Below are 121,896 nucleotides of genomic sequence, written 5' to 3'. Positions count from 1 at the left end.
TTGATTGAGTTTTAAAATTCTGCTACCAAGTTTGATATTTCTAAGAGCTCGTTTTTTTCCATGTTCTGAATGTTTCTCCTTTTGAAAAATTAACTGTAATATCTCTTCTCTCTGATGATATCAATGATATTTTTTCTTTTTTTTTTTTTAGATTTCTTCTCCCTGCACAGTCTGTCTCACAAAGTTAATTTAATTTAACTTTTAAAAAATCTTTATTTTCTACGTTAGAGGCTTTGCCCAAATGTCTATGTCTTGTATTCCTTGGCTGATCCAGAGTGATTCTATTCAAGAATGAGGAACAAGAAAATGGATTAGGCCATTCTCTTTGTCATGTGGGTGGTCTTATTGACTGAGTTTCAAAGTGATTTGATGGGCTATTCGTTGAGAACCCCTGATGTCAGTTATTTAGGTTGGGTTCTTCAGAGAAGGACCTTCCAATCTCTCATCTGGAAGGTTAGGATCTTTCTACTCTTGCTCTGGGAGATGATTGGGAAAGAGAACTGGAAGTCTCTGGACTCATGATTTGGTATGCACATGGTCACTTCACACTGTCCTCACATGGGCCTGGCATCTTCCAGTCTGCAGGCTGTTCTCTTCCCTCTGGACTGAAGGCCTCTGGATTTCTGCAAGGATAGGGGTGGTGGGCAGGTTCCCAGCAGCATGGAGTGGCAAAGGGAATCTAAGGATCCAACTGCTTCTCAAACAGCTTTTTACCCAGTTTTCTTCTATTTAGCCTTCCCGCTTTTACCTCTAGTTCCAATGCTAGCTGACACTGCCTATTCCTGTGCCTCTCGTGAATTTTGTGGTACAAATTGTGTTGATTCTCAGCTGTTCTCACTTTGGGCCTGGGATTTGGCTCTCTCGATTCTGCTGAATCTGGTTCCCAGCTTCCAAAATTTGTTGATTTTGTCTCATTTCCTGTTGTACTAACGATGTTTTAATTTAAAAAATTCACGTGCTGTTTTTTTAATGGAGTTTCCATAGGATACAGAATTAGATTCATGTGTTCGGTTTTCTATCTTAATCCAGAAGTCTCCAATCCACCCTTCTAAGTAAAAGAAATCTGATATTTTGATTCCTATCTGATTTAGTCACTGTCTAATTACTGGACAGAAACTATTATACTTTTTTTTTTGGAGCAAGATTAGTCCTGAACTAACATCTGCCACTAATCCTCCTCTTGTTGCTGAGGAAGACTGGCCCTGAGCTAACATCTGTGCCCATCTTCCTCTACTTTATATGTGGGATGCCTGCCACAGCATGGCTTGATAAGCAGTGTGTAGGTCCGCACCCAGGATCCCAACTGGCGAACCCTGGGCTGCCGAAGAGGAGTGTGTGAGCTTAACTGCTGCGCCACCTGGCCAGCTCCCATTATACTTATTTTAATAGATAGAATTTCATACAAAGAATTGTTAATTAGGTATAAAGAACTGTTACATGGTGGCTGAAAAAGCCAAAAGAGAGAACTCAGCTGTTATGAAGACAGAAATTGCAGGCAGCAGCTACCACTCCTAGGGCTGGAGGAACAAAGAGAAGAATTACTCAAACTTAGAAACTTAATAAAAGGGGCTCACAGGGATGAAACTCAGACCTCTGAGGAGGGACACTGCATGGCTGGGGCTGGTGTCTCGGAGGGGACATGATGAGGCTGGCTATGAGTGTTGGAAAGCTGCCTTCAACTGCTCCTGGCCTGAACTGCTCCTCTGGGGTGAGGAAGAAGCAGTATTGTGTGACACTGACAAGCATAGGAAGCCAACAGGAATAACAGAAAGGAGCATGTGCCATCCTCCTCCTCCCGCCTTCAAGTCTTTCCCTGAAGGCCTTGTTGTCAGAGCTGAAAAGAGATCCAGCTGGCAAAGAAGAGCGATGTGCAGAGCCCAATCCCAGCATCATGGAGTCAACTGGAAGGCGGGCTTGAAACTGAGGGGCCATAGCTCAATAACTGATATAGCCTACCTTTTGGCTACTTGGATTCGCACACACCCTGGTTAGCATAGCTAAACTTCCATCGACAATGTGATCAATTCTATGTTTCCACCTTCTTACAAAATCATTCTCACTCTCTTCCCCAAATGAGGAGACACAAAGTCCAAACAGCAATTGTATCCATATATGGGAGATGGTCTCACTATTTCTGAACTATATCAATTGCTGATTAAATTCAGTCATAGTCCCATCTGAATATTCTGTTTCTAAACACTATCTTTCGATCCTAATTTTCCTCCTTAGTTTCCCTCAATTGATTCAGAATTTGGGCTGGGAAGAGAGGGATATTATATATTGACCTTCTTAAACACTAACAGGTATGCTTATCATCAGCAAGTTTATTAGCTATCGTGCCAATTTACATTCATTCCCAAGAGCAGTATCAGTGAGTTCCAGTTGTTCAACTTCTTCTAATTAGTGTTGTAGGACTTTTACGTTTTGCCATTCTACAAATGAGAAATTGTTCTCACTATTGTTTAATTTACATTTCCTTATTGGGGAGGCTGAACATCTTTTTTTCCTGTGTTTATTGGACTTTGGTTTCTTCTTCTGCTCCTATTTTTCGCCCATTTTTTTTTCTTAGTGATATTCAGGAATTCACAAATTTTTTTGGTAAAAATATTTAAAACATAAAGGTAAGAATAAAAGATGATATAAAAGGTATCCATGTTCCTGCCATTCAGCTTCATTAAATGGTCTTGTTTGTCTTCATTCATTATTTCATTTGCTTCAGATTAAAAAAATAAAATAAAACGTAAATATCCTTGAGATCTTTTTACCCTCTTCTCCAATCCTCTATTTTCTTCCATTCCTCCCACAGTAATCACTATCATGAATTTAGTGTTTATTACTGCTATGCAAAGTTTTTGTACTGAGTAGGTGTTATATTCTGGATACTAATCCTTTGTTAATTTTATGCATTTTTGAATTGCAAATATCTCCTCTCATTCTGTGCTATGTTTTTAACTTTGCTTATGGTGTTTTTTGATATATGAAAGTTTTAAATTTTAATGTGATCCTATTTATCAGATGCTTCTTTTATGGTGTGTGCTTTTTGTGTTGTATTTTAAAAATCCTTTTTCTATCTTTTCTGTACTCTTTTTGTGAATGTATGTTTTATCTCCTTGATCAATGTCTGTGTTCCTTTGAGGAAAGGATCATGACTTATGTGTTTCTGTCATTCTCTGCAATGTTAATTCCAATAACTCCCAACTGGTAGGTCAAAAAAACCTAAGTGGTGGACAGCAGCTCATTGTCTTTCTCTGTGTAGCGGGCTCTGGCTGCTGCTCTGTTTAGTCACTATCTTATGTCCTTTCCTCTCTTTCCCTTTTTCTTCTCATCTAAATTTCTCCCTTTCATTCTTTTACCCGGGACTCATGAGTTTAGAAGAATATCGGTTACAACTGAACACTATTAAAAATGAAGGGGATTAGTTGGCTCATACAAGTGGAGAGTCCTTGGACTTCAGCTTTGATCCAGGAGGTCGTTGATATGATCGCTAAAGGAACAGATACCATGTCTTTCTGTTTTTTTTCCCCTCTTCCTACTGGGTCAGCTTTATTCTAAAGCTTATTCTTCCTTGCAACTATATGACATTTTTATGCCAATTCAGGGTTCCTCAACCTTGACACTAGTGACATTTGGACTGGATATTTCTTTATTGTGGGGGTGGGGTGTCCTGAACTTTGAAGGATGTTAAGAAGCATTCCTGGCCTCTACTCGTTAGATACCAATAGCACTCCTTCACCCTGCCCTGAGTTGTGACAACCCAAAATATCTATAGACATTGCCAAATGTCTCCTAAGGGGTGAACTCACCCTTGGCCGAGAGCCTCTATCCTAATTAGATAGGCCTAAATCACATATCTGGTCCTGAAACAATGAGAGCCTGCTGATGGATGGAAGGTACTAAGTGGCTTAAGCCAATCTGGATTTATCTTTAGAGCTGGTTCAACTTTTGGTCTGTGTTGATGAAGCGTAGAAGCCAAAAAGAAAAGCTAGGTACTAGTAGAAAGGGAGAAGCTGGCAGTGATACTGGATAGTCAAGAAATAGCCACTCCCAGAAAAACTTGATATGAGGCCCAAAGTGGCAGTTAAGTGGCCATTGCCACTCTTCTCCCATTTTAATATCCAATAATCAATTAGTTCTAAGCCCTCACCATTAGCTCTTCCATTCTAATGGAAGCAGAGAGAGAGAGAAGTATCTCTGGTGTCTCTTCTTATAAGGGCACCAATCCCATCATGAGGACCCCTCCCTCAGTACTTCATCTAAACCTAATTATCTCCCAAAGGCCCCACCTCCAAATATCACTACATTGAGGATTAGGGCTTCATATGAATTTTGGAGGGGACACAGTTCTGTACATAATATTACTATTTGGAATTTTGGTAATTATAATTCATTTAGAGAAGAAATAGAAACATATTTTTCTGTTACATCATTGAATTTTTATACAGATGACATTAGAGGAAGCAAAGAGTTTTTAAATGTGCAGGTATTTCAGAGATTTTCAATTTACCCATCATAGGTCAGGTTTCCTGGGAATGGTTTTCGAGACAGGGTTTGAGTAGAGGTGGTTTATTGGAGAGTACATTTAGGAACAACACCTGTAAGGATGGTAGGGAAGCAAGACTGGATGGAGGATGAATTTGAACTGTGATGAAGCTGCAACAGAGGCTCAGCCAACTCCAAGGCTGAGAGCTGGGATGGCCCTGGAGAGTTGTTTCAATTTGAGGCAAGGGGTCAAGTGGTATTACCACTGCATTGACTAGTCATTACAGGTAAGCCGCCTCCAGGTAGGGTACACCTAGGGTCAAGCAGCTCCTTAATGCTGAAGGCAATTCTTAGAAAAGAAGCAGCCTTCAGGCCTGAAAAAGTCGAGTGGGGCTGAGGACAGATCTGGGCAGCATACAGCCTTCACTACATTACCCAAGCAACCTAAAAGCAAGTGCCTCTAAATTCATTGTTGGGACAGCATTGCAGTGATCATATTTCCCTACTAATTGCTTGTTAAGTCTCCAGGCAAGCTTATTTTCTTTTGCTTCAAAGATTTCAAAAACAAGTTTTCCTGGTAGTTTCCCAAATCAGTTTAAAGCCTGGTTTATCAAATGGGGCCCTACTTCTTAATCATTTCAATGAAATAAGACGCTGTAGTTCTTTGTCAGAAGCCTCTGAGACAGGTGTCTTCAGGGATGGATTGATGGCAGACTTTCACCCTTTCTCCATTATATCTGACCCCCTTGGGATAGTATGTTTGTACACTTCCTGTGGTGATCCCTTGGTCTTGGAATGTTGACAATCCTTTGTCAAGGTGTTTGGTAATGAGTGTGGTGGCTCTAGAGATTTTAGTTACAATAACATCATCGTCCAGCGGGCTTTTATTTTTTGGCTCTACACAACAGAGACTGCTTACTCCCAAGCACATTTCTTTCACAAAAATAACTTCATGTTCTGAAGTATTGTATTTTCCATGTTCAGTCTCCTCTGAGAACCTCACAGGCATAAATAATTGCCAATCTCAGTAGCTATATTTGTAAAAAGCACTTCAGATGGGAAATGAGTTTATCAACATTATAAATTGATATAAATGGGTCACTATTATATGTTCGTTACACACATTTGGAAGAGCGAAAATAGGACTAAAAATGAAGAGACAAAAGTCCTAGTCTTTCGTCTGTAATCTGCTTTTTAGTAATATCCTTAAGCCAAGAGAGCTTCAGGTAGGAAATTAGTACCTGGCTCCTGTATAGCCTCTCTTCCCTCCCATAAAACAAAAACATGGATATAATTTCATAGGGGAAAACCCACCATTTGAAGAAAATTTGGTGCTTGTTGAAATGTTCCCAAATGTCAGAAAACTCAAGTTGTTTTGAGAAGAACTACTGGGCCGATTTTATTGAGAAAATTAGGGGAGTCAGAGTTTAGTTTGAGTTAGAACAACAACAAAAGTGAATATCATATGTTTAGAGACAGAATAAGAGCAGAGATTCGGATTCTTTTCCTGGGCTCATCTCTTCCTCAGAGAGACACTGTTTGAGCTCCACAGCGTAGTGCGGCAGCGAGCAGGTCCCTCCAGATTATGTTGGACTTAGATTTATTAAAAAGGCTGATTGATGATCTTGACAGCAGACTCCAGAATTTTCTAATTTCTAGGTACAGTGTTTATAAGAATATTTTATGAAAAATTCATGTTCACAAACTCTAACTTAGCCTCCCACAGAGCAAAGTTTTGCATATATTTTAAAAACAGTTTCTTTCTCTCTCACATGATTTTTCATATTCTCCTAGACTCCATAGCTCTTTCTTTGGGGAGATTCCCCTGTTTGCATTGCACAACTCCAGGAACACCATTAACATTGCAGTTTATGGGGCAGGCTATCCAAACATTCCCATGTTTGTCAACCCCTCATTTGCTGTTTTAAGTTTTTCCTTTCATTCCTGATACTTCCCTGGGCTTTGGTTTGACAAATAATTTAATAAACAGTGCAGTGTAGTGAGAAGCCATGTGGTGATTAAAGTATTATGGTGGGTATTTGTTGGTTGCCTGCCCAGCATCCAGTATTCCTTCCTCCTGACAACATTACCCTATTTTCTATAAGGGATTTCAAACTTCCTTGACTTTCAGCCAGGGTTTTCGGGCAGACCTGACCCCTACTCCAGGGGTGGGTTCTGATGGTGATAGGTATAAGCCAATTTGCATGTTCTTTTCCCTGGCTTTAGTGATTCATTCGGGGATGGATGTATAACACAGCCAAAGCTAATTTGATGGAGGGAGATATCTGTTGGAGCTCCTCTCACTTCTATATGAGCCGTTAGAGATGATTCACTCTTTCCTGCTGCATGGACGAAAGGCACTAGGCAGTGAACAAAATAGCAAATCTCTGTCCTCAGGGAGCATACATCCTAGTAGGAGGAAGAGGGTAGTGAACAAGATATATTAGATGGTGATCAGAACCAAAGAGAAAAATAAAAGATAAGGGAAAGGGGTTAGAGAGGTAATAGGAGGTAAAATCTGCATAGAACTTTGTAGACCATTATGAAGACTTTAACTTTTATTCTGAGTGAGATAAGAAGCCAGCGGAGGTTTTAAGCAGAGGAGTGACATGATATGAACTAAACTATAATGGAATCCTCTGGCTGCTGTGTCGGAAGGGGAAAAGGGTGGAAGCAGGGAGACTAGTTATGACAGTTATGAGGCTTTAGTATATTTAAATATTGGTTCCTTAGGGCTAGCCCCGTGGCCGACTGGTTAAGTTCTCACGCTCTGATTTGGCGCCCCAGGGTTTCACCAGTTCGGATCCTGGGCATAGACATAGCACCCCTCATCAAGCCATGCTGAGGCAGGGTCCCACATGCCACAACTAGGAAGACACACAACTAAAAAAATATATACAACTATGTACCGGGGGGTTTTGGGGAGAAAAAGGAAAAATAAAATCTTTAAATATTGGTTCCAATTAGTCACTCCTCTTAACAGAATGAAATCTAGAGAGAGAGAGGGAGGCAGATCTTGAAAGAAATTGTGAGTGCGGCTTTTGGCACACCCGGGGGTTGACTGGAGTCAAACATGTAGATACTCACAAAATTTTTGAGAAAAGTTTATTGGCAAAACCACTACCAACTACCAAAAGAGACTGAGAATGTGCAAGATATAAACAGAACTTTGGGCTCTCAGTTTTTTTTTTCTTTAAAGATTGGCACCTGGGCTAACAACTGTTGCCAATCTGTTTTTTTTTTTCCTGCTTTATCTCCCCCCCCCCCCCCCCCATAGTTGTATTTCTTAGTTGCAGGTCCTTCTAGCTGTGGGATGTGGGATGCCGCCTCAACGTGGCCTGAGGAGCACTGCCATGTCCGTGCCCAGGATCCGAACCCTGGGCCGCCGCAGCGGAGCGCACGAACTTAACCACTCGGCCATGGAGAGCCCATCCCCTGGGCTCTCAGTTTTTTACAGGTAGGAATCAGGTTGAGAAACCCACTTACTCACCAAAAAGGACATATTTTCCAATGCCCTTTCCAAGTGACTAAGGAAGATGATGGAAAAAGAATGATTTAGACTGTAGAACCAAGAACCATGGAAAACAGACTGGAGAGTCATTCTTAGGCAGCAGAACCAGTGCCTAATCATGGAACATTATCCCCCCTTCCCAAATAGAGGAACCTGACAACCTTTGCTCAGTGGGATTTCATAATTGTTATGGACCAGTGACTGCTATTTGCTTCCATTATTCCCCTTTTCGAATGAGAATAATTTTTTTGTGGTTATATTGTCCCTGTCCATCATTTATTGTATGTTGGGTATATGAGAAGAAGATACTTGCTCTTTTAATTCATAGGTCTCTACATCAAGAAGAGCTGTATCTGGATCCAATGTAGATCCTGGATTTCAAGGACTTGATGGATCTTTTAGGGGTCTTGGGATGGACGTACATGAGAAAGTTACATGTGAAAAGGATGTGAATAGTTGTAACCAAGAGAGTAGACTGTGGTAGATTGAATTATTGGTTCTTCACAAATCTTCACTAGCCTGTTGTAGTATTATGCATACATGAGGCCTTTGCGATGGTTGCATGGGGAGCAGTGTATTTCCTCACCTCTTGATTTTGGGGCTGGTCAAATGATTTTCTTTGGTCGATTAGATGTCAGTGGAAGTGGTATGAGTAAAAGCTTGAAGTATTCTTCCATATTGGCTTTCCCACTTGTGCTTCTGTGAACACCATGAGAAAACCATGCCTTGGGTAGGATTTTCCACATGGGCTCTGAATAGGGTATAGGAAACAGAGGCATTACAGTTGACCTTTGGGCTCACAGCCTGAAGCAGACCTTCCCCAGCCAACCCACAAATCCTCAGTTTAGAGCAGACCTGAACCTAATCTCAAGCCAGGAGTCCAGCCTAGCTCAGCTAAAGTGCTACTGATCCACAGATCCATGAGAAAAAGTAATTGTTTTAAATTACTTACTTTGGGATGGGTTGTGCAGCATTGACAGAGGTTAAGTGACATGGAGACTAATTGCACTAATTCATGAGAGAGATGATGGGAACCAGGACCAGGGTGGTAACAACAGACGTGGTCAGATTCTAGGTATATTTTATAATTAGAGCCCGTAAGTTTTGCTGATAGATTCCAAATGGAGTGTGAAAGAAAGAGAGTTGAGGATGAATTCTAGGTTTTTGGCTTGAGCAAATAGAAGAGTGGAACGGTCCGTTTCTGAGATGGTTAAAAATTGAGGAAATTGAAGAATGAGGGGTAATAGCAGGAGCTGTTATCGTGAGCAATAACATGTTACTGTACATGTTAAGTTTGAATTGCCTATAGACATCCAAATAGGGATGTTAGGTAGGCAGTTGAATATACAGGTTTGGAATTGGAATAGAGAAGGGTCCATTGTATACAGGTATACATCTGGGAGTAATGAGTATGTAGATGGCTTTTAAAGCCATGAGATCAACAAGTAAATGTGATCACTTGAAAAGGGGTCTGAGGACTGAGCCTGTGGGCACTTTAGAGTTTAGTGATTGGGGAGCTGAAGAGTTACCAGCAAAGAAGATTAAGAAGGAGCAGCCAGAGAGATAAGAGGAAAACCAGGTAACTGCTAATAAAGTTTTTTCATATGTGTTGTTATAATACCACATCCATTCCTCCATACTCTCTCTTCTTTTTCCTCCTTTACCAAAAATATTGCCACGAGACTTGTTTGTGTGTGTGTGTGTGGGGGGGGATTATATGGAAAGCACAGTATTAATCACATTACTCGTATAACAGAATTATTTAAAAAGATAACTTTTTTTTCTTTCCTGCTATATACTCACCAAGGAAAAAAAATCTCCTTTTTCTCTTTTCATCTCCTCTCCAAGGACAGGGAAGCTAAGTCTTTGCATTAATTGTAGGTCCCCTTGACAATCCCCCAAGCAAAATGACTTTGTTTGAGGAGAAAAGGAATTGGAGGCTGGTGCTTTGAATGGACTAAGGGAACAAGAAGCTGGAATCCTAGAGGAGAGTTGATTACTTTTTTCTCTCTAAGCCTGGGAAAGGAGGGGGCCTAAGGAGGGGAGGAAGGGACCCAGTGGATATTAGAGACTTGTGTTTAGCTGGTATGCAGCTCTCTAGTGGCAGTAAGACACTGGAAAGGGGATGGCTGCCTGGAGGAGATTAGAGAACCTATGCTGCAACCTTGAAATCATTGGCATAAGTCATCTGCATTTGACTGGAGAAGATCACCTGGGTGAACCTGTACAGCCTGATAAAGGCTCAGTGAAAGGGAAGGGCAACGGGGCACCTGAAATAAAACTGCTTTGCAGAAAGAGAATGTCTGAGCTTAAGACAAGGATCTAAGTGTTTGCAGGAGAGCACTTGTTATGCATAACACATGGCTAGTTTTAGAAGCTCAAGACCGAAACACCCAGGCATGTTGTTGAGCTTTGGGGAACAATGGCTGTGTGGGGAACTAAGAGAAGTGTAACCCTAGCACCAAAGCATGGGGCATCCACTGTGGTGCAGACAGAAATCTGAACCAGTCAGGACATTACTTCAGTTTGCTGGACTATGCTACATTATTGTGGTAGCAGGCAACAGCATTAATTAAATAAGACTCTTTCTCCACATTTCGTTTTGGGAAGTGAACTGCATCTTTTGGTCTAAGACATGAACCCCCTGTTTCTTGGATATTTAAGGGTAGGGAAGCCTCAAAAAGGAGAAACTGAACTTTCTGAAAATAAGGCACTGAGGGCTTGAATGCTTCCTTGAAAAAAATAAAAGAAATAAGGCCTCTGAGTTTGTGCAACAGGTATTATCATTTATACATTAAACTTGAGAAGTTTTTTGTTTTTTTTTTTTCAGATTTTACTTTTTACTTTTTCTCCCCAAAGCCCCCCAGTACATAGTTGTATATTCTTTGTTGTGGGCCCTTCTAGCTGTGGCATGTGGGACGCCGCCTCAGCGTGGTTTAATGAGCAGTGCCATGTCCGCACCCAGGATCCGAACCAACGAAACACTGGGCCGCCTGCAGCGGAGCGCGCAAACTCAACCACTCGGCCACGGGGCCAGCCCCATAAACTTGAGAAGTTTTAGCTGAAGAAGATAGTATTTACGATGTTATGATAGCTTTTGTTTTTTTCAAATATAATGTATCAGTCTTATTCTGTGTGGTTCTGGAGAGCAAGACAACAAAAAAACTGTTGGCTGCATGAGTATAAGAACAGATATTTACTACTAAACTATTAAGCACATGAATTATGCACCATACACTTTTCAATAAATGATTGAATGCATGCATGATAAATGAAAATCAATGGGTGAAACTTATAGGGAGGCAGATTTTTGACTCAGCTTATCTTTCTAATAATTTGAGTTACCCAAAAATTAAATGGACTATCCTTGAAAGGCAGTGAAATTCTCTATCACTAGGAGTAAAATAGGAGTTAAAGGACCATTTTTCAGGGATGTGACAGGATTTATTCATTAGATAATGGTTAGACCACATAACCTCTGAGATCTCTGAAAACTCAAGATTCTCCGGTTCTAAATCCAAGGGTCTCTATACATAGACTCGGGAGAAGTATAAATAAAATTCATGATCTCAGAGAAATCTTCAAGAGGCATGTGTTCAATGGCATGTTTATTAAACAAATGCTCACGACAGATTTTCATAACAGCAGCAAATGTTATTTCACTACATTAAATCTCACTAAGAAAAAAACGACAATCACAACAAGGTTGATGGATTTGGATTGTTTTTTTCATGTTTCCTGGGGGGCAAAACCGGTCTCCTCAGTTTTCCTCTATTTGCTGTTCTTCATGGTCATCCGATTTCATCTTCTTCACCTCTTCTCTGACTAAGTGTCCCCGGAAAGCTGCTTGGATCTTGACAGCAGCATTCTCCTCTTTATCCTTATCTTCTTCAGAAGCTTCCTTCAAGGAAAGGAGAAAAGTAAGAGACTTCTTGATGCCACAAAAATAAGTGCAAAAGTTTAATCAATTTAGGGGTGCAACAATTGAGATCTGCTGCTTCCTGAGGGAATTTTATATATTGCCATGTTGCATATGTACCAAATGGTTAATGCCAAAATAGCAGGCATTTTATGTTGTCACACTTTTATACATCTCTTCAATAAAAGATCATTGCCAACTTTTCACCCCCCAAAATAACTCCTGTTTAACAGTTTCCTGAGCAATAACATTTTGGGGAGGGAAAATAGGTAAGAATTCTTGAAGCATGGTAAAAATGTTAAGAAGAATAGTAAATGTGCTGTTTCAAACAATCATGATTACATAAAATAGATTAAAGTGTTAACTTCTTAATTTCTCAAAGATTAGCCAAAGAGAAATCCATTTAGTTTGATAGTGTCAGTTTTAATATGGTTGGTTGAATTTTTGTATATAGCTTCTTTTTTTTTAAATTTAGGTATAATTTAAGACAGTGAAATGCACAGATTTTAAGTGTATAATTCAATAGATATATAGCTTTTAATATATCTTTTTAAATCATAAAAGTGATACACACGCATTTGAAAACTTAAATATCGCTGTTAGTGAAGTTTTCTCCCACTTCCCGAATCCTACTCCTAAGAGGTAACCATTACTACGGGTTGAGTATATGTATCCTTCCAAAATTTTTCCATATACAAAGTATTCATGTGGGTATATGTATGCCTCTTTAAAAAATGAAATCATGCTAATCACAATGTTCTGCAACTACTTTTTCCAGGTAAGAATATATCTTGGTTCTCTTTTTCTATGTTATTATTCAGTATATAACTATGCCCATTCTTTTTTTTTTTTTTTATAATACCATTGCATTACATTGTACTGATGTATTTTATTTACTGAGTCCTATTGATGGACCTTTAGGTTGTTCACCCCCACCCCCTCATTACAAACAATGAGGCAAATCTAGCTCTTAAAACCTTTAAATGCAAACAGAATGGTATAAAATCCTCCGAGATGTTGCTCCACTATGGGCAAATGAATTATGCTGAAGTTGGAAATCAATGGGATCTCAATTCAAACTCACGAAAACCTGTGTACGGGCACCTATTAAAGATGTAAGAAAATGACACTCCCTTTCTTCTTCCCTGATCTCCCATTGCATGTTATGCCAATGTTAGGCTGACTGAGCTGTACTGATATAATTCTGGGATAATTTATAGAGATTATATGGAAAAGTTATGTCCCACTGGATAGGAGGTAAGGTATTCTTTGAGGGGGTGGTCCATTTTGGGTGTCAATTATTGGGTAACTAACTGGGACATTAAGACATGGAAAGGAACTCAGAAGTCTGGCCTTGAACATTGTAAAGAGTGTGTTCTTTCTCACTAGGCTTGGTCCTCTTGAGTCTGGACTACGAAGAATATAAACAGTGATATGCTGGTAAATGTTTAAAAACTGGCTCTCCAGAAAAAAAAGTCCTGATTTGTAGTATTTGCTATGGTCTTAATACTTTTACTGTGACTCATTTCAAGTTACCAAAGTGACATTACTGAACATGGGGCCGTGCAGAGATGTGCCCAATTGTCTCTTGAGAGCTGGCTGTAGCACACCACTAAATACAGCTATCTTTGAGGGTGGACCCTTCCTAAGTCTTTATTGTTTAAATGCAGACTGTCAGGCAGGAAGCCATTTTTGTAGTGGGCAATGCATGGAAGGTGAGTAAGACACATCGTGTAAACCCATTTTATTTGATTGTATGTAATTCCCTGTGAGTTTCCTTTTGTTATCTCTGAACCTTTGACACTGTGTGGTGGTGACAGCATCAATCAGTGAAAAATTTCCAATGTGGAAGGTGAACCTGAAAGATCAAGACTGGCGCTGTGAGCTCTGCCTGTTCTTCCCCTCGGTGAGATTTTTCCATCCACTGACAATCTTGGAAAATAAGATTTTATTTTTAAGGGGAAGAATGAGTTTTCCTTTATAAGAGGCATCACTAAAAATGATCCACCAGTTAGTTTATCACTGATGCTAGTTATCTAGAAAGCAAAATCATAATTTTAGCAATATGGATAACAGACTAGATCCACCTTTGGAGTACAATTTTAAACTGAGTGATATCATTCTTTGTAGGAATCCAATAGTACGTGGAAACTATAACTTACCAAGGCTGTGACTGGAGTCTCCTCTTTCACAGATGTCTGCGACTTTTCTTTGCCAGGCTCACATTTCTCAGGTGATTCTTGCTCCTGGGGAGAGGGGAGAGGGCCAGATAGGCAATGTTTCCAAAATAGTAAAGTCTTGGATCAAACTGCTTAAAGGTAATTAAATATTACTTTAAGTTATTGAGAAGTAGTGGGAATTAAATATACACTGATTTTTCAACAAGGAAAGCAGGTTGGAAAAAGAGGAAACAAATGAAAACTCTTAAGGAAATACGCATAAACAAATTTAAAGATGAAAGACTTGGTAAAAAATGATCTTTTGCTTTTGGAATGTGTGTGACATTATTTGATATTAAAAACAAACCAGTGTCTTATACTAAAAGTTGATAAGATGCTGTAAAAAACCTGAAAAAAGTATAAAAAAGAAGTGCCAGTAGTTTCTAAAATGGAAACAAAATAAATATTGTTGTGTTCCATAGTATGAAGTCAAGTTGATTTTTTAATGAAGTTTGTAGATTAAAAACTGAGTCAAACTTACTTCAAGTTTTACTGTGGGCAATGATTTAAATAGAAAAAGGAAAACTACCTCTGTCCATTTTTACATGGTTATTAAAATCTTCCTCCAAAATAGAGGCATTGCCAATTCACAACCTAGGGAAAGAGCTTCTTTAATCCATAAAAGAGAAATTTAAGGACATGTAAGCTAATCAGACAAAGTCTTTCGAATTCAAAAGAGAAGAAAAAAATATCCTGAAATTGCTATGTGACACAAGGATTTAAAAATTATTTTTTTGATTTCAATTAAACATGAACACAGAGAATCCAGTTAAATGGAAATAAACAAAATACCCCCATATCTGGCAGACACAAATGGATGGAACTTCACTTTTAAACTCATGGAATAAGTGACAGATATTTTTCCAGGAAATTCTCCAAATCTGCTGTGGAACACCATCAAAACTTGAACTTGTTAAGTCCTTTTAATTGTAATATCTGCTGTTGCTTTGTGGCTAATGTATTATCTCAGTTGCCTGCAGTAGTGCTTCTCAGACTTTAACATATCTACAAATTACTTTGAGGATCTTGTTAAAATTCAACTTGATTTGTAGAGCTGGGGTAGGGCCTGTGACTGAATTTTCACCAAGCTTCCAGTTGACACCAATGACACTAGATCCCACACAGCCTTTCTCAACTAGTGTTCCTCATCTGAACCATACAGTACAGAATGTTTTGAGTGACTATTTTCTCAATTGTCTCAAGGATGGTACATAACTAGAATCATTCTAGATACAAAGGAGAGACATTGATTTCTTTCATGCAATGGGTGCCTTTGGCTTAGGGTTTATATTTTGAGGAAACTTGGTTGAGAAAGGCTGGTTTTGAGAATGCTGCTAAGGAGAGGATAGGTTCAGTCTCTAAACAGATTAGTTTTACAGAGAAAACTCTATACCATTACCATCTTTAATTCTAATCAGTCTTTTGTAAGAAGTCAATGATAATGAAATAATTGGACAAATAGTGTTTTATTTTACAAAATATCATTTATTAATTCGACAAATATTATCTGCTATTGCTAAGCACTGTGATAGTCAATAAAATTTGAAGAACAAATGAGAGTGATTATTCTATAGCTTTCAAGTACATTCTTCCTGTTGATCATCTTTAAATTTGAGCTAAGTATCTGTACATGATTCAGATATTTTAGAAAAGAATTTTTTGTCAGAAAGAACAGTACAACTGAAAAAGTTTAATAAGGTATTTGTGATGCCTCTCACAATTTTCATGATTCTGGGGAGATCCCAATAATCTTTGTTTTAGCAACAGAGAGAAGAAATAACCAAATCCAGTAGCTTCACAGGACCATACCTGGAATGCATGGTTGTTATAGAAGCGGTCATCTACCTTAGCTCCCCATTCTGCTGGATCAAAGTTGGTTTCTAAATAATAAAAATATAATAATTGCAGAGTCATTTTGAATTCATTAAAGTAAATCTAGAATAGTAACACAAAAGTTTTCTTTTTCGAATCACAGGTTCTTTACTGCCAGCTGAAAATGATATTGATGTTGTACATAGCCTAGCACTGCAGAGATAACCAGTGACCAATAAATGTATGATGACAAATTACACATCAGACGAGCCTTTGAGGATATTTAGAAAGGCAGTAAAGAAATACAATTGCTGCCATCATAGAATTTATAATAAAATGGGAGAGAGTGAAACAAATGTCAATACTTAAAATATAAGTATAGCAACATATAAACATGTATTAGTAAACACAGGAAAATGTATAAAAATAAATGCTAAATAGTAAGGAAGTTTGGAAAAGAGAAGGATGGGAGAGGTTTTAAAAAAATGAGACATATTATATAGCCAGTTGACATAGACAGGAAGAACTACCTATATTTAAACAGAATTTTTCTCTAACTTTTCATTATGAAGAATTTTAAATCTAGAAAGCAGAGAGACTAATACGACAAATTTCCATGTGCACATTACTCAGATTCAACAATTATAAATTGTTAAATTTATATTTATCTTAAATTATTATAAATTATGATTTATCTTATTTTAGTTCTAATTCCAACTTTCCTGCCCTCACTTCTGATTATTTTCAAGCCAATCCCAGGCATCCTCTTACTTTATCTACAAATATTTATTTCAGTATGCATCTCTAAGATATAAAGCCACAATACCATTATCACACCTAAAAATACTAACAATTGCTTAATATGATCAGCCATCCAGATTTCCCCCACTGTCTAATACATTATTTATTTATTTATTGTTGGTTCGTTTAAATCAGGACCCAAACAATGGGGACATACAGCCTTTTGTTACATCTTTTAAATCTCTTTTAATTGAAAGCTTCCTACCTTCCACCCCGAATTTTTCCTTGCAATTTATTTGTTGAGGAAATTGAGTCATTTTTCCTTTAGAGTTTTCCACAGTTTAGATATTTCCGACTCCATTCCCATGATGATTTTCAACAAGTATCTTTGCCTTTGAATTTCCTGTGCTAGTTAGATGTATATGTTCCATCTGATTCAGGGTTTTTTTTTTGGCAAGAATACTTTATGTTTTAATTTGATCATTGCTTCTTAATTTCTGGAGTACTCAATAAAGAAAAATTTTCCTTCATCAACTACTTGGTTACCCTGAAATACAGTTCTTACAGAAAAGACAGGTTAAAGATTTGACTCTTGCCCATAACTTACCAGTTTTCAGAATAATCACTTGGTTCCTTAGGATCCTCTCAAGGAGTTTTCCTTTATTTTTTTGCTTAGGAAGATTCACCCTGAGCTAACATCTGTTGCCAGTCTTCCTCTATTCTGTATGTGAGTCACTGGTACAACGTGGCCACTAATAGAGGAGCGGTGTAAGTCTGCACCTGGGAACTGAACCTGCACAGCCAAAGTGGAGTGTGCCGAACTTAATCACTAGGCCACCAGGGCTGGCCCTGTTTTTATTTTAAAAAAATCATTTTGAACTCATGAGCATTTAACAAATTGGATGAATTTCATTCATTGCATTTATTATTCTTATTGATGCTCTAATTGTCCAAAATTGTCCAGGAGGAGCTTTCTCGGGTACTTAGATGCTCCTGAGTCCTTTGGAAATAACTCTAGTAATCTTTGATAGTTTCTTTATTTTCTGGTATGGCAAGACGTTCAGGCTCCTCTTGTATATTTCTTGCCCAGTTCATGAAATTAGCTAGTTCTCCAAGAAGCCCTGGTTCCTGGGAAATGGTGGTCAGAAGGCCACAGGTTAGGGCTTAGGTGCTCACTGGTTCTGGGTTGGTCATTATTTTGAGGCATTTTAAAAAATGTATAGAGCTAGAAAATATCTTTTTCATTTTTTCAAGAGAAAATATATCATGAGGTCACACTGATATTTTTCAATTCGAATTTAGGATTACAGGATTTTATTTACTTCTTTCGTTTTTGTACTTGTATATCATTTTTCTTACACTAAAAATCTTATTCCTAATGACAGTAGGATAGTTACTTATTTGCTATGTCCTACAATATATAAAAAATAATTTCAAAATAACTATACTATACTATTATTAACAATGACTACTGAAAACAATTTAAGAATTTTTTTTACTTCATTTTGCTTTTAGGCTATATCCATCAGGGATAGACAGTCAAATTACTGTGTTAGAAAGTCACTTGAAATAACTCCTTTCTGTGTGGTTATGCTACCCACCCAATACTAGCTGGTTCTTTTGTTTCACTTTCCTTCTAAATTTTAAAAATTGCTTAACAATTTTTAAATTTAATTCCATTTTATAACTATGTTAAACATGATTTTGAATTCAGGATATATTCAGAGAAGTCTAGCTTCTACCCTGTTTCCTCCACTCTGCTCCTTCTCCCGCTAGAGGTAAATGTAAATTTTGTAAAGATTTACTCTTCCATTTAAAAAATATAAATGAACAGCTACATATTCACATCAACACCCCCTTGTTAGATAGTTGGTAGCATACTAAACACACTTTTTCCACCTTACTTTTTTCACTTCATCCTGAAGATCGCTCCATAGCATCATATCGAGATCTTCCTCATTCTTTTTTTTTTTTTTTTACAGCTGCATATTATTCCATTATGTGGATGTACTCTAGTTTATTTAGGGATATTTGGTTTGTTTCCTCAAATAATGATGCAATGAAAAGAGAAGAAGTGGAATTTCTGGTGAAAGGTTAAATACATACATAATTTTGGTAGATATTGCCAAATTCCCCTTCTCACTCCAGCAACATATGAGTGCTTATTTCCTCTCTAGCCTTGCCTAGAATAAATTGGCAAATTTTTGGCTTCTTGCCAATCTGATGGGAGAGGGTGGTGGTGGTATCTGTTGCCCGTTTTTTATACAGGGTTGTTGGTTTTGTTATTTTTATTTTTTATTTTGCTGATGAAGATTAGCCCTAAGCTAACATCTGTTGCCCATCTTCGTCTTTTTCCTGAGGAAGATTAGCCATGAGCTAACATCTGTGCCTCTCTTTCCCTACTTTGTATGTGGGTCACTGCCACAGTATGGCTGATGAGTGGTGTAGGTCTGTGCCCGACCAAGATCTGAACCTGTGAACCCGGCCGCTGAAGCAGGATGTGCAGAACTTAACCACCACGCCATGGGGCCGGCTGCATTTGGTTTTTCCTTCACTGTTTTTACAAGCTCTTTATTTATTAGATTTATTAACCTGTTGTGATATAAACTGCAAATATTTTTTTCAGTTTGTTATTTGTCATTTTATTTTCCCCGTGTTGATTTTTGCCATGTGGAAGTTTACTTTTACATTGTCAATTTTATCAATCTTTTCCCTAATTGCTTTTTGGACTTTTAAAATAATTATAGCAACTTAACCAAATTCTTTTTCTCTTTCATGTTATAGAGAAACTCATCCATGTTTTTTTCTACTATTTGTGTAATTTCAATTAAAAAACATTTAAATCTCCAATCAATCTGGAACTTATCCTAGTGTATGATATAAGGAATAGACCCTATTTTATCTTTTTCCATCTTTATCACACCACCATTTAATAAAAAACCCACCTTTTCCCTACTGATTTGAGATGCCACTTTCATTATATACCAACACATTTCCTATCACAAAAACCAAAATTAATACTAGCAATTACCTACGAAGAATGCCAGCAAGGAAATTCTCACATTGTGTGAGAGACTGTCCTAGAGGACTTTTTTCTTCCCTTTTGGAGAGACTAAATTGTATTACTCATATCAGTTGGATAATTCACCTTTGGTTTACATGAGTGGAAATGGGTGTGGTGCTCAAAATTTTTTGAAACAGTTTTACCCATTTTTTTTTTTTAGTTACAGAGCTAGTATTTTGAGACCATTAATCTGAATCACCAATTGCTTTAATTATCATGATCCAGTAACAATGACTCAAATGTTTTTGTAATGGGATGTTTCTGAGGTCTAAAATTAAGTAAATGACTACAGATTTTTTTATTGCAGGAATTTGTAAAATTAATGTTATAGTAACAAAATTAAATTAATGTTAATTACAATTCATCTCTTACCCTAAAGGATTTCTCTTAACAGGTTTTTTGTGGCACTTAAGTCTCAGATTGTACAATAAATATTCCACTGACTGAATATAGAAAAGACCAGCAACATTCTGGAAATTGGCAGAGATTTTGAGCTTTACCAGGGTAGGACAAAGAAGGCAAGGGGGTGGAGCTGTGCAGTGTATATGGGAGTTGTTTCAATTCAAGCCTTGGGGTAGGTTTCTTCCCTTTGTAAATTGATTTAAAATGGAATGTGGCTATTTCTAGCCACCTTTACCGCTCTGTTAGAATATCGTAATCAAACGTAATGATGACAACGGCTTATAAAAAATGGTTGTTCTAGTCAAGAATGGGTTTTTAGTAGATACTTATAGCTGTAATAATTCCAATTTTGGCCATTGGGTCAGGTCTTGATAGTCCTTGGAGATTTGGAAATTTTACTTAGGAAAGTGAAGAAACTCTGCTTTGGCTCTTAACCAAAGACTAACTGTTAGCTTGAATCTTAGTCTCTGGGCAGGATGGCACCTTGGGAGTACAGAGAAAGAATATAAACTACCTTCCCAAGGTGGAAGTTCACTTTTCAAAGCAGTTTTTCTCTGTGCCTTTATTGCAGAACAGTTTCATGTTCCCCAGCGAATACCAATGTTTTTAATCTAAGGAGTGCAGAATTATTTTTTACACACTTAGAATGCTTTCAAGTAAGAAGAATCAAAATGTAAAGAAAACCACGAACTCTCCTCCTAGGAAGAACAGACAGTCAACTGCCTGAGATACACAGGAATGGCCTGCTGGAAAATGAAGAGCTCGGCTGGATGATCTCTTGAGGTCCTCTTCTACCAGTGTGTCCATGACATACAACAAAGAAGGTCTGGGTAATAAACTGGTAATTTTCAATAATGTGACATAATGTGATTTAAGAGAACCTGTCAAAAAGGCACATGTTGTTTCAAATAGCACTAAGTATCATTTGAAGCTAGCTGCCTCATAAAGGCTTTCCGTGGAATAGGAGTAGTCTTAAGCAAGTTTCACCATAACCAAATGCTTAGTCTCTTACTTGTTTAAAAATGTCTATTTTAAAAAAGCTTACTCTCTCTTTTCTCTAGAAGATTCTCAAAATACGCTGCTGCAAAAGCTGGTATATTGTCCGGTTGCTCCCTCAGAATCTCGCATGTCAGCCCTTCAAGGAGATTTCCAAATCCTTGTGGGATTCGGTAGTGGGTGTTGGAGAATGGAATCGACATCTCCTTGGAAGGAACTGCCTATTGCACCTAGAGATTCATTAAAGAGTACGGTGTTTAAATTTGTCTGATTTCACTTATATAATCACAACTATGACAGCAAATTATTTCTGACACCCAAATTTTCTGATTGTCAATCCTTTGTTCCCCAACACAACCCACGTCCATCCATTTCTTCCCAAGAATTCTGAATTCTCCATTATTAGTTAGAATATTATAAATACAGACCCATTTAATAGGACAAATCATTTTTAAAAACTTACAAAAATCACAGATTTTTCACTACAACAATAGTACTTTTTCTCTCTGTCCCTCTTCTTTCTGTCTTTAAAAGGTGAGGGTAATTTTTGATATCCCACAGGAATTGAGTGAGAATAATTGTTAAAAATTCATGATAAATTGCCAAGAAGACACTGTGTAGGGTCTAAAATTAAAAAAAAAATTACTCCTTGTTCTAGAAATTACTCTAATTTGTTGAATGAAGAAGTTTCACTCTTAGTCTTTCCTCAAAGCACCATACGCTCTGGAAGGGGCGGGGATGGGGAGGGCAAGGTCAGGATTTCGCAATCCGTCTCCAAAGCTTTAGGATTCTTGTACTTTCTGGTTTTGCCCTGACCAGGTCTTCGTTTCCCGTCTTGGAATACAAGGGCTCGATTAAATACAGCTCTCAAGCAGGGGTTGGGCCACTGAGTATGCAAACAACGCTCAGGGACCTGGCCTGGTTGTCCGAGAGGATGGTCACTGCCAAATAGGGCCGGGAGCCGTGGTAGGGGTCGAGGTGAGGGGCTAGACGGTTTGATGCGGCCCAATCCTTGGAGGTTTTCTTTTTCGAGGGAACAGGAGAGGAGGTACCGAATCAGACCAGGGCTGTGAAAGGCCTGGTGAGACCCTGAACCAACCTGGGGCGTGGGGGGCGGTCAGAGGGGGGACTCAGGTCTGGCGCGGGGCGGGACGTCGAGGATCTGGGCTTTCAGGCGCTCGCAGACGGGCTGCCTGGGCTCCCAGTCGGCCCTAGGGTTCCCGGAGTGTGTCCGGGATCCTGAGAGAGTACGAGAGGCGAGGGGAAAAAGCGAGGCCTCGGTTGTGGAGAAGAAGTGGGGTAAGCCGCCTCACCTCTTGGTTCTCTCAGAGCTGGTGCCGATGGTTCCAGTTGTTTTTCTCGTTGCTGGGTAACCGTTTTTTTTTCAAAATTCAACTACGGCGGCCGAGAAGCGAGGAGGAACGGCCTCGTCCGGCGGCCGCGGGCCGCTTCGCGGACTGAGCCGCCTGGGAGGGCGGAGTCCGGCCGCGCCGGCCCCGCGCAGGCCCCGCCCCCGCCTGGGTCGCGGCCCGGAATTCGGCGCTGGGGCGGTGGATCCTCGCCAGCATGGTCCCCCTGGGGCTTGTATTTGAGTTGGTGCTGCCGTTAATCCTGTGGGCCGACATAAGTGCAGGTGAGGCGGCCTGGCCCGAGCCCTGCCTGTCAGTCGGCCTGCGCGGGCTCCGAGCTCCCGCGCCCCCCTCTCAAGGTCGAGGAAGGAACCCCGGCCCGGAGCCAGGCTCTCCGAGGGGGCCTGGGCTGCAGGTGTCTGCCGGGCGGGAGCTCCGGTCGTCCGCTTCCTTCACTCTCTTCCTCCTCCGTTAGGGTGCAGCGTGTGGGGCAGCGGGAGAGTTCGGTTTCCTGCATGGCGAGGCCCAAATGTGCCCAGACCGAGGCCCCCAGGGTCTCTGAATAACTGCAGGGGAGCTCGGCGGGGAGGGGCGAAGCTAGTTGGGTAATATTTGGAAACAGATGGCTGAGTCATCGGAAACATTTCAGTTCTGCCCCCTCAGGGGTACCCTTGGGGAGGGTTTGCTTCAGGCTGGGTTCCTTGGGGGAATTAAATTTCACTAGTTTAAGTGGTGATTAGGGCTAAGAAATACAACCCCCTCACTAGCTCAGAATATTGAAGGCTCAGCTTTGATTTCTGGTGTGGCTTACAGATACTGGTGGTGGGGAAAAAGGCATAGATAGCCCTGGGGAGGAGAGTGACTCATTTTGACGATTGTGCAGGTCAGATCCTCTCTTTTGACCCTAGGCTGGACACTGGTTACAACCATGGAGAAACCGGAACATGAAACCTCTCTGCTAATGCAAAGTAAAGTGATAATGCTGGACCTGTTTTTTTCCTTCACACCACTCAAGTAGTGGACCCCAGCATCCCTGTTAAGAAGTGAAAGTTGAGGTGGAGAACGGACAGAATGCAGAAAAATGCTGCACTACCTGTGAACCCAAAAAGTACCCAGATTCAGACAAGCTGCGGCCCAGAAGTGGTTTTTCAGGGTTTAACAAAAGTGTAAACTAGCAGCGCTTGTCGTTTCCTGACTCTCATCCCCACTCAGTGACCTTTGAGGCAAGCATATGAGGTTGGGAGAAAGTAGAGAGTAGGGCCATAGTTTTTACTAGTTTCTCTGTTAAAGGCTAACTTTAATATCAATATTTTATCTTTGACTTTTGGTCATATTCTTACTTAGCTTTCATGGACATTGACTATATTTTTCATTCATTAGTGCTCTAAATTTTCCTTCCTTCTTATTTTGTTGCATATCCTGAGATCTTTCCTTCAGATCATCCCCCCTGTGCTCATGTTTATCCTGTAATATTTGAAAAGTACTAAAATATGTGTAGCTATGGGAGCCAGCCCGGTCGCGCAGCAGTTAAGTTTGGACGTTCTGCTTCGGCGCCTGGGGTTCAGCGGTTCGGATCCCAGGTGCCGACATGGTACTGCTTGGCAGGCCATGCTGTGGCAGGCGTCCCACGTATAAAGTAGAGGAAGATGGGCACGGATGTTAGCTCAGGGCCAGTCTTCCTCAGCAAAAAGAGGATGATTGGCAGCAGACGTTAGCTCAGGGCTGATCTTCCTCAAAAAAAAAAAAAAATGTAGCAATGAAACAATCAAATAAACACCCATGGGCACTTCACCCAACTTAACTAGAACATTGCCTGTTTTACTGGATGTTCCTCCCCAGTGCACCCGCCATTTCCTCATCAGAGGTAACCACTGTCCTAATTTTGTCAGTCTACTTTTAATGACTACTTTTAACTTCCCCAGAACACTAATTCCTGTTTTCCTACTCCAACACCCAAATGAAGGGAAAATTGAAGACCTAAAAAATATTCAAATGTTAAGAGTCTTGTATTTGACAAAAACAGTGAGCAGTCCCGCCTCCTTTCTTGTTCTCCTGTTGTCCATTGCTCAATTCCTTGGTAATGTTCCACTGTCTACTCTTATCACCTTGGACTGTGAGCTTTATAAGGACAGGGAATATGACTTTTCTTTGATTTACCACCAGTATCTAACTGTGACAGACTGGAAATTGCAATAATTTTGGAATCAGGTGGTGTGGTTTCTAGGCGTGTCATAAACCTATCTGTGTGATTTGAGACCAGTCAAAGAAGTTTAATGTCTGCAACGTGTTTAACACTGTGCCTGCCACAAGTAAGCTTCCCAGTAGAATGTAAGCTCCCTGTTGGCAAGGATTTTTGTCTGTTTTCTTTTTGTTTTTCTTTCACTGTTATTTCCTCAGTGCTTAAAAGGGTGCCTGGCACATAGTAGGCGCCAATAAATATTTGTTGAATTAATTAATGAATATGCAAGCTATTTAATAAAATTACCTAATCTACTTGGGTCTCAGTCTATTGATCAGCAAATAACATGATTATACCTCAGGGTGTGAAAAAGATCTTTTCCACCGCTAAAATTCTCTAATTCAGAATACAGCCACGCACAAAGAGGTTTGGTAAATGTGTGTTGCTGAAAACAGACTGACTTGGAAAGGTATTTCCCCCAGCCTATGAAACTGGCTGTACAGGTCTCTTTGAGCCCCTCACTTGCACTGGCTCATATGCAAGCGGCAGGCAGTTTTCTTCACTCCATTGCCCTACCCCCTCCCTCTCTCTGCTTAGCTCTTAGGCCTTTGGTTTTTGGTTTTTGTTCCATATGAAGCACCTACCCAAGACTAGGCCCTCCCACACATGTGCCTCTTCTTTTCCCTCTAGCAGGCTGCCAATGTGCTTATGCAATCCTGGGGTGTTATAGTCTCTTCTTAGAGCATTTTGCTCATGGTAGCTGTGCCTCTCAAGCCCTGGGGGCCTTCTGGATGATCTTTGATTGTCACGTAGGTTTTATGATGGAACTAACTCATAAGAGAGAGCTGAGAATGTTTAGGGACTGGGCTGTTATTTGAAGCAGTAGGACAGATAAGCCCCGGGGTCTGTGTAGGAGACCCCATTAGCTATGCTGCCCTGTTAAGTATAGCCTAAGGGGCTGTCATCACTTGTATCTTGCAGGGAGGAAAATGTCAACCTTGTTAGTTCTAATTCTCTTTCCTGCCTGTAATTTTTGTTTAAAACCCTTAAAAAAATCTTAATTTTGCTAATTATTTTCTTCTAAGGATTTTTGTCTGTTTTGTTCAGACAAATTGGGATGTAACTTAAGTTTTTTTTTCTTTGTTGAGTTTTGATGAGGAACTCACTGAGATAATTTGGATAGATGCTTGTTATTAATAAAATACTTCAGATAGGTTGGATGTTAAAAATAGGAATGATCTCATTAAGGTGAGTTCTTATTCAGTCTTGTTAGTGACTCTCTAGAATAGAATCCACAGTTTCAAGTGTTCTTCCTCTTGTTCTTTTTGAATAATTTCGCTTGTGAAATGGGTAACATTGCAACGAAAGACCTTTGTTCAGATATTTTGACCTTCTGTCACTCACTGACCTCAGTTTTTGTGTCTTAGTTTATCTGAATTTACCTTAGAAAGAAGCAGACTTGTCACAGATATTCATAAATGCTCATTTAGAATTTTCGATGGGTTCTCAAAAAACCACAATAAGGGGAATTATTTGAGGGGAATTGACACTGGTAGGAAAGAGAGGGGGAGATGAAGAATGGGGAAAAGATTAGAGAAGGCTGTATTGGAGAGAGGCAGGCTTCTTTATTCCCAGCTACGAGAAGTAGGTGTGGTAATGGAAGTTAGGGGAAGGAAATGGCTTATTTTTCTCATAAATACCATCTGTGGTGTGCAAAAAAGGAGCATTTTAGTGATTTGGGGGAAAGAGTTAAACCTTAGGCCAACCCTGAAAGCAAAGGAAGGTTAAGAGCTCTGAATGGGAGGAGGCTTATGGCACATTGGTTACCCCAGGCTCTTTGAGTTTTCCTTATTCGTCATCTTGTACCATGATGCATATTGTTGGAAACTGTTCTTGTTATGTTGCTTACCTAATTAGGAGAAACAAGATCTAGTTTTAGAAGATTAAAAGGACTGGTTATTCAAATTCTCTTGTATAAAGACTGTCTGTTCCTTGCAGTTTAACCAGATTCAATTGGTGACGAATCTCTCCAATGATGTTCTTCTAAATTTTTTAGGTGTTGGTTTTCGCTTTGCTTCGTACATCCATGATTACATGGTGCTGCAGAAGGAGCCTGCAGGGGCAGTGATCTGGGGCTATGGCGTATCTGGAGCCACAGTGACAGTGACTCTGTGGCAAGATCAGGAAACCATCATGAAGAAAGTGACCAGTGTGAAAGGTAAGGCAGCCCATCCTCTGTTCAGCTTTTGTCGTCTTCTGCCACCTGCTGGATTATCTGAAAATGAATGCTCATGCTCCAGCTCAGGTCATCCATCCATCCATCCATCCATCCATCCATAAAAGTTATTTGAGTATTTACCATGTGCTAGGCACTGAGGACACACACACAAAATAAGACTGAGTCAAAGTCCCTGTCCTTAAGGAGCTCATGGAATGATGGAAATAGACACCAAGTCGTACAGTGCACTGTGATAAATGCTATGATGAAGGTGTATATGGGGTGTCATGGGATACAGAAGAGAAACAGCTAACTCCGATTGGATGGTAAGGGAAGGTTTCCACAGAAGGTTATGTTTGAACTGAATCATATTTAAAGGAGAGGCAGTATGGAGGAGAGATTAAGAACGTAGGCTCTGAAATTCACTGTCTGGGTTTAGGTCTTGACTCTGTCAACTAATGGGTATATAACCTTGGACATGTTATTTAACATCTCTGTGTCACAATTTCTTTATTCGTAAAGTGGAGATAATAATATTTAGGATTATTGTGAGGATTAAATATATGTAACATATTTAACATATGTAAAATACTTAGAACAGTACCTGGCACACAGTAAGTACTAAATAAGTGTTAGCTGTCATTGTTATTGTTATTATTATTATAATATTTAGTCAGTCATTCAAATATTTATTGAGTGCCAACTATGTGCCAGATAATGTGCTAGTACTGGTGATACAGTGATGAGCAAAACATTATGTGGTCTCTCCCCTATTGAAGCTTATAGGTTAGAGGAGGAGACAGAATATTAATAAGCAATTACAGTTAACTGTGGTAAATGTCATAATGGGGAAGTACGGGGTGCTATGGGAGTACTTGGGAGGGATAATTAACTTAGTCTGAGTTTTATATTGAAAGATGAGTACGGCAAACCCGGTAGAGGGAAGAGCCTGGCAAAGGCAGGGGACATGAGTTAGCATGATCATTGGAGAAATGGCAAGCAGGTTGGTTTTTCTGGAACACTGGGGTATGTGACTGGTGGTGGATGATCTGAGATAAGGTTGGAGATGTAGGGGGGCTTGTTTGTCTTTGCTAAGGAGTGTATACTCTGTTTTGGATCAATGGATTTTAAGCAGCAAAATAACACAATCAGATTTGTATTTTCTAGAGATTACTCTGGCAGCACTGTGGAAGATGGGTTGGAGATCAATAAGACTAGAGGTGGTAGGACCTGTTAGCAGGCTATTATTGATATTCAGGCAATAGACAGTGAAGAGTTGACCCAAGATAGTGGCTGTGATGATGTTCAAGAAGGTGAGAATTAGCAGTCTTCATGAGCAGAGAGGTCTGTCTAGAAGAGATAAAGGTGTATAAGAGAGTGTGTGGAGGAGCAAAGCTAGAAGTTATGGGATGCAGGAAGGCATACTCAGGGCTGGGTCAAGTGGAGACCTGATTATATCTTAGTTAGAGGTAGCTACGCAGCTGTGGGATACTGAAGTGAGAGGCAGGCAGGTGAGGAGGCTGCTCTGAAGGGTGGTGGAGTTAATGTGGGAGTTGGTGGTTTGAGCAGTGACTTGAATACATATGTGACGGAGAAGCTTGTGGAAATTTTATTGGCCCCTGAAAACCAGGGTGGCCTAATTAGTCTTGTCAATATACGGTACTGATATCCAATCCAGAGTGATCCAGACCTTGCTGCAGGCTCTTCATAATTCATTTCCATTCAACAGGCATTTTAAAATACTATGTACCCGGCATAAATGCAAGGTAAGTGTTTCTAGTTCTTGGATTTTAAGACTTTTTCAGGTAAGAGTGTTACTTGGTGAAACTAAGAGACTCGAAAGGGAAGCTTAAGCTGATTGAGAAGTTGTTCTCTTTTAGATTTAAATGCTGTTAGTGACTTGTAGAATGTACTGAAGATGAAGAATTCAGGAGACTAGCAGTGCTTTCCTTTTGTGTCCTGTCCATTTTAGAAATTAGCAGCACAGAGTACAAGTAGTGGTGCTCTCAGTAACGGTGATGATTTAGAAATCCAAGGAAGTGCATAGTGTAAAAATAAGAAATAGGATTTCCTTGGTGCTAATAGTTAACATTACCAATAAATATTTAGAAAACAGAGACTACATAGTACTGTAGAGATAGAATAGAAAGCACCTAATATATAGCATTTCAGTTTGAAAACATAATCTTATTCATTACTTTTAGTTTTGCTCCCTATCATGGCTATTTCAGGACCAATATTTGGAGTGGCCAGAGATGAGGCAGGAAGGTAGGTGGTGACAAGAAGGAATAAAAAGTATGAATTAGAGAATGGGCCTCTCTTTTCCTTTACAGTGATAGTGAACTTGCTCACTTAGAGTTCAATTCTATAAATGTCGATTGAGGGCTGTCTATGTATAAAACACCGAGCTAGGAACCCTAGAGAATACAAAGAAGAATACAAACAGTGCCCGTCCTCCAGGAGCTCACTGTCTCATGCTGTCCTTTCACATTTTGTAGTTTAGGGTCAAGTCATACCTCAGTTGCTTCACTGCAAAGTGATGCATCATTTGGAGTTAAAATATCCAGCAGCAACTTAAGGGAACCAAGTGATTCATGGACTATTGATGGCAGTTTCACAGGAAAAGGGGTTGTTGTTATTGGTGGTGGGGGGGTGTAGATCTGTTTAGTAGGCTCTTCACATTTGCTTGGTAGAGAAGAAAGGTATTTCAGTTTATATAAAGCTGCAAGCCTACTTCAATGGGCATCTTGTTCTGTCCTGCCCGTAAAGTACAATGGATAAAGTGTTACTTGGAATGAAGGAGGTAGACGTATAGGAAATTTCATAAGGCAGAAAAGAAAATGTTCCTCAAAGGAGACACTACAGGGTACGTTGAAAGGTTGACTTCTGTTTAAATTTTGATGAGGACTCTGGGATTTTCAGCCAGACTACCTCAATTTGCCACTCTGTCTATCTCTATTAATATTTAAGTTATTACCTAGAATCCCTTAGGTGCCCACAGCAAAGTGGAATTAAACAACAAAAAAGTTTTGTCCAGCAGACTGACGCTTAAGCATTGGGAAAATTAAAGCCTAAGGGATGCTTGGGAATACGGTCAGGGACTGGGCCCGTTCGAGCCACGTTGTCAAATGAGTCGTCATGATTCTTTCAGACACCAGGAATAAAATTGGGGAGAATAGGGTATATCTTCTCACATGGTGGATACATATATAGGTGATAAAATGAGGGTGGGTCTGCCTGAATTTATCATGATTGAGGTAAATAGATATATTTTCTCTAACTTAGAAAAACACAAAAAGCCTAAAGCTCTTAGAAAAATAAAAAGCTCCTGGTTGCAGTGTTAGCATGCATACTAGTTTTCTATGCTACATAATAAATTACCACAAACTTAGGTGCCTAAAACAACACACTTCTACTATCTCACAATTTGTGTAGGTCTGAAGCCTGGCCGTCATTTAGCTGAGGTCTCTGCTAAATGTCTCTGGGGTCTCTCTCAGTGGAGGTATTGGCCAGGCTGCGTTCTCATCTGGCAGCTCAGCTAGGGATGATCTACTTCCAAGGTCCCTTCGGTTGCTGGCAGATTCGTTTCCTTGTGCCTGTAGAATTCATGGCAGCGTCTCTGCTGCTTCAAATCTCTGAGCTCTAGACCTTCTTTTTTTTTTTTTAAAGATTTTATTTTTTTCCTTTTTCTCCCCAAACCCCCCTGGTACATAGTTGTATATTCTTTGTTGTGGGCCCTTCTAGTTGTGGCATGTGGGACGCTGCCTCAGCGTGGTTTGATGAGCAGTGCCATGTCCGCGCCCAGGATTCGAACCAACGAAACACTGGGCCGCCTGCAGCAGAGTGCGTGAACTTAACCACTCGGCCACGGGGCCAGCCCCAGCTCTAGACCTTCTTTTAAACAGCTTACCTTGTTAGGTCAGGCCCACCCAGGATAATCTCCCTTTTTATGAACTTAAAGATAACTGATTAGGGACTTTAATTCCATCTGCAAAACTCCTTCACCTTTTTTGTATAATGTAACCCAATGACAAGAATGACGTCTCATCCTCTCTGTCAGTTTCTGTTGGTTGGAAGCAAATCACAGATTCTGCCTGCACTTGAGGGGTGGGCATTACACAAGGGTGTGACCTATTGGGGGTCACCTTGGTGTATGTCTGCCACAGAATGCTATAGTTTAAGAAACTTGCACAAACAGTTTTATTGATAGAAAAGTATTTTAGGTTTTCTTGGTTTTACATTAATATTTGGTGGTGGTAGAGATGAACTTTATACAGAATAAATGCAGATTGGGGAGGGGCAGTTTAGGCAGTAAGAAATTCTTTACCTCCAAGTCACTTCCACAAATTACTGAACCAGTTCGCAGCTGTGAAGTGCCAGGGTTCTGTAGGGGAAGAAGTGAACAGGGCTGCTTCTTTTAGCTTTAGGTTTTTCCTCTTGGGAAGGGAAAGATCGTGGATAATTTTCCTTTTTCTCTTCTTGGCATCTGAGATTTGGCACAATAACCTGAAAAATAGTTAACATCTGATGTGAATAGCAATAGGAAAAAAGCAAGAAAGCTCTTTACGACCAATCCTGTCTCTAGACAAATTATCTTAATTTTTTCCCTTTGATTGTTCTTCCCATTTTGAGGTGGAGGTTGGTCAGGGAGGTGGAGAGAAAATGGTGAGAGTTCTTTATTTATGCCCTTGGCTGGAATATGAAGAGAAGAGAGACAGTAAGAAATAGGCCACCAGATATGCTAAGCATTAGACACGAAAACGCAACGCCCCAGTCAGTTTTCATGGCTTTCTTGTCAGTGTAACCCAGGGCTGCTGTCTGCTTGATGGAGTGCTTGGCACACAGTAGGCACTCTAAGTAGCTGTATAATGAAGGAGAGAAATGAATCTTCCTAGATGGGAGGAGAAGGAATGTGAGGAAGCAGAGATTTGAATGCAACAAAAATGAGAATTTACAGAAACCTGGGCCTGGATTGGTAAGAGAGGTTACAAGATAGCAAGTGACTAGGGCCCAGAAGAAGGAACCAGAGCAACTGTTGCTTGGAAAGCCCATCATCAGTAGAAAACCAGCTGGATGGTGAACTTCAACTCTTTGTGGCTGGTGACTCAATTTTATTATTTGGTGAGTCAACACAGTTTCTAAAAACTATAATGGTCTTCACTGGCCTGTGGTGAGCTCCACTTTAACCAGTTAATCCTAATCTGACAGGCCAAGGACTTGTGAGATGTGGTGGCCATTGCCTTTATAATCCTGTCCTTGCCTTTTGTCTAAGAAACAGTCTTCACAGGGGCTGCTCTACTTTGTATGTATTTACAAGGGAGTAAATCCTCATTCTTTTAAATGAGTTGTTTCTGAGTTAGTTTGACCATTAGTGACTTCTCTGTGGTGGATCTTGTTTCCCCTGCCTTGCCTGGCAGTTCACTTCTCTTAGTACCCATTATTGTGTTGGAGTTTATTTTTCTTTTATCAAGTGGGAGAGGAAAAAAGCTAGAAACTGAAAGAACTTGAGGACTATCACAGAAGGAAGTTCTCCAAGGTCTTTGTGGAAGTTGAGAGATTTCCTTGTGAGACCAGTTCTTCGAAATAAGGCTCAGGTCTTGATGCCTGGTTCTCTTCAGATGCTTTAGGCCCTAGAGGTTGCTCATTGTCTGGCTACAGTAGGATGGTTTTGCCATGGTTTGCCCAAATGTCTCCCCCTTCCCTTGTTGTCTTTCTATTGCTGGGCAGCAAAATTTTTTTAAGCTCTGGTGAAGGTAGTTTTCTTCACCAGCCTTATTGCCTGGATTGAGACTAAGTGTAAATATCTAATTAATAGCAGTGACCAGGAATAGATTGTACAGTAGTCGAAGGCTAAAAAATGGTTCTGTCCTAGGTTTTCTGTAGGTTGACCTCATCACTAATAATGAGTAATGTTGGTGGCAGGAGGACAGAGCTCCAGTAAGATATGTCAGTGCAAGAAGCCTGGAAAGACCTTGGCAAGAGTGTAGTGGGGACAGATTGGAGTGTCTGCCTGCTCAGAAGTGAGCCATACGGAGCACATCACACCTGTCCGACACAATCTGTACTAGCTGCCCACTGTTTCCAAAACAGTGGTTTTTCTGCTTTAGGTGAATTATACATTTAATATGTCGATGTCTGGCTATTAGTGGTATAAAAACACTAGTGAGCATTTGGTCCTGGGCTTAATTGACCTCTTAGGCATGGGAGTAGCAAGCTTAGTCAGTTGGGCTTTTGAGAGGAGCAAACATGCACCCTTTCACTGATGCCTGGAGGGTTTTGGACATTTTCCCCAAGACTCTGAGCAGTCCTTTATGGTTTGAGCTTTTACTAATCTCCAATCGTGCATTGAGACTTCTCATGCTTTTGCTTAGCTCTTGCTGAGTAGAAAGAACTTAGCACAGTGTCTGCCACATAGTAGGCACTTGGACAGTATTTTTATAATTATTCTTTACAGGTTGGTATAATAACTTTAGGATGCTCCATTTCCAGTTCTTACCACTCTTTCCCTTTGAACTTACATTGATCTGGTGGGCACAAATTATAAATCAGTTCGTATTCTTCAGCATTATACCAAGAATATTTATTTTAAAGTGATCGTTTATCTGTTTAGTCTCTTTTCTCACTCTTGTTTCTTCAACTTTGTTCATGTTGTTTGGTTTTCCTATGCATAATTTTGCCATTTTCAAGATATCTTTCTTAAGTTTCCAAGTGTGATGTTGGCAGCGGTGGTGGGGTGAGTGGGTGAGAGGTAGGAAGGTGGTAGGGAGGTGGTTCCTAAGGAATATGCTATGAATTTCTGAAATAGGGTCTTGGATAACTTTTCGTCTCCCTAATTGAGTTCGAAAACCTTAAGTCTGGTGAATAACTCTGTGAAAATAATTAATTGGGCAAGCCTAAATGTCTTCTTTGTAGAGGTTAATTTATATACCTCCCACTACTTCTTTATGTGTCACTTTCCACTCACCTGGTTAACTGTTGATAGAACCCAGAACCACTAGTAGTATTAATCTTGGTAGCACTATGGGGAGGAGGTGGGAGGATTGATAACAAGGATGATACCATCAGTGAGGCGAAGTTTCAGATCATGGATGATTATCTCTAACCTGTGCTCACATTTGATCAGATAATCACAAGTTAGTTTGGGGCACTATGTAAATCTATTAGATTATGATTATGTTAACAGTGACTGTTCAAGAGTATAATAAGAATTTCTATTTTATGTTTTTTATTAAACTCTCCTGAATTTTAATCTCCATGTATTTTTGTCTATCCTCTTTTAGGATTATAACTGTTAACTTATTTTTCCTGTAAATGCTTCAGTTAAAAGTAAGGAGGGATTGGTACAGATTAAGGATAGAAATGGTGCTGCTTTTATTATTTCTATTCACTTGTCTGAGATTTGGCCAATCTTTATAGCTTTGAATTCAGTTCATCACAGAGGCTTGGAATAGCCACAAGTGAGTATGATGCATGACAGGATTGGGCTTTAATTTCATTTTAATTAATTGATTGATTAATTCCATGGAGCCTTGTTGTTATTTCAGCACACTCTAATAGCTGGATGGTGGTACTGGATCCGATGAAGCCTGGTGGACCTTATAAAATGATGGCACAGCAGACTTTTGGGACAATGAACTTCACCCTGAGCGTTCATGATGTCTTATTTGGAGATGTCTGGCTTTGCAGTGGGCAAAGTAACATGCAGATGACGGTTTCCCAGGTAATTTGCAGAGTGTCAGCCAATACGTAATGATGATGATGATAAAGAGGAAAAAGGGGGCCAGCCTGGTGGCGCAGTGGTTAAGTGTGCACGTTCTGCTTTGGCAGCCTGGGGTTCACTGGTGCGGATCCTGGGTGTGGACATGGCACTGCTTGGCAAGCCGTGCTGTGGTAGGCGTCCCACATATAAAGTAGAGAAAGATGGGCATGGATGTTAGCTCAGGGCCAGTCTTCCTTGGCAAAAAGAGGAGGATTGGCAGCAGATGTTATCTCAGGGCTAATCTTCCTCAAAAAAAAAAAAACAGGAAGAAGAAGCCGGGTAAAGAGGAGAAGGAGGTAGAAATCTTCTTTTTTACCGTGTGCCAAGATCTCTTCTAAGTACTTTGGATGTATTAATTTGATTTAACAGCTTTATGAGGTAAGAACTGTTACTCACATCTCACAGATGAGGAAACTGGCCCATGACGTTAGATTACCCACCTAAGGTCATGCAGTTAATAGTGGAGCTAATGTGACTCCAGAGCCTGCTTTCCCGATCACGGCTAGTGTACTTAAGTGTGCCAGGCACTGTTTTCTCACTTTTTTTCTTACTTTTGTTTTAATGCTGAGCAGCTAATATACTATGTGTCTTTTGTTGTCATGGAGATTAAAAAATTGAGACTGAGTGTTAGTCATCCAACTAGTATGACTTCTAGCAAATCACTTGGTATTCCTGAGACTTTGTTATTAAAACATGCTTTAAAAAAATTATGGTTAAAATGAATATAACAAAATATTTATCATTTTATCCATTGGTAAGTGTGCAATTCAGTGGCATTAAATATATTTGCAATGCCCTGTGTACTCATCACCACTAACTATACTCAGAAGTTTTTCATCATCCCCAACATAAATTGTACGCATTAGACAGTAACTCCCCCTTTTCCCCTTCTTCCAGCCTCTGCTAACCCCTGTTCTGCTTTCTATTGTAGCATATATCAAAATTGTATTCCTTTTAATGGCTGAATTGTATTCTATTGCATATACCACATTTTGTTTATCCATTTATCTGTTGGTGGACACCTGGGTTGTTTCTAACTTTTAGCTATTATGAATAATGCTTCTATGGACATTGGTGTACAGATAACTGTTCTAGTCCTTGCTTTCAATGCTTTTGGGTATATACCTATGAGTAGACTTTCTGGGTCATCTGTGAGTTCTATTTTTAACTTTTGAGTAACCACCAAACCATTTTCCACAGTGGCTGTACCAATTTATATTTCTCCCAGTAACGTGCAAAGGTTCCAGTTTCTCTACGTACTCACTAACGTGTGTTACTTATTTTTTTCTTTTTGTTAAAGCCATCCTAATAGGTGTGAAGTGGTATGTCATTGTGGTCTTGATTTGCATTTCCCTAATGACTAATGATGTTAGGTATTATTTTGTGTGCTTATTGGCCATTTGTATATTTTCTTTGGGGAAATGTCTGTCCAAGTTCTTTGCCCATTTTTGAATTGAATTGTTTGTTGTTGAATTGTAGGAATTCTTTATATATTCTAGATATTAATTGCTTGTCAGATATATGATTTGCAAATATTTTCTCCTATTCTCTAGGCTGTTTTTTCACTTTCTTGATAGTATACTTTGATACACAAAAGTTCTTAATTTTGATGAAGTACAGTTTATATATTTTTTCTTTTATCTGTGCTTTTGGTTTCATAGTCATGAAATTGCTGCCAAATCAGTGTCATAAAGATTTTCCCCAATGTTCTCTTCTAAGAGTTTTATAGTTTTAGCTCTTAAGTTTAGGCCTTTGATTCTTTTTGAAGTGTATAGTGTATTCTTTATGCATTGTGAGGTGAGGGTCTAAACTTCATTCTGTTCCAAGTAGATATCCAGTTTATCCAGCACCATTTGTTGAAAAGACTGTCTTTTCCCCATTGAATGATCTTGATGTTCTTGTCAAAAATCAATTGACCATATTTATGAGGGCTCATTTCTGGGCTTTCTGTTCTATTCCATTGGTCTATATGTCTCTCCTTATGCCAGTATTGTTTTAATTATTGTAGCTTTGTAGTAAGTTTCAAAGTTGGGAAGTGTGTCTTCCAACTTTATTCTTCATTTTCTAGATTGTGTTGACTATTCAGGGTCCCTTACAATTCCATATGAATATGAAGAGTTGCTTTTCCATTTCTGCAAAAAAAGGTGTGGAACTTTTGATAGGTATTACATTAAATCTGTAGATTGCTTTGGGTGTGTTGACATTTTAACAATCTTAAGTCTTCTTATTCATGAGCATGGGATGTCTTTCCATTAATTTAGGTCTTTCATCTTTTTCAGCAATGTTTTATAGTTTTCAATGTACAAGTCTTTTATCTCCTTGGCTAGATTTATTCCTAAGTATTTAATTCTTTTAGATGCTATTGTAAATGGAATTTCTTTCTTAATTTTCTCTTAGGATTGTTGATTGCTGATGTATAGAAACATATGATTTTTCATATTGATCTTGCCCCCTGGAACATTGCTGAATTCATTTATTAGCTCTAGTAGCTTTCTTGTAGATTCTTTGGGATTTTCTATGTATGGAGCGTACCATCTGCAGACAGAGATAGTTTTACCTCTTTCTTTCCAATTTGGATGCCTTTTATTATTTTTTTTCTTGTCTAATAGTTCTGGCTAGAACTTTCAGTACAGTGTTGAATAGCAGTAGTGAAAAGTAGACATCCTTGTCTTGCTCCTGGTCTTAGGGGGAAAGCTTTCAGTCTTTCACCACTGAATATGATGTTACCTGTGGGGTTTCCGTAAATGCCTTTCATCATGTTGAGGAATTTTCCCTCTATTCCTAGTTGCTTGAGAGTTTTTATCCTGGAAAGGTATTGAGTTTTGTTAAATGTCTGAGGCTTAGTTTTTATGACTATACTATACCTGTCATTATATCTGACCCAACTAATTTACAGGGCCATTATGAAGATTAAATTATTTTGTTTGTCTCTAAAGGCCCTTAGAAATTGAAAACTGCTGTCTAAATATAAGATGTCATTATTTTTTCAACTTTTTATCATAAAAAATTTCAAACACACACAAAAGGTAAGAGACTTATAAACACCTATACACTCATCACCTAGATTGACACATGTTAACATTTTGCCATATTTAGCTTATCTTTTTTTTCTGTGTGTGTGAACCATTTCAAGGTAAGCTTCAGACATCTTGATACTTCAGTTAGGTGTCTTATATTATATTGATATATATTAATATGTATATCAAATTGACATGTGTATATATATATTTCTTTTTTCTTTTCATGGAAAGAAGAAATAATAATAGACCAGTGATTAATTTTTTGGCTCAACTTTTTCATAGCCTGGAATTTCTTTTGTTAGTGTCAATTTTCTTCTCTATTTCAGTCATGACCTTTGAAGATTAATTATTCTTTTTTTTTATTAAAAATTTTTTTTTCTAGGGTAGGTGGGGAGAGTAGGAGCTGTCGGGGAGGAAGTGACTTTTTTTTTTTAAAGATTGGCACCTGAGCTAACATCTGTTGCCAGTCTTTTTCTTCTTCTTCTTCATCTCCTTAAAGACCCCCAGTACCTAGTTGTATATTCTAGCTGTAGGTCCTTCTGGTTGTGCTATATGGGATGCCGCCTCAGCATGGCCTGACAGGTGGGGCTGTGTCCGTGCCCACGATCCGGACCAGCGAAACCCCAGGCCGCCAAAACAGAGTGCGTGAACTTAACCAGTTGGCCATGGGGCTGGCCCCAAAGATTAATTATTCTTAAATTTGAGACCTATCATTTTTTTCTCCTTTGTTATAACTATACAGAGGCTTCACTGGGCTCTATTTACTCTGCTAGAGTGTCGGGAGGAAGAGCACTATGTAGGCTCCCAAGTAGGGATGGGGCACATGCCATACATGGAGAATCAAGAGGGACAGAACAAGGAAATGCTGACTTGCTGACATGTTGGTCTGCGATGAAACTCACCTTGAGGTGTTCCTGTCTCCTGTGTTAGAGCATAGGGCCCGTTTGATAGACTGTGAGTGAGTCTTTTATGTAAAGCTGGATAAAAAGGACATTGAAAAGGTTATCAAGGGAAGCCAGTCTCTTGATAGTTTGATTGGTATTCTAGCAAGGCAGCAGTGGTAGAACAAACGCCTTGGAGCTATATGTCTTTAGCATTCATTTATTTTTGGGATCAACTCTACTTTCTAATTAAACACAAAAACAATCTAGAATAAAGAGCATGGATTTCTGGGTAGAGCATGATAGGAGTTAGTGCTCTGGGCCTCAGAATTGTCATTTTATTTGTTTAGTGGAAGCTATCTGACTTAAAGGTATGAGTGACCATTGTCGTTTCATTTAAATTAAGCTCAAGGCAAGACAGTGTAATAGCAAGTTCAGAGACATTTTTAAACTATATAGGCTTAAAATATTGCTGAAATATTAATAGATATTTTTTACTCAGTATCAGAACTCCAGAGAAATTAAAATGAGTTAAGTTCTTTGGCACGTTTGAAATTGGGATTGGTTTTCTCTGCTTATCCGAATCATGTGATTTTTCCATAATGAACATGAAATAACTATAGTTTTTAAAAGAAAGTTACTAAAACAAGAAATTGATGTTGATTTCACCTCTTAAATATTTATCAAAGGCTCAGTTTACAATAAAGAGGCAGATTATGTAAATAAGAATCTTAGGAATAAATTCTTGAATTTGAATTATTGATTAGCACTAATATGTTCTGTATACTTTGATTTGTTTCCTTTCATAGGTTGAGAACTTTGAAAGATGATTGTCTTCTCTAGCTCTTTCTCTAAAACTCAGTTTCTTCTCAAGTTATTTTTCTATCTACTTCTCTCTATCTATCTACTATTTATCTATCTACTTCTTCATCTTCGAGAAATATTTAAATTTGAGATTTAAAAGTCTCTCCAACTAGAGCATGGTCTCAGTTTATTTCTTTTTTTAAAAGATTTATAAAACAGCCCTTTCATATGCTTTATGATTTCTTGTTTTGCTTCTATGGCTTCTACCCCTTATAGTTTCTTCTTTTTCTCACTGTTTACTAAATAATGCTACTAAAAATATCCGCTGGACATATCCATTTCATTTCATCATTAGTTTTCTAATTCAAAGTTTAAATTCTCTTATTTATGTCTTCCTAACCAATATTTTGTTTTTTCTTGCTTCCTGTCCTACTTAAATATACAGAATCCTTTTAAATTTAAATGTTTATTAAACTGAGCTTTTCTGGGCTTTTTTTTAGCGTAAGTGAAGGGAGGCAAAAATGAAGTTTTATCTCTTGATAGAAGCGTGGTTCTGTATAGAAGTGGGGTTGCTGTTAAGTCCTTTCCTTAATGTTTTGATTGCAGTTCCGTGTTTGCACAGAAAGGCGTGGACCAGATCTGTTTGTATCCATACAGTCAGGTTCTCAGTTGCAGTCTGTCAGGGGATTCCATCCCATCTTCTGTCAAGCTAAATCAGATTTTGATTGTTAAGAGTGAACACATTCTTTCTGCCTAGAATTTACTCTTAAGCATTTAAGCATCTTACTTCTTAAGCTAAGGCTACAAACTCTGAGATAGAGAAATAGAAAAAAGAGTCCATTTGAAACATCCCATTTGTTGATTTTTTGTTTTTTTGTTTTAATTCATGCACTTGCTTTGCAACACAGCATTTTAGGTGCTGACAGTATCAAAAGCCGAGCTTTCTAGTCTCTTAACACTCTGTAGAACTTTATTTCATGATCAAAAGGATGTTCTACACAACTCCCAGCACACACGTGCAGGCATACGTGTGTGCACACACACACACACACACAGGCAAACACAGTGTTTGTCTCTTTCTTTCTCCTTCCCTACCCCCCATGTGATTTTTCTGAGGAGGTAAGATTTCCACTGTAACCTACCACTCTTCACATTTAAATGAAATGGCAGATTGCGTGCCCATCTTGTTGTCAGGGTAAAGTGGAATTTTAAAATCAAGTGTTATTTATAACATGGAGTGAGATGTTTATAAATGGAGAAAAGTCTAAATGTTCATCTGTTGCCTCCTAAGTCAGGGTAGGTCTTTTTTTCTTTTTCCTGAGGAAGATTCACCCTGAGCTAACATCCGCTACCAGATTTCCTCTTTTTTGTATGTGAGCCACCACCACAGCATGGCCACTGAGAGACGAGTGGTGTAGGTCCACACCTGGGAACTGAACCCAGGCCACCGAAGTAGAGTGGGCCAAACTTAACCACTAGACCACTGGGGCTGGCCCCAGGGCTTGGTCTTATTGGATATTTCTAGTTAGGCTCAGAAGAAGATGGCCAATGTTAGATAGTACACCCATTTTTCACTGTTTTAGCAATCCCCCCATTCCTGCTTTACACGTAGAAAAATTAAAATCCAGAAGAGAAGGGCTGGTATCACATTACAATAAAAGAATCACAGGATGGGGCCAGCCCGGTGGCGCAGCGGTTAAGTGCACACTATCTGCTTCGGTGACCTAGGGTTCGCCAGTTTGGATCCCAGGTGCGGACATGGCACCGCATGGCAAGTTATGCTGTGGCAGGCGTCCCACATGTAAAGGGGAGGAGGATGGGCAGGGATGTTAGCTCAGGGCCAGTCTTCCTCGGAAAAAAGAGGAGGGTTGGCAGATGTTACCTCATGGCTAATCTTCCTCAAAAAAAAAAAAAAAGAATCACAGGAGTTATGTTGGCTGGCTTATTTATAGTTGCTACCCTCAACTTTAGAACTGCTGTATTGCATGTAGTAGAAGGTAAAATGACTTCTAGGGTCCAAATTCTTTTAAGTAAAGTTTCCCTGTGTCCTTTAGCATGTGTACGTGCCATGCATGTGCATGCACGCACACACACACATACATACTCTTACACCTATGCCTTGCTCCCCCATGCAGACCCCAAGCCAGGATTCTCTGAGGAAATAGATTCTTGATGTTTCTTCATTAATTCAAGAATGTGGTATAAAGGTTACAAAATGAACACCGGCGAGCAGCTGCTTTGATGGTGAACCGCCGGTCCCTGGAGAGGCAGCGGTGGTCTCTCTCAGCCGCAGCAGTCTTAATGACTTCAAATACTTTGGTATTCATTTACATCCTCATTTAAATACTCGGTAGCAAAATAATTACACTGAGGTGTTTGATGAGATGAAATTTGATCTCAGCAGATGGAGTAAGGCTTCCCCTTTCATCAGCAGGGAAACCAAGTGTCATTTAAATGAAAATCTTCCTGAAATCTCTTTATTCCTAAATTTGCTGCCAATATCCCTGAGGAAATGCTTCCATCAAAAAAGGCTTGGTGATATTGGGACAGGCTACCAATTTCAGAATTAATTGTCATCAGGTATAGCAAGAATTTTCCCCCACCACCATTTTTGTTAACACTTTCTGTGGCTTTCAAGTTTTGGCTTGAAATAATACACAAATGTGAGTTTGAACATGGAAGTTCTCCAGCCAATGTTTTGGCTCCAGTTCTGTGTGCTGGTAACAATATAGGAGAATGCCAACCAGCCCGACTCTGTTGGCCTTGAATACTCTGCAGTGTTAGAAGCGGGTCTGAAAGACAAGTAGCATGTTCCCTCATACTGCCTCCCAAGCTGGCATCTCATTGCGACGAGGCACTTGAGTCCCAAGTCAGCACGGAAGCTGGTGTGGGTGGAAAGAATGAAAGCAGTTTTATCCACTGTTTCCATGGAAGCAACATACGATCCTTAGCGCTTAGTGCAGAACTGAATTTCAAGGGAGGTGACTTTTTACAGGTACTTGCTGCTGAAAAATAATTTCCCTGCCAGAGTATACTGTGAGTGCATTAGCCTGTTCTTACTCTTTAATGTTTATTTTACATTAAACTTGCCAGGCAAGATCCTGAACTAACAGGTCTGGATTTCCCATGGAATTTTCCTGAGGCCATGTGTAATCTTTGTCCCAATAGTGGGAAGACCAGTAACCCTGACTGGCTAGAGCTTCTGCTACCCAGGGAGCATTTCAGGCTGTGGCTCCCATTGTGACCAAAAGAGCCATGTCATTTGCATCTGGCCATCTTACTGGCCACAGCAGGCTCAGTGGCAAGTCAAAAGGCGATTCAAGGGGCTGCATATTTCAGTGAAATGCTCTGTGGGGGCACTCTGGCTGCTCCATCATTTCTCTTACACTGTGGGCTGGAGGGCCAGCTGTATTCTCTGTGGTGAGTGGGAGGGAAAGCAAACCAGCTGCACACTCTGTGGCTAGCGGCCAATGGAAAGTATCCCAGCCTCCTGTGCATCTCACTGTGGCCGTCCTGTCTCAGCTGGAGCTCTTTTCCCTGAGGCCCATGATAACTGGGTTTCCTGATGCTCCTGTTAGCCCTTTGTTTTGGGAAAACTGGACTAGTCCAGGGAGATAGAGAGAAGACAAGAAAAAACAAACACAAATAAGAAAGCAAAATATGTTTATGATACATTCTTTTTAAAATAAAGGAAAACCATAACTAAAAAATCAAGATTAAAGGAAATAGCACTTATGTGTAAGCTCAGAGAGGAATGATGTTTCATAGGACTAACAAAGAAACTACTCAGTGTAGCACACACATTTTTGTCCAGCAAAACTGTAAGCCATTCTTGTCGTACTCTTGGCAACTGATGAGGTTTCATGAAATGATTTTGGAAAAAGGGATGTGTCTTTGGATGGCCCCTTTTCTTTGTCTGGTTTCCTGGGACTGTCCTCAGCAGTCACCCTGAACACCACTTTTCAAATTGCCATGTTTCAATGCTTTCCTTTGGTGATTTGCCGGGACTGACGTGAGAGTAGAAGCATTTTTGAGACTGACTTCAGTGTGTTTTAGTAGTTCAACAATCATTTCTCAGGTATGTTTCCTTTGAATATACTTCTCCTATGTAGTAAAGATTACACAAACCTACCTCCTCATGGACTTTTTGGCTCCATTTTTGAAAGAAGCTAATGCTGTGGCTTTATGTTATCAGATACTTTTTTTGAATAGAAATATTTTAGTTTCAAGATATCACAGTGGTCTAATTGATAGTTGATCTTCTTTAGCCTAAACTACTCCATAGCTCCTCTCTTCTAATACAGACTTGCTCCTTGAGATCTCAGATTTCATTGTACTCCTACCTTCTTTGGGGACATGATTCATCATGATCTCTGTTGGTCAAGGTGGATCAAGGTGACTCAGACCAGCCCATCATCGGTTTTGGTCATTCAGTTGATCTTGGTATATTGAAGGCTCAGAAAGAGCTCAGAGGGTTGGTAGTGTGTACTAAGAGGGAGTAGGATAGTTGACACCCACTAGGTTGGTCTAAGAAATTACATTCCTATTTCTTTTCTAGATATTTAATGCTACAAGTGAGCTGTCTAACACTGCTGCCTATCAGTCTGTCCGCATTCTCTCTGTGTCTCTTGTTGAGGCAGAGCAGGAGCTGGAGGACCTTCCTGAGGTTGACTTGCAATGGTCTAAGCCTACCGCAGGTAAGTGATTGCTAGAGCATGCGCCATCTCTTAGACTGGGCTAGCACCCTATGGAATCTGTAATCCTGAATTTTGTTCTGATCTATTTATTATTATTCAACCATCCTTTCATTCATTTATTGACTCTCCACCCCATTCCTGTTGGTGGCCAATTCATATGTTTCTTCCCAAGAGTCTAACAGTGAATCTTGCCCTTTGCTATGAGCAGATGACTCTTCCTTCACCTTCACTGAACACTCTGAGGCCATTCAGCATGAGCTCTGCCAGCATCTCTCTTCAACACCTCAATGCTCTATTCTCCTCTTCGCTATCTTCCTTTGGTTCTGTGTCTGAACACAACTGACTGGTGTCTTTTCAGGGCCACCTTTGATTTTGTCTCGTACCTCCTTCAGGGTCTTCTTTTATCCCTCAGGCTCTGTTCTTTTACCCCCTGTCCATTCGGCAAGAAACCTTTATTTCATGCCCACTCTGTGCTAGGCCCCAAGGATATAGTTGTGAGCAAGACAGACTCTCAGAGCTTTTCTTTTATTCTAACAAAACAAAGCAAAACTAAATATAACAAACACCCTCCTCACCTCTCCCCTTTGCTTTGTTAAACTTTTCTAGAACATCTTTGGTTTTCATCCTTTTCATTGTCTTTCCATGTATTCACTCTGACCCTTTGTAATCTGGCTTCTGCTTCTACCTCAACAACTTGTTCCCCTCAAGGGTGTTACTATTCTTCTAATTATACACTCTGGACACTTCTGTAGCATTTGACACTGCTGACCACCGCTTTGAGAAACCACATATTCCTCTTAGCTTGCATGGTGCTTCCTTTCCCTGGGTCTCTTCCTCTGTCTTCTTCCTCCCTGTTTCTTCGCTTTCTTCAATCTCTTCCTCCAAAAGTAGTCCCTTGTGCTCTTCCTAGTCCTTTTTCTCTTGTCTGTATGTGCTTTGTCTTGGTAACCTCAATTGCTCCTATATTTTCAAGTATTAATTCATTCAGCAAATTTGAGTGCCGACTGTGTGTTAGGTACTGTTCTCTGTGCAGGGAGTGTAGCAGTGAATACAACAGGCAAGACCGTCTAATCTTATGGAGCTTATATCCTAGTGCGTGGGATACGGAAATGAATAATAAAACTAGTAAATTATATATGAAGTGTTTGATAGTATTTAGTATCACACTATCTGAACTCTCCCTGTAACAACTTAGGAATTGAATAGATTCGGGTAAATTTTTGGATGAATCTTTTGGTCTATGACCTCCTCCTACATGTTATCCAGAACACAAGAATCAATTAGATTTGGATAATTTATTATACCTTGCTGTCAGCTCCCTTTCACTCTCTGCACTCAGAGACTGAATAAATCTTTGAATATTAAGGGATAGGTTAGATGGTGATGCATGCTGATGAGACAAAAATAAATCAATGAAATATACCAGGGAAGGGGGCAGTACAGACCAGTGGGGCTGGGATGGGGTTGTGGTTCCCCGTAGAGAGTGGCTGTGGTACTCCCAACTGAAAAAGGTGACATTTCAGTAATAACCTGAAGGAGGTGAGGCAATGCAGATGTCTGGGGAAGAGCATAGGAGGCCAAGTCCCTGTCACATTTCAGATCTCGCCTGCCTCTTCGACTGTTGTCACGTCTCTTTGACTGCAGCTGGGAAGGTTCTCTGAGTTTAAGGACTCATGTAATTGGATTGGATCCATCTGGATAATCAGGACATTCTCCCTGTCTCAAGGTCCTTAACCCTAATCACATCTATAAAGGCCCTTTAGCCACAGAAGGTCATATTCACAGGTTCTGGGCATTGGGTGTGGATATCTTTGGAGGTACTTTTGCTTACCACACATTCTCACTCTCAAGCATTTTCAAGTGGCTTTCTGTTTTCTTGACTCTAAGATGTGACTCTAACCTCCCCTCCTGTCTTATCTCCTAATATTCTCCTTTTATAATCTGTGCTCCAGTCAAATACTTTCAAAATTTTCCTATTCTTTGTGCCTTTTTACGTATTGTTTCATCTGCCTAGAATGCCAGCTCTGCTTGTTAAACTCCTGTCTACCCTTCAACGCTTCCCTACCTTTCTCCCCTTCCCTCTTATGTACCTTTCCCCCTGTCTACATGTCAACGAATCCACCTTGATACTGGCTACCCACAGGCACCCTCACCAGTCAACAGACGTTTACTGACTCTCTGGTAGGTACTAGACACTGGGGATACTGAAGTAAATAAGATGAAGTTCCTGCCTTCAAGGACCTAATAGTTTGATGGGGAAAGGGAAACACTATGCACAGAGTGTTATGGAGCACAGGGGAGGAGGTCAGGCTTTGTTAGGCTTTTTATGATCTGCTTTTCATTTGATATACTTCCTTTTTGCTGTTAAAACCCCTTAACACTTGTTTGTACCTCTTAAGGCTCTTAACCATGTTTTTTTTCTTTTATTTTGTTCAGCTGAATATTTGTTGTATTCTGTAGAATATAAGACCTATGCGGAGAGGTTCCGTGTCTCTCCATATTTCTTTAATTACTGTATCTCAACCATCTAGAAGTGCCTGGCGCCTAGTAGTTGCTCAGTCAATTGTAATTGTGTTGAATTCTCATTATTACACTATCAGCTTTTTGGGCACTGGGCCTATATTGAGTTTGAATCTTTTATAGTGCCAAGCGAGTGACTTATACATAGTAGTTCTTTAATAAATACTGGGTTGAATTGATCCCATCAGTTCTATGTGTGTGCATGTTCCCTTGTTCATCAGCTTTCTTCTGACATGGAAATTGCCCGTTCTGGTCTGTGTTGGTTACTGGGCTGTATGGACACATGAGCTAGACTATACTGAACATGTAAACAGTGGTTTTGGTTTCTGTTGCTTTCCTTTTTGGCCAAACTTCCTGTGACTTACTTGTCCATGTTTTCATTACCATAGCTATAAAATTGGGTATAAAACTACCCAGAAAAAATATACATTTCTTCTCAACATGCTCCCTGCTTGCTTATTCCCCTTCACAGAGCTAAGTGGGGATGAATGATGAGGTGAGAGGAGAGGTGTAGATGACAGTAGTATAGAGGCCCAATGGCCTTTCCGCCCCTCACCTGTTAAAGAGGAATATTGATATTCCTAGGTTCTCAGGAACCTGTAAGTGATGGGGTAGCATGCGGTGGGGGGAAGCCGTCTTGCCTGGCCAGAGGGCTTTGGCTCTCTGCTAATGAGACAATTGCCTCTCAATCTTATCCTACTTTTTGAAAGTCTTAGAAAAGAATACAAGGAATGACCCATACCCATTCTTCTCACCTAGACTCATCTAGTAGCTACAGTTTGTATCCATATACTTTTTCCCTGACTCTTTCTTTAACTATTTCTGTGAACAGAAAACTTGGGCCATGGAAGTTTCCAGTACATGTCAGCAGTGTGCTGGCTCTTTGGGCGTTACCTGTATGACACTCTGCAGTATCCCATTGGGCTGCTTGCCTCCTCGTGGGGTGGGACACCCATTGAAGCCTGGTCATCTGGAAGGTCACTGAAAGCCTGTGGGGTCCCTAGGTAAGGGTAAGAAAGCATCCTCAGTCTGGGAGAAAGCTTCCCAGGAAATTATGGAAGAGAGAAGGATCACGGTCTCCTCTGGGGAGTCAAGTGTGTGTTGAATGTCCAAGTATGTACTGAATGTATGTAACTTATTCCATGCACAGAAGTCACCATTGCAATCCTCAGAGAATATGTCAAGAAGCAATTATGATTCCTTTCCTCAATAAGTAATAGCTAATACTTACTGAAAGCTTTCTGTATGCCACATATTGCTGTCAGAACTGTATATATATTAATTCACTTAATACAACAACCTCTTGAAGTGTAGAACCTATGAATATTCTATGGATAAAGATACCAATTCTGGGAGAGGTTTAGTAACTTGCTCATGGACACGACTTGTGAGTGACAAAGGCTGGCTTCAATGTCTGTGTTCTTAACTACTGTGCTATATAAGAATAAATAGTCTAATAGGAAGAAAAAATGTACCTGTAATCAAAGAAATATCTTAGTCTACTGATTATGAAAGCACACTTAGGAAAAGCTAGACCAGGAAGAATATTTGGGGTGGGAGAGAAAGGGCTAGTTACTAAAATCCTGGTATTAGTATTAACATAGAGATTAACAGTCTGTGACCTGCTTTCACAGACATTGTCTCATCAATTCTGGGAAGGCCTCTGGGAAGAGGATGGACTTGGGCTTTTGAATAGTGTGGTAAAGGCTTGTCTGTGGGGGAGTGAAGACATTCAACTCGGGAACAGAAAGAATGGCCTCTGGAAGAATAGGAGGGATCTAAAGCTGGGCCTCCCAGATCTCTGGGGACATGGAAGGGACAATACCAAGGGTGTAGGGAAGTGGGCATTCTCTTACATGACTGCCACGAGTATAAATTCATATATAAGTATTTCACAGAGAAATTTAGGAACATGTTTAGAGCATTACAAAAATGTGCCTTTTGACCCAGCAATTTCCTTTCTGGGAATTTATCTTAAGGAAATAATTAAGCCTGTATGAAATGATTTAGCTGTAAGGAAGATAATCTTGGCATTGCTTATATAAAAGCAAAAAGCTTAAAACAATCTAAGTGTCTATCCATTGAGCACTAGTTAAATACATTTATTGCCTCTATGAGAGACTCATAATGAAACACTCTTCCTCTTTGGTTTTGATGACCTTATCTGCAAACTGGGATGGCCCACTTTGAACTCACAGAAAGCTGACTGATACACTTATCCTGGGAAGAACCTGGAGGTGAAATTTGGAGACTGTTCACTTGTTTTCATGTGAAACAGAGAGGTTCAATTTAATTCTCTATTGCTTATCTCAGAAGTTTGACCCAAATGAAAGGTGGATACACTCCCAGCTTAGGGATCATCATGTGATCGATCACTAGCTCTCTCCTGACACTATGCATCTTACTGATTTCAGGTTCACTGCATCTGATTTTGTAGCCGGTCCCAGTCAGCACTCTGTTCTCTGGAATGCCATGATCCATCCGCTACATAATATGACTCTGAAAGGGGTGATATGGTATCAGGGTGAGTGTTCCATTTACTATTTCTCCATTGTATCAGTTAGCTTTTCCTGTATAACAAACCACCCCAGAACTTAGTGACTTAAAACAGTAATAATTTTATTTAGCTCTGTTCTGGGGGTCGGCAGGTAGTTTTTCTGTCTGGGCTGCTTTGGCTAATTTCTGCTGGGATCTCTTATGTGTCTGTGGCCACCTGGCAGGTTGTTTGGTGGCTGGATGACTCACCATGGCCTCTCCCTCATGTCTGTTGACTGGGAGCTGTCCATGTGCTGGAGTACCATGGTTCTCATGTGGCCTCTCATCCTTTAGCAAGCTAGCTCAGACTTATTTATCATTTACATAGCAGTTTCTGGGTTCAAGTGTATCAAAGGAGAGCAAACTGCAAAGCTGAAGTGCTTTTCAAGCCTCTGCTTGCATCATGTTTACTGATGCCCCTTTGGCCGGAGCAGCTCACAAGTCCAGTCCAAAGATCCTGCAGGAAGGCCCACTTCCTAAGGGCAGATAGAAGTTGGGGAGTAACGTGTGGCTGTTTCTGCATCTACCCCAAACTCCTCTCACAATTTGGACTGTTTTTAGGGGAGTCTAATATAAATATTAACAGAGACTTGTACAACTGCACATTCCCTGCGCTCATTGAAGACTGGCGCCAAACCTTCCACCGTGGCTCCCAGGGGCAGACAGAGCGTTTCTTCCCATTTGGATTTGTTCAGGTATGTGTTGAGAGGAAGAGGGTTTTTGGGCACTGAGGTGCGGATGTGCTGTCTAGATCTCTTTCCTGGAATCCATGTTCCTTTTTATGTCCTCGTAGCCTGCTGGTCAAGACCTGAATGTAAGACAATTCATCTCAGTTCATTGGTGGGACAATTAAATCTTTAGAAAAAGTTAATTAGTAACTAATATTTCTTCTTATTAAAAAAGCATTACATGTTCATTAAAGAAATATTAAAAAGATAAGCAAAAAAAGAAGCTAAAAACATTTATAATTCCACAATCCAGACATAACCAGACCTTTTCTGCGCATGTATTTTTAAAATAGGATCCATACCACAATACTGTATCTTATCTTGCTTTTTCTCATAATTTCATATTCTGAACAATTTTCATGACAATAAATATTAATCTTTAGCACAATTTATAATGATTGTAGAGTGTTCAGAAATGTGGCTGTATTGTAATTTATTTAACTAGTCCTCATTAGATGGGCACTTAGGTTGCTTTAAACATTTTGCTTTTTTAAGCAATGGCATGTTTTTTTTTTTGTAGCTAAATCATTACATATGTGCTTAGTTATTTCCATAAGATAAATGAAATTGCTGGATTAAATTGAACACTTTTTAAGGCATTGAACATGTCCACAAATTTCTCTGTAGAAATTTATAAATTTGTATAAAATGATTCTCTTAGCACCTGTGTGTGAGAATGTCCACTTCCCCACACCCTCCCAACTTGGTGTTATCCCTGCCACTCCTTAGAATGAACCTTGCTTTCGCACTCCTAGCCCATCTCACATGCTCTTTGTCTGGGGTAGTCTTTCTGTCTCATACTTTCCCAGCTAACTTTTCATCTTCCTTTAGGTCTCAGTCTGCATATCAGTCAGAAAGCCTTCTGTGACTATCCAAAGTCTGGGTTAGACACCCTCTCCCTCCAGATGGGTGATTCTTAGCACCCTCTGCTTCCCCTTTTTACCTGCATGGAGGTTGCACACATGGCTGTATTTCCCTGGATCACATTTATATCCCCAGTACCTAATTGGTCGAAACTTACTAAACATGGCCTAACATACAAATGAAAAAATAGATCAAGAGAAACCATACTTTTAATTAGCAGTAACTAGTCAGTTTCTGCTTTCAGCCTTGCCTAAAAGGAATAAACGTATTTAACCAAATTCATAATTGCCTTGCCTTACCTGTTCATATGACCCCTCCAAGACCTAGACTTTTTAGCAGAGTGGTAGTTCTGACTTTTCTCGAACATAGGAAATTAAACAAGTAAGGTATTATAAAAACAAGGCTCAAGTCAACATAATAATGGAATGGGCTTTAATGTTTGAATTGGACATACATACTTCCAGACAGCTGCCTCTGCACGTCCCACGCATAACCTTCTTCTCACCATCCTCCCTATCTCCTCTACCTTGTCCTATTTCACTATACCTTTTTTTGGATGAAGACTTTTATAGACCTTCTTTCCACTTATAATTACTTTACAATCATTTTCTTCCTTCTTTCTTACATTTGTTTTGACTTTGAAAAAAGATTTTTTTGCTCATTATTTTCAAAATAGCAACTCTTGGCACCAGTTCTGAACTACTCTTGGTGGAAGCTACATTTGGACTTTTGAGGTACATTTTTTTTATCTCTTAGCCTGTGTACATGGTGATTTGAATGTGACTTCAGCCACTTCAAACCTAAAGTGTGTGTTGAATGCTTATTAGATGCCATGAACTGTGTGAAGGGCTGACAGTGTAGCATGAGTCAGAGGCCTGGTCCTTGCACTTATGTTTATGTCTTTCAGTTTATTAGTTCTTTAGCCTTTGGGCTCTAACTTTGTCAATGAAAATATGCTGGTTACTTGTGGAAAACTGGGAGTATAAATGTACATCTTCAAAGGGAAGTATCAGCTATGAGAATGTAATGGATCAGGCATGGATCCTGGAGCTAGTCTGCCTGGATTCAAATCCCAGCTCTGACACTTCTTTAGGTATATGATTTTGAACAAGATATCAAACCTCTTTATTATTTTAAGTATTAAATGAGTTAATAATGTTTATTATTATTAATGAGAGAAGTCAGAAAATCTGGAGGGACAGTTGGTCTGTAAGGAAAGGTGAATTGGCTTTATAGAAGTGCTGGGTCTGAAATGATGGTTGTGGTAATTAGAGCATAGTTAGAGATGTGGGACTGAGCTCAGTGGAGAGACCAGGACTAGAGACATGTATCCGAGAGTGATTAGTAGAGAGGTGTCCTGCAGCATGAGGGGGAAAGAAGAGCATGTGGCTAGGGACTGAAGTCCTAGGCGTATCTTTTTTAAAGGGGTTAGGAGGAACAGTGGAACAGACTGCAAACTATGTGTGTTTGTAAAATCCTCTAAATTTGGCCACTTTTACATTTTTTGCCTAATATATGCCTTCATTAGCAACAGTATTTCTACCAAACACTGTGGGAGACCGCACAGTGCCCTACTAATATCTCAGATTAGGAAAAACACAGGAATTTCTTTTGGTTGTGGAGTATGCTGGTGTCCCCATGTGGCCAGTATGTAGTAGTGCAATCAGTGAAATAAGTGGAGAATTGCTGCAGGAATTTTCAGCAAACTGCCATTTTGAGAAAACTTCCTTGGTTTGAGTGGCTATTATTAGCATTCCTTCCTGTTGTGCTTGAAGCTGGAACTTACTCTAGACTCTTTCTGGTAACTTTGTTGCTACGATCCTTATTATGCCACTGGCTGATGAACATGGTTCCACTTTCATTCTTCTGGGTGTAGTGTGGGAAGAAGATCACTGGATCTTTCTAGTCCTGTTTTGTAGTTTTCTTGAGATTCCATTGTGAAGTGTCAGCACCTTTTATCATTTCATACATTAAAACCGATTTACTTAAGAGATTTTAATAAGAGAATTGGAAGTGTCCTGTTAGTTCCATCTCATATCCTTTGTTCCTTATCCTTTCTGCTACTATTGCGACTTCTCCAGTGTTTTCCTGATGATTTTCTAGTCTTTCTGGAACAACTCAAGAAGCAGAAAACTTCTTCTATCCAAAGCTTCACTTGGCCACATTTGGAGGGATGATCTCAGGTCTTTCCTGGGCTATGAGAGTAATAAGACTAGAAGGAACAGTCTATTGAGAATGCAGCTCCTCTGATGCAGAAATTCTGAAATGGAGTTCAAAGACAATGTGGTTGCTTGCCCAGGCTGTTTCCCAGTTTGCGACTTGACTTACTTTAAGATCATAGTTTGTAAAAGAGAGGTAATAGGTTGATGCCTCTCATTGGCTGGAACTAGGGCTAAGAATAGGTGCTATCTAAGTCAGAGAAGAGGGTGATATAGACATCGAAGAAGTAAGGAAGGAAGAACTAGTGGGACCACGTGCATTGTAGTAATATTAAGTGTTTTTAATATTACTATGTCATATCAGAAGGCTCCAGTGTTTCCTCCATATGACTGAGGTCAACAAGGCCATACATGGTCCCCCTGCCTCCATTACCCCTCTGACCTCATCTCCTAATTTTCTTTGCCTTGCTTACCCCATTTCAGCCACACTGTCTGCCTTACTTTCTTTAAGCGCACTGGGCATATTCCTGCCCTAGGGCCTGCCGTTTTCTTTTCCTTCTGCCTGGAAAATTCTTTCCCCAGTATATTAGTTTTCTATTGCTACATAACAAGTTACTGCATATTTAGCAGCTTCAAACAATACCACACACATTTTTTACCTCACAGTTTCTATGGGTGAGGAGTCTGGGCATGCATGGCTTAGCTCAGTCCTCGGCTCAGGGCTGTGGTGAAGGTGTTGGACAGAGCTGGGGTCTCATCTGAGGCTTGGGGTTTTCTCCAAGGTCATGTGGCTGTTGGCAGAATTTATTTCTTCGAAGCTGTAGAACTCATGGCACTAACTTCTTGAAGGCCAGCGGGTGAGAGGCCTCTGACTTCTACGCCCTCTTTTAAAGGACTTACCTGACTGGATCAGGCTCAGTATCATACTCTTCCTTTTGGTTACCTTGAAGTCAACTGATAAAGGATCTTACTTACATCTGCAAAACCAAGCACATAATTCAGATGTTATAGATTTTGAGTGTTGGATGTTATCCTTTCTCTTGTGTCCCATATCCAGTGGCTTGCCTGGTTCTGTCAGTTTGTTTTTTAGATTATCTTATTTCTAACTATCCTATTCCCACTACAAAACTTCTAGGTTAGACCTTTCTCTTTTGTGTCTAGAATATTATAGTAGCTTCTTAACTAATCAATCTCTCTGCTTTCAGTCTTTTTTCTTCACAGAACTATTTACATGATCACTAGATTAATCTTTTGAAATAGTCCTTTAGTCATGTCAGTAATTTCAGTGGCTCTCTAATTTTTAAGTTGAGGTGAAATTCACATAATGTAAAATTAGCCATTTTATTATTAGTCAATTCAGTGGCATTTAGTACATTCACAGTGGTTCCCTATTGTTTATAAAGTATAAACTCTATCAAACACTTGCCTCACTGTTTTTCCACCTTTGTCTTTCCTATGTAAATCCTCTAGTCCAGCTAGATTGGTCTCTCCAAGCTGCCTTTCTGCTTCCCATCTTTGCATCTTACGAGGTTCTAACATGTGAACTATGAGCATCCTATTTGTAGTGACTTCTCATATTTTCTGTGCCCATCCAAATTTTTTTACATATTCTAAGGCCATGTTTTCTTATTATAATAAACTTTGTATCTTCTAAACTTAGTGCACTTGCTGTCTGTGCCACCAGTAAAGCATGAAATCCATACTATTTTATACTGTATTTATTAACATTTCTTATGTGCCAGTCTGTCCCCTCAACAAATTGTGAAGTACTTGTACCAGTTAGCTACTGCTGTGTAACAAACCACCTCAAAACTCCATGACTTAAAATAATATTTATTTTTATAGCTCACATGTCTGGGTAGCTGGGTTGGTTGACCTTGGCTGAGCTCCACTGGGCTCTTCCAAATCTCTGTGGGTCAGCTGGGGGGCTGTGTTCTGGTCCAGGCTTGGCTGGAGTAGATTAGATGAGGCAGCTCTGTTCCACAGCTCTCATTTTTCTTCAGAGAGTAGTGGGCTAGCCCAGGCATGTTGTTCTCGTGGTGATGGCAGAAATGCAAAAGAGCAAGTGAAATCACACAAGGTGTCTAGAGACCTAGGCTAGGAATTGACTGTGACTTCTGTTTCAGTCTGTTGACCAAAGCAAACCACATAGCGGAACTCAGAATCAAGTGGTGGGGAAATATACTCTTTCTCTTAGTGGGAGAAACAAGCAAGGCTACATGGCTGGAAGTTGGGGATATAGGAAGGTGTGAAGAATTGGGGTCTTTGATGCATTTTACCACGAGCTCAAGGGCAGATTCCTCTCTGCTTCCTTACAGTACCTGGCCCTGTGTTGTATACAGATGTATCAGCTACCTATGGCTTTGTATCAAACTCAGTGGCTTAATACAGCAGCCATTTTATTTGCTTATGATTCCATGGGTTGGCCAGGCAGGGCTTAACTGGGATGGCTTATCTCTGCTCAATGTGATATCAGCTGGGCTTGCTCATGTGGCTACAATTTGAAATTGGACATTGGCACCTCTGTCTCCTCATGATCTTCCAATTTCTAAGGCCCCTCTCTCCACATAATTTCTCCAGCAGGGTAGCTGGGTTTTTTTTGTGTGTGTGGCCATCTCAGGCTTCCAAGAGAAAGAAATCATAAGGCAAGGGCTTTTGAGGCAAAGACTCAGAAGCTGCACAGCATCACTTCTGCTGCATTCTGTTGGTCAGAGAACATCCCAGGCTTAGCCCAGATTCAATGGGAGAAGAAGTAGACTCTACCTCTTGATGATAGGCATCGCAAGGTTACTTTGTGCCATGTGGGATGAGAGGGATTCAGCCACAACAGTAAGAAGCTTAGTGAATACTTGTTGAATGAACATTTAAACGAATGAAGCAGAAGCAGGGTCTGCTTGTGAAAAGGACTCCAGTGTAGGATTCTGACACAATAAAATTCTGATATAACAATCTCTTTACTTTGCAGTTATCTTCTTATTGGTCTGCTGCAACCTCAGATGATGAATTTCCTGAGATCCGTTGGCATCAAACAGCAGACTTTGGCTATGTTCCCAACCTAAGGATGCCCAACACTTTCATGGCTGTAGCTATGGATCTCGGTGATTGGAACTCATCTTTTGGCAGGTATGGTTGCTTCTTGTACTTTGCTTGAACAATATTTGTTCTTTGTAGGCTTCACTCTGATGTTCACTTGTGAGGGAACGGAGAGTAGGTGGTCTAAGTATTGGACCTTAGAAGCATTATCTATCAAGCATTCATGCTGGGATGTGCTGCAGTAACAAAAAACACCTCTTAACATTTCAGTGCCTTCATGCAACAAAAATTTATTTCTTGTTCATACTACATGTCCAAAGAAGGTCAACAGAGAGGCTCTGCTCATCATAGCCATTCACAGATCCAGAGTGACAGAGGCTCCACGGTCTGTGCTTCTGTGGTGACCTTAAAGTCTCACACTAGCAGTTAAAGGCTTCCACCTGGAAGCAACGTGAGACACTTCTGCTCACGTTGCATTAGCTGAAGCAAGTCATATGGCCATGCCCACCTTCAGCAAGAGCAGGAAATGGAATTCTCCCATGGACTCAGGGGAGGAGTAATGGAATATTTGTGAATAGCCCTGACGACTACCACATATTAGCTATGGGATATGAGGGGATTTCAAATGTGAAATGGAGCCCAACACATAGTGTCTGGATTATAGTAGGATCTTGAATAAACAAATATTTCTTTATTTTTGAATGAATGAATATTTATTGAAGGAACGAATAACAGCTGGAGGGGACCAAATAATGAGCTGCTGACTCGAATGAAACACAGGGCTTTTAGAGGTTGGAATAGTCTTATGAGTTAGCTCTCCTAGGTAGGTAGAATGCCTTACCTTCTCCCTCCCTCCCTCCCTCCCTCCGTATGTTCCTTCCATCCAAGTCATCTTTTTCTCACGGTTTCCAACCCATAGAAGGCCCAGAGCTCCATCTATGGTTGCCATTCACTATTTCTCTTTAGCCCCAATCATTGGCTATTAGGGTCAGTCAACTTTATTTTCATCTTCTTAAAGCGTGCTTTATATAATATTTCCTTTTTTAAAAAAATATGGTTATTATTGAGCTCAAACCCAAAGTTCTCTACTTGTTCTTTGTCCTGTAGCATCCACCCTCGAGATAAACAGACTGTGGCATATAGGCTGCATTTGGGGGCCCGTGCTGTGGCTTATGGTGAGAAGAATTTGATCTTTCAAGGACCACTGCCTGAGAAGATCGAGCTCTTGACTGACAAGGGGCTGCTCAACCTCACATATTCTCAGCAAATCCACGTGCAGAGGCAGGACAAGATATTTGAGGTGAGAAGAAGAGCAGAAACAATAGCGGTTCATCCTGTGTTGGGAGTCAGATTTTCTCCACACTGAGACCCATCTTTTTAATTATAACTTTACTGTGGGGGAGGTCTTGGATGGTGGAGTCTGAGTTTATCTTAGAGGGGCAAATAAGCACCTATTCATTCATTCACTTAGACGCAATTTTGATAGACAGGACAGTCAAAATGAGTCCATATTGAAATGATACTCCTTTTAGATTTTCCCTTCCAGAACAACCATCTTGGCTCTGGGAACGGCCTGCAGCTTTATTTGTAGGTTACCTATTGAAAGGATCCTTGTTGTAGAACATTTCCCTCATCCTTGGATGTCTCTTTTGTCACGCTATCCTAAATTCTGATATTCTTTTGAGTTTAATGTTTCCTTTCAGTGGCTTAATCTTGGTGATTTGTCACTTAGTGTGAATTAATGTAATGAAACTACTTTCTTCTAAAACCTAGCAAGGATCATGCTACAGTGGAACTGGGCTATTGATTAGAGGTTATAGGAGTCTCTGTAGTTGGGGGTGAGGGGACAGAGGCATTCCTAGATGGAACATTTAAATGAGTGTCTTTGGGAATCATAAGGCCATGAGTGTGTGTGGGGGGGGTTTGTACGAAAAGAGGGCATTGGAGGAGGTGAAAGATTACGAAAGGCAAACTTTAGTTACACAGGAGTTCTTCTAGGGCTGCTCCTCCTCTGGAATCCTGACTATAGTATCCACTTGCCTCAGGTGCTTGGTCAGTGCTTACTCTACTTGGCTTCTTTAGACACTGGGTTTTAGATGAATTCTAGCTCCCAAGAAGTCTCTGTATTCTGAGTTTTCCTCTTCAGTCAGTTGCTGGCAGTCTTCCCATCATCTGGACTGGGAATCATAGTTGGGGTCAAGACAGAATTTAACCCTTGAGTCCTGGATAATTTATGTTCCCCTCCCTGAATTGCTTTCTGAATTGAGAAAGGCTTATTACCTAAAGTTCCTCTGTGCTCCTTCTTCATTCCTCAGCTCCTTTGGGAGTGCCAAAGAGTAGTGGCAGCTCCTAGATTGCTTCCTCACACAGTCCCTGCCTGCTTTGCTGCTTGGTGGGAGTGGTCATAGCAGGAATGTTCAGGGAGGCCTTCTCTCTATGCTTTGTGTGGTTATGCTTCCTTGTCTTCCTCAGTAATTTAATGTTTTATTTATTGATTTGTTATTTATTTTATCACATGAACATTTATCAACCTGTGGCTGTGCTGACCTTTGATTGCTGTAGGAAATGGGTGGCTCCTCTTCCCGCTTCTAGTCTGGCTGAAAGAGCAGTTCCCAGTCTCTTGGAATATCCTACTAACACACCTGTTTCTGTTTCTCTTATTAGATCTCATGTTGCAGGGACCAGCGATGCAAGTGGCTTCCAGCTCCTATGAACACTTTCTCCACCCAGACCCTGGACCTGAATATCAGTTCTTGTCATGACACTGTGGTTGCTGTTCGCTATGCCTGGGCCACATGGCCCTGTGAATATAAACAGTGTCCCCTATACCACCCCACCAGTACCCTGCCAGCTCCTCCCTTCATTGCTTTCATTACAAACCAGACTCCTGGATATCACAGCAAGGTCATGAAATAATTTAGCTGCAATATGATCATATCTTAGATGGAAGTGTGGATCCTTTAGATTTTGGCATTTAGGAGTTTAAATGATGACAACTATTGCTTTTAAAGGAAATTAATACAAGGTCTCATTGGACAGCCCCAGCTAGCACATGGCTGTTTCTGTATTCTGAGATGATCCAGGGCTCCTAGGCAAATGAAATGATTACTTTCTCCCCCGGTTGGTCTAGGTGTCTGTATTGGACTAATTCCAAACTACAAATTGAACCTCATTGTCATTCACTTCCTTCATTATTGGGAGTGCAGTGTCTAACACTTTTGTCCCCTTACATTCAGAGTTGTGGAAACTCAGGATTGGCAGAGATTTCAAGGCCATGTAGGCCAGGTAGTATTTATATGTACTTTACAAAATTTGACAAGTGGTTATTGAATTTCTGTATAAAGTTTCCATTCTAAACTTCCCAAGTTTTTCCTTATGTTGAACTGAAATCTTTCTTCCACTATCCAACCATCTATCAGATAACTGAAGATAGCCCTATTTGTGTTCTAAGCCCCAAACAATTCTGTTCCTTCAATCTAAATAATGAAAATGTGAATGTTGAAAACCAACAAACCAGGACCCTGTGCAGGCATTTGGGGGAGATGCTGAGGGATTGCTTTAAGGAACAAAGAGAAAGGGTGAGGTGGTGGGAGCCCAGGATGGCCCTCAGGCTGCCCGGAGCAGGAGTGGGGGAATCACAAGCTTTGAAAAATAGGAGAGTGGAGGTCACTGAGAGGCAAACAGGTCGTTAGAGTTAAATATGAATCTCAGGCTCTTTAAAGGTAAGAGGTTTAACTATAAAAAGGATGATCCAGATGGAAGAAAAAAGTCAGGCTGAAAGTAAAGCTACATGATAAGCGTTTAGAAAAATAATCCAGGTGGGGCAAATATGAAAGAGGGCTTATGTGTGTACTCTGAGGAATCATAATGCTGTTGATTGGTTGATTAAAAACAGCTAATGGCACTTGATAATTGCGGTTATCTACTAAAAGTTGGAAATAAAAGTATAATCATTAGTGGCATGTATACATTTATATCCAGTCAAAACTGGGTTAGGAACGGGCTTGTAAATTGTCCTTTGAAGCATGAGAAAGGAGTAAGACTGTTACCTATGAGTAGCTTCGATTCCCTTAATGTGAAAAATGAGAACTAAAGCAGTAAGCATCTCTCCCCACACCTGTCCCCCAAGTCATCCTGGTGTAGCTCTGAACATCAGGAATAGCTTTGTCAGTGTCAGGATTTTATTTTAGTAAAAACCCAAAACAACTATGTAGTCTGCAAGGAACTTTGGTTCCCCTGAGGACTTCCTAGTACCATTAACTACTAACAGCCATATACATCTGGCCTAATGGGAACCATGAATGTAGTAACAGACTCCTGAGAAAAAGTAAATCTATCCAGCCACCCCTCCCCACCCCCAATACACATACACTCAGGGGTTCTTCTAGTTTGGAAGCAGCTGGAGATAGCTCAGCTCAGGTTCCTTTCACCCCCAACAACCTAGTGCACAGAGTGTAAAAAGTTAGGCTTAGGTAGTGGATATATTAATGGAGGCATGTGAATTTATTTTTAATGGTTGAATAATTTAAAGCATTCTGTGATAATTCAGTTTATTTCTCAAATTAAAATAACTTTTTACGGTTTGAAAAATGAAAGTTATATCATTGTAGAACATTTGGATGCTAGGAAAAAGCCTAAGTAAAACTCACCCCAAAATTCATAATTTGGAGAGAAACACAATATTTTGGTCAACGGTCACTTGATTTGTTTGGGTTGTATTTTACATATTACATGGTATATTATCTTGTAATTTGTGTTTCTGACTTATTCTAGCAAAATAATTTTACTATGTAAATTGAATATAGATTTAGTGTTTCAGTTTGTGGGAGCCCCAGGCTTTATTTAACCAGTTTCCCATTAGTAGACATACAGGTTTTTTCTAATTTTTCCTCTATTAAACTAATACCATGATAACTGTTACCTGCAAACATCATACCACTCTTATTTCCTTAGGGTAATTAATGTCGAATGACATGTTTAAGGATAAATATGTTTAAAATTTTGATTACCTACAGCTTAACCCTCCCAAAGTGTTCAACAGTTTACATTCCCACCAAGGGAATTTTTTCCCCTCATTCTCATTGACGTTGGATGTCAAATTTAAAAAAACCTTTTACAATCCAGTAGATGAAAAGATATTTTAGGTATATGACGGCAGTGTTTTTCAAGTTTTTTAAAATGATGATCTATAGTAAAAACATTTTTATTGTTCCATGTATCCCCAGTATTTATATAAATACATAAACACACTATAGTTGAAACCAAAGTTTCAACCTTTCAACATGTGATGCATTCCAGTATGTTCTTTATTTAATTTTAAAAGATGCAGGTCTTGACTCCCTAAGTTTAAGAATAACTAATGGGTTGAGATCTGTAGTCTGAAAAACACTGTTCTAGGAAAGCTACAAAGTGAATACTCTTATTAAACAGCACACTAACTTACTAAAAAAATGTTAAATGTCTTTCTTAAAATGAGACTCTCTTTTAATATGTATTTTACTCAGGCTGTAACAGAATGGAAAGATATTTGCTATATGAGAAAAGCAGCATATATCATTTCTGTACAAGTGCAAATATGTTCAGGCAACTTATGCAGAGAAAAAAGACTAATGAAAAACATTAAAAAATTAACAACTTTGAGTAATCCCCTTTCCATCCCTGATTTGCTATTATCCAATTTTAATAATTTTTTGCAATGTAAAGTTATACCAACTTATAAAATTAATACCGTTTAGTTTCTGATACTTTGTATTGGCCACTTTGGCGTGCTCTAAATGCTATTGTCTGATCCCCTCCCTTAGCTGCTCAGATTTATTCCTGTAAAATGTTAATCCTATTGGTGTTGTCCCCAGTTGGCAGTTATGAACTGTAGCACAGTAACAATCCAGTTCTCACCACTCCTTCCCCTTTCTTCTACTCTGGGGTCCATTTGTTCCTTCCCATTCCAGCCAGTCCTGGTACCTGGTACCATGTCCTTGCTGCCCATCCAACCAGGTGCTGTGGAGTGGTCAGGTTAGGTGATGCAGTAAAATTCCACCTTAATGCCATAAGCAGGCTCCAAAAAATTTAGCTGCACTGAATGTGGAGTTATTACATGGTTAATGAAATGATGGGGTGAGCCTGTTATGGAGGATGGGAACCAATCCCCAATCTTATCTAAATCTGTGTTATCACGTGGTTTCAATCTGTTTAGTTGAAAGCACATTCTCCAATAAGGAACCACAAATACAGAAAGGGTAAAAGCGGACTTGTTGATTTCCTTGAAGGATGTGTGAAATGCAAAGAAGATGAACAGCGTGCTTTGGACTGGACTCAAGCTTAGGAATAAACAGGATTTGATTTTGATGATACTGACATGAAAATAAAGCAGCAGCTTGGGTTACAGGAGCTAGGACTTAATATTCCTTGAAGCAGAATCAGAACCAAGGGTAGAAGGTTGTTAGAATCTTAGTACATCCATCCTTCATGAGCAGCAGCCATTTCTCACTCTGGCTTATAAAGGACTTAAGTTTACCTCAGGCAGAACTAAGTACAAAAGATTATATTCTGATTACAACAAGATGAAAATAAGCAGGATTGTCAAGAGAAATTTATTACTAAAAATAAAGCAGCTGAAGTTTTTCTCAGGGAAAACTGTCACCACAGGAACCTCCAAGACAAAAGGTGTTAATATCTTCTTCACTCCTGAATTGCTGCCTTCTTCCATATATTCTAAGTTTTAATTTAAGTTAAAAAATTCATCACGATGAAAATGATGTGGATCTGATCCCTTCTTGTTCAGTCTGAAGACTGAGTTGGGCTACACGGTGACGGAGACTTCAAGTGCTGTAGGTGAGTATCTACCAAAGGTTCGTGTGTCAGGAACATGGGTTGGTAAGAAGACACAAAGGCTGTAGGCTGAAGCTCCGGGAGGTCCAAGGATCCTGGGGGAAAGAATTCCTTGAGTTCCAGTGTTGCCTGGGAATCTCAGGAGACTGATCAGACACATATATGTTCTTTCAACTCTTTAACATCCTTGCCTCTGTCAACCCAATTTTGCCTTTGTTTGCTAAGACAGGACAGATACTTACTTTTACAATGAAGAAAACTGTGGCTGAAATAGATTAAGTGACTTGCCCAGGGTTATATAGTATATTAGGTAAACAGTGAGAATTTTAATTCTGTTTTCTTCTTTACAGCCCAGAGCTCTCCCTATGTGACCCCAATGCCGGATCCAGGCCATGACCTGATCCCTTTTATCTCATTTGAAATTTTAGTCCTATACAGTAAACTTTCTCCTAGAGTTCTGCTTAGGTCTTAGTTAGGTAGAAAATGAGAAACCCTAGTTTCTTGGTGGGCCCTGCCTTACTATGATCACAGATGCCCCTTGTGGCTGTGAGGACAGCTGTAGAGCTACATAGGGTGACAGATCCTCGAACTCAGTACTCTCCAAGGTTGGAGCACTGAAAGCTTATACCACTTACTGCCCAGGTATTTGGGGTACTCAGCTATGACCTAAGGGGAGGAGAGCCTAAAATGGTCAATTTTCAAACCAGAAAGGTAAAATTAAAAGATACCTTGTAGAATGGGATCATTATGATCTTCATCAAAGGTGTGTCTTTGAAAGGCTTCAAAGCTTATAGTTGCATCATTCTCTGGCAGTCCTTGGGGTAGCTGCCCATCTCCAGGTTTGCACACATCAAATTTCACCCACTGGTAACTGCAGGATTAAAGGGACTCATTATTGAGAGCTGTCTGTTAGCCATAATAACCCATTTTCACCTCCAAAGGGATTATGCATTTATTTTCCGTAGATCTCTCCCATATATATCTAAAAAACATATTAACTAACAAAAAACCCAAAAGTAGACAGATAGGACTATCTTAGTCTGTGATACAATATTCTATAGAACTTCCCAGCCCTTTTGCTGTCATGGAACACACGGAAAAGGATGATAATTATGGTACAGTGGGATGCTGGCTCCTGCTCACCTGTCCAGAGGGCAAACAGGACCAGTACTGAGGCACACTGGTCAAGGAGTAAGCATACCTTGCATACAGAAGCAGCTTAATGTATGAATAAGCAAAACAATTTAGGTCCCTGGCCTGCTGATCATGGAGCTTCTCTCAAGGGATCTGACCTTACTTACTTGACGCATTTTCGAGCTCCTGGACAACTCTGGATCAGGTTGTGGATGGTTGGATGAGAAAACCCAAAAAAGTCAGCTCCAGATGGAAGCAGGTTGGGCCTGAGTTTCCCCCTAAATATGAGAGGGAGAATTTTACTTTGAGAAGCTAGAGGGAGATAAGAATGGGTTTAAGAATGGAAGGCGGTGTGAACAAACATAGTAAGATTTCTTGACTTAGATACTCTGGAGAATCTAGTTGCTAAGACATCCGAAGGATGCAGGATAGTCTTCTATAAAATAAAGGATCTCCACTCATTAAAAGCAAGAAAAAAGGTCTCACTGTGCAAGAAGTGATCTTTTTAGCCTGTCTTCAAGCTATTGGTCAACTTACATAGTAGCACTTATGGTCTTGAGCAGTTCTGCATGACAGGCATCTGCAGAAGAGCTGATAATGGCATTCTGGGGGTCATCTTCAGGAACAATTTCAAACTGAGAAAGATAAAGGTGCAATTAGCTCAGTCTTCAAGGAGGAAGTAGTAGGGAGAAAGTCATACTACTCTAACTATTTCTTCACTGGCACTTGAAGCTGATGTATACCATACTAGGAGGTGGGCGCAATTTCCTTAGAGTACTGTTAAAACTTCAAACAAATCCAAGAAAACAGAGAAAGTCCTTTGTTTCAGTTCTGTATTTTTTGGTTGACTGCTCACCAGAAGTCAACACTTAATTTGTCACCTTTCCAGACCCTTTCCTATCTACTTACTTATATCTACAAGTACAAATACATATGGTATTTTAAAAACAAATGACATCATTCTCCATGTAATCTTAAGTTTACTTTATAATATCTGGGTGGGGTACAGGTTATTTTGACTACAAACTCCCAATTCACTTTAGTTTTTGAATTTCAAAATATCTTGACTATTTATAAAAAGAAACTTTTAAGTCAAAATCATACTAATACCGAGGAATTTTGGCAAGAAAGTATTTTTGTAGCAAGCACTATCTAACCAACTTAATTCCTTGACCAGTCTTCCTTAAAGTTTAATGAATTTTTGCAAAGAAAATATTTCTGTAACAAGTTCTATTCAGCCAATTAAATTTCTTCACTAGTTTTCTGTAAAGTTCAGTTAAAACAGTTTCCAGTTTTTCAATGTTTACTTTAATCAAATTATTCCAAACAGGATTATTTTCTGTATATGCGTTACTGATCATTTTTACAGAATCCAAAACAGAGTACAGTTTCTATTATTGTTAGTTTTCTTCTGCAGTTATTATTTCACTTGATTCAAATTTTACTGTGTCAAATTGTAGAGATCTTTCAGTTTTGTCAATAATGAATTATCTTGTGAGACGTTTTAGTCAGTGGTGGTTTTATTACTTCAATCAATGACATATGTTGCAAGTTTAAAATACTGATGGTTTATATTTACTTCTCAGCTAATTCATGAAAAACCTGTGAGCAATTATCTTCAAATATTCCAGGATTGCTCTACCATTTGGTATTGGTCATGCCAATTCCAATCTTTTATATTGTGTGCACAGTATCCTATTTGAGCAAAGAGCAATTAAAAGGACAAAATGTCATATTTTGGTCTTGGAGATCTTTCTCTGTTCATATGTATAAATCTACTTCATTCTTTTAACTGCTGTGTAATACTACAGAAAGTGGATCTATCTTAATTTTTGACCATTCTCCTACTGGTGAGTATTTAGGCTATTTCTGATTTCTTGCTGTTGTAAACCACGCTGCAAGTACACTGTTACATTCAATTCTTTTGTTCACATTTGCACACTTCTCTGGGAAATACTAGAATACCTAGAAGTATTCTGGGTCAAAGGATACACATGCTGAAATTGATATTGCCAAGTTGCTTTCCAAAAAGACTTTACAATTTTCATTGTACTAATGCATACTTGTTTTCCTATACCCTGGCCAACATTTGCTGTTATCAATCTGGTATTTGCCTATTAGCAAAATAAGATCTTTTTGTTTTATTTGCATTTTCCTAAATACCAGTGAGGTCTGTTCTTATCAACCATTTATACTATTTCTGTGAAATGCCTATTTTATCTGATTGCTCTTTAGTTTGGATGATAGGAACACTTTATTTGGATATTAACCCACTCATATATTTTATTCCTATTTGTTGCTTGAGTTTTAACTTTGATTATGGTGTCTTGTCATTCAGAAGTGTTTACATTTTTAATAGTTAAATCTGTTCCATTTTTCTTTATGGCTTCTACACTTCATGTCTTGCTAAAGAAAACCTTTTACCTCACTCTAAGATTATAAAAATATTCTTCTATATTTTCTTTTAATATATTTATAGTATAAAACATTCTATAAAACTAAAGTAATTAAAAGTCATATTGGCATTTATAGACAAATAGATGAAACAGCATCATCTGGAAACATACGCAAGTATTGTATGTATTTAGTATATACTAAAGGTGTCACTTGATGTTAGCTGGGAAAAAAAATTAAAGCTCACAATGTACCTAAAAATAATGTCCAGATGGGTTAATAAGCTAAGGAAAAAAAAAGGAAACTAAACACCCCACAGACTATTCTTTTTCAAAAATATGTTAACAATTTGTCTTTCAGAGGAAATTAAGAATCAGCTTGCCACTGTCCATTAAAATTCTATTAGGACTTTGATTAGATTTGCATTGAATTGCTAGATTTATTATAAATACGGTATACTGCTACAACACTGAGTCTTTCTGTTGGAGCATTTTCCTGAAGAGAAGTGCTGCACGGCCAAGGTCATCTGAACTATCAGATATGTCCAAACGGTGCTCTGACCAAGATAGGAGTGATGCAGTATTATCCACGTGTGTCAGGCAGGCTCTCAGCTTCTGCTCAAAGGCTCCTTACCTTGCCTTTACCTCCTTTCACTCAATTTTCTAGCATTCTGTAACATCGTCAGACAGTGAAGCCTGGAACTCTGAAAATCATCTTTTTTTCCCCAATGATCAGAGGTGATGGTTGGGAAAAATGAACTGCTTTGAATCATAGCACTGAGAAGGATGAACAAAGGTATTTAATAAGATGGGATTCAGGTCTCTCAGGTCCTTAAGAGTATGTGCAGCCAGAAACTGCTAAGGGGTTTCTTTGTTACCTCCATTTTGGTCCTACCTGAAACGGCAGAATCAAACTTATCTTCCCTGTATATGGGCCTGCATTTTACAAATAGGCAGGTTTGATCAGGCCTCGCATAGTCACCATATTGAGAGTAGAAGCAGCATGATTCAAGGGAAAGGGTGTCAGTAGGAGAGTCAGACAGATAAAGTTTACATCCCAGCTCAATCACTTATTAGCAGAGGTGTGACTTAGGGCCAAACACTTTTCTGCATCTTGGGGTTACCTAAATGGCAATTAAACAGTATCTACCTTGTAAAGTCTGAGAACACATAATAAATATTAAGTGCCCGTCACAGAGAAGGTTGTCAAAAAATGGGAAAAATAGTAGTTATGATCAGAGTGGGTACCTGAGGTTGCAGACCACCATCCTTGATCTGACAGGTATATAGACACTTCTGGTCTGGGCACTTCATGCTAGCATAGATTCGAGTACTGCAGTAGCCCACAGGGTAGATGGCACTCTCATCATGGAAGCCAGGTCGGTCGGTGATGATCTATAAAAAAGATTGCCCCAAACCTGTGATTGAGGTCACTGGAGAATGTAGAAGTCCAGTGTACTATGGGAGCCTTTAGAGCTACTCTGGGGCTGCAAAGAGTGACTCAAATCAGAGAGAGCGCGTAGGCTGTGCAGCAGACACAACTGACCTGGTTTCCTAGGGACTGGAGATTTTCTGGGAGTGGTCTGGATCAGCAAGGGGCTGCTGCTAATGGGAACAGGGAGGGAAGGCTTAACCCCATTCCCATATTTCTGATTCTTCTCTCTCTGGTCTCACTCACCTCCCCCAGGCTATATACTGTTAGACCCCCCAGTCCGATGGGGAACACAGGCCGTCCTGAGGGATCCAGGGCAATGGGCTGAACCAGCTTGCGAGCACCTCCCTCCATTTTCTTTTTCTTGGATGTTTTCTTCAGAACTGAAACGCAAATCTGGGGTCACCCACTTTAGGCCCCTCCCAGTGCTGAGGGGAAGGGAAGAATTTACACATGAATGCTAAGAGCAATAAGCCAATCTCATTCTACACACTCACTGAATGGGCACATGGGACTTTTCCCCAAAGCCCTGAGTATCTTTCTAACCCACCCACCTGGCAGTAACCAATTTTAATATTAGTGCTTAGGACCTAAAAGCCTTACACGTTTTAAGGCCTCTTACTTAATTTATAAGATCAGAAATTTTCCATCTGTGTGCTCAAAAGGCCACTTAGCCCATTTCCCTGCCTCTAGGAAAGACTGAACTGAAGGCAACCCAGAGAATTGAGGGTGTGCAAGAAGGGGGAGGCCTTAGCCTGCTCCCTTCGCATTTAACCAGCTCTAACTGAAATTCCTCCACCCAAAGTGGCTTTAATACACTTGCTTTTTTAAGGGCTGTTAGGGCTGCTTAAGGATCAGCCGTGTGTGTCACCAGTTAGTACCAGGTCTCTATCATTAGCATTTGAACCACTGAGGCAAGGTACCTTCCAGCTTGTTGTTCTCTTTGCCTTTTTCTTTTTTCTCCTTCTTTGATTTCTTCCCAAATGGTTCCTCAGCCCCAGTGCTAGGCCCAGAAATGGGCCCTGCTCCCTGTATAGTTCCCACAGAGTTGGACACACCATAAGTCAGGGGCAAACTGGAGCTGTGGGAAGGAGCTGCAGCCTGCACTTCCCCTTCAGTTAGAGCCTGAAGCTGGAGGAGCTTCTTTAGCAAGTACCTGAGGTCGAGAAGGAAAGGGAACAGAGGTATGAACTTGTTTCATCTCAATTCAATATTTTACTCAAGTACTGGGAAAAGCCAGAACTAAATACAAAGATTATTACACTCATAAAAATAAGGTTCTTATTGGAACCTAGGAATTACGAAGCTTCAGAGGATAATACCTCAAGAAGCCAAGGATAAAGGATTGTAGCATATCTCTTTTGCATGTGGAGGGTCCCTGTACCTTGATGTTGGAAGGTGTTAGGCTTCTGAAGGGCATATACCATGAACCGCATGTGTTATATACCCACTGTACTTTGCAGAGTAGTATATACTGAACAAATATTTGTAGAATGAAAAGTAGTTTCTTTTATCCCTTGGCTTTTATAATTAGGGAGTTATAATAAGATTACTTATTAGATGTGACAAAAGGATTTTGTGACAAAGATGAATAGAGCTGTCTCATCACCATGGTCCAAGAAGACTTGGGTAAATAGGAACCAATACCACAGGTTGTGGGTTTCTCTGTACTTGATCAGTGGCCAACGGGCCGTGAAATGCACAAAAATCCCACTAGAGAAAAATCCCCAGAGCCATAAAACCATATCAATCACCAAAAATGTGATTCTGAACACAAAATGAAGCCAGCTCACCGTCTTTCTTCTTTTGCTTTAAGAAATTTTTCCTCAAGACGAGCAATTTCATCACAAATAGCAGCATTTTCCTTTGAGAAAAATTTTCAATATAATCATACAAAATGAATAAAAGATCAAAGTATTCTGCTGGGAAGAGGAGCTATATTCCAAACCAAAGAGGTCTGTGTGGCTAGGTGAGAAGGAAGAGCTAGTCCACCTTGCAGACAAACTATTAAAAACCTATAGGTAATGGCAGAGTCACGTTCTACTATGGGCAGGGTAATTACATAATTTATATAAGTGGAGGCACCTTTGAGCGAAAAGGGGAAGCTATTAATGATTATGCCAGAACAATATGGTAAACTACAGCTGTCCTAGGCAAACAAAGATGTATGGTCACCTTAATTAGGGTATCCTCGGGCAGAGAAAAGAGCATACTGCTCAAATCTATAGATGCTTAAATTTAGTCCTTATAAATATGAGGAACGTCCATTCTCAAGTGCCTTGATTCTTGGGGTGCTTATAAAACCAACTTAACCCAAGGCATCCCATGCGATATAAACCTTAAAGAGAAAAACTAGATGAAACAAAATTAACTCTAGTATGTAAAATTCTTAAATTTCATAATCTACTTATGTGTATTCAAATATCATCTTTCTTTACTGATGACTCAATGTGTTTCCCAATCATCAGTCCTGAAGGGAATGCTCCAATCTGATGTTCCATAGGTGGGACCTCAAACTCTGAATGTTCAAAACAAGATCCCTTTTCTTCACAAAACCTTCTTCATGTACTTGATGGAACCAACATCCTTCTAATAACATAGGCTCCAAGCTTTAGATACCTTTGACATGTAGGGGATAAAAGAAAGGTAACAGTTAATTAGATATCAAGTCCTCTTAATTCTACTTTTCTCATTTCTCTCTATTGCACATACCAAGTGCTAAATAAATGTTTTTGGAATGCATGTTCTAATTTCCAAACCTTTCCTTATGCTTCCAAAAAAGCTGAGAGATGTTCAAGCTTTCGGTACAAAGAAGAGGTAAGGTGGTGATTTGGGCATGGCAGGACATTCGAGGACTCCACTCCCTATTACCAAGCACTGAGGCAAGCTTGGACAAGCCACAATGTTCTAACACAAAGTTGTGGCTGGCAAACCAGTTCATTCATTCAATAAATCCCGTGCCTCTACAATAAAGGAATGGCAGAAACACTTGGGAGACTCAAAAGAGGTTAGAAGAGGGGATTACTGATAGCTTCATGTGCCTATTTTCGGGAAGGGGTCAGTTATGGGTATGCTGGGTGCTTGGGAAATAGGCTGTGCAGTGGAAGTACGAAAGAAACTAGAATCAGGGTGTCTGAGTTGGAGTCAAGGCTCTCACACTGTCACAACTGTCCCTTGAACAAATCATGTTTCTGGGGTTCAGTGCTCTCATTTTAAAAACAGTGCCTCATTCTCAGGGTTCTCTCGAGAATCAAACGCATTTCTAAGAGTTTTGCGGTAATAACGATAATGACTAAAACTTATTGGCACATGTTCCAGGTACCAAGCACTTTACTTTCCTCATTTAACCTTCATTAACTCCGCAAAGTAGTTAGCTCTCATTCACCGATGAGGAAACAAAACTACGCAATTTGTCCAAGGACACAAGACTAACAAGAAGTAATGTATCCTGCCAAAGCTAAAGCTGTATTAATGCTGCCACCCTGGGAAGAGCAACAGCTTGGGGAACGATTTCCCGAGTTAGGAAAGCCCTGAGGCGGAGAAGGGCCGAGCGACGGCTGGACTCACAAACACCGTGGCTTTGGCCGCTTTGCGCAGCCGCAGGTACTTGAGCCGGTACTTCTCGTTCTGGCTCTTCTTCGGGAGTTTTTTCATCCTGGCTTTGCTGGACGGCAGCGCGGCCCGCGGCGAGGAGGCAAGGCCGCCCAGCAGGCTCATGGTCCGGCCCCGCTAAGGGGGCTCCAGGGCGCGGCCGGCATCGGCTTCTGGGCCGAAGGGCGGCCGGGAGAGCTGGCTTCGCCTGGTCTGGGCTGGCGGAACCAGGTCTCGGGGAATCGACCTTTCCAGACGTCCCCAAGGCGGACGGCTGAGCCAAAAACCCTGCAACCGAACCGGCTCCCAGTGCCTCCCAGCACTTCCGCGTCTGCCTTGGAAGTAAGCCCTGCCCGGAAGTTACGTAAGGTCGCTAGCCGCGTCTGACTTCCGGGGCTGCGTGAGTGTGGTCCTGTCGGCCTTGCGCATCTCTGGCCGGGTAGGAGGGAGGAGAAGACGGGAGGCGAGTGTAGGTCGGGGCGAGGTGGGCGGCACGCTGACCCCAAACGACCACTGTGACCCCCGTCTGTGTGGTTAGCTGAGTAGTATTACTGTAGAGCTGAGGCGGAAACAAACAAAAATCTTGCCAACGCGAGTCTCGGGCGCACTCCCGCAGCCCTGTGCCTTTCAACTCCACTTTTTCACACTTGGTGCAGACTGGCCTTCCCGAGTGTAGGACGCACTTGAACGCGAGTGCTGGTACTGCTCTTTCCTTACTTGCTTCCTTTATACAGCTCGCGTAAATGTTTGAGTGCCTGTTATGCGGTGATGTTACTAGGAGCTGAGCCTACGGTGGTGAATAGAAAAAAGGCCTGGGAATCTAGTAGGGAAGATGGAAAATTTAACAAGCAATTTTAATAACATGCTAGCCCTGAGTAGGTGCTCAGTGTTTGCCTAATAAAACCTAAAGTATTTTTCTGTACTTGTATTTATATAGCTCTGACTTTATAACCAAGGTCTGTCTGAAATCATCAGAGAGGGGGATAGACTGTTCTTTAGATGCAGTAATGGTAAATGCGCTGGTCTGGAAGTCAGAAGGCCTGTATTGATTCTTCTTCCCGCAGTGCCACTAACTAGTTGAGTGATGAGCCTCAGAGTCACAGGTTTTTCCTCTCAAAACTGAATATACTCTTTAGAATAATGGAGATGAATGAAGAGTTCTAAACGGAAAGGTACTCTACTCATATACAATTACTGTTACATATTCTAAGTGTAGACTTCTAGAATTGCACATGGAAATTAAGGAAAATGTGTACACGGTCCAAACAATAAATTCATTGAATTACTGGAGAAAAATCTAACGCTAATATAAATAACTTAGAATCAGGGTTCAAAAAAAGAGGCTTAGAATTGATGACCCAGGTACTTCATTTTTGAAAATTGTAAAAATAGCGATGGAGTCTTGACAAAATGGTTTTAACACAGAGAGAAGGCTTATGAAAGTCCCTTTATTTCCATCCATATTGAAAGCTGCCCTTGTTGTACCTGGCGCGGTTTTAATAGAGCAATTCCTCGTGGTGCCAGTGCGCTTTCACAAACGTACTCAAGGCAGCCATATAGATTCATTTTTGGAAACTGCCAGGAATGTTTTCAGCCTACAAATTATTCATATTCATGCCTTTCATACTATAGATTGACAGTTTACCTTGGAACCTGAAAATAGGTAGTTCTCAGTAATATATGAAGAGATTTTCTTTTTTTGAAAAAAAAAAAAAAAAAACCCTGGGGCAGGCCTCGTGGCGTAGTGGTTAAGTTTCAGTGCTCTGCCTTGGGCAGCAGGGTTTAGATCCTGGATGCAGACATGCACACTGCTCATCAAGCCATGCTGGGGTAGTGTCCCACATACAAAAAATAGAGGAAGATTGGCACAGATGTTAGCTCAGGGACAAACTTCCTCACCAAAACAAAACACAAAACCCCTTATTTGCTAACTGCCTGATTTATGTGCTGTCCAGCTGTATTTTGTTCTTGCAGGCTTTGTGACCTGACTCTATTTTCATTATTCCTCTTCACATAGATGTATCATGACTACTGGGAGGGAAAATGCTGTCATTTACCTTAGTTTGCAAGATGCTCTGGACAGTGGATTTCAGGGGAAGTTGTGTTAAATTGTTGTTTTTTTTGAGGAAGATTAGCCCTGAGCTAACCTGCGCCACCAATCCTCCTCTTTTTGCTGAGGAAGACTGGCCCTGAGCTAACATCTGTGCCCATCCTCTTCTACTTTATATGTGGGACGCCTACCACAGCATGGCTTAATAAGTGGTGCATAGGTCTGCACCTGGGATCCAAACGAGGCCAACCCCAGGCTGCTGAAGTGAACTTAACTGCTGCACCACCAGACCAGCCCATTAAAATGTTTGTTTCTTCTTTATTAGAAGTAATTCCTTCCAATTTATAAAACATTTGATGCTAATTTTAGAAATTTAGAAAATATAGTACAAAGCAGATTTTAAAAAAAGTCCATAATGCTGCCACATGGAGTGAACCACTTTTAACATGTTAGTATGTGTGTTTAATATTTTCATATAGGTTAGATCATACTGAATATAATGTTTCCTTTTTATTTACTTACCATTATTATAGTCATTTTGTAGTCTTTATGACTTCTTTATAAACATAATTTTAAATAGCTACTAACTGTTCCAATTATGACATAATAATTTTACATAATTATTTCCATGTTGTTTGACTTTTTGGTTCTTGGTTGCCGTCAAGTGCATCTTTGTGCACGAAGCTTTTTCAGTAAGGCTTATTTAGCTATTGGATCTGTGTGCTGCAGGCAACGTAAAGTTACTGAGCAACTCATTCAGTCGCTTATGTATTCAGAAGAATATTTATTTAGTGCCCGTTACGACACAGCCTTTAGGAAGCTTATTTAAGAGAGAAAGACAAATAAATGGGCAATATTAATACAGTGTAATAAAATTTTATCTCAGAGGTAGGTATTGGATAATATGGCAGCACCTAGTTAGGGAAGGGGAAAGGAGATAGGGAAGGCTTTTTGAAGGAATTATGCCTGGGCAGACTCTGAAGGAGAGCTAGTGGTTGGCCCAGTGAAGAACAGAGGAGTCATCTTGGGTAGAATATGACAGCATATTCAAAGGCTCAGCATCATGGGAAGCATAGGACCTGAAAGTAGTTGGTCAGAGTGAAAGATGTATGTGGAGAGAGGCAAGAGGAGAGACTGATGTAGTAGGCAGGATTTGGATCATGAAGGGTCTTATGTCCCAACTGAAAAGTTAGACTTTTGCCCAGTGACACTAGGAAGCCATCGATGAATGTCTATACATCAGACCCTTTGCTTGTTTTAGGTAAACTTAGCTGAATTTGTTAGAAGTGACATAACTTTTCTACTTTCCTATATGAAGAAGGGTCTAAATGGCCTATGCAAAAATCCTCTGAAGAAATATGTAATATGCAGCTCTAGAAAGAAATATCAAATGAGAGACAGCGTGGTACTCTGAGCTGAATGTGGCGTTTGGAGTCAGATCAAGATTCTGTTAAATCCAGCAAAGGAATGGGAGTTAGAAGCTAAGGTGAGTTGATGAGTCAGAGAAGAGAGAGAAGTGGCTCAACAGCACTCTGCTATATATCCTATTTACTTCTAAGGGGTTACTGTTCAGTGACTGGCTGTAAGTGGATGCATAGCATCTCCTTGGGTATGAAGAGTATACCAGGGCCCATTAAGAGTTGTGGAAGAGTCCACAGCACATAATCCCAGCCCTTGGTGAAGTGAGTCCCTGGTTTAGATGATGAAAAAGTGTATTTGTACACCTCAAGTCTCCACTCATAGCTGATGCATGGCCCTGGCCTTGTCCTACATTGTCCTTAAGCCCCGAGAGCAGATTACAAATTCCTTCCATCAGTTTCTCCTGGCCCACTTTGCAGGGCACAGAGAGCCCGGGCAAGGTTGATGACTTCCACAAAACAAGGTGGGAAAATTCCTTGGATTTCAGGCTACACCAAAGGGTTTCCAGGGATTTTATATCTTCGTTCTCTTACCAGATTACCATACTTGCTCTTTGTATCCTATGAGGGCCACGGAGTAAATACAGTGAGAAGAACCTGCCTCCATAAATAGCCTTTAGAACCTTCTTTCCTTGTAGAATGTCTAGACTTTAACTTTAGTTTTAGTTTTTGTTTTTTTTCCTTGTCCTCATATTATGCTCTAGGTCTAATTTTTTAATTTTCTGACTCTTTAGTTCCAATGATCAGATTTGTTTCCATGTGTTGATTATATCTTCTCACTTTTAGGATAAAATGATACAGAATGTGTGATTCAGCTGAATCCAAGCTTAGCAATTCTAAAGTGGGTAGTTTTGCATATTAGTGTGTGAGGCTTGTGAGGAAGGAGAGAGATTTTTACTTTCCATAAAATTTTTTGTTTCATGGTTTCTTAACTATGGGTTTTCATCATACACCTGGTGGGTGAGATGTTTAGGTTTAGAGGGTTCTAAACCAGCCAACAGAGTCATGAAATCAACAACTGTGTCAATGTTGTGCTTCTGGGCGGTTGTATCCTTCAACATACATAAGACATTCAACCAGCTAAAAGAAATGAGCTCAGAGATGTTGGCTCGGAGGAAAAGAAGGATCACGTTGAGGTCATTGATGGGGCATCCCAACATCTTTCTGCTGAGGAGATCAAAAGCTGGGAGCATCTCATAGATGGATAGGAGTCGTTTGTCCCACTGACATAGCTGTGTGAGGTTGTATATTATCACTGGAACCATTAGGGTGTATACTGCTACAGTGGAGAGACTAACAATCTGGAAAACAGACAGGGAGGTCAGCCTGCATGTGATCAGATCAGGGATGTGAGTCTCATCACTTAGCAGCCCAGTCTTGATGGAACAGCTGAATTCCTCTTGGAAGAAGACATCCAGATGGAAGTGGCCAAGGTACAGGTAGGTGGCTGATGTGAAGAGGAGCAAGAGGGAGTTCCTCAGGAGGTAAGTAGCTACTAGTGAATGTGAGCGCTGCTTACATGCCAGGTACCGCTCTAGCAAGGGGAATTCAAAGTATCGTTCTTTCCGAGCCCTGAGCAGGGGAAGAAAAGAGGCAAGGTTAGGAGGGACCGTTTAGAACCATTTCCTGAGAAAGCCCATGTGGGGAAGTAACAGAAGCTGTGTATTTGACATGGCCTTCTCCACACACATGAAAATATGCCTTCTCTGAGCATAACCACTCCTCTCCCCAAAATGAAGTGTGTGTGTATATCTTAATTCTCCAAGCAATCAGTACAGTGTGGTTAAACCCAGTGAATGATCAATGAATAATGAATAGTCACATGGATTTCTGCCCAGCAGAACGGACTACACCTCCAAGCTGAAGTAAGATACGTGGGAAGCAATAAGGCTTCTTAAATTAGCGCTGAACTGGGAGTCTAAATAACCACATTCTGGTCCTTGGTCTGTATACTCTGTGTATGATTTTTAGACCAATTCATCCATTTCATAAAAATAAATGTGCTAACAAGTATTTGTTGAGAGCTGTAGTGTTTAGGTACATATAAGCCAGTCTCTGCTCTGAAGAAGCTTACAGACTGGCTTATGGGGAAGGGGCAGATAAGATTTGCAAATATGAGATAAAAATAGCACTTGATTTGTTGCTAAAATGGTAGATACAAACCATGGTAGTTGTAAAAGTTAGGAGAGAAAGGTGAACACTGGGCTGGAGTGTTCAGAAACCTTTATGGAGAATGTTGTCTTAGAGTTGGCCTTCAAAAGGTAGATACTGTTCAGAAAGAGATAGGAAAGGAACTTTTCTCAGAGGATGGAGTAGGTGCACAAACATGAGAAAATATGTTTTCAAATCTTAGCCCAATTGTCCTCTTGGTGGGGCCTACCCTGGCTACCCTATTTAAAACTGTCACCTTCCTCAGTCTTCCAGCTTCCCTGAGCCCCCTTACCCTGCTTTACATTTTTTCCCTTCATACCACTTGTCTTCTGCTGTATGATTTACTTATGTCTTATGCTTTGTTCATTGTTTTCTCTCAATATGATGTAAGCCCCACATGAGTAGGTGTATCTTTCCTCCTCCCCACCCCCAACCCCAACACACACACACAGACACACACAGACACACACATATCAGAGGCACCCAGAACAGTGCCTGGCACTCAGTAAATGATGAATGACTGCTTAAGTGAATGAATGGCTTGTTTAGGAGAAAAGGAAGAGACTACCTAGGTAGAGTGGAAGGGTTCTGTCACTTGCTAGTTAGAGAGAAATTTGAAAACGTAGTTTGTGATGCTGTGGAGGGCCTTGGAAAAATATTTGGGAGAATTTGGATATTTTTCTGTAGGCATGGGGGGAGCTATTTGAGGTTTCTGAGCAGAGCAATGGTATAGGAAAGAAAGTGGCATTTTAGAGAGATTAATCCCTTTGTGACTCAGTGTGTTCATATGTAAGATAAGGGTAGAGTTCTTTCTCTTCTCTGAGTACAGAAATGATAGACAGTTAGTGAGATGTGTTAAGCACTTTGAATTCTTCAGAAAGATGGTATAGAGGATAGTTTACCCTGCAAGGACATCATTTTAATGCTGAGTCCTTCACAAAGGAGTGGAAGAGACAACTCACTTCTCCAGCTCATCCCAGAAAACATGGGGGTCCGAGCTCTTCTGCCGGATCTTCACCATGTGCTGCACCAGGCGGATGGAACGATTATAGGATTTGTCCAGTTCGCTGATGATGAACAGCAGATCTGAGCTGAGGGCTGGCACAGCTGCGTACTGCCACAGCAGAACTGGGAGGTACATGACCACAGCCAGGGCCAGCATGGAGTAAGGGAGGGCCTGTAGGACAAGAGTGAGCTGAGGAGGGAGGCCCAGGGTACGGGGATCTTGTGGAGAGAGCTGTGAGAGAGGGGCTCTCATTCCCTGGTTCCTGCCTCAGAGGGGGAAAGCAATATGGAGAATGAGTACCGCAAGCCCAGGACCTAAGGCTCTCTTCTAACCTGGCTGAATATAGTGAAGCCCAGGAAAGAAGGGATAGTGGATCTCCATGTTCCCCAGCTCCACCCTTCAAATGTGGGGTCTGTGTAGGTGTGTAGGGCTCTAGGAACAGGAGAGGGGGAGGGAGAGCTGTGCTCCCCATTCCCTGTTCCTCATGCATGTTAGCCTGAGTAGCTAACTAGAGATCATGGGATCTTAGGGGAGACCGTCTTCATTCCCAATTTTCCGCCTTTCTTTCTTTGACTGCTCCAGGTTCTTATCCGCAGACATTGAGAGTTCACTAACTTTTAAATTCCAGCCCGGGACCCCAACATTGCTGACTTTTACTTAGCTGCTCCAGAGAGGAGGTCAAATCCTATTTCCTTCCGACTCCTCTCATGTGCAGTGGTCTTTTCTCATTTCCAGATTCTTGGTAATACAAAACCACACCATCAGGTACTATCTTGGAATTCTTTGGGGCTATTTTGGTAAGTATGTATGTAAGCTGACATTGAGGTAAGCGTAAGTCTTGTGTCCTAACTATACTATTTGCTACTTGAGGTAAGGGACTTTTCCTTATGTTTTCTCATCCTACTTACTGCACCTAAAAGGGCTGGGCCCACTATTTTGCCCACAGTTAAAACTGCTTATAAAGGTTTTTTTTAAAGCTACATTTGTACTAGGTGTTTAACATGCATTATTTCACTTGATCTTCACAATGGTGCTATGAGGTAGGTACTGTTAGTATCTGTTTTACAGATGAAGAAACTGAAGCATGAAAAGGTTAAGTAACCTCTACAGGGTTACACTTCTAGTGGGTGAGTGAGCAGGATTTGGAATGAGACAGTCTGATTTTGGAGCTTATTCCCTTGACAACTACTTGACTACAGCTTATCCTGAACCAGAGACGCTTTTTGTTTTAGAGGAAAGTTTGAAGAAAAAGAGGGAGGATGCATATTTGGTTGCATCTAGATAGAGGAGAAAGGGGTATGTGTGTGTGTTTGTATGTATGTGTGTTTCCCATCTAAACAAGAGAGACAGGTTAAGAAAGGTATATTAGGTCACGAGAGAAAATTAGAACGTTTTCACTCCTTTCCAAGAAATGACATTTCTTGAAAATAGACTCTTCACCCCTAAGGATTCTGTTCCAGTAGGGTTGAAGTGCAGCAAGAGAATCTGGGTGCAGAGAGCTCTCAGACAATCCTACTGATCAGATGGTTTCACTCTTTTCTGACATCTGAATCCCCTCTGCAGTATCTTGAACTTGTTGCTGTCTAGATCCTGCTTAAACACTTCCAGTGACAGAGATCTCAAGAACTCTTTCCACTAAGTCTCTGGTTTTGTCTAGGTCCTAGAACTGTAGCATTCTGAGGCCTTGTAAATTGTCATAACTAGGGAATGTTATGAGTGACTTCTGATTAAACATTGTAAATTGGGTGTACATATGACTTCTCCTCCCTCCTGAAGCCCCACTAGAATGGCAATAAAGGGATCAAAAAGACATACTCCTATAAAGACAAAATAGGAGAGGAGACGAGAACAACAAACTTGAAAACTGGAAAGCAGCTGCATAATATAGAAGATGCCAGCTATTTTGCACCACAGAACCAGAAAGACTCAGGAATTGGAGATACCAGGTATGACTGAAGGTGGGGGTGCAGGTGGGGCTGAAGATGAGAATATTGAAAAACTGACAGACAGATCCTTTCGGTAACATGATGCAGTCAAGCGACTACCCTTTCCCTTCCTGGCAGAAGGCTTCTGGTTTACTCTTTGTAAACATTAAACCAGAGAGATTCTTCACTTGGGTCCATTGAGGGTAAGGGAACCATCCTGAGAACAGGGGGATAAGTTGAATGAATACTGAATACTGAGACCCACAGTTGACTTCCAAGAAGGTTGACAGCTGAGCTTGATAACAACTGCTCCCTGCCCCCTCTGTACAAATTAAGGATCGAATCACTCTTCTTGGGGAAACTGACTAGCCGAAGAGATAGGATTACAGATACTGATATTTGAAGTTTTCCCAATGAAATGGCCCAAAGGGATCACCTTAAACTGAAGGCTGCCAGTCAATAAGCCTCATGCATAGGCGCAAAGCTTCTAATTAAATAAAAGTGGGCAACCAATGATCACTAGACGTTTGAAGAATGCCTGAAATGTGAAAGTCAATGGTCAAGATAAAAAAGTAGGGGGAAGCAGTGAAGAGGCAAGAGAACATAATGATGCAGTTCCATCCCACTCCACTCAGCCATGAAGCCAGTGTGATAGACTCCTAGCCCACCTTACCTTGTGAGGCCAGAGGGATTTTGTCTTGTACTGGCCAGACTCCTCCTGCTCGTGGTGAACCAGTGAGTCCCAGCAGGAACTGTCCACGTAGGCAGCCTGCCGGATGCTGAAGTTACTGGGAGAGAAGCAGTTGATGGGAGACCCTGGAACAGGAATGCAGCTTTGAGAGCTCTGAGTTGGAGCGGAGGAATGGAATCCACAGTGCAATCAGCCAAGAGTTTTCTAGGGGCTGCCTCCACCACTCTGCAAATTTTTGTAGCTAGTAGGCACTTTCTTCTTCCCATGTCCCAGTTTCTGGATTTGGCCCTGCCATGTCACCGTTAGGACAGTTTGGCCCAGGCCTGCCGAGCTGCTGACTCGCTTTTGATATCTGCCAGTGGTTCTTTTCTCTCAGAGCTCCCCCTGGACTCCCAGACAAGTCGGCAGTGGGGCTTCCCCGCACTCCTGCAGTTTGGCACCAGAGGGCTTACAGTTTGTTGGTAAAGTCTCTTTCCTAAGAGAATCTTTTAGATTCCAAAAGAGGATTAATTTCCTTCTGAGCCCAAAGCAAGAGAAAGGGTGAGCATGTGGTGCTGAAAGGAAAGTGGGCTTGGAGGGAGAGTCTCTGCTTTTTGCATCACTCTCTAGAAAGAGGCAGAAATGGGAACCAATACTTCTCCCCATCTTGTAGGTGAATCAAGAGGCAGGGGGAAGTTGACACACCTCCTTGGGAAACATAGTAAGCTAATCACACAGCCAGAAAAGAAAGCCAGAAATCCCAATTCTCGGCAAGTCCACATTCTTTTTAATAGAGGCAACAGATTTGCTGAGTTAATACAGCATCTAGAACACTAGATATATGTGTTTGGTAATGTTTGTGTGTGTGGTTGGGGTTCACGGAGAGGAAGGAATGGATTTATTTAGCACCTATGATATGCCAGGCTCTGTCAGGCACTTAACATATGTTCTCAAATCAGTAACCCTGGAGATGGGGAGTAGGAAGAATGCTCAGAGAAGATAAGAGACTGCTCTAAAGCATGACCTACTAAGACCTTTAGAAGTCTTAGGTCATGAAAAGATTATGGGGCCCCAATCTATCTCAACTATATGAAAATCAGAATAAAAGCTCAATTACTGCAATGATATAAAATATGTGAATACTGGAATTAAAACTAAATATTTTTTATTGCAAAATTTTGGAAATGACTTTCAAAATTTTTTGGTACCTCTGCTTTGCTGGTACCCTAAACTCATGCATAGTCTCTCTTTTGGGTAATGCCCAGGCCAAAGTCATGAAACCTAGACCATGTGGGAGTTGTCACACTTCACATCCCATGCAAAGAGTGAAACAAAGTGGAGTCTCTTTTATACTCTGGGTCTTGGAAGCCACTTACCAGAGGAGAACTCCTGGGCAAATACCAGGGACATCAGCAGCAAGGGGAAGCCCACAGCTATGAACTTGACCATCCGGTCCAGGGGAAGTTCCAGGCGCAGTCCTTTGAGGCGGGGGCCCCTGCGATCCGGCAGCAGGGCATCTGAGAGCATGTACTCTGCAGCTGTGTGTGCAAGCGACATTATGCAGAGGCAGCAGGAGGGGTTCCAGGATGGTAGAGTGAGGAGATGGCAGCTTCAGGCAGCTGGCTTTGAGGAGATAGTGCCTGCAGCCCGAACCTCGTAGATGTCTGTGCTTGGAGCAGGCGCTGGTTCTCTAAATAACTGGCCAGGCCCTGAGCCAGGAACCTGGTAATTAGAGGGAGGCGTAGCTTAGTGGGTCCTCGCTGGAGGAGGGTCAGGCTTCAGCTGGGGCTGGTGCCAGGCTGCTGTCTCTGGGTTGTCCCTGAGCAGATGGAGTCCCGTGGCTTTATACTGCCCTCTCATTAATAAAGTATTTTTAGTGGGGTGGTGGAGAGAAGGAGGGCTGTGCAGCTGGGCCCCCCATGTAATTGGTGTGGAATTTGGGTGGAGATTGCTTAAATGTGTTGAAGGCCTTCGTTTTGTGGTTTGAGGTGGGAATGGAGCCCCCGGGACTCAGGACTGCTACTTCTATATGGTATTCTTTGTCCCAGGGATGACTTTGCTTTGGGTCCCTACTGTTTCCCAGAAACTGCTTTGAATTTGGTGTTAAATTGCCTTCCCTGCCTCTCATCTTTTCCCAAAATGTTTCAACCACATATTTACAATTTCCATGTAATTTACTTTTTTAAAAAAAATTTTTTTTTAGCCCCATCAATTCTCTAGAAAGCTGAGGGATGGGTGGCGCTGTTGAGTGGTGGAAAGAGCATGACTTGAAATTTGGAGGGAAAAGTCTTCCACTGGAGAGCTAGCAGTACTCATTTTTTTACTGCGTGATTTCAGGCAAGTCACTTTTGGCTCAGTGTGCTCATCTGTCACATGGTATTATATTGTAACCATATAAGATTGTGAGGGTTGATTAAGAGTATTACATGTGAAGGTGCTTTGTAAACTGTAAACTGTAGCGCAAATGTCAACTCTTATTTCAGTTTGGTGGGGTTGGGTGGGTGGGAAAGCTAACACTGGGGCGTGGGGTGCTCTTGTCTCTAGCACTGCCCTGACACTTGGCAAGAGAGGCCCTGACTTGGGCCTTCGCACTGGTCCCGTTTGGCCGCATCCTTCCCACAAGGCAAGGAGTACATGGGGCTAGGGGGATGTGCCCATTCAGAGCCCATGCACCCCCTCTAGACCACTCCTCTAGCACCTGGGATGCTGCAAGTCCCTGTCCAGATGACCCAAGGCTGTAGATCATGCTGTGGGTGTGCACCCCCAGGCCTGAGGAATGGCTCGTTGTGGGGGTTTGGGTGGAAATTAGAAGTCCTAGGGAGCCCACACATGCCATTGTGAGGCTTAGCTGGGTTGGGAAGAAGGGGCCTGGGGAGTCTGAGGATTCTAAATTTGAGCCTGGCATTCCTGATCCTTATGAAGGTTGTATTTGTGTGTGTCTATATATGTAAAGGTAGAACATACTTTATTTAACAGTTTGTTAGCTTGATTTATAACTTTTAATTTTTTAGATATATGGTATGTGGACCTCTATTCAAACTTTTTCTTTGGCCCACAAATATTTGGGCTGGGCTTACCACTCTGCCCGTCCCCAGGCTAGAGGCCACCTCTGATGCAGAGCTGCCCTGTGTGTGCTAACTGGAGTGATCCTTGCCTGGCAGCAGGAGAAGCGATCCTTTAATTCTCTTCCCCATTAGCCTCTCCACACTCCCATTTCTGATTCTTTCCATTATGTGCATTTTTGCCCAATGCTTGTTATTTGTTTATATGCATATATTTTCTTTTGCCTTTGAAAAATAGTTTACATTTTGGGCCAGCCCAGTGGCATAGTGTTTGAGTTTTCACTCTCCACTTTGGTGGCCCAGGGTTCACAAGTTTGAATCCTGGGCACAGACCTACACTCTGTGCATCAAGCCATGCTGTGGCAGTGTCCCACATGCAAAATAGAGAAAGATGGGCGCAGATGTTGCCTCAGGGACAATCTTCCTCAAGCGAAAAGAGGAAGATTGGCAATAGATGTTAGCTAAGGGCCAATCTTCCTCACCACACCCCCCAAAAGTTCACATTTTTAGTGGAGTATAATATACATACATATACATACATTAGTATGCACATAAGTGTACAGTTCAATAAACGTCCATATGATCAAGAAACAGATCCATACTAATACCCCAAAAGCCACCTTTGTGCTCCTTTCTAATAACTGTCATTTCTCAAAGGGTGATCGTTATTCTAACTTCTAATAGCATAGATTAGTTTTGCCTTCTTTATACTTTATAGAAATGAAATTGTATGTATATACTCTTTTGTGTCTAGCTTCTTTTGCTCTACATTATATTTATGAGAATCATTCATTTTATTGCCTATTTTTGTACTTTATATAAATGGAATCATATGTGTGTATTTTTTGTGTCTGGATTCTCTGCTCAACATATTTTTGAGACACATTTGTGTTGTTGTATGTATCAGAAATCCATTCCTTCTTATTGTACAGAAATACAACAGTTAGTTTGTCTATTGGTGGCATTTGGGACCATCAGTAGTTCAATTGTTGGACATTTGGATTTCCAATTTCCGGCTATTACAAAATAATGCTACTGTGAACATTCTAATATGTGTCTTATGGTGAATATATTTCTGTTGGGTATATACCAATGAGTGGAATTGCTAGGTCATAATGGTTTGCATATGTTCATCTTTATTACTTTTCCAAGTGGTTGTATCAGTTTTCATTTTCATCAACAGTTTATTAGAGTCCTAGTTGTTCCACATCTTTACCATTATGTTTTTGCAATTAAAAAAAAATTAGCCGTTTTGGAAGGTGTGTGGTAGCTCAGATTGGGGTTGTAACTTGCATTTCTCTGATGATGAGTGCAGCTGGCCACTTTGAGCATTCAGATCTCTTTTTTGTGAAGTGTATGTCCAAGTCTTCTTTCGCTTGCTTTTCTGTTGGATTTTCTATCTTTTGATTATTGATTTGTAGGAGTTCTTTTTATATTCTGGGTATGAGACCATTACCAGATAAATGTTTTATTTATATCTTCTCCCACTCTATTGATTGACTTTTTATTCTCTTAATGGTGTCATTTAATGATCAGAAATTCTTAATTTTAATATAGTCAATGTATCAATTTTCTTCTTTTCTGGATAGTGCTTTATGTATCCTATTTAATAAACTTTGATTATTCCAATATCCTGAAAAATTTTTCTTAGCTATTCCTTAAAATATTTTTGTTTTACTTTTATTATGTAGATCTGCAGTCCATCTGGAATTTGTTTTGTTTTTTCTTTTGGTGAGGAAGGTTGACCTTGAGCTAACATCTGTGCCAACCTTCCTCTATTTTGTATGTGGGATGCAGCCACAGTGTGGCTTGATGAGCAGTGTGTAGATCTGCACCCAGGATCTGAACCCACGAACACTGGGCTGCTGAAGCGGAGTGCGTGAATTTAACCATCACGCCACTGGGTCAGCCCCTGGAACTTTTTAATATATTATATGAGATAGGGAGTCAAGATACATTATTTTCCATGTGGATATCCAATCAACTCAGCACAATTTTTTCTTCCGCTTTTCTTCCCCAAATACCCCCAGTACATAATTGTATATTTTAGTTGTGGGTCCTTCTAGTTCTGGCATGTGGGACGCTGCTTCAGCATGGCCTAATGAGCAGTGACATGTCCGCGCCCAGGATCCAAACCAGCGAAACCCTGGGCTGCCAAAGTGGAGCGTGTGAACTTAATCACTTGGCCACGGGGCTGGACCCAGCACAATTTATTAAAAAGACCATCCATTTCTCATTGTAATACAGTTTGCTGTTGTCATAAGTCAGGTGACAAGTTGTCTTATTTTTCTACCAGTACTACACTATTTTAACTATTATAGCTTTATAATAGATCTTTTCACCTGTAGTGTAAATCTCCTAGTTTTACTGTTTTTCAAGATTGTTCTGGCTCTTCTTGACCTTTCGCATTTCTATATTAATTTTACAATCAGCTTATCAATTTCAAGAAAAAAAAAACCTGCCAGAATTTTTTACTGGGACTGTAGATCTGTAGAGTAATTTGGGGAAAATTGATGTCTTTACAGTGTTAAGTTTTCAAATCCATGAACACAGTATACACTTCTATTTATTTGAGTCTCTTTAATTTCTGTTCATAGTGGTTTTCAGTTTTCAGTGTGGATAACTTACACATCTTTTGTTAAGATTTAGTCCTAGGTATTGATGTTTCTCAATAGTATTGTTAATGGTATCTTTTTTTTTATTATTTTATTTTATTTTTTTAAAGATTGGCACCTGAGCTAACAACTTGCCAAGCTTTTTTTTTTCTTTTTCCTGCTTTTTATGCCCAAATCCCCCCAGTAGATAGTTGTATACTTTTAGTTGTGGGTCCTTCTAGTTGTGGCATGTGGGACGCCGCCTCAACATGGCCTGATGAGCAGTGCCATGTTCGCGCCCAGGATCCAAACCAGTGAAACCCTGGGCCGCCGAAGCAGAGCGCACAAACTTAACTACTCGGCCACAGGGCTGGTCCTCTTTTTCTTTTAAACTATGATAATACTAAGCTGCTTGTGTTATAATCAATTCTATTCCATTACTTCTTCTTCTTTTTTTTTTGAGGAAGATTAGCCCTGAGCTAACATCTGCTGCCAATCCTCCTCTTTTTGCTGAAGAATACTGGCCCTGAGCTAACAACTGTGCCCATCAACCTCTTCTTTATATGTGAGATGCCTGCCAGAGCATGACTTGATACGTGGTGTGTAGGTCTGTGCCCAGGATCCAAACCGGCAAACCCGGGACTCCCCAAGCGGAATGTGCCAACTTAACCACTGTGCCACCAGGTTGGTATCTATTTAAAAAATAATTTGATTTTCTAATTATTGCTAATATATGGGAAAACAGCTCAGTTTTGTACATTGATCTTATATCAACAAGCTTGTTAAATTTGTTTGTTGATTTTGATAGTTTATCTGTAGATTCTTTTGGATTTTCTATCCATACAGCTATGTCATCTATGAAAAATGACAGTTTCATTTTCTAACCTTTGTGCCTTTTATTTCTTAAAAACATTTTATTTTCTTGCCTTATTACACTGGTTAGGACTTCCAGTACAATATTGAATAGAGGTAGTGATAGTGAGTATCCTTGTCTTGTTCTTTCTTTCTCTCTCTCTTTTTAAAAAACGTTTGGTGAACATTCTTTTTCACAGTAAGGAAGATCTCTTATATTCCTAAATTGCTAAGTGTGATTATTATAAATGGATGTTGAAAGTTTTTGTTTTTAAAGTAAGCTTTTTTTTGGTGAGGAAGATTGACCGTGAGCTAACATCTGCTGCTAATCTTCCTTTTTTTTTTTCTCTCAAAAGCCCCAGTACCGAGTTGTATATCCTAGTTGTAGGTCATTTTAGTTCTTCCATGTGGGATGCTTCCGTAGCACGGCTTGATGAGCAGTGTGTAGGTCCATGCCTGGGATCCAAACTGGTGAACCCCAGGCCACTGAAGTGGAGCATGTGAACTTAACCACTCAGCCACGGGGCTGGCTCTTTGAAATTTTAAAAATACTTCTTCTGCATATTTTGAGATGTCCATATGATTTTTTTCCATTACATTTGTTGTGATGAAATGTATCAGTTGGATTTTGAATGTTATACTATTCTTGCATTCCTGGAATAGGTTTGTTTGATTCTGAGATATTATCTTTTGATTTTTCGGTGATTTCAGTTTGCTAAAATTTTGTTAAGGATTTTGCGTTTATATTTACAAAAGAGAGGAAGCTTGGTCTAATATTCCTTTCTTGTAAGGACTTTGGTAGGTTATGCTCGCCTCACTAAAGGAGTTAGGAAATAGTTCTTTTGTGTCTATTCTCTGGAAAAGTCTGTGCAAGAGTAGTATGACTTCTTCACTAAATACTTGGAGGAATTCACAGGTGAAGCCATGTAGGCTTGGGGTTTTCTTTTTGAGGAGGTTTTAGTTAATGGCTTCAATTGCCTTATTAAATATTTGACTATTCAGATTTTCCAGTTTCTGTTAATGTTAGCTTAAATGCACTAGTTTTCTTTTCTTTTTTTTTGAGGAAGATTAGCCCTGAGCTAACATCTGCTGCCAATCCTCCTCTTTTTGCTGAGGAAGACTGGCCCTGAGCTAACATCCGTGCCTATCTTCCTCTAGTTTATATGTGGGACACTTACCACAGCATGGCTTGCCAAGTGGTGCCATGTCCGTACCCGGGATCCGAACCGGCGAACCCCAGGCCGCCAAAGCGGAATGTGTGCACTTAACCACTGCGCCACTGGGCTTGCCCAATGCACTAGTCTTCTAACTGCATAAAAATTGCTCTAAAACTTAGGACTTAAAACAACAAACATTTATTATTGCAAAGATTCTGTAGATCAGAAATTTAGGAGCAGCTTAGCTGGGTTTTTCTGACTCAGGGTCTCTCATGAGGTCATGGTCAAGTTGTAGACTGGGGCTGCAGACATCTAAGAGTTTGACTGGGATCCACTTCCAAGCTGTCTCAGTGATTATTGGCAGACAGTCTCAGTTTCTTGTTGGGTGTTGGCAGGAGGTCTCAGTTCTTCACCATGTGGGTCTTTCATATGGTGACATGACAGCTGTTTTCCCAGAGCAGGTGATCCAAGAGAGACAGCAAACAGGAAGCCATAGTGCCTTTCATAACCTAATCTCTGAAGTTGCAACTGCTACTTTTATTTTTTTCTATTCAGTAGAAGGAAGTCACAAAATCCAACCCATATTCAAGGGGAAGGGAATTAGGCTCCAAGAATTTGTGGATATTTTAAACCACTATATTAGATAAGTTAAATTTTTAATTTTTATTTATTTATTTATTTATTTATTTATTTATTGAGGAAGATTAGCCCTGAACTAACATCTGCTACTAATTCTACTCTTTTTTTAAACTGAGGAACACTGGCCCTGAGCTAACGTCTGTGCCTGTCTTCCTGTACTTTATATCTGGGATGCCTGCCACAGCATGGCTTGACAGGCAGTGCATAGGTCCACACCTGGGATCCGAATGGGCAAACCCTGGGCTACTGAAGCAGAACATGTGAACTTAACCGCTGGACCACCGGGCTGGTCTCCAGATAAGTTCAATTTTTGAGAAAATTGTCCATTTTTCATCCAGTGTGAAGATTGTTTGCATACTGTTATTCATAAAGTCCTCTTATTATATTGTAACAATATTTTATTATAAAAAAATTAAATATACATTAAAGTTGAAAGAATTTTACAGTGAACATCTATAATAGTTAATTCTATCATTAATATTTTACTTGACTTGCTTTTTTATACTTCTGCCTATCTATCCTTCTATCTAGCCTTCAATTTGTGTTATTTTTTTGGATACATTTCAAAGTAAATTGTAGACATTGATATACTTCTTCCTAAATACTTCAGCATGCACGTCACTAATTGTACTTCAATATTTATTCATAGTTTGTTTCTTTTAAGGTAAAATTTACATACAATGAAATGCACAAAGCTTAAGTGTACATACAGAGATTTTGACAAATGCATATACCTGTGAAATCCGTACCTCATCAAGATTAGAACATTATCATCATTCCAGAAAATTCCATCTTATTCTTGTTAAGAGATCTTAATTTTCTGGTGAAAATCTCCATGTTTTCATCTAATTCATCTGTCTTCTATTTTCTTGATCATATCAATCAGAGTTGTTTTAAAATCCTATTATTTACTCCAGAATTGGGGTAATCTGTGAATCTGCTTCTACTGTCTACTTTTTGTGTATGGTCTTACATATTTGTCATTTTGCCTTGTATGCTGAACATTGTGGATAAAAGAACCATAAGAACCAGAGATCCTCTAGATGATGCTATTGTAGAGGAGGAACAAATACTCCTCTACCTTAAAGGTTCTTCTGGCTGGTCTAAGAATGAAATTGACATAAGACAGAATAACAGGAGGAAATCAAACAAATTTAATAACGTGTATACATGGGAGAAGCCCAGGAAAACTGAGTAACTTGCCAAAATGGCTGAAGCCACCACCCTAAATACCGTTTTCAGCTAAAGACAAAAGAGGATGTTGTGGGTAGTGATTTGGAACTTCACAGTGGAGGCAGGCAATTCACATGGAGATTGAAAAGCAAATGTTTGGTAAACAAATGTTTGCCATATCTTGCAAAGACAATGTGACATGATGAGGACTTTGATTAAATGGGCCTTGCTAGGTTCCTCCCTGTCTGTCATATCTAATTCACATTGTACTATGGTTATAAATAGTGATAGCTCCTTCCTGGGACAGGCCTTCTGTCTTAAATTTTTTTTGGCAGTTAGGGGGAAGGTCAAAGTTTCTTTCTGAGTCTTTTGTTCTTAAAAATAATCAAGCCCAAAAGACACATTTTGGGGTGGTAAATTCTGATCCCCAACACTATCTTTCACCAAAGATGGCTCCCTTTTCTTCTTTTTAGCATATAGGGTGAGGGGGTAACCACTGGTTCCAGTCGGGCTCTAAACTGAGTTAGATGTGTGCTGGAGTTTTAATAAGATTCAGTCTACAGTTAGTTTTTCCCATTCATGCAGCCTGGTCTTTCCAGGTTTTTGATTGAAGAGTCTGTTGGGTCTTTGTCTTTTAAGCTCTGAAAGTTTGTGAGAGGTTCTGTTATCCTCTTTAGAGGATTTCAGTTTAGCTCTTTGGCCTCCTTCTTCCTGTAGCTTCACACCCAGCAAATGCTTTGAAAGAGAGACTGGCTCAGTGAGTCTCTATCAGTGAGTTTAATGCAGGCTCCCTCCCCCTGCAGTGTCTTTGTTTCCTAATCACCACAGAGTGCAGAAGATCTCATTTTGCATTTTAGAAGCTTTGGTTCTGTCCACACAACCCCAGTACTCATAAATGTCCTGGGGAAAGACTGGTCATGTGTTTGAAGTTGCTCAGATTTCCAGTTGTCGCTCCACCCTTATAACAACCACTAAAAGCTTTGATGGTTTGTTTTTTCCCAGCAAAGGCCCTCTGCTTGGACCGAGACCAATGGTGTGTTGGCACCCAGAAGCAGAAAATTCCTCCGGGGCAAAAACTCCTGGAGATTGTCATCTTACCCCAGAATGGTTCTCTTCCCTCTGGAATTTTAATTCATTTTGTCTTCATTTCTTCCATAGCTTCCAATATCCACAAAACATAATTTTTGTAACTAATGTAACTTTTTCTACTTGTTGCTGTAGGAGCATTTGCCTGCCAAGACATACTGCACTTTGCCCGAAAGTCTGTGCATTATAATTTTAATGTACATAGGTGATTTTGTATTTTATATCTCATTATTTCTTACTTATTTTTTTACTCTACCCTGTAGCTCTAAAGTAAATCCATGTTGCTATGTTCACAGCTAATCTGTTGTTTCTACTGCTGCAAAATATTTCATTTTACCTACTCACTTGCCTGTTGATGAATGCTTGTACTCCTTGTACCACAAAAAACATGTTTCCTCTTATGGTCCTACAAGATAATTCAACATGGGTATAGATCCAGGACTAGAATTTCTAGGTTGTGGGGCAGCATATCCTTAACTTGTCTTAAGTAGTATCATATTGCTCTCTAGAATGGCTGCGGTACATAAAATTTCCTATATTCCCACATCTTCACCGACAGCACCATCTAATTTTAAAATTTTGTCAGTCTCTTATATGTAAAGCAGGTGTTCTCAAAGTATGGTCCAGGAACCTGTGAAAGTCCTTGAGCCCCTTTTAGGGGGTCCGCAAGGTGAAAACTATTTTCATACTCATATTAAAACACTATTCAGTCTTTTGAGTCTCATTCTTGTATGAGAGTATAGTGGAGTTTTCCAGAGGCTACATAAAATGTGATATTTCAATGGACTAAATGCAGAGGCAGATATGAGATCCCATCTGTCTTTTATTAAGCCAGATATTATAGAGATTTGTAAGACTGTAAAGCAGTGTTACTTTTCTCACTAAATTTTTGGAAAATATAGTTATTTTTCACGAAAATATTTATGATAAAATGTAATGGGCTTATTATTTTTATTTAAAAATGAATGAATAAATATTTAAAGATTTTCAGCTTTAATTTCTAACATGGTAAATATAAATTGATATAACTCACATATATAAAAGCACTTTGGGGTCCCTGATATTTTTCTGAGTGCAAAGGCGTCCTGAGATTAAAATGTTTGAGAACTGTTGGTATAATTTTAATTTGCATTTCTCTTTATAATTCATGAGTTGAATATCTCTTCATATGTGCATTACTTTTTTGGGCTAACAAATTAATTTGAAGCTTAACAGCTTAAAACAACAAACATTATTATCTCCCAGTTCCTGTAGGTCAGTAGTTTGATAGCAGCTTAGATGAGTTGTTCTGGCTCAGAGTTTCTCACAGGGTTAAAGTCAAAGATTGGCTGGGGCTGTGGTTATCTGAAGGCTTGACTGGGATTGGAGGATGCTGTGGCAGAAGACCTCACCGTGGCAGACGGCCTCACTCCCTCAGCACGTGAACCCTTCCATAGGGCTGATTGAGTGTTCTCACTGCGTGGCAGCTGGCTTCTCCTAGAATAAGTAATCTGTGAGAGAACAAAGGAGAGGTGTGAATGCATCAGACTGGTAGAAAAATCCCAGAGCTTCTGCTGAAGGGTTTGGACTTGCCCTCTGTGAAGCTGATGTGGAGGATGCTGGAGAGAAAAGGCGTAGGAAACAAGAACTGTTAATCTCTAGTGACTACAATGTTGAATCAAGCCAAAAAGAAAATTGTCATATCAATATCATACATGCTAAGGGATGGGAGAGGTAATGACTGGTGAATGGATGTGACTGGTGAACTCACAAAAGGACAATTTTAATACAACGCACAATGACTATTGTTGAGCCAATCCCGTTACAAACAGTACAACTACCAGCAGGGAGCTGACTTGTTGAGGTATGATGACTTAGAAGTCTTTGGTCAGCATGTAACCCTCAGCCATGACAAATACAAGCAAGAAGTAGAGCTGTGACACACCGTCCTCAAAAGAGATGATGTTCTTCTTTGACACAAAGTTACTCAGTATTTTAGAGATAATAATAGAGCAGTTGCAGAGACCAACAAATGATGAATTTCTGTGAAGTCATACATGGGACTGTGAAGCTGAGAATTAAGAAAATTATAGCAGTCAAGACCAGGCTCCCCACTATGGTGCTCCCTGGAAGAGGGGGAGCTGAAGCCCTGGCTGCCTTGTTGATTCCCTGAGAATGAAATCTGTCACTGTGTAGTGATTTTCTGCAACGATTCTCTTCCAGATAGGAGGCCTGTGGTAAGGCCGGGTATGAGCATCTTCCCCAACTGAACTGTTTTTACTCATCTCACTACTGCTGTTGATTGTTAGGAGTCAGACCAGCTGGGCAGCGTTTCAGAGACCCACATGGTTAGAAGAAATGGGCAAGGCCTGGAGTATTTACTGCCTACAACTTTTTCATATAGTTAGAAATAAAAACTTTTGTGTTTCATTTCTTGGGTTTGAACATGTATTTTGCTTCAGAAATTTAATCTCACTTTTTGTATAGGCAATTCCAAAATATTCACTAGAATATGATAATGTAAAGCTGACATTATCCCAAATCCAGAGAGTACAGCGTGGTGTGGTTATAGGACTTGCTGAATGACAAGTCATGTCCTTATCTATAAAATGAGAAGTAAAAATATCAACTCCTGAGGTGTTTTGTAAGCACAAAATGGGATAATATACATGGAAATACTTTTTGAAAATGCTCAGTTGCTATAGAAATGTGAGTTGTCATCAGACGTCTGGAAATTGACCTGAGTTTTTCCGTGGACTTGAAGCTCTATGATCCAACACAGCAGGTGTCTTCCCACTTTGTGGAGGTTAGTTACCAGCTAAATCAGTGGGCAGTAGTTGGGGTGAGAGCATGATGTGGTGGTTCCTGAGAAACCTTCCGAAACGGAGCACAGTCTGCACCCTGATAGGGCGTGTGTATCAGTACTGATGGAGCTTGACTAAGGGAATTTCAGTGTGCACAGATGTAAAAGTTAGAAGACCATGAAGAAACTCTTATTTTAGGTGACTGCATGTGGCCTATCTGTGGTATGAACATAATGTAGCCAAAAAAGAAGGAAAAGAATAAAGAACAAGGAATTGTACACACCCACAAAAAATGCACATTATCACAGTATGTCCTTATGAAAAATTATATATGTGTTTATGGGTATATGTATTGAAAATAAAAGATGAAAAGAAATAGGATATAGCACTTTGTGCATTTCTGTCAATAACTAGGTTTGCTTTAAATGAAATTGAATCCAACAAATTGGTAGTTGAGCTGAAGCCCTATGATTACTAAAAAGCCAGTGTCTCTGACTCTAGACTGGAGGCACTGTTCTACTAAAGAAAGATTAGATTATATCAACTGAGAGTTTTGTAGCTTGAAAAATTGGGGAATCAGAATAATTTCGTACCTTAAAATATTGGGCAAACTAGGCTTGCAGTGTAGTTTATCCTGAGTAAAATAAGAGAACTAAGAAGAAAAGATGAGATCTGTTGCTCCTTCTGTGCTCAGAGGAGCTCGGGAAAATTCAGGATAGGTCAGGGTTAGAAGTAGGTGGAACTAGAAATAGAATACAGCATTCTCACTCATCTAAAGAAAAATGATTTGAGTGGGGAAACCAGATCCTCCTCCTCTGTATACCCTTTGTACTGGGATCTTAAGAAGTCTGTCTGTCCTTAATTTCCCATTGTCATGTTACATTCTACCCCTGAAAATGGAGTATGTGGAAATATTAGGAAGAGGCACATAGCAAGTGATGGGGGGGAGGCGACCCCATGGCTGAGGGGTTAAGTTCACACACTCTGCTTTGGCGGCCTAGAGTTTCACTGGTTCGGATCCTGGGCGCAGACCTAGCACTGCTCATCAAGCCATGCTGAGGCAGCGTCCCATATAGCAGAACTAGAAGGAGCTACAACTAGAATATACAACTATGTACTAGGGGGCTTTGGGGAGAAGAAGAAAAAAAACAGAGGAAGATTAGCAACAGATGTTAGCTCAGGGCCAATCTTTAAGGAAAAAAAAAGAAGGTGATTGGGACAATATTCACTCTGGGAAATAATACAGTAAGTAAAGAAACATCATCATAGCATAGTAAACATTAAGTATTGAGAAATAAAAATTGTGATGTACCTATATTGGAAGGATAGGAGAGAAGAATTGGGAGTTCAAAGAATGTAAGAGAACTAAATCCAAATCAAATCTAATTGGCAGAATTTCCCTTAGCAAATAACTCATCGTAACTATTATGAGAGTTAGATATTATTCTAGGCTCTGAATCAATGAATAATGTCTGAATAAGATGAATCAACAAAGAGCATTGTAAGCATATTGTTTAGAAACCCTGCTTCAGCTCTTTACTGTGTGACCCTGAGCACGTTATTTGACTATTTGAAGCCTAAGCTTCCTTAACTACAAATTTGGAATTATTATAGCAGCTACTTCATAGGATTGTGAGGTTAAAATATTACAGTCCCTGTAAATAGTAAGTTTTCAAAAAATTTTAACTCTTGTGTTTTTATTATTATTTACATGTTCACATCATGGTATTTAACCAAGGCATCTCCACAGTGGTAAAGTACTCACATTTCAGACATGCTTTCCAGAAGCACGGGGTCTTCATTGTTGGGACTCTAAACTGACAGACATCTGTGTCTGAGGTTTATTTCCTAAAATAAAAATAATTTAAATTCTAGCTACTTTAGTTGCCTAACTTATATAATTAATGCTATTTGCATAATTCAGTGGAGTTTATGCATTCCTTTCACAAGTTTAAATCATTTAATCCTCATAAAAATCTTGGGGGCAGATGGTGTTTATTAGCAGGAATTATAATGTATTTTTTATTGGTGAGGAAGCTCAAGTGCGGATAGATTGGGAAATTTGCCCAAGGTCACAGAACTAAAACAGTGACGTGGAACTCTCACCTGAAGAGCCTATGCTTTCTTCCCTGGCCTTTAGTTCAGTGATCCTTAACATGTGGTCCCCAGAACAGTATCATCAGAACCACCTGGGAATTTGTAATATAAATCCTTTGGCCCCACCCAGATCCATCAAAATGCTGGAAATGGGGCCCAGCAGTCTGAGTCTTAACAACTTTTCTAGGTTATTCTGATGTACATTAACATTTAAGAACCACTCTTCTAGTTTGTAGCCTTTTAAATCTGTACACCTGTGTCACTCAGGCATCATGGCACACATGCTTTTCTCTTAATGTCTTACCATCAGCACAGGGGGAAAAGAGGAACGCTGCATTATATTTTTCCTCTTCTGGGAAACTGAAGCTCAAGAAGTCAGTCAAGTTTTATCCAAGGTCATGTAGCTAGTAAGAGGCAGAACTAGGCCTAGAACCCAGGACCTCTGACCACCAGCCCATCATGCCTTCTACTGTAACGTGCTATTTTGCTATAATTTATTTTTATGTAAGATTATATTTTTTAAAGTAAAATTGATTTATTGAATTTCTGGGGATAAAGAAGAGAAAGACTTATTACTGTATTTCATAAGAATTTTTAAAATTTACAAAAGCAATATATGTGCATGAAGAAAATGAGAAAACATAGGTAGGTAAGAAAAAATGAAAAACTAAAAACACCATATTTCCTCTATCCAGTGATTACTATTCTTAACTTCTTATTGTCTATCCTTCCAGATATTTTTGTATGGATACATATGGGTTTCATTTTTTCCTAGAATGAGACCATATTATAGATGAGACCATATACTATTTAAAACTTGCTTTTTTATATTGCATTTTATAATACATAGCTTCATTTGATTTCACCACCCCAGGCCTTCCCCTCCCACATACCTGCCCTAACCATGTTCCTTTATGGTTGCAGCAGTAAACATAGGGAAATCTACATTGCATCATAAGCTTTGTATCTTAAATTATGGTGCCAGATATGGTACCATTTGTTCATAAAAACTCTTTGAGTTGTGTTTATTATCCTCATTTTAAGATAAGGGATTTGAAGTTCAGAGAGAGGTTAAACAAGTTTACCACTGTCATCCCAGCTCGGAAGTGGCAGAGCCAGGATTTGTACTAAGAACAGACTGATTCCAAGTTTATTCTCTGAATATTTAGTGAGGCTGTATAATTTGTCATTCAACTGGGATGTATCAGATTTGAAAGGGGGTGCTTCTACAGTGATCTCATCCAAAATGGCAGAGTAGGAAACTCCCATAGTCCTTCTATCCACAAAAGCAACAAATAAACTGGCAAAAACTTTCAAAATCAACTTTCTTGGAATTCTGGATACTAACTAAAAGCTGTGGCAAGCAGGGGACACAATCAATAAAAAATGGTGAATCTCTTATAATAAAGCTTTGTGGCACTTTAACTTATCCCGGTTGCATCTCCAGCTCCCGACTCAGCGTTGGCCTTGAAGACAGCAGCGTGCGTTGCTGGTATAAGTACCTGTACTAGAGGGAGCATAACAGACCTTATTCTCCAAGAATTGTGGCTGTTTGTTTTGACCTGTCTGGTGGTTCTCTGAAAGACCAGCTCAAAGGGCTTGCCTCTATATGGCCTAACCGGCAACTCTCCCAGGGCTGAGGTGGCTACAGGGAGAGGAGGCTGTTTGTGGGAAATGTTTAAAGGCAAATATATTAGTCACTGCCACCTGGGGCAAGGGATAAGAATTGGGACAAACAATAGATTAACCAAAAAGCTTGGGAGGAAAGACTAGGGAATGAGATGCTTTGAGAAACACAGACTTTGAAAAGCTCCCACATATTCCTGGGAACCTAGAAGGCCACACACATGCTCAGGGCTGGGTACATGCTCAGGAAAGACCTGAGGAGACCCTAAGCTCTCACCTCTGGCTGTCCTTCAGGCAGCCTTATTTATAATAGCCCCAAAGTGGAAACAACCCAAATGTCCATCAACTGATCCGTGGATAAATAAAATGTAATATGTCCACACAATGGAATATTATTCAGCCATAAAAAGGAATGATGTCCAGATACCTGTGACATCACAGACAAACCTTGAAAACATTATGCTGATTGAAAGAAGCCAGACACAAAAGGCCACGTGTAAGATTCCATTTACATGAAATGACCCGAATAGGCAAATCAATAGAGACAGAAAGCAGATTAGTGGTTGCCAGGGGCTGAGGGTAGAAGGGAATAGAAAGTGGCTACTTATGGGTACAGGATTTCTTTTTGAGGCACGGGGATGTTCTGGAATTAGTGCTGATGGTTGCACAGCATTGTGAAGGTACTAAAAACCACAGTAGGTACACCTTAAAATGGTAAATTTTGTTGTGTAATTTTTATCTCAATAAAAATTAAAAATAGGAAAATTAAAAAAAGCAAAAGAGGGAGTGCTCTAATAGCTGTGAAATGCATTTGAAATGGAGCCTCCATGGCAACAGTTTCTGCAGTGACATCGGCTCAGGGCAGCTTTCCCTGGTGTTGCATCATCCAGACAAGAACCCTCCAAGGTTCTTAGAGAAAAGTCAACTTTTAATGAATCCCTCAGGTCTTATTTGCTCTTGAGTCCCAATGAAAGTCTGCCTTATGGGGCTTATTTGAAGTTTGTGATAATGAATTGTTTTTCTGTGTTTTTAAATTTTGAGCAGTGAAATTGAGGACAGGAATTGGGATTTATTAATGATTCGGAAGGAGGTAGCAAATTTCTAATTGAAAATCTATAAACAAGTCACCATTACTGCAGAGCCTTTGTTGAATATTGAAGAGAAAAGACAAGGATAAACACATTATTGATGTGTGTACATATGCTCGTAAACATAAACAGGCCTTAAAGAAAATGGGTTTTGGCCTTTGTGTTATGATTTCATAACTTCTCCAAGGGGACTCCAGCTCTTAACTCTGACCAAAAATATATCTAACTCACCAACTTGCTGAGGCTTGAATTTCCCCAAATTGAGATTTATTGCTTTCGCTAAAAAGTCTCTTCTCATTAAAATAAAAGTGTCCTTAATAAGAAGTGTAGAGTACAGGTGGTCATGTACCGGTGTTATTAGTCCCTGAAGGAATGAGTTTATCAGATCCCTTCCTGAAGCCAATTATACAATGAATAGAATTTAGAGCAGCCAGAGCTGGGTGTTTGGAGAACAGAATTGGATGTACACAGTACCTTCATTGTGTGACTTTTGATTTCTTAAAATGCTCAGAAAGGAGTTTTACTCCTGTAAACTCTCACTAGGTCTAAAATTTTCTCCCTTAGAGCCAATGCTTTGGGCTAAGATATGGTTACTGAAGTACATAATAAGAATGTTTTGCCTGGGAGGGATGTTTCATTGAGGCTATGTTTACCCAATAGGACAGGAGAGTAGCTGATATTATCAAGCACAACTCTGGCCATGCCTTTTTCAAGCATTTGTACAAATATCACCTTCACCATGAGGCCTAAACTCACCACCCTCCTTAAATTGTAGCCTGTATCTCTCCCTTTCTATCATTCTTTGCTTTATTTTTAAGGATGTTAAAAATTTAGAAAAACAACCTTTATGTTTATCCACACATTTACAATTTTAGGTGATTTCCAAGAGTATTATTGTATTATTGTATTATTCCAAGAATATTATATTGTATCTCCAAAGTTATTTTTTAAAACAATTTTAGGGGCTCCCCAAGTTACCATCTGCCTAGAGAACTTCCTTTAACATTTCTTCTAGTGCAGTCAGCTGACAACAAATTCTCTAAGATTTTATTGTATGAAGAAGCCTTTATTTCACTTTGAATTTTGAAAGATATTTCCATTGAATATAGAATTCTAAATTGACAATTTTGTTTCCATATTTTAAAGATGTCATTCCAATATCTTACTACTGGCATCATTTCTAATGAGAAGTCTATAGTCATTCTTGTCTTTGTTCTTCTGTATGTAATGTACATTTTTCCTCTGGATACTTTTAAAATGTTCTATTTATGATTGATATTCAGCAATTTAATTATGATATACCTTTGTGTGGTTTTATTTGTGTTTATTCTGCTCGCAGATTCATGGAGCTTTTGGATCTGTGGGTATACAGTCATGTGCTGCATCATGACATTTCAGTCAATGACAGACTGCATATACAATGGTCCTCTCAAAAAATTAGTACCATATAGCCTAGGTGTGTAGTAGGCTAGGTTTGTGTAAGTACTGTATGGGAGGAAGACATTTTCCTCTACCCTTCTAGGTTCTTCTGGCTGGTCTAAGAATTAAGATCAGATTAACAGCAGGAAAACAAAAGTTTAATAACAGGTATACATAGGATAAACCCAGGAAAACTGAGTAACTCACCAAAAGGGCTGAAGCTCTCATCTTAAATACCATCCTCAGCTAAAGAGAAAAGATGTTGGGGGTGGGGAGAGTCAGGGACTTCAAAGGGAAGAAAAGCAATTCATAGGTAGGTAAAAAGGAGAAAATGTTTGGAAAACAAGTGTTTGGCGACAGAGAAACAGAAGAACACAGAGGGGAGCGCAACAAACAGGCTTTTCTAGGTTCCTCCCTGTCTACCACCTAGTTCAAGTTATGCTAAGTCATAGGTCGCTTCCTGAGACAGATTTTTTTCAATCTGAATTCTTTGAGGAGTTTAGGGGAAACAAGAAAAACTTTCTGAGTTTTTTGCTTCAATCAGCCCAAAATAATTCTCATGTAAAAGAGATGCATTTTGGAATAGCAAATTTTGTTCCCCTTTAGTATATTCTATGATGTTTGTACAACTACAAAATTGCCTAATGATGTATTTCTCAGAATGTATTCCCGTAGTTAAGAGACACATGACTGTATAATTTTCATCTAATTTGGAAAAAATTTAGCCATTATTTCTTTAAATATATTTTTCTTTCCCTCTTTCTCCTGCTGGGACTCAAATTAAACCTGCTTGATATTTTTCCATAGGGTACTGAGGCTTTATTCATTTCTTATGTCAGTTTTTTTCTTTCTGTGTTTCATTTTAGATAGTTTCTGTTGCTATGTCTTCAAGTGCATTGATATTTTCTTCTGCAGCGTTTAATCTGCAGTATTAATATAATTAAATGATTTTTTTCTCTTCAGATATTATATATTTTAAAATATCTAGATGTTTCATTTGGAGTTTTTGATATCTTCCGTTTCTTTTAATATGTTCATGTTTTCTTTGAATTATTGAGCATATTGAGTGTATTTATAATAGTTTATTGTACAGTTCTTATCTACCAATTCCATTGTCTCTGTCATTTATGGGCTCTTTCTGTTGCCTTATTTTCCTCCTGGTTACAAGGCACATTTTTCTGCTTCTTCCACATCTAGTAATTTTTGATTGGATGTGGATATTACAGATTTTATGTTATTGATTTTGTTATATTCCTTTATAGTGTGTTGGGCTTTCTTCTGGCAGGTTTTTAAGTGTCTTGAGGATCAGTTAGATCCTTTTGAAGTCAGTTTTCATTCTATATAGGGTACATTTAGAGTAGCCTTGGGTATGCCCCATGTATTTATTGAAATCTCTTCACCCTGTCTGGTGGGATCTGAATGACGCTAGGCTGTGTGAACTCTGGGAATTATTCTGCTTATTGCTCTCTGGTAATTGGTTTTGTCAAAGAAATTTTTGTTTTTTATAAACCTGGCCTCATGGAATTTAACTATGCTCAGATTTGTTATTGAGCCAAAGTCTCAAGGAGAACTCTGGGCAGATCTGTGAATTATTCTTTGCAAAGCTCCCTCTGTTTCAGTATTATCCTCCACAAGTTCTAGCTGCTTTGGGCTCCCTTAGCTCCAGAGTCTGTCTGCTCAGTTCAGTGAGACAACCATGCTCTGTTGCTTCCCTTTCCCTGCTTCCCTGTTTGGAAACTGCCTCTAGAAAGAAAGTCAGGATAATCACATTTATTTTCCTTTTTTTCCTGGTATTAGATTCTTCTGCCACCTTTTGTCAATGTCCGAAAACAGTTGTTTCATATATTCTATTTTTCTAGTTGTTTAAGGCATAGGGAAAGTCTGACCCCTGTTACTCCTTCATGGTTGGAAGAGAAAGTCTCAACCCTACTTTTTCTTGAAGTATCTTTTTTGTAGTTTTAATGTGCATTTATTATATGAGAAAAGTTTAGCATCTTTTCATATGTTTAAAAACTATTAATATTTCTATATTCTCTGAAATCTCTAGTCATGTCTTTTGGCCACTTTTCTCTTGGGTTGTAGGTTTTTTTATTCTCAAATTTTAGGAGCTCTTTGTATTACAGACTAGCTTTTTGTCTGAGGTATAAATACATACATTTGGATACATTTGAAATTTATACTGTTTATGGTTTGAGAAATGGATCTAATTTTATTGTTTTATTGTCTAGTTGTATCATCACCATTTTAAAAATGGAAACCCATATTTTTCCTACTTACCTTCATCAAATATTAGATTTCTTCTTGTTCTTGGGTTTATATGAGTTTTATATTCTATTCCAGTGGTCTACTGTTCTGCTCATGTGCTAACACCACCTTGATTTAACAGTATGAGCTTTGTAATGTTTTTGTATCTGTTAGGGTTAGCTGCTACACATTGTGTGGTTTATTCCAGGATTTTCCAAGTTATTCTTACTTATTCTTTCATATAAACTTTATAATCAGTTTGTATTCCTCTAGGAAAAAATTATTGCTATTTTTATTGAGATCATGTTACATTTATAAACAAACTTAGAGAGAATTGATATATTTTGGTTGAGTCTTCCAATATAAGAACATGGAAATTCTTCCTGTTTGTTAGATCTCTTTGTACCCTTTTGGTGTGTTTATACCTTTAGTCATATAGATTTTATACAATTCTTGTCAGATTTTTGCCTAGGAATTTTATTTACTTTTCTATTGTGATGAGATCTGTTGTTATACGTTCTGACAGGTTACTGTTTGTATACGAAGTATATTGATTTCTGATTTTATTCCTGCAATTTTACTGGTATTATTTTTAGTATATTTTCATTGATTCTTTTGAAGTTTCCAGATATAGAATAATATCATCTGCATACACATAGTTTTACCTCTTCTTTTCTGATTCTCTGCCTCTAATTCCTTTCTCTTGTCCAGTTGCATTTTTTCTCTTCCATACAGTATTAAGTAACAGAAGAGACAGTGGGCTTGGTTCACGTTTTAATACAAATGAATCTGCATTAGTTTGCTAGGGCTGCCATAACAAAACACCATAGACTAGATAACTTAAACAACAGAAATTTATTTTGTCATAGTTTTTGAGGCTAGAAATTCAAGATTGACATGTTGGCTGGTTTGGTTTCTCCTGAGGCCTCTCTGCTTGGCTTACAGATGGCTGCTTTTTCTTGCGTCCTACAGGGTTTGCCCTCTGTGTGCATGTAGCCCTGGTGTCTCTCTGTGCATCCAAATTTCCTCTTCTTATAAGAACTTCAGTGAGATTGGATTAAGGCCCAGCCTAACGGCCTCATTGTAACTTAATCACCTCTTTAAAGGCCCTGTCTCCAAATACTGTCATGGTCTAAGGTGCTGGGGTTAGGGCTTCAACTTACAAATTTCAGGGAGACACAATTCAGCCCATTACAGCAACAAATATTTTTATGTTAAGAATGTTTTCATATCATATTAATAATTGTCTATTAATTTCTATTTCACTTGATATTTAAAAATAATGAATGAGTATTGAATTTGGTCAAATGCCTTTCATGTCCTCTTGGGTCCACCCCATCCCATCCTCTCAGGTATTTCAAACTCTCAAATTTCCATTTTATTTCTTGTACCTTCAACATTCTCTTCTCTACTAACTTCTTCCTTCAGTGTACAAACATAAGCATACATTTATTACCTAATAATATTCCAATGCCCTTTCCCTTTTTTCTTTTATTGTAAAGATGTTTAAAACAGTGATGTATACTTATGCCTTCTCTTCCTGTTTACATTCAAGGGCTGGTATTCAGTTTTAAATGTTATACTATTCCTTGCCCATCTTTCTCCTCATACCAAGTACAACTCCTATATAGATAGATGTACTTGTAAATCAAAATCTGAGTTTTCTATGTTTTAGAATTTGCTAATTGTCAAGTTTTTCTTGGGCTAGAGGGAGCTCCTGAGCACATTTTTTGATTCCTGTCCTTGAATTTTAGGCATGGTGCCACCAGGTGGCAGTAGCTGAAGGAATCAATCTATCTGAACTGAAATTGAAGATGTTAGGCTTCTGTTGATTTGTAAATACCACCTTCTACTTCTTTTTAATGGAAATATATAAATATAAAATGTGTGTATATAAATATACATATTTATGTTTTATATATACATATATAATTTATTTAATGGAGGAATATATATATATACTTAGTATACATATATATTTAATGGGGGAATATATATATACTTATACATAGTATACATATATATTTACACATTATATATATATATATATATATTTATTTTAAAAAGTAAAATAAAAGCAAGCACTAGAGTTTGTCATATGGAAAATTTAAAAATCCTGCCCAATTGCCAGGTCCATAAATTGTGTTACTACATTCTGGTCATCTTTGAAGATAGCCTGTGTAGGGATTTCCTTTTAGCATCAACCCTGGATCTCAGGATTGAATGGGCAAGTGGACAGAGTAGGCATCTCCCTCCATTGTTCTTGGGATAAGCAGTAGTAGGGTTGAGGTGAAATTGTGCATGGTAGTAATTAAAGTGTGTTTCATGTGTGAACTCAAAGGCCATAGTTTCTCATTAGGTATGGTAACAATAAGACGGTATTTGAGGGAACCTCCTCTTGATTACTGCTTAGGCCTCTGATACATTTTCACGTAAAATAAAACTCTTTTAAAAATACCATCTTATGGCCACAGTGATTCGGACAAATGATGTTTTTCTCCTTCAGTTGGAGAGGAGCCTGTGGGCACAGGCTTAATCAGAAATCACAGTCTTTAGTTCAGAATTCCTGCCTGGATAATGTAGAAACAAAGGGACTAGGCTTTTCTTTTCCTAGCATAATGGAAAACAAGGGTCTAGATTCAGGACTGTCCCCTCCTCCCTTACCTGAATCTTTTCCCTTCCAGGAGCAGGAGAGAAGGGACTATAAGACCCAGCTCTGATGACACCAGGGGAGAGTGGCTGCACTCCTTGTCTCTTCTTGTTCTTGTTAACCTGGAGTCATAGGACAAAATGTTTTGGATTTGATTTTGGTTTGGATTTGTCCCTTCCCTTTGTTTGGATCTGGGGTGGGGGAGACTGAAGCAAGGGAGGAGAGATCGTGATGTCTCTAGGCCTCCTTCCAGGTCTCAGTCTTTGAACTTGGTTCAAGGCCAAATTCTGAGCAGGCTGGACAACTACTGAATCTCTCTGAGATGCTGTGAGGGCTGAATTCTGGTGCACAGCCTAGAGCAGCCCAGCCTGGTCTGGTGATATGCCCTGAGGGGCTGAGTACCTGTGGTGACTTCAAACCTGTGGATAAATTTATAAGAGAAGGTCACACTAAGTGTGGAAAGGGGCAAGAAGAGATAGACATTACTACCTTGCTCCTCTTCCTTTGCATGAAGACTAGCCATTCTCTTGATATGGAGATAGAAATTCTCATTCTGGAGGTAAGAAATTGGTTCTACCTCTAATAAGGTTCTTCTTTTCCAAACTTAGAGAAGGCTACCCAGAGGAAGATGGCTCAGCTGTGACACCTAGATCCCTGCTGAGTTCACAGACCAGAGCCACAGGCCATTCACTTCCTGATCTTAGGGAAGCCGGGGCTTCACTGCTCTAACTGTGGTGAGTCACTCAACACCCCGTGTTCTTCTTTCTTATCTTTAACTTATCCTCCATAGATCCCCTCTATTCATTTTTCAGTTCACCCAAAATGATAATAAAACTTTCTAATCACCATCACTTATGTGAAGTGCAAGACTTAGATCTTTTTATTCATTTCTTTGTCATTGGTGATCACTGTGTTTAGATACCAGTGGCCTGTGGTCACAATTGAGGCTATGTTCTCTAAGGGTTCTTTCTTGCTCATGCTTGGTTCCTATGTCACAATGTTTGCTAGAGCCAGGGCTTGACTGGGAGGCACAGACTGATTAAGTTTGTGATCACAACAGCATTGACTTTTACAGGTATGCCATAGCTCCCTCCCTCCAGCTCTCCTGAATCAGCACCAGGTCACAGCTGGTGGATTTTGCAGTTATGGGCATTCACTTTGAAGTTCCCAGTCTCAGCGTCTTTATCTCATGTTTTCATTCACTTTATCATCCTAGGTATCATCTTTGATGAGGGCAGGTCCCAAATTTCAGTATCTGCAGATTCCACATAATCCTAGTCACTCTCTCTTCCTCCTCTTTCTTTTTCTCTCCTTCTCACTCTTCTCTTCTTCAGCATTCGTGTGCTTCAGAAATTCTCTTGGAACTATAGTCTAGGGTAAATAATCCAATTTGAGTGTGCTATATTTTTGAAGTAACACTGGCTTATAACACGTAGATTTCAGGTGTTGTACATAATTATAATTTGACTTCTGTATACACTACATCGTGTTCACCACCAAAAGTTTAGTTCCCATCCATCACTGTACAAATGTTCCCCTTTACACCTTTCACTCTCCCTGAGATCTGAAGGAACTCAGATCCTTCTCCTTTGGTAAAGATAAATTTGTTCTCTGTGTCTATGTGTTTGTTGTTTTTTATCTTCCACATATGAATGTCATCATATGGTACTTGTCTTTCTCTGTCTATTTTGCTTAGCATAATACCCTCCAGGTCCAGCCATGTTTCATAAATAGCAAGATTTCACCTTTTTATGGCTAAGTAGTATTCCATTGTATGTGTATACCACATCTTCTCTATCCATTCACCCATCAGTGGACAGCTAGGTTGTTTCCATATCTTGGCTATTGTATATCATGCTGGAGTGTGCTGCTTTCTACTGGGACCCTGAGGGATATTGTCTTAGTTTTCTGGACAAGCCCTCAATTTCCTTGACCTGGATTCTAACATTGTCTCTTGCTAGCCCCCTCTCTAAATCCTGTTTTTATTCCCAACCAGCCATTAATTGTGGCCCTACTGTGTATGGAAAGATCACCAGGAAGCAGGAAAATGATTCCTGCCTAGCTTCAAGTATTCCTTCCTGCCTTTACTTTTCTGGCTCCTGTGCCCCATGATCAGGACTCTTTCTTCTCCTTGCCTCACCAAACACACAGATTTGCTCTGCCCCGTGGCTCCTGTGCACTAAACCCTCATCTGCCCAGGTCTGGCGTACTTGCCTGCCCTAGCAGCCCACAGGACAGGGAAGGGTAGGACACAGGGAAACTAAAGATTAAGACTGGCAGGATACATCTCTCTGCTCTCCTTCCTCACATAGAGTTGTGGAGCAATGTGCCCCCTCCTTTCTCTGAACTTGAGGATGTTGTAGAAGTAGAAAACACTGGTGAACTGCTCCAGGACAGCCTCCACTTCTTCCCTTCTAGAAGTCACTTAGGTTGTAGGAGAGCAAGCTCCCCAAGGAGCTCCCAAATTGATTTGGGAGTTCTCTGGTTTGCTCTTGACTTGAGATTTGACTTTGTATATTTACCCCAAAGTTGCACATTGGTTCCCACAAGCAGACCCATTCTTCCCCAAAGCTCTCCTATTCCACTCTTCAGCACACTCAGTGATTTAGTCATAATATCACCTACCTTTCCCTAAATATACATGGGTTTTCTGCACCTCTGTGTCTTTTTTAGTGTTGTTTTCTCTGGAAGTCCCTCCCTCATCCCCTGCTGGTCACCTTCTACTTAACATTCAGGACCCAGAGCAATGTTTCTTAGCAGATCAAAAACCTGATCATGTGTTTCCATAGTAAGGATATTAAAAAATAGGACATGGTTTTTGAGTGAAGATTGAGTATAAAATAAATAAAGGTATGGCCAATTATCTGTCAAAAAAGTAAAGACACACCATATAATATTGGTATAATCATTTAAAAACATAAAACCATAAAATAATTTTGTAAAATTGGCAATGAACTACTTGTTGTATTAATTACATATTGAGGTCAACAGACGACAAAGGGTGTGTTTGTCACATGAAAGATAGACCTCTGCTATAACAGTGAGCATTTAAAATATAAGTGCTAACTATGCTGCATGTTAAACATTTAAACAATAATGATGTCATTAGCTTGATTTGATTTTGGAAATAATTTTGAGGATATAGTAAATTATTTTAAGAAGCTTCCCAGTAAATTTTGAGCCAATACATATATGGATATCTATGTTGCCAGAAAACGTGTTTATAATTGTTTTGCTGACATCAGAGCAGTAATAACTGGTTTATTCTTTTTGAAATATAGCTCTTGTGAGACAAATGGCCTGCAGGTTTCCCTACCTTCTTCCTCAAGGATATTAGTCTCTGGAAGAAGAAGAATCTCTGGAATCCAGTCTGTTTGTACAATTTTTTTTCCCCTTAATACACTGACAAAGAGAGCCTGGAAGGGAAAAACAAGTGTAAATACATTATAAATACATGAGTGTTTTGTGGAAGCAAGAATGAAGGGCTGTTTCCACTTTACCAGAAAGTTGGTGGAGGGGCTTGTGCCCAATCAGGGTAGGAGAGAGCTGCTGCCCAGCCTGGAATGCTGTCTTCCTCACTCTCTTCCCTCGGGCTCTCCATCTGGCTAGCTTCTGTTATAGCTAGTGATGCTTCTTAGCTGCAAAAAAACAATCTGACTCTGTTTAATTTCAGCAGGAAAGAAATTTATTGGAAAGATATAGGGTCATTCACAGAATTGTATAAAAGCCTAGGGAACTAGGTTTGGGAAATAATTAGGATCCAGGGGAAGCCAGGTAGCTAGAATCACAGCCGAGACTACAGGTAAGGAATGTACTGCTCTAAGTAGCATTGGCCACTGGTCATTCCCACTGGCCCCACCTGGTACCACTGTGTAACACAGCTGATTGCAAGAGGTTGTCATCTTTGTCTTCCCATTGTGGAGTCAAAATTCTCCTTGTTTCTTTGTACTACTTGCTACAGAAGTAAAATCCTGAGTGGGAGCATCTAATTGGCTGAGATTGAGAGTCCCTCTGCATTTTTTAGAGGGCCTGGGAGCAAGTGTCTGGCCTGAATAGCTGCCATGTCAGGAGATTTCAACTAGGACTCAAACAAGGGTGGATTCTTCAGACAGAGAAGCGGGTTCTGAGGCTGGAAAGCCAAATATCCACTGCACCTCCTTATCCTTCAGGTGTCTGAATTTCACTTCCTCAGAGAGGCTATCCCTGATCTTGGAAATTCCGTTCAGTTTTATCGATTTAATGCTTTCATACAACCCTGTACTTCCCTTTGGCGCACTTACCACACTTCTAATTCATTATAAGTAATAATATTTAGGACTCGTTATAATAAATGGAGTGGGGTTTTATAAGTCATGGAGGTAGCGTGAATTTCAGGTCCACAAACATGTGAGTCCAGACTATGGTTAGGGATTCTCAGGGAGAGGGTTTTCTTTAGTAAAACCCGCTCCACCCCAAGCCAAGGCTAAGACCAGCCTGCATGCTCACCATCTCCCTGTGTGGGGCAATTTTTTTCTCAGGTTTCACCTATTTTGAGCGTGGGTTTAGAGGCTGGTGAGGAGGTTAAATGGTCTTGAATCCCACCTTCCATTCTGCCTGGGCCCCGAGCTTTGTCTCTTGCCCTCACTTGTGAAAACTCAGGCTCTCAGCCCCCAACGACTGGTAGACACCCACAGGTCAACACGGCTCCAGCTTAATTTACACTGTCAGATTCCTGCTTGCTTAAAATTTTTTTTTCCCTGACAGAAACTTCCTTTACTTTCTCACAAACCATACTATGTAATAAAAAGTTGCTTTATTATTATTTATCTACTATTTTTATGTGTCACTAGTGATAGAAGGTTTTCTTCTGATCATGTATCCAGAAAGGACTGTTTTAATAAATATTTTTCAATTTTATGAATTAATGAATGGATACTTTAATTATCTTAAACAGAAATAATGTTTCCTTTTCTTTCATGTGCTTTTCTTTAACAATTGAAAAAATTTTTTATTGAGATATAATTGACATATTATATTAGTTTCGGGTATACATAATGAGCCAGCCCTGGTGGTCTAGTAGTTAAGACTTGGCGCTCTCAGCATCCTGAACCGGGTTTGTTTCCCAATCAGGGGACCACATTACCCATCCATAGGTTGTCCTACTGTGGTGGCTGCTTTTTGCTGGGATGCTGAAAACTATGCCACTGGTATTTCAAATACCAGGAGGGTCACCCATGGTGGACAAGTTTTAATAGAGCTTCCAGATTAAGATAGACCAGGAAGAAGGACCTGGCCACCCATACAACATAATGATTTGATATTTGTATATATTGCAAAATGATCACCACAATAATAGTTCACATCCATTGCCATACATAATTACAAATTGTTTTTATTGTGATTTTTAAGAATTTTTGAGATATACTCTCTTAGCAACTTTCAAATATACTATGCACTATTATTAACTATACAGTCACACACCACATAATGACATCTTGGTCAACCATGGACTGCATATACTATGGTGGTCCCATTAAATTAATACCATGTAGCCTAGGTATATAGTAGGCTATACCATCTGGGTTTGTGTAAGTGCACTGTATGATGTTCACACAATGATGAAATTGCCTAACAATGCATTTCTCAGAAGGTATCCCTGGAATCCCTGTTAAGTGATGCATGACTGTAGTCATCAAGCTGTACATTACATCCCCAGGACTTATTTATTTTATAACTGGAAGTTTGTACCTATTGATCCCCTTCAGCAATTTTGCTCACCATCCCCTCCCAGCCCCGCCTCTAGAAACCACCAATCTGTTCTCTGTACCTACAAGTTTTTTTTTAGATTCTGCATATAAGTAAGATCATATGGTATTTGTCTTTCTCTGTTTGACTTATTTCACTTAGCATAATACACTCAAAGTCCACCTATGTTGTTGCCAATGGCAGGATTTCCTTCCTTTTTTATGGCTGAATAATATTTTCATGTGCTTCTTGGTCATTGCTGTGTACTTGGTGAATCTTATGTTGGAGAAGGAAAAAAGAGGAAAAAGCCATTTTTCCTAAATAAACCCGGAACATTGAAATTTGGAACTAAGGATGACTCTTAGGGTGGAGAGAGGTGATTGGACCAACTGACCCAGACTTTGCCGGGAGATTTCCGTGTTCCTTCCCTTGGGTGTTCTCTCTGAAGTCTACCCATCAGCATGTGGGCCTCAGAGGGCCGCTGCTTTCCTTCAACACTGGGCAAATGACCACAACCCTTGTTGCCCTTTGGTGCATCTTGAGACAAGCCCAGAGAGTTCCAACAGGACTCTGCTAAAGTCTAGGGGATGACCAAAGGGAAATAAGCATGGAGCATGTCTGCAGAATACGTCTTATGAGATATTGTTTAATCACTGTCAGCTGTGGAGTCCCACGGGGTTTCCACAGCCCAGCTCCTGTGGCAGAGGCCATCCTTTACCCTTATTATCCAGGATCACATCTGGACTTTCTGATCTCAGAGTTCAGACTGAAAAAGGAATGCCAGGTCCTCTTTCCTTTTCCATCTAGGCCCCTCTTCTTACAAGGTTGGTTTCTTGTATGAGAATCCACTTATCCCTTAGGTGATTGCCACTGGTAACACGTTTCCTTTACAGGAGAAGTACCCAGCAGGGCACTTCTATGTTTTTCAGTTAACGAAGGCCTCAGAATTTGCACTCAGGTCAACCTGACCACAAAGCCCATATAGTTTGTGCTGTATGACGCTGCTGCAAGGTTTGCATCTGTCTGCGCCTCAAGATGATAATTCTCTTGAATTATGATTCAAGAGAATGAATTGATGATAAATGGGGATTTATACATGAATTTCCAATCTAAACTATGACATAAAGACATTGTGCCTTGAAGAAGAACATGATCTTTTGAGGTACACTAGATGTGCACTTGCATGTCTGCTCTGCTTCTTACTAATCCCTGAACTTGAACTAATTCTCTCACTTTTGTTAGCCTCAGTTTACTTGGTCTAAAATGGAAATACCACTTATTTTTTTATTATGTACTTGGGACACCAAGCACAGTTGGGGAAGTTCCCTTTTGAAAAGATAGGGATGGAGTACGAGTGTGTATACTAAACTGTGACACTCCGATGCTCTTTCCCTTGCTGGTCTTAGTGGTCCCCAGCTTACCAGCACCAGCATCACATGGAACTTATTAGAAATGCAGATTTTCAATCCTCGTGCCAGACCTAGTAAATCAGAAGCTCTGGGGTGCAGCCCAACACTTTGTCTTCACAAGCTTCCTAGGTCATTCTGATGCAGGCTAAAGTTTGAGCACCATCCCTCTAGTCAACAAACTGTCTCAATTACATTGAGGTCCTAGGCTATGAAACCATGAGAGTGCCCAATCTCCCTCAGCTATATTAAATTCAAAATAAATTTTTTTTTGTTGAGGTCAAAATAGTGTATAACATTGTGAAATTTCAGTTGTGCATTATTATTTGTCAGTCACCATATAAATGTGCCCCTTTACCTGTTATGCCCACCGCCACCCCACGTCCCCTCTGGTAACCACTAAACTGTTCTCTTTGTCCATGTGTTACTTTATCTTCCACATAGGAGTGAAATCATACCGTGTTTGTCTTTCTCTGTCTGGCTTATTTTGCTTAATATAATACCCTCAAGGTCTATCCATGTTGTTGTGAATGGGATGATTTTTGTCTTTTTATTTTTTATGGCCAAGTAGCATTCCATTGTATATGTATATACCACATCTTCTATATCCATTCATCAACTGATGCGCACTTGGGCTGTTTCCATGTCTTGGCTATTGTGAATAATGCTGCAATGAACATAGGGGTGCATAAGTCTCTTTGAATTGTTGATTTCAAGTTCTTTGGATAAATACCAGGTAGTGGGTCATATGGTATTTCCATTTTAAATTTTTTGAGAAATCTACATACTGTTTTCCATAGTGGCTGTACAAATTTGCATTCCCACCAGCAGTGCATGAGGTTTCCATTTTCTCCACATCCTCTCCAACATTTGTTATTTTTTGTCTTGGTGATTATAGTCATTCTAACAGGTGTAAAGTGATATCTCAGTGTAGTTTTGATTTGCATTTCCCTGATGATTACTGATGTTGAACATCTTTTCATGTGCCTATTTGCCATCTGTGTATCTTCTTTGGAAAAATGTCTGTTCAGATCCTCTGCCCTCTTTTTGATTGGGTTGTTTGTTTTTTTGTTGTTGAGTTCTGTGAGTTCTTTGTATATTATGGATGTTAACCCCTTGTTGGATATATGACAAAATAGGACAAAATTTTAATATATGAAATGACACAAAAATTACATAAATTCTTAAGTTAAAGTAGTTTCTAGCTTTTTTTTTAAAATAAGTTTTTCTTTTGCTGAGGAAGATTCACCCTGAGCTAACATCTGTTGCCAATCTTCCTCTTTTTGCTTGAGGAAGATTTGCCCTGAGCTAACATTTGTGCCAATCTGCCTCTGTTTTGCATGTGGCCTACCGCCACAGCATGGCTGACGAGTGGTGTGGGTCTGCACCTGGGATCTGAACCCATGAACCTGGGCTGCCGAAGCGGAGTGTGCTGAACTTGATCACTAGGCCACAGTGCCAGCCTTCTAGCTTTTTTTTTGATTGAAAAATTGTGGAGATGTTTTCCAAAACCTTTTCGGTGCCTTGATTTGCTGGTGCCTAACCATATGCTTTGTTTGCTTGTTTCATTACTTCCAGCTCAGCCCAAAGTAATGAAACTTTGTCAGCATATGAGTCACACTTGGAGCTGTCTTACTCCTAATTCCAGGCAAAGAGAGGAATAAGGTGGTGGAGACTCCTCTGTTGCATGGTGTAGTGGCAGCAGCACATTGGAGGGGAACTCCTGGGCCAGGGACATCAGCAGCATGGGGAAGCCCACAGCTATAAACGTGACTGTCCATCAGGAACTAGGGCTTCTGAGAGCATGTACTATGCAGCTGTGTGTACAAGCAACAAGATAGTGCTGAGCAGGGGTGGGGTCAGGGAGAGTGCTGGCAGAGACAGTAGGAGAGATCCCAGGATAGGCAGGGCAAGGACACGATGGCTTCAGGCAGTGGACTCTGAGCGGTTATCTATGCTTGGAGCAGGAGATGCTTCTCTAAATAACTGGCCAGGCCCCTGGTAATTAGAGGGAGGCTTGGTCTGAGCTGGTCTTTGCTGGAGGAGATCCAACTTCAGCTGGGACTGGTGTCAGGCTGTCCATGAGCTGGGGGCAGCTTTGGGCTAAACTCTCACAATTGAAAACTTTTTAGCATGGTGATGAGGAAAGGGAGTCTGTGGGGCAGTGACTCTAAGTAATTGGTGTGGAATTTGCTTAAATGTAATGAAAGCTCTCATTTTGTGGTTTGGAATGAGAAGGGAGCCCCAAGACTGCCTGGGATTGTTACACCTGCATTTTATTCTTTTTCCCAATGAAGGCTTTAGCTCTGGACTCTTGTTTCTATTCCAAAACTATTGTGTATTGCTAATGGCCATCCTTCCAGTGCCTCTGCCCTGGACTTTTTCCAAGTTGTTTTGACTACATTAGGTCCTTCTGAAAAGCTCCAGAATGCATGGCTGGGTACAGAGGTGGAAAGGGCAAGAACTTAGAAAGCTGCAATCAAAAGATCCAGGTGGTGGTATCATTTTTTCACTCTGTGACTTTTGAGAAACTGAAAATACAAACCAATAATGGCCAGGCTATGTATAAAAATAGAATTCTTACCCACAACCTCTGCAAAACCAGCCCAGGAAGCAAAACCACAGCCCCTCCAATAAAACTGCCCAGAATGGGCAGGACTCGTTGACTGCCAGCTTCCCTAGTTTTTGCCCTCACTTCCAACCTGGGACCAATCAGAGAGAGCCGAATATGCTTCTCAAACCAATCACAAAGGATGCCTCATTTCTGCTTAGCCTGCCTCCAGCTTCTCCATGGCAACAGCCTCCAATCAAAGCACACCTGGAGTCTTCCCCTTTCTTTCCACTCCTCTGCCTGGTTATGAGTCTCAACCAAACATAAGTGACAGTGGCTGACCCCCATGCTAAACAAAGCTCTAAATAAAAAGGCTTTGCTTGTTCTTGTTGGGTGGTTTTTGTTTATTCTACACTTTGGACAAGTCACTTAGCTCCATTTTTCTTATTTTCAGACAGTATGTAGATGATCTCACATTTGTGAGCATTGATTGATACTGAGTGTTAAGATGCGTTTTTTTCCTAAAAAAAAAAGAACCACTTTATTGAGGTATGATTGACATACTAAAAACTGTGCATATTTAATATATACAACGTGATGAGTTTGTAGATAAGCATACAAAATGTATGAAATTATCACCACTATCAGTGCTATAGCCATCACCTCCAAAAGTTTCCTCCTGACCTCTTTATTTTTATTTTTTGTGATAAAAACACTTAATGTAAGATCTACGCTCTTAGCAAATTTTTAAGTATACAATACACTATAGTTAACTATAGGCAAGAAAGGAAGCAACGCTTTGAGGTTTAGTTTGGGTGTACTTCTTAGAGGACACATCTGAGAGAATGGTCCATATCTACATTCCTTGTATGTCTAATGGTATGAAAAATATGTAGGAAGCTTATGAAATACTCACATAGCTTTCCTCTCTTTTTAAGAAAGCCCTATACCACACCTACAATTAGAGGAAAAAAACTTGAGAAAGCCAATATAAAATTTGCCTTCAATTTAATATGACTTTCCCATAATGAATGGTCTTATGCATATATATCTGAATTTACTCTTTAAAAAAAAGATGCTTTGTAAACTGTAATATGAGGGACAAGCATATCTTATGTCAACAGTGGGACTTGCCCTCTGGCAGAGGAGAAGCAGCTATGGGAGGGCACGTGGACAAAGGTCACTTCTCCCCATGGTAGTCTTCTGAGACTTGGTAAGGGGTGCCCTGTCCTCAGTCCTTCTCTGGCTGTGCCTGTCCCCAGGGGGTGAACGGATCCAAGGGGATATGTCCAGCCCAAGCCTATATACCTCCTCTGGGCTTTCATTTCAGTGTGCGGATACCAGAATTCTCTGCCCAAATACCCTGTACCTGGTTATAAGGCCCTTCCCAAGGCCCATCCCCCAAAGGCAGACCACACAGCTTATTGTTCACCCCTAGACCAAAGGGCTGGCCAGGGGGTGCCTGAGTGCGGGGGTATGGACGGAGCCTGGACGTGAAATATGTGCATACTGTGGAGTGGGACAGAACTGGGAGGGGGTAGTGTGGGGGGCAAGCTGTGGCTGTGGGCAGGGGTCTGGGGACCAGGGAGAGCCTTCCTTTAGTATCGTGTTCTGGTGTGGAACTCCTGGAATTCTGAGATTTATAAGTTTGAACCTGGACTTCTAGTTTGTTGTAAAGGTATATTTGTTAAGGTAGGAAGAAATATTTAACATTTTGTTAGCTTGATTGGTTTTTCTTTTTGAGGAGGATTGGCTCTGAGCTAACATCTGTTGCCAATGGTTCTCTTTTTTTCTCCCAAAGCGCCAGTACACAGTTGTACATCTTGCTTGTAGCTCATTCTAGTTCTTCTATGTGGGATGCCACCACATCATGGTCTGATGAGCCATATGTATCCTGCGCCCAGGATCCGAACCGACAAACCTAGTTTGCCAAAGTGGAGCGTGTGAACTTAACCACTCGGTCATGGCGTCAGCTCCTAGCTTGATTTTTAACCTGTAAATATTTAGAGAATCCTTCCCCAAGCCTCACAAATATTAAGGGTGGGCCAGCCTGTCTCCCTATTCCATACTTCTGTGGTTAGCTCTGATCCAGGGCTGCCTGGATGTGTTGACTGGTATGCACCTGGGGGTGGGTCTAGGAAAGGAATTTTTATTTGTTTCCCTTTTCCCCACACCCTACTTCTGTGCGTCTTATCTCTCTGGGTAACCATTTTAACCTGCTTAATGCGTATTTTATGTTCCTTTTTTTCTTTCTAAATGTGCTTTTTTCTGATTTGTTTCATGTAATTTTAATATATATAAGTGATATTGTATTTTATATCTCATTATCCTTCTTACTTTTCTCACTCAACCCTAGAGCTCTAGGCTATATTGCTTATAGCTAATCCTTTGCTTCTAACTGCTGCAAAGTCTCCACCGCAATTTATCTATTTACTTACCCAGTGGTGGTCCTAAGGAGATACCTCGTTTAATTTGCACTTCTCTGATTAGTAATTGGTTTGAGCATCACTTCCGAAGCTTGTCAGGAACGTCAGGTTTTCTCTCCTGTACAATGTTTGTTCTGCATACCTTGCTTGTTTTTTTCTGTTGACGTTGATGTCTTTTGTTGATTTGCAGGAGTTTCTAATATATGCTAGTTAGCTATCTTCCGTTCTATTTCTATTAACTCTATCCCTGGTTTCTTTTAATGAACAAAAATCCTAATTTTTGATATAATCAAATTCACCAGTTTATTTGGCTTTATGGTTTCTCACCTTGAGATAACAAATATATTTTCCTACATCTTTTTCTAACTAGAGGGGATCTATAATGGTAGTGATGTCATCTCTTGCTGGAGGAAGGTCTGGAAAAAGTGGGTAGAGTAGGCACTTGGGAATGGTTCTTTCAGTATCTGTTCCACCCTCCTTCTAGTCAGGGTGAAAACTAAAAATTACATATCCCAGATTCCCTTGTAGCTAGAGCTCTGGGATGTGAATTAATTCCCACTAATTAAACTCATTTATATGAGATTTGAAAAGTGGGAGTGAGCTGGTTCTCACGGTTCAGTGTATACAAATCACCTGAGGGCTCATTAAAACACAGATTACTGGGCCTCATCTAGGTCTGGAGCGGGGCCCCAAAATTTGTATTTTTAACAAGTTTCCAGGTGATGCTCATGCTAGGGTTGTTACTTGCCAGTTTCATCAGTGTGAGAGGCAGTTTTCTTGGTGGCAGCAGGAGCTTCTTGACCTCCAGGTCTTATCTTTTGTGGGGTCACTTTGGCAGCTCCCTCACTCCTCCAGTCATTCGAAAAACTATACACACGTAATTCCCTGTATTAAATCCCCCTATGCTTGAGAAAATTAGGGTTATTTCTGTTTCCCATAGTAAACCACTGCTCGATACAATAGTATACCAAAAATAGCTATAATTGACAAGAGGATGTCCATAAATCCTTTCCCCAATATCAGGCTGCTGAGTCTGAAACATGTGTCCTTGATATTGTTATAAGCAAGGGGAGCAGAGAGAAACTTGTCCCGTGGCCACTGGATTTACCGAGTGAGGTTGGCAGTAGATCTATAGTTATTTAAACACGACATGGGATTTTGCAGCAATATGTAATCTAGGGGGACCAATCATCCTGGTTTCTCTGGGACTGAGGAGATTCCCAGGATGTGGGGCTTTCAGTGCTAAAACTGAGAAAGTGCCAGGCAAACTCGGTAAAGTTGGTCACTCTAGTGTAATCTTTCCCTAGTCGTCTTAGAGAAGTTGTCTGTAAAGGGGAAGAGACTAGAGCAGATGGTAATAGGTGTGTATCTGAGAAATGATTTTCAGGAGGTATTTGAAATTGGAAGAGCCTAACTAGGGCAGGCTTAATAGGCTGTTCAAAGGGACTGTCAGCCTAAAACCAAGGGGATAATGTATGAGAACCAAGAGTATGGGGTCTGGAGTCATTTAGATTTGAGTTCGAATCCAAAGTGTCTTTGTTTACCAGCTATGTGACCTTGAGCAAGTTACTAAACCAAGTTTCCATATCTGTAAAATTGGGCTAAAAACAGTATCCCCTTGTTGTGAGGTGTAATTGAAATACTGCATATGGAGAGTTGCATGGCTCAGAGTAAGCAGTCAAAAACATGTTAGTGGCTATTATTATTATTATTGTTACTAAGGAAATTACATAAAGGCATTGAGTATAGGTTGCTAGGCAGGAATAAGTAGAGAAGAGTGAAACAGGAGAGGAATAAGTCTGGATGAGAGGGGCTGTGTATCACTTCTTGGTGACTTTTAAATTCACCTCTCTTTGCTTTGCATACTCCCAAGGGAAAAAAAGTAAGAATATATTTTCTATATAGAACATAATAAAACAATGAATGAATTTTACATGAATGCTGAAAGTTTAAAATTTCTATTAAAATTATGATTAAGATAGTAAATATTTGCCAAAGAACTCACTAGGGAGAAAATGGATCCCAAATGAAAGAAAACATGAACTTGAAATCATTTGGTTTCAAAGAGAAATGAGAATAGAGAGAGAAAGAAGGAAGAGGGAAGAAGGGCAGGAGGCATTCACTCAACCATGTAGAGAAGTGATTGTTTGCCATCATGCTTAGGCAAGTATTCAGAGGGCATCCCTCTGGTCTTTGTAACAACTTACTTTTAAAACTGAGAAAGAATGATAATATTTTCATCAAAACATTTTTCTCCTCAGTGTTTTCTGCACAGCAGCCTTTACTTCCTTATTCCTCAAGCTGTAGATTAAAGGGTTCAGCATGGGGATAATTGTGGTGTAGAACACGGAGGCCACGTTCTCTTGGGCCAGGGAACTGGCCGTGGAGGGTTTTAAGTACATGAATGCAGTAGATCCATAGAACATCCCCACTGCTGTAAGGTGAGAGCTGCAGGTGCTGAAGGCTTTGGACCTTCCCTCTGTGGTGCTGATGCGGAGGATGCTGGAGAGGATGAAGACATAGGAAATAAGGACTGTTAAGCTGGTGATTATGATGTTGAATCCAGCCAAAAAGAAGACTACCATCTCAATGTCATAGGTGCTAGAGCAGGAGAGCTTCATGAGGGGGAGGATGTCACAGAAGTAATGACTGATGAAGAGCTCACAATAGGATAGTTTTAACATGAGGCCAGTCTCTATTGTTGAGCCAATGAGCCCCATAGCATAGACCACAGCCACCAGCAGGGTGCAGACTTGGTGAGACACGATGATGTTGTAAAGCAAAGGGCTGCAGATGGCGACATAGCGGTCATAGGCCATCACCGTCAGCATGTAACACTCGGCAATGACAAACACAAGGAAGAAGTAGAGCTGTGACATGCACCCGGCATAGGAGATGATGTTCTTCTCTGACACAAAGTTCACCAGCATTTTAGGGGTAATGACAGAGGAGTAGCAGAGATCCACGAGTGACAGATTGCTGAGGAAGTAGTACATGGGGGTGTGAAGCTGAGCATTCAGACAAATCAGTGTGAACATGCCCAGGTTCCCTAGCATGGTCACTGAGTAGATCCCAAGGAAGAGGAGGAAGAAGGGGAGCTGGAGCTCTGGCCGATTTGTTAATCCCCCAAGAATGAACTCTGTCACTGTAGAGTGATTTTCTGCAGCCATTGTCCTCTGGTTGGGACCCTACGGGATGCGAGAGAAGAATCCCATGAAAGGCTGCATCATGGACTTTGTGGTGAAGGTAATTTTGAGCATTTGGGGCCAGCTGAGAGATCCTTGGCTCTTTCCTGATGCACTTTCCCCTCATCCTGCTGTTTGCTGGGAGGAAGACCAGACCCTGGGTGTTTCAAAGATATGGAGATGAGAGGAAAAAGGGGGAAAGATCTGGAATTTTAACTGCTCTCAGGTTTCTCAAATATCCTAGAGCAGTGGTTCTTAATGTGTAGTCCTTGGAGCATCAGCATCTCTCAGGCCTCACCCCAGACCTACCAAATCAGGAACTCTGGGGATGGGGCCCAGCATTTGCATTTAACACTCTCTCCAGGTGATGCTGATGCAGGCAAAGTTTGAGAACCTCTGCCCTATAAGGAACAAGTAGTATATTTCATATTTTGTAGTTGGAGATGTAATTTTGCTTCAGAAATGAAATTTCCCTGTCATCTATGCAATTCCTGAATATTCACTGAATGTGAACATGTGAATACCTATCTCAAATCGGTGCAGTGTGAGGGCGATATGGTAGTTACGACAGTATTGCTGAGTACGAGTCAATTTCTGTATCTGAAAGACGAAGAAATTAGTGATATCAATTACAAAGGTGATTGTAAAAATAACATGGGCTAGTGCATATTTAGAAAAATTTTTTGAAGCACTCAGATCCTATAAAAATGTGAGTTGTCATCAGGTGTCCAGAAGTTGTTCTTAGTTTTTCACTGGACTTGAGACCCTAAGACAGTGCTTCTCAACATTGGCTGTATATTATAGTCACCTGGAGAATTTAAAAGTATTGATGCCTGGTTCTTCCTGCTGAGGCTCTGATGTAATTGATCTGTGGTGCAGCCTGGGCCCTACCACATAGTGTAGTCTAGAGTAAGTACTTGGTAGCTATTTTTAGTATTATAATTGTTGTTATTATCTTCAGATGATAATATCAAACCATGGCTCCATTATTGCCCTAGTGGCAAAGAACTAAAATTATAGATATTTCCCTAAGAAGCATGGATCAATATTGCTGGATATGATACCTATAGACATTACCATCTATAATATATATTTCTTAAGCTAAAAGCCTTAAATCTTGCTATTTTAATTGCTTCCTTATATAATTACTATATTTTGTATAATGCTCTTCAAAGGTCAACCATATAAACTAAAATTTTTGGGTCTGAGAAGTTATTTATAATAGATTTTTATTCCCATTGTCATATTAAGAAAACTGAATTGTCAGACACCAAGTGACTTCTCTGGGGTCTGCTAATTATTGGGCACTTGGAACTCAAACTGCTCTCTCTTGACCATGAACTTCTTCTCTTGGCCCAAGTGTGTATCCTTATAAATCTTTACACCTACAGTTCTAAGCTATGTTGTGGTTGAATCTGTTTTAGACTTTATGTTTTAGTTTGTGCAAAGCATGTGAAAAAAAGAGGAATGCTATATTATCTTTTCCATTCTTTAGAAAATGGAAGCTCTAAAAGTTAAATAAGTTACCCAAAGTCATACAGCTAGCAAGAGGCAGAACTGGGCCTAAAACCCAGGACTTCTGACCACCAGTCTATTTTCTTTCCACTAAACTATATTGTTTTGTTGTAGCTTATCTTTGTGTAGCAC

At 40.1% G+C, this 121,896-nt stretch overlaps 5 protein-coding genes across 5 annotated transcripts; 1 reads left to right on the top strand and 4 right to left on the bottom strand.

The window, feature by feature from the left end:
- Window positions 1–11,581: 11,581 nt before the first annotated feature.
- SPA17 (sperm autoantigenic protein 17) lies at window positions 11,582–22,535 on the bottom strand. Its single transcript, XM_046685274.1, has 5 exons — window positions 22,457–22,535; window positions 21,193–21,373; window positions 15,938–16,008; window positions 14,072–14,155; window positions 11,582–11,891 (listed from the first exon to the last, which is right to left on the bottom strand). The coding sequence occupies exons 2-5, from the start codon at window positions 21,344–21,346 to the stop codon at window positions 11,751–11,753; spliced, it is 450 nt and encodes a 149-aa protein (XP_046541230.1). The 5' UTR covers window positions 21,347–21,373; window positions 22,457–22,535; the 3' UTR covers window positions 11,582–11,750.
- A 33-nt stretch (window positions 22,536–22,568) lies between these two features.
- On the top strand, window positions 22,569–61,623 carry SIAE (sialic acid acetylesterase). Its single transcript, XM_046685271.1, has 10 exons — window positions 22,569–22,776; window positions 26,728–26,889; window positions 34,434–34,609; window positions 43,912–44,050; window positions 47,403–47,574; window positions 48,985–49,094; window positions 49,667–49,800; window positions 55,822–55,979; window positions 56,997–57,189; window positions 58,554–61,623. The coding sequence occupies exons 1-10, from the start codon at window positions 22,710–22,712 to the stop codon at window positions 58,803–58,805; spliced, it is 1,563 nt and encodes a 520-aa protein (XP_046541227.1). The 5' UTR covers window positions 22,569–22,709; the 3' UTR covers window positions 58,806–61,623.
- An 827-nt stretch (window positions 61,624–62,450) lies between these two features.
- TBRG1 (transforming growth factor beta regulator 1) lies at window positions 62,451–71,608 on the bottom strand. The gene is made up of 9 exons (XM_046685273.1): window positions 71,244–71,608; window positions 69,470–69,540; window positions 68,600–68,832; window positions 67,923–68,059; window positions 67,493–67,639; window positions 64,389–64,486; window positions 64,019–64,129; window positions 63,446–63,588; window positions 62,451–62,812 (listed from the first exon to the last, which is right to left on the bottom strand). The coding sequence occupies exons 1-9, from the start codon at window positions 71,391–71,393 to the stop codon at window positions 62,667–62,669; spliced, it is 1,236 nt and encodes a 411-aa protein (XP_046541229.1). The 5' UTR covers window positions 71,394–71,608; the 3' UTR covers window positions 62,451–62,666.
- Window positions 71,609–74,127: 2,519 nt separating this feature from the next.
- On the bottom strand, window positions 74,128–82,697 carry PANX3 (pannexin 3). The gene is made up of 4 exons (XM_046684661.1): window positions 81,864–82,697; window positions 80,491–80,633; window positions 77,849–78,063; window positions 74,128–76,307 (listed from the first exon to the last, which is right to left on the bottom strand). Exons 1-4 carry the CDS (start codon window positions 82,042–82,044, stop codon window positions 75,668–75,670), a joined length of 1,179 nt encoding a protein of 392 aa, XP_046540617.1. The 5' UTR covers window positions 82,045–82,697; the 3' UTR covers window positions 74,128–75,667.
- A 36,607-nt stretch (window positions 82,698–119,304) lies between these two features.
- On the bottom strand, window positions 119,305–120,237 carry LOC124225321 (olfactory receptor 8A1). The gene has a single exon (XM_046637934.1). The coding sequence runs from the start codon at window positions 120,232–120,234 to the stop codon at window positions 119,305–119,307; it is 930 nt and encodes a 309-aa protein (XP_046493890.1). The 5' UTR covers window positions 120,235–120,237.
- Between the last annotated feature and the right edge of the window lie 1,659 nt (window positions 120,238–121,896).

Source organism: Equus quagga, chromosome 14, assembly GCF_021613505.1.
Source record: "Equus quagga isolate Etosha38 chromosome 14, UCLA_HA_Equagga_1.0, whole genome shotgun sequence".
NCBI classification, from domain to species: Eukaryota; Metazoa; Chordata; class Mammalia; order Perissodactyla; family Equidae; genus Equus; species Equus quagga.
The sequence above is the reverse complement of the archived record's forward strand: the minus strand, read 5'-3'. Positions and strand labels throughout refer to the sequence as shown.

What these genes read in the sequence shown, in the direction of transcription:
- PANX3 (XM_046684661.1), bottom strand. Translation starts at nt 82,044, where the DNA reads ATGTCGCTTGCACACACAGCTGCAGAGTACATGCTCTCAGATGCCCTG. An exon ending in AATCCCTCTGGCCTCACAAG is followed by an intron (nt 78,064 to 80,490) that starts GTAAGGTGGGCT and finishes CTTGTCCTACAG; the next exon opens with GCCCTCCCTTACTCCATGCT. An exon ending in TTCTGGGATGAGCTGGAGAA is followed by an intron (nt 76,308 to 77,848) that starts GTGAGTTGTCTC and finishes TCCCCTGCTCAG; the next exon opens with GGCTCGGAAAGAACGATACT.
- TBRG1 (XM_046685273.1), bottom strand. Translation starts at nt 71,393, where the DNA reads ATGAGCCTGCTGGGCGGCCTTGCCTCCTCGCCGCGGGCCGCGCTGCCG. An exon ending in CGGCCAAAGCCACGGTGTTT is followed by an intron (nt 69,541 to 71,243) that starts GTGAGTCCAGCC and finishes TTTTTCTCAAAG; the next exon opens with GAAAATGCTGCTATTTGTGA. An exon ending in GGAGCTCGAAAATGCGTCAA is followed by an intron (nt 63,589 to 64,018) that starts GTAAGTAAGGTC and finishes TTAATCCTGCAG; the next exon opens with TTACCAGTGGGTGAAATTTG.
- SPA17 (XM_046685274.1), bottom strand. Translation starts at nt 21,346, where the DNA reads ATGTCGATTCCATTCTCCAACACCCACTACCGAATCCCACAAGGATTT. An exon ending in TCTTCTAGAGAAAAGAGAGA is followed by an intron (nt 16,009 to 21,192) that starts GTAAGCTTTTTT and finishes TTTATTATTTAG; the next exon opens with AAACCAACTTTGATCCAGCA. An exon ending in ATAACAACCATGCATTCCAG is followed by an intron (nt 14,156 to 15,937) that starts GTATGGTCCTGT and finishes CCCTCTCCCCAG; the next exon opens with GAGCAAGAATCACCTGAGAA.
- SIAE (XM_046685271.1), top strand. Translation starts at nt 22,710, where the DNA reads ATGGTCCCCCTGGGGCTTGTATTTGAGTTGGTGCTGCCGTTAATCCTG. An exon ending in ATGGTCTAAGCCTACCGCAG is followed by an intron (nt 44,051 to 47,402) that starts GTAAGTGATTGC and finishes TTCTGTGAACAG; the next exon opens with AAAACTTGGGCCATGGAAGT. An exon ending in GGCAGGACAAGATATTTGAG is followed by an intron (nt 57,190 to 58,553) that starts GTGAGAAGAAGA and finishes TTCTCTTATTAG; the next exon opens with ATCTCATGTTGCAGGGACCA.
- LOC124225321 (XM_046637934.1), bottom strand. Translation starts at nt 120,234, where the DNA reads ATGGCTGCAGAAAATCACTCTACAGTGACAGAGTTCATTCTTGGGGGA.